The sequence below is a fragment of the Eucyclogobius newberryi genome, unplaced genomic scaffold, assembly GCF_026437365.1.
Source record: "Eucyclogobius newberryi isolate DKJ021-1_F unplaced genomic scaffold, fEucNew1.0.hap1 SCAF_16, whole genome shotgun sequence".
Taxonomy (NCBI): domain Eukaryota; kingdom Metazoa; phylum Chordata; class Actinopteri; order Gobiiformes; family Gobiidae; genus Eucyclogobius; species Eucyclogobius newberryi.
The window spans coordinates 5,678,581-5,799,385 of record NW_027315790.1 but is presented as its reverse complement, the minus strand read 5'-3'; the positions used below and the strand labels follow the sequence as shown (position 1 = coordinate 5,799,385).

Sequence of the window (120,805 nt, the reverse complement as noted above, 5' to 3'; positions counted from 1 at the left end):
CGGGGTCATGTGGAGGAGCAGGTGAATGGGTCTTTTGGGGTCACGGGGTCATGTGGAGGAGCAGGTGAACAGGTCTTTTGGGGTCACGGGGTCATGTGGAGGAGCAGGTGAACAGGTCTTTTGGGGTCACGGGGTCATGTGGAGGAGCAGGTGAACAGGTCTTTTGGGGTCACGGGGTCATGTGGAGGAGCAGGTGAACAGGTCTTTTGGGGTCACGGGGTCATGTGGAGGAGCAGGTGAACAGGTCTTTTGGGGTCACGGGGTCATGTGGAGGAGCAGGTGAACAGGTCTTTTGGGGTCACGGGGTCATGTGGAGGAGCAGGTGAACAGGTCTTTTGGGGTCACGGGGTCATGTGGAGGAGCAGGTGAACAGGTCTTTTGGGGTCACGGGGTCATGTGGAGGAGCAGGTGAACAGGTCTTTTGGGGTCACGGGGTCATGTGGAGGAGCAGGTGAACAGGTCTTTTGGGGTCACGGGGTCATGTGGAGGAGCAGGTGAACAGGTCTTTTGGGGTCACGGGGTCATGTGGAGGAGCAGGTGAACAGGACTTTTGGGGTCACGGGGTCATGTGGAGGAGCAGGTGAAGAGGTCTTTTGGGGTCACGGGGTCATGTGGAGGAGCAGGTGAACAGGACTGAAGTGACTGACACGTGACGAGCTTCAGACACTGCGAAACCTTCAGGAGAAACTTTAAAACGAGGAAGAAAACATGTTTTTTTTTAATCATTTTTTAACATTTATGCTGCAGTGCACTTAACGACCACCAGAGGGTCTGATTCCTCTTGTAGTATTTGAAGTATTTGTACTTCAAGTTGTACTTTTTCCAATTAAATTTAATGGGGCTTTTTTGCTAGCTGAAGATTTTGCATATTTTTTGCATCTTGTGCAGTTGTTTCTTTTGTACTCGCAGTTGTTTCTTTTGTTCTCGCAGTTGTTTCTTTTGTACTCTTGCTTGTTGTACTTGTATCTCTTGTACTTTTTGCAGTGTTGCATTACTCTTGTAGTACTTTTACAGTTTTGTAGTACTTCTACAGCTCCCATTCACTTCAATAGAAACTAGTTTTGCTTTTACAGGTTACTTTTTTTTATCATAGATTTGTACAGTGTGACTCTTTGCATTAATTTTGGTTCTTCTACCTTTTAGTATTTGTATTATGCAGTACTTCTACTTTTCCCATTCATTTTAACAGGACTTTTGATCAAGAATGTGTGTTTTACAGTTTTGTGCTCTTTTCGTCCTTGTGCTTTTTTGCATCTTGTGGAGTTGCAATCTTGTACTTTTACCTTTGTACTTGTACTCTTGTACTGTACTTCTACTCTTGCACACCTGTTCTGTATTTGTACACTTTCACTCTTGTACTTGTAATTGTACTATACTTGTACTTTTTTGGGGGAAAAATAGCTTTAATAAAACATGAACAAAGACATATATACACACACATCCATATATATATATATATATATATATATATATATATATATATATATATATATATAACATATACATTTTTTAATGAATGACTGAATGACTTGGATGGAGTCACACATTTTTCACACAGTTTTATTTTATTATTATTATTTAAGGTAACATCTCATAGAAATGGGTCAGTGACACATTCTCTGTGATGACATAATGTCCAGGTCGTCAGTGTCATTGAATATCACAAAGAGGATAAGAAAGTGTGACATTTAAACTTCATTAGACCTCATCTGTCAATAAAGAATAGAGTTATTAATAACCATCTGTATATTATTGTTCTTCGACTGCTAAAGAGACTGTCCTGTAAAGTAAGTACACTTGGTCTGGGAAGATGAACATGAGACATCACGAGGCGCATCATTTTCTATTGAAGTCGAACTGGAACTGATTGTTTCATCACTTTGATGTTTGAATTGTCTTTACTCTGAGAATACATTTTAAATGTGTTATTTGCGGTTTAAAAAGGCAAAGAAATAATACAAATAAGAATATGGCCTTTAAATATCCAATGCAAAGATTTCAGGCCCTCAAATTAAAGCCAAAAAAGTGAGTAAATCCAAACCAATAACAACAAAGAACAAAACCAAGCCTTAACTGTAAGCCCCGCCCACAAAGGAAAGACCAATAAGAAGCCTCAGTTGCTTTGGCCTGACACAAGTTACATGCAATGAATATTTAAAAGGTGAATTAGTCACATGATTCTATTTTTGGTTGAGTAAGTAACAGCAGGTTTGTAATTCTCTCTAAACAGCTCATTTTGGATGTGTTATAATGTTGTTTCTTCATCCAAAACACGCCTGAAGTTGTGTTTCGTTTACGTCACATGTTTATGACAAAAATCCTGCATTTTTACTCTGTGTTCTTCTCTAGAACTGAAAGCGCTCTGTTCAACCTTGTGATGTCATTATGTGGTAAAACAGGAGGTGCTTTTTTTAAACATAGAGACGATAAATACATTTTATTTTACTGTATCATTGTAATGTCAAATTAAATTAATACGAATGGAGAAAAAAAAGCGGTTAGCATAAAAAACACCACATAATGACGTCACAAGGTGGAACAGAGCATTATGAGCTATGGAGGGGTCGACAGCCAAAAAATACAAGATGAATCAAATATTAAATGTTAAAAAATACATGTTTTTGATGATGTCTAGTCTAACACGTAATATAGGACCTTTAAGCTTCAAACACTTTTCAACAGAACAAATTGTACAAATAAAATCTACATTTAAAATTATGGAAAATATTACAAATCCTAAAAACAAATGTGGATGGCTTTCAGGTGCTGAATGTGAGAAGAGGAGCCAGTATTACTCTATTAATTATAGTATTTAAAATTGAAATACTGACACTGAGCCTGATTATTGTTAGTCACAATATTTAACTTTACAAAAAAGTCATCATTTTAGCAATATATGTAGCTATTTTTTTACTTTTTTGTGATTGTGGAAACTTTTAAAACATGTTTTTATTGTGATAGATTTATATTTACAGATATTTCAGTCTCAGCGTTAAATTTGGCACAAAATGAATATATAAAAAGCAGTATCAACACCAAAGCGGTTCTAATATTTGGCACAAAATGATGTCATAAATGTCCTTAACCACAGCTCTTCTCTTCTAACATGCACTAAAACGACCCACGCTGCTGGAGACATGCGGGGATGGCTGGCAGTGTGCTTTCATCTGCTTTTATCTGCTTTCATTTGCTTATTTGGGGGGAGAATAAACTAGATGATGGTCCTGAGTTGTTGGTCTGTGAGCTGGTTCACTGCCATGATCTTAGTCAGCTGCTCCTGATATTTGGACTGGTCCTGCATGAAGTGAGGAATCCGAATGTTGTCCATCTGAGCCAGAGGTTTGAGTCTGTCCACGTCCTCAAAAGAAACCTGAAAATAGAGAGAAAAAACAGAAACATAAATTAAAAGACACATATTCTGCATTATTCCTATTGTTATTGGCCTTTAAACTTGCTTTTGAATATCTTTACACATTCTTGTGTTTTACAGAATGTGTACACAAAAAGCACACTTTACTTCATTTCAGTCAGGCAAGAAATACAGCCCCATCTACTGGCAGCAGGTGGAATTACAGAGGGGAGATAAACAAAGCTAGCTTACCCCGGACATGCTAATGCAGGCGCGCAGTCGTAATGAACGAGTCTGGGGATGATTTGTGGACTTAAGATGACGTCACGTCATAAAACTGGGACATTTGGAGGCTCAGAGTGTGAATGAAGCTAAATACAACTCTTTCTTTTTCTATCTTAGAGAAAGAAGATGTACAAGTACAGAATGTGGAGGTAAATGCTGCCAACCGCCACTAAAAGTAACAACGACTCCAGGTTCCTGATGAAGGAACGATGTTAGAACAAAAGTCCATTTTGGTTAAGTTAAAATATACTTATTGTCCAGGAAATGTGATGCATTCTTTAAAATCACTTGGACCATCAGGAACATGTGCTCCCCGTGATTTAGAGAGAGACAATAAGAGATTGGCCCATAGTTTACTGTCCAAATGCTTTGGCCTGGTTTGTGGGTCATATCTGTGTCATTACTGAGCCGATCCTCATGAAACAAACACTAAGAACACGGTTCAATGTCAAGGAAAGAGTCACAAACCAAAATGATAACGTCCACATTTACTTACTTCAAATACATGGCCTAGAGCAAGCATGTCCAAACTAGGGCCCGGGGGCCAAATAAGGCCCTCAGACCAATTTCTGTTGGCCCTCCAGCTTCCTGCTATTAGGCCCAAACAACAAAAAGTTGTACTTTTTATTGTGAAATTGGGAAAATTCAGGCATATGGATGTTATACCAACCTAATATTAATGTTCTAGGTTTAATTAAAGGTGGAGGCTCATCGCAATTATGTCAAATGCCAAATTTCGATTGATTCACTTTGTCATTCAACAAATTCGACATTGTCAAGTTGTTTGTGGCCCTCTGGCCCGTTTAAGTTTCAAAATGCGGCCCTTGGTGAAAAAAGTTTGGACACCCCTGGCCTAGAGTGTTAACTTCACGTCTGCCATCGGACACTATGATGTCAGTGAGTAAAACACCTGCCCAGACACAACAGTAAACTCTTCACTCTGGAACGTTCTCGTTGCAGAACATGACTTTGACTTGTTCTTGCATCATGTTTGGTGCATCGCTTGGACATTTCGCCTCGCCATTACAGGCTATTGTGGGCCTGCTCTTTGCTGTGGTTATGTAAGAAACACTTTCCCTCCCAGTGTATTTCACTCAGGCCTCAGGGGAAAACCGCCTGTGATAGAGGCAAGAGCAAATGGAGCGAGGAAGACGAGCAAGAGCCATTGTTTTACAAGGTCTTTGACATCAGACTTAGAAATGATGAAGATCAAATCAATCAGACAAATACTGTGACGTGATACTGTGACACACCCTGGACTCTTCGCTCTCTCTGGGGCCGACAGCGCTCAGGTCAAACGTGTAACGCTCAGGTGAATACTTCAAGCTGAGAAATCACACTTTGGTTTGTTCCATTTGAGAGAAAAGCACAGGCGTCCCACAAACGCACCAGTGTCACATGTAAAAACACACAATAGTTTCTGCTCCGTGCCGCCCTGAGCGACGCCCTGTGATTGGTGTCATCAGTTATGACATGAGCAGTGCACACAGGAGCAAGGACAGAGCAGGAAACTAGACTCCACCAAACCAATGTATGTTTTGGCAATTAAAACCTCTGAAATTGGATGAATAAACGATGGAGCGCAGTGAGATTGTGATGAGACCGACGGGTGACGCCCTGAAGTGCGGACGCCTCACCTTTCCCAGCGACATGAGCAGTGGGAAGTTGATCTTGTCTCTATAGCGTAGAATCTTCAAGACGCCGTCCAGATAAACCTGGTCCTTACTGAAGCAACCTGCAAACCAAACACACATTTACACACGAGTTCAGTTTATTCATGTCATGGCCAAAGTCACAGCAGCAGTGGCACCGACAGGAAGTAGGAAGAATATATGTGTATAGTATATAAGGAATATACAGTAGTTCCAATGATGTGACACTTCTCTCACATCCTTGACATGACAGTGACATGTAAGTGAAGGTCAAGAGGTCATAAGGTGTCGTATGAGGTTTAGTATGTTACTTATGATCACTTTTACACTGCTTATCTTGGTTGAAACAAATGTACTCGATTAGAAAACATGTCTTGTACTGTGATGATAATATAGATGCTACTTTACTTTATAATAGTGCAATCATTACTGTCATATTGAATGAGTCTTTCTTTCTTTTTTTGTTTTCTTTCTTGTTGTTTTGGTAAAAAAAAAAAGAATACTTAAGAAAGAGTCTTATTTCTTCTTTCATTCTTTCCTGTAAACTGCACTGAAGAGCAAAGGAACCTAGTCCAGGCTCCTTCATTTATTGTTTTATATGATTATATTTATGGTATGACTGTTGCCAGAAGACCCAAAAACTAACAATGATATGGTTCAATATTTGGGGATTTTTTATTTTGTTATTTCTGTCAAAAAAGAGCAAATTGCCCCATTATTTACATGATTTACTGAAACACTCTAAACAACCAGTCAGTCAGTCAGTGATTATCATGAGGAACTGTGTTGTTGACAGTGTGTTTGCTCCTCTGGCACAAATAAACATATAGAAGCTGCAGTAGTTTTTAACTCGGCGGCTCAACACAAAAGCACACGCGCTCGTCTGCGGTGGTGGGAGGAGCTTATCATCTCAGCTGATCTGAAACCAGTGAGTCACGTCTAATCACGTGTCTAACATGTGTGTGTCATGTGTGTTTCTGACCTGGTGCAGTCGTCTCTCCTCATCTACTGTGATGATTTACATTTGGGACATGGCCACGTGTCTGTGTTTCCTGCCCTGAAACGCACTGAGTCACGTCGAAGTCTACAATGTGGTGAATCCAGCCTGCGCAGGGACCGCCCTATTATCGAGTTGCCTGACCCGCCGGCCCCGCCCACATTCTGTTCAAATGCGTAAGGGTCTGGAACCCGAGTCAGAGCCAATGAAGTCGTCGGTCATCCATTCACCGACCAATCCCAGTCGGAGGTTTTAACTCGTCACACTGAGAAACGGAAGTACCTCTTCACCCCCGTTCCAAAACATTCAAGATGGCGGACCCGGCTCGTGACCCATCTCGTGACCCGGCTCGTGACCCGGCTCGTGACCCGGCTCGTGACCCGGCTCGTGACCCGGCTCGTGACCCGTCTCGTGACCCGGCCCGTGACCCGTCTCGTGACCCGGCCCGTGACCCGGCCCGTGACCCGGCCCGTGACCCGGCTCGTGACCCGGCCCGTGACCCGGCTCGTGACCCGGCTCGTGACCCGGGTCACGCTCGTGACCGAGTGTTTACTTCTGCTCTCTCTTCGGTTTGAACGATCAGGAAAGTCCGCTCTACTCGCCGTGATGAACGTGCGTTAGATGCAGTTATACGAAGGGCGTCATCACGATTCAGGAGACATTTTCTGCGTTCAGGACGGATTACGCGGAACACGCCTTGTTGACATGGGCTACGTAATATCCGGTTAAGCGTGTCGCGTTTTTTGCGTCACTTCTGGGTTTATGTGATTGGTTCTGTCTCTGCTCTAAACTCCGCCCTGGAAATTGAAACACAGCGGTCGAGCCCCAGAACCTCACACAGGTTTGATAAGAAGTCTGGTCAGGCAAGTCAAACCTGGCAGTGCCGTGTCGCTCTGGCCCCTCTTGGCCCTCACGCAGTAGTCCCAGCGGGTGTGGGGGTCCTGCAGGAAGCGGCCCAGGCACTGGAAGAGCTGGCAGAAGGACATGCTGCTGGCCTGGTGCACGGTGTAGTAGAGCAGGGCGGCCCTCCAGAGCGTGGGGTCCCGTCTGAACAGCACACTGTGGATGCTGGCCAGACCCTCCTCTGTGGGGTTCAGGGGCCTCAGGTTGTGACGCCTCCGGCCAGCGCTGCTGCTCCACGGCTGGTGCACGTTGTTCAGGCCGCGGAAGTAATGAGTACCTGCAGATACAGAAAAGACTTTCATTTTGTCTCATTTGTATGATTTCTATTGTTTTTATTAAAGATAAGAACATGTTTGATGCTTTACATTTTGTCATAAAACAAACAGTTAGTTAATTATTTTAAGCTAGTTTCATTGTCCCAGTGGGAAGGTTAAGGTATAAAGCGCTCAAGAAATGCTCCTCAACATTCTGAGTGTTGGAACTATGAGCACCAACTGATAAAATGCTCTTTTATTCTCCTTTTTTTGTCCTTCAATCTATTGTTTGGCTCATTTAACGTATTTTCCGGAGTATAAGTCGCACCAGCCAAAAAATGCATAATAGAGAAGAAAAAAACATATTTAAGTTGCACTGGAGTATGAAATGCAGTTGCAATCGTGAAAATAACAAATAATATCACATATAAGTCGCTCTGGAGTATAAGTATAAGTATAAGTATATAAGTATAAATATAAGTATAAGTCGCACCCCGGACAAAACTATGAAAAAAGGTGTGACTTATGTCCGGTATAGTCTGGTATAGCAAATGGCAACTGTCTTTGTTTAGCTTGTTAGCTAATGACATGGGGGAGCTAAAGGACACTTCAACTTACTCCACAAAAAGGAATCTCCCAAACATCCAGACTCAGACAAACGTTGTTAAAGGAGAGAAAGGTGATTGTGTATCAGTGAGCGCCGCTGCCAGGTTCTGTTCTTCTGCAGAACTAAAACTGTAGCAGCTTTTTCACATTTTAGACGTGTTTTCTGCTCGTTCTGGAGAAAATGTTCTGTTGTGATTGGACTGGACAGTTCAAGAGTTTGCTTTTAGTCCGTGTAGATGAATTCCTGTTTTGTATAGTTTATGTATTCTATTCTATTCTCTTTGAATGAAAACACAAACAAAGACCAATGTTAGCGAAATAAGTTTAACAAATTAAACATTCCAATAAAGGAAGTGAAGAATTGTTGAAATGTAAAAATGCCATAATAACATGGTGGTGAGTGACAGCCGGATGTACCGATCTCGTGGCGGAGCATCCCCTCCAGCCAGTGCTCCCGGGCCGTGGCCGTGTTGATGGTCAGAGTGGGCCGGCTGTTCACGACGCTCATGGAGGCTCTGGACAGGAGGTCGTCCGTCACCTGCACCGCCATCTGAACAACATGGAACACTCTTTTACCTTGAAGACTAACAGAACACAACTGAACTGAATAGAATAAGGACCACACAGGCTTAGAATCAGCAGCGTTCAATGCTCTGGCTCGTCCAATGAGATCTGAGCGACTCCGGAGCCCTTTATTTTTCCTATAGCCGTTAGCATTAGCCCGCAATAAAATGTATATCTGTTATCTGAGCTAAAGGCTAACTTTAAATCTCATTTTATGGATGAATACATGCGTCGCGGTGACGTCATACACCCGGGACTTCCCCATAGCGGCCATTTTGAAAGGGGCACGCAATATACGAGCGACCACCACGACTGCGTTCTTTTCTACGACATAATGAGCTACGAATACTTTCATTCTTTAGACGATAACGGCAAACTAAGGTACACGACAAAGTTATCATTTCTTGGTCCGTCAACAGAACAATGACCTTACAGAACAATGTCCTGACAGAACAATGACCTTACAGAGCAATGACCTTACAGAGCAATGACCTTACAGAGCAATGACCTTACAGAGCAATGACCTTACAGAGCAATGACCTTACAGAGCAATGACCTTACAGAGCAATGACCTTACAGAACAATGACCTTACAGAGCAATGACCTTACAGAACAATGACCTTACAGAGCAATGACCTTACAGAGCAATGACCTTACAGAGCAATGACCTTACAGAACAATGACCTTACAGAGCAATGACCTTACAGAACATTGACCTTACAGAGCAATGACCTTACAGAGCAATGACCTTACAGAACAATGACCTTACAGAACAGTGACCTTACAGAACAGTGACCTTACAGAACAATGACCTTACAGAACAATGACCTTACAGAGCAATGACCTTACAGAACAATGACCTTACAGAGCAATGACCTTACAGAACAATGACCTTACAGAACAATGACCTTACAGAACAGTGACCTTACAGAACAGTGACCTTACAGAACAGTGACCTTACAGAACAGTGACCTTACAGAACAATGACCTTACAGAGCAATGACCTTACAGAACAATGACCTTACAGAGCAATGACCTTACAGAACAATGACCTTACAGAACAATGACCTTACAGAACAGTGACCTTACAGAACAATGACCTTACAGAGCAATGACCTTACAGAACAATGACCTTACAGAGCGCAGGTTTTTGGCATTTTGGCCTCATATTTCCTGGATTTCGTATGTAGTAGACGTGCTGTTGTGCCCCTTTCAAAATGGCGGCCTTGGTTGCCACTGCACAAGTTCCCGGATGTTGAACGCATATATTCCTTATCTAATGAAGATCCTTTTCAAACAGATGAAGTATGTTCTAAAGTGCAGAGTGCATGTCTCACCTCTCCCACGCAGCCCTCCTTCTCCATGTACTTCTTGACACTGCTCCAGATGCGACTCTTGCTCAGCAGACTTCCTCCCGTCACCTGCTCAAAGCGCTCGTAGCTGCCGTAGCGCTGCAGGGCGACCTCCATGATGTGCACGGCCTGCGCAAACACAAGCTTTTACCTTCTGCTCGGGGACGTCTTATTATGGGCAACTCTAAAGCAAATGGACCAGTGACAGTGCCAAAAATGTATTTATTGTTCATCTTTGTAATATGTATCTTAGCAACCATCAGGAATGTGCTGGAACATGGCTGTAAGGGCCTTGTTGGAGGTTTAAATACTGCACAAATGTGAGTGCACTGTAGAACAGGGACGCACCGGGGCCAGTACTGACACTAGGAACATGTTATGGGTCAGTTTTCCATTTCCTCTTCAATACTGACCTCATACTCCACACAACACACAACATATTTTTAACAACTTAAACCAGGTAAACCTCATTTTAAAGCTCAGAACCTACAGACTTGTGTTGTTTTGTTCACATGTTGCAGTAGTTTTAAAGTCACCTAGTATCAGTTCATTATAGCTATAATGAATAGGAATGGAAAAAGCTGGATCGGTCCTGGCTCAACACAGTAGAATAAACACAAAGATCACCTTCTGCCCTCTGAAAAACACTCTTTTTTATATATTTTCAAAGTTGTTGTCATCAAAGACAAAACACTTAAACTACAAATGGGAAATACTAACTAAACAGAATCCTATTGTTAAACAGATAAATTGCAACTCTAAAGACAATGATATTCAGCACTAACATAACATTTGCATTAATGGCTTTGAAAGTGCTTTTAGGAACGGTAGACTTTTGAAAATATTGAGCAGCACTTTTCACGTCAGCAAAGTCGACTCTTTCTGTCCCAAAAGTGTTCTGCTCCGAGTGAGTCATGTGAGTCGTGTGAGTCATGTGAGTCGTGTGAGTCATGTGAGTCGTGTGCAGAATTCATGAGGCGTAAAAGAGCCACGACAGGGAAACTGTGCTGAAGTAGGCCAGGTCTGAGGGCGGGGCAGGCCAGCTCTGAGGGCGGGGCAGGCCAGCTCTGAGGGCGGGGCAGGCCAGCTCTGAGGGCGGGGCAGGTCATGTTACTGCACTTCCTCCAGCTCACTCCTCACTCTGCCCTCTGTGTACTGCTGTGTACTACTGTGTACTACTGTGTACTACTGTGTACTGCTGTGTACTACTGTGTACTACTGTGTACTACTGTGTACTGCTGTGTACTACTGTGTACTACTGTGTACTGCTGTGTACTACTGTGTACTACTGTGTACTGCTGTGTACTACTGTGTACTGCTGTGTACTACTGTGTACTGCTGTGTACTGCTGTGTACTACTGTGTACTGCTGTGTACTGCTGTGTACTACTGTGTACTACTGTGTACTGCTGTGTACTACTGTGTACTACTGTGTACTGCTGTGTACTACTGTGTACTACTGTGTACTGCTGTGTACTACTGTGTACTGCTGTGTACTACTGTGTACTGATGTGTACTGCTGTGTACTACTGTGTACTGCTGTGTACTACTGTGTACTGCTGTGTACTGCTGTGTACTACTGTGTACTGCTGTGTACTACTGTGTACTACTGTGTACTGCTGTGTACTACTGTGTACTGCTGTGTACTGCTGTGTACTACTGTGTACTGCTGTGTACTGCTGTGTACTGCTGTGTACTACTGTGTACTACTGTGTACTGCTGTGTACTACTGTGTACTGCTGTGTACTGCTGTGTACTACTGTGTACTGCTGTGTACTGCTGTGTACTGCTGTGTACTACTGTGTACTGCTGTGTACTACTGTGTACTACTGTGTACTACTGTGTACTGCTGTGTACTACTGTGTACTACTGTGTACTACTGTGTACTGCTGTGTACTACTGTGTACTACTGTGTACTGCTGTGTACTACTGTGTACTACTGTGTACTGCTGTGTACTGCTGTGTACTACTGTGTACTACTGTGTACTGCTGTGTACTGCTGTGTACTACTGTGTACTGCTGTGTACTACTGTGTACTACTGTGTACTGCTGTGTACTACTGTGTACTACTGTGTACTGCTGTGTACTACTGTGTACTGCTGTGTACTACTGTGTACTGCTGTGTACTGCTGTGTACTACTGTGTACTGCTGTGTACTGCTGTGTACTACTGTGTACTACTGTGTACTGCTGTGTACTACTGTGTACTACTGTGTACTGCTGTGTACTACTGTGTACTACTGTGTACTGCTGTGTACTACTGTGTACTGCTGTGTACTACTGTGTACTGATGTGTACTGCTGTGTACTACTGTGTACTGCTGTGTACTACTGTGTACTGCTGTGTACTGCTGTGTACTACTGTGTACTGCTGTGTACTGCTGTGTACTACTGTGTACTGCTGTGTACTACTGTGTACTGCTGTGTACTGCTGTGTACTACTGTGTACTGCTGTGTACTGCTGTGTACTGCTGTGTACTACTGTGTACTGCTGTGTACTACTGTGTACTACTGTGTACTGCTGTGTACTGCTGTGTACTACTGTGTACTGCTGTGTACTACTGTGTACTACTGTGTACTGCTGTGTACTACTGTGTACTACTGTGTACTACTGTGTACTGCTGTGTACTACTGTGTACTACTGTGTACTGCTGTGTACTACTGTGTACTGATGTGTACTGCTGTGTACTACTGTGTACTGCTGTGTACTACTGTGTACTGCTGTGTACTGCTGTGTACTACTGTGTACTGCTGTGTACTACTGTGTACTACTGTGTACTGCTGTGTACTACTGTGTACTGCTGTGTACTGCTGTGTACTACTGTGTACTGCTGTGTACTGCTGTGTACTACTGTGTACTGCTGTGTACTACTGTGTACTGCTGTGTACTGCTGTGTACTGCTGTGTACTACTGTGTACTACTGTGTACTGCTGTGTACTGCTGTGTACTGCTGTGTACTACTGTGTACTGCTGTGTACTACTGTGTACTACTGTGTACTACTGTGTACTGCTGTGTACTACTGTGTACTACTGTGTACTACTGTGTACTGCTGTGTACTACTGTGTACTACTGTGTACTACTGTGTACTACTGTGTACTGCTGTGTACTACTGTGTACTACTGTGTACTACTGTGTACTGCTGTGTACTACTGTGTACTGCTGTGTACTGCTGTGTACTACTGTGTACTACTGTGTACTACTGTGTACTGCTGTGTACTACTGTGTACTACTGTGTACTGCTGTGTACTACTGTGTACTACTGTGTACTACTGTGTACTGCTGTGTACTACTGTGTACTACTGTGTACTGCTGTGTACTACTGTGTACTACTGTGTACTACTGTGTACTGCTGTGTACTACTGTGTACTACTGTGTACTGCTGTGTACTGCTGTGTACTACTGTGTACTACTGTGTACTACTGTGTACTGCTGTGTACTACTGTGTACTACTGTGTACTGCTGTGTACTACTGTGTACTACTGTGTACTGCTGTGTACTGCTGTGTACTACTGTGTACTACTGTGTTCTGGTGTCATCGATACCCCGGCCTACTGAATAATGAGTGACAACACGTGTCCTACATCCAGCACTTTTGGTTAAACTACACGTGGAGTTAGAGTTTAGAACAAAACCTGAAGATGATTCTTGTTTCATGAGCCATGAGCACAGGACGGGACAAAAAAATCCTAAATCCTCCATTAGCGCGATGGCGGCTTAAGCAGAGCTGGTTAACTCTAAATCAGGCATGTCCAAACTAGGGCCCGGGGGCCAAATACGGCCCTCAGACCAATTTCTGTTGGCCCTCCAGCTTCCTGCTATGTCGGCCCAAACAACAAAAAGTTGTACTTTTTACTGTGAAATTGGGAAAATTCAGGCATATGGATGTTATACCAACCTAATATTAATGTTCTAGCTCTAATTAAAGGTGTGGAGGCTCATCGCAATTACATCAAATGCAAAATTTCGAATGATTCACTTTGTCATTCAACAAATTTGACATTGTCAAGTTGTTTGTGGCCCTCTGCCCCGTTTAAGTTTCAAAATGCGGCCCTTGGTGAAAAATGTTTGGACACCCCTGCTCTAAAAGAAAGTGCCTCTGACAGGTTGGACGACTCATTCAACTAAAAGGTTCTATATATCTCAAATGTATCTTCATTTATTTATTGTTTTAATTATCCCAGAATAGCAATTTTTTTAGGTTTATAATTTCACTTCTTGTTTATAATTGATGACATCACACGAGGAAATTACCCAGCAAACACTGGGCAAAAACTAATTTAATGGCAACGTTTTTTTAATTGCTGAATTAATTTTTAGCATCAAAAAGGTCATTTCTTTTGTATAAATTCTGCATAAACTTGAATGAGTGTCTTTGGTGTCATGTCATTTTCAACAGTTTTTTCAAACTTTCCTCCACAAATATCTGCTCGATGAGTGTAAAACTACTTCATGTACAACAGGTATAAATACAGCAGAAAAAGTCAAAATGAGACAACGGTAAAAATCTGTCATACGTCTTTTAAGCGTTTTGAGCAATTTTATGTTGAGGAAATACAAGAGGAATAAAGCTGTAGATGACGAACACGAGCAGTTTAATGTCACGAGCAACAAACAACAAACAACAAACAACAAACGCATTGTTCTCGATGGGAAAATGAAGAGCAGCGTCTCCCAAACTGCTGCTCTGACAGAGGAAGTGTCTTATCCAGGTCTTGTTATGGATTCAAAGATTTCTCCCGTTCAAATGGTTTGATATTTTGATTTGAATTGCTAATTTGCTAATTACGGCAGTCGTGTCAAATCCTCCACATCAGAATCTTTGTGCCTAAAACTCATGAATTGTGTGTTCGGGGTTAAACAAAGCTGTGGGTGAGTTTGAAGTCAATTTTAATCACAAATGATCTAAAAACAAATATCGGCAGAACTAATTGAATTAAACAAGAAGGATAATAATAATAACATAATAACATCATGATCAGAATGAACACAATTCCCCTCCTAGATCACGTTTGTCTAATGCTCGTTAATAATGAAGTCCCTTCCTCAGCTCGACTCGTGTGTAACACAAGTCGTTTCACAAATGTGTGACACGTGTAACAATATCCTGTGTGCAAGAGTCATATCTGTGTACGAGTAATTAGTGAGGGTATCGCTACCATGGCTCTGTGTCACCCGCCTGAGCCTGTGCCTCACCCGCCTGTGCCTCACCCGCCTGTGCCTCACCCGCCTGAGCCTGTGCCTCACCCGCCTGTGCCTCACCCGCCTGTGCCTCACCCGCCTGAGCCTGTGCCTCACCCGCCTGTGCCTCACCTGCCTGAGCCTGTGTCTCACCCGCCTGTGCCTCACCCGCCTGAGCCTGAGCCTCACCCGCCTGTGCCTCACCTGCCTGAGCCTGTGCCTCACCCGCCTGTGCCTCACCCGCCTGAGCCTGAGCCTCACCCGCCTGTGCCTCACCTGCCTGAGCCTGTGCCTCACCCGCCTGAGCCTGTGCCTCACCCGCCCGTGCCTCACTCGCCTGAGCCTGTGCCTCACCCGCCCGTGCCTCACCCGCCTGAGCCTGTGCCTCACCCGCCCGTGCCTCACCTGCCTGAGCCTGTGCCTCACCCGCCTGAGCCTCAATCGCCTGTGCTTGACTCGCCTGTGCCTCACTCGCCTGTGCCTCACTCGCCTGAGCCTGTGCCTCACCCGCCTGAGCCTGAGCCTCACCCGCCTGTGCCTCACTCGCCTGAGCCTGTGCCTCACCCGCCTGAGCCTGTGCCTCACCCGCCCGTGCCTCACCCGCCTGTGCCTCACTCGCCTGAGCCTGTGCCTCACCCGCCTGAGCCTGTGCCTGACCCGCCCGTGCCTCACCCGCCTGAGCCTGTGCCTCACCCGCCCGTGCCTCACCCGCCTGAGCCTGAGCCTCACCCGCCAGAGCCTCACCTGCCTGAGCCTGTGCCTCACCCTCCTGTGCCTCACCCGCCTGTGCCTCACTCGCCTGTGCCTCACTCGCCTGTGCCTCACCCGCCTGTGCCTGTGCCTCACCCGCCTGTGCCTCACTCGCCTGTGCCTCACTCGCCTGTGCCTCACTCGCCTGAGCCTGTGCCTCACCCTCCTGTGCCTCACCCGCCTGTGCCTCACTCGCCTGTGCCTCACCCGCCTGTGCCTGTGCCTCACCCGCCTGTGCCTCACCCGCCTGAGCCTATGCCTCACCCGCCTGTGCCTCACCCGCCTGAGCCTGTGCCTCACCCGCCTGAGCCTCACCCGCCTGTGCCTCACCCGCCTGAGCCTGTGCCTCACCCGCCTGTGCCTCACCCGCCTGAGCCTGTGCCTCACCCGCCTGTGCCTCACCCGCCTGTGCCTCACCCGCCTGTGCCTCACCCGCCTGAGCCTCACCCGCCTGTGCCTCACCCGCCTGTGCCTCACCCGCCTGAGCCTCACCCGCCTGTGCCTCACAGGCTATGATGCAAGTTAACCGGGCGCTCCGCAAATGCAAAGAGCGCACGCGCCACGCCCACTCCAGGCAGTGAAGTAAAGTAATAGGTAAAAGTAAAGTAATAATGCACAAAATGCACATCGCCTGAATATAGAGAAAGTGATTTGAATTGAAAACAAAGAGCAGATTTCCAGAGGACCAAACACACCTCCAGCTCTGACATGTGAGAGACTTTAACCTGGATCACAGCTCGGCGGTAATAGAAGCCTCATTATAGCTGGGCTCAGTCAGCTGTGAGGCTAAAGTGCTTGAACAGCAGGTCTCACAGGTGAAGCAGCCGCCTCAGCACCACGTGAAGAGCTGTCACTGTGCACTTCAGCATTTACTGCACAACTGCACCTTCCAGACACACACACACACACACACACACACACATACACACACACACACACACACACACACATACACACATACACACACATACACACACACACACATACACACACACACATACATACACACACATACACACACACACATACATACACACACATACACACACACACACATACACACACACACATGCACACATACACACACACACACATACACACTCACACACATACACACATACACACACATACACACACACACACATACACACACACACATGCACACATACACACACACACACATACACACTCACACACACATGCACACACACACACACATACACACACACACATACATACACACACACATACACACACACACACACACACACACACATACACACACACACACACACACACACACAACTGCACCTTCCAGACACACACACACACAACTGCACCTTCCAGACACACACACAACTGCACCTTCCAGACACACACACACACACACACACACAGACACAGACACACAGACGCACACACACACACACACAGACACACACACACACACACACAGACGCACACACACACACACACACACAGACACACACACACACACAGACGCACACACACACACACACACACACACACACAGACACACACACAGACGCACACACACACACACACACAGACACACACACACAGACACACACACACACACACACACCAGCAACACTTAAAAGTTCTTTATCGTGATTACGTTTGTATTTTAGGAATTTAAATAATGTTATTATGTTGTTTACTCTTCCAAGATTAATACTACGATGATCAATAATATCAATAATCAAAATTACATTCTCAGTTAAATTGTGTATTTTTCTGTATTATTTGACTTATTCTGATAACGGAATGTCTAAAACTGCATCAACAATACTTTTTGTGCCCCTCCATCCTGAATTATTTATTCATGACTTTTCATTAGCACCTGTTTGAGTTGACTTCAGGTGCATGACACGTTAGACTGTATTTCACTAAAACATATAAACATGAATATGTTTTAGATTCAGTAAAAATGTTGCCCAAGTTTATAATCGTACTTCCTGGTTGGTCATGAGCAGCAAATGTGACATAATAATAGACATGATTCCAAAACTGTTACCTAGCAACCGTAGAGTAAACACCAGCCCAAATCCATGTAAATCACACAATGGTTATGATTTGACCAATAATAATAATAATAGTTCCATTAAACACCTTTTTTGTAAAATGCTTGTTTAAACTGTGTAAATCTATGATACCTGTGATACACTTTCAGTACTTCATCACCTTCCTCCCTCTGTGTGCCACGCCTCCTCCCTCTGTGTGCCACGCCTCCTCCCTCTGTGTGCCACACCCTCCCTCTGTGTGCCACGCCCCCTCCCTCTGTGTGCCACACCCCCTCCCTCTGTGTTCCACGCCCCCTCCCTCTGTGTGCCACACCCCCTCCCTCTATGTGCCACGCCTCCTCTCTCTGTGTGCCACACCCCCTCCCTCTGTGTGCCATGCCTCCTCCCTCTGTGTGCCACACCCCCTCCCTCTGTGTGCCACACCCTCCCTCTGTGTACCACGCCTCCTCCCTCTGTGTGCCACGCCCTCCCTCTGTGTGCCACGCCTCCTCCCTCTGTGTGCCACGCCCTCCCTCTGTGTGCCACGCCTCCTCCCTCTGTGTTCCATGCCTCCTCCCTCTGTGTGTCACGCCCCCTCCCTCTGTGTGCCACACCCCCTCCCTCTGTGTGCCACGCCTCCTCCCTCTGTGTGCCACACCCCCTCCCTCTGTGTGCCACGCCTCCTCCCTCTGTGTGCCACACCCTCCCTCTGTGTGCCACGCCCCCTCCCTCTGTGTGCCACACCCCCTCCCTCTGTGTTCCACGCCCCCTCCCTCTGTGTGCCACGCCTCCTCCCTCTGTGTTCCACGCCTCCTCCCTCTGTGTGCCACACCCCCTCCCTCTGTGTGCCACGCCTCCTCCTTCTGTGTGCCACGCCCTCCCTCTGTGTGCCACGCCCCCTCCCTCTGTGTGCCACGCCTCCTCCCTCTGTGTGCCACACCCTCCCTCTGTGTGCCACGCCCCCTCCCTCTGTGTGCCACACCCCCTCCCTCTGTGTGCCACGCCCTCTCCCTCTGTGTTCCACGCCCCCTCCCTCTGTGTGCCACGCCTCCTCCCTCTTTGTGCCACGCCCCCTCCCTCTGTGTTCCACGCCCCCTCCCTCTGTGTGCCATGCCTCCTCCCTCTGTATGCCACTCCCCCTCCCTCTGTGTTCCACGCCCCCTCCCTCTGTGTGCCACGCCTCCTCCCTCTGTGTTCCACGCCTCCTCCCTCTGTGTGCCACACCCCCTCCCTCTGTGTGCCACGCCTCCTCCCTCTGTGTGCCACGCCCTCCCTCTGTGTGCCACGCCCCCTCCCTCTGTGTGCCACGCCTCCTCCCTCTGTGTGCCACGCCCCCTCCCTCTGTGTGCCACGCCTCCTCCCTCTGTGTGCCACGCCCTCCCTCTGTGTTCCACGCCCCCTCCCTCTGTGTGCCACGCCTCCTCCCTCTGTGTGCCACGCCCCCTCCCTCTGTGTGCCACGCCCCCTCCCTCTGTGTGCCACGCCCTCTCCCTCTGTGTGCCACGCCTCCTCCCTCTGTGTGCCACGCCCCCTCCCTCTGTGTTCCACGCCCCCTCCCTCTGTGTGCCACGCCTTCTCCCTCTGTGTTCCACGCCTCCTCCCTCTGTGTTCCACGCCTCCTCCCTCTGTGTGCCACACCCCCTCCCTCTGTGTGCCACGCCTCCTCCCTCTGTGTGCCACGCCCTCCCTCTGTGTGCCACGCCCCCTCCCTCTGTGTGCCACGTCTCCTCCCTCTGTGTACCACGCCTCCTCCCCCTGTGTGCCACGCCTCCTCCGTCTCCTCCCTCTGTGTGCCACGCCTCCTCCCTCTGTGTGCCACGCCCCGCTCTTACCTGTGTGAGAAAGCGATCGGACGCGCTGCCGTGCTTCGCCAGCACGAGCGGCGACAGCGGGTTACTGTACTCAAACTGTGGGTTGTAGCTGAAGTCGGACATGAAAAACTTGGCCTTCTCCTGCTCCACGTTGGTGGGTTTGATGGCGGCCAGGATGCACGGCCTTCTGGGGTTTTCCGCCTCCTCCAACTTCAACGGCTTGTTCAGGTAGGGCAGTTTGGTGGACGGTACGGTGGGTACATAGGCCTTCCTGAGACGTGAACGTGGAATCAAACCTAATGTACTCCCCAACACGGACATACTTTTGCCCGGCCTGGCGAGACTGGAAGTACTGCTTGAAAAAATGTAGTTACTTTGAGTCGCTTTACTGCCGTCTTGACACTTTCTAGACACCATCACGGGAGGCTTCTTCTTATTCGCAGACGAACCTTGCTTCACCGTCTTCCTCCTTCTCTGCGGCGAGCGCTTGGGACTCATGTGGGTCTCCGTGTCCTCGGCCCGGAGCAGGACGTTGTAGCTGCTGGAGCGGAGGGTCAGGAGGTCTTTGAGGACGTCCGTGGGGAACTTGTCCAGATAAACATGGCTCGGACTCAGCGCGGGCGTGTCACTGTTGAGGACGGACTTCTTCGAGAGCTCCACCTTCGGCCAGTGGAGCCGTTCTGAAAGAGACAGAGACAGAGCGAGGTGAGACGGTGTGAACTCAAGCACGTGCAGAGCTTTCAGTGAGATAGACTAATCCTTTTATCGCGGCGGGGGGAAATTAGAGCTATTCTCAGCTTACAGACAAATGAATAGCATTAGGGAGAATGTGTAATCAAAAACGTATAATGCCAGGCTCTGTGGTGTATACATTTCACTGTGAGTCCTAGTTTGTGTCTACGGCTGCGTCCAAAACGAGTCACTCACTAAATATCAGACAAGTGCACTTCATATCTTATATATCTATACTTCACTAATGTTATAAAGCAGGTCCCTCGCATGTGGATCATTCAAAATCACGCCAATTTCATGGTTTAAAGTTCAAATATAGGGATGCCTTTTGTTACGTTTAAGGTTTAGGTTTAGTCTTAGGCCGTAACTATGGTTAAGGTCATTATCAGTCTCCAGGAAATGAATCTAAGTCTAATACAAGGATGGATATTTAAGATAAGATAAGATAAAATAAGATAGCCTTTATGGGTCCACACAATAGGGACATTACTCAGCAAGGCTTCATAATAGTACACAGGACGTCCCAACATCATTAGTAAAGTTATCAGACTATATTGGAGGGATTTGTCAGAGAGGCCCAGAGTAAATATATTCAATAAAAAAAAACACATTCAAACGAGGGTACAAGATTCTGTGTTTTTGCAGTTAACGAATCATCCATTTACTTGGAAATATGTGGGTGTAATCCCTCATTGGTCCAGGAGTGTTCCATAGTAGAAAAAGCTTCAGTTGTTTCATCTGGACTCAGTTAGAAAAATTAGACGTTTCGACTCTCATCCAAGAGTCATTGTCAATAAAATAATTTAGGTCGAGAACTCCGATATTTTATATACAATGGTATACTGAACCCCTGGAGAGGTAGAGGACAAGGACATTTAGATGTTAATCAGGTCCTCAGGGTGAGCCAGGGTCTCACAAAGACAAAGGGGAGACTAATAGCCCATTAAAGGGTTGAATAGTCTAGCTCAGTAGACACACAAAGAGGGTAAGTTTCTGTTGAAACAAACAACTCTTTCCACTTCAGAAAGGCTCCTCCCAATGGGCTGGACTTACCACAGAATAGTACAAATATCGGAGTTCTCGACCTAAATCCTCTTATTGACAATGACTCTTGGATGAGAGTCGAAACGTCTATTTTTTCTAACTGAGTCCAGATGAAACAACTGAAGCTTTTTCTACATCCATTTACTGTTATACTTGAATCTGAAGACAATTACAGGCCCATTTTAGCACATTTCTATTGACTGTAATCAATCTATCTTTCTTAACTAGCTGGTGGTGAGAGTGAAATCCATCTATTTTTGCCGATATTGCCCATGTGTTTGCTGCATTAGAGGATCCATTAATAGTCAAATAACAAATGTATAAAACACGTGTACTGCAGTCTTCAAAGGTGCTCGTGGGTCTGGCCAGCCGCTCTGATGAGACGCCGTGCACTCAAGTACAATCACAAACGAGCAGTCATTGTTTCAGTGCAACAATCGATGTGACAGCTCAATGTGACAGCTCAGTGTGACAGCTCAGCCACGAGAGCCAGCGATGACCTAACAGCACGACATATCCGCTCTCATGTAGAGTCCAGTCCGCACCTGAAGATGGTTTATTATTGCATCCAATTTGTTTGCATTCGTAGATTAATAAGAGATATAAAGATCCAGCCTTAAAGTAGCATCGACACACACCAAACTGTACAAACTTGGACTTCGATCGTACTGAAGGATTTGTTGTAATTCTAAGTCTGATTTATTTACATGTCAAAGCCAAAAATATAATATATAGATCTAGTTTACTCAAATAAGAGATCCAAAGTTTCCTCTGTATGTGAATATGTCAACAAAATCAAATCATCTATTCAAACGTGGCTCTTTCCATTTTTCATTTTATTTGAATATGTGTCATTTTTACACAAATAATGCCTTATTATTTATACCATAACGAGTCAATGTTTTCTTCTTCTTCTTTCTTGGTAGCAAAGTCAACTACAAGAGAAGCTTCAAATTATGATCGTTAAATTAAAAATAATGTAATACATAAATAATTTAATGAAAAAATAAATATATACAGAAATTGGTACTTAGAGTTTCCCCTTCAACTTACATGCATTTAAAGTTACTATTGTAGAATAAACGTAAGTATAATAGTAAAAAAAAGCAAATGAAATGTTCTCCTTTTTCTTCTCCTTCCATTTGAAAGTATTAAACGTTAAAATGGTTGAAAATGCTAATGGTGCAAAGTAATAACGCTGTAATCATGTGGATATGTAAAGAGAAACTCAAATAAAAGAGAAAGTCTCACCTGTCACGGTTATAGACTCCAGCATGATTATTTAACAGGTTAAAGGAGGAAATCCAGACCGGACACAGATCACCGCGAGCGCGAGGCGAAAAGTCACCGTCAAACTACGACTTTTAACGGAAAAACACGAGATAAAACAAGATGAAACCGGCCGTTCCACCGCGTGTGAGACTCAGCTGGACACAGAGCTGGACACCGAGCCTCAGCTGGACACAGAGCTGGACACCGAGCCTCAGCTGGACACAGAGCTGGACACAGAGCTGGACACAGAGCCTCAGCTGGACACAGAGCTGGACACAGAGCTGGACACAGAGCCTCAGCTGGACACAGAGCTGGACACAGAGCTGGACACAGAGCCTCAGCTGGACACAGAGCTGGACACAGAGCAGAGTCCAGAGGAGAAGGAGCCGTGCAGGAGCCGCGCAGGAGCCGCGCAGGAGCCGGACAAACTCTGCTCTGCATCCACGAACCACGCCGCGGTTTCCATGGTTTCAGCGCGTGCGTGGCATCAGCTCCTCACAGGGGATGATGGGAGATGAAGTGCGCGACAGAGAAAGGCGCGTGAGGCTTTGTTTTGTGTGTTTGAGGTTTGCAGATGCAGTGAGTTATACAGGGAATCCATGTTGTTTTCTCCATAAATATACATTATATTTTTTATTTTATTTAATTTATTATTTTATTTTTCCCTCCATTCCCTATTAAGATATGAGAGGAGTTTTGTTAATAAGAGTTTTTTGTTTGTTTATAAGAGTTCTTCTATTAAGAGTGTTGTTTTATTTTTTTCAAACTTCCTGTAAGTTATCTGTCCTTTTCCTCTGTATCTACTGCGTTGGTTGAAACACCGAAATGTCCCCATGTGTAGACAATAAAGGATGATCTTATCTTATCTTAAATAATGTAATTTATGTTGCAAAATCCTCCATGAATAAATAAAAATACTATGCATAAGACTGTAACTTTCTGGAGGTGGCCCTCCCCAGCATGATTCTATGGATATATTAAAGTTTATCCACATAATTGAACATTTTCCAAGGAGAGAGGTAAGTGTTATGTCAGACTGTGGAATATTAAAACAGAAGGACGCTCTTCCAAGCCAAGTATGAATCAGGTTTGTGGAGATGCAAGCTCGCTCACTCAAAAACAACCAGTATGAAAAAAACATGCTTTTATTTTAGTCTATTTACATTTTTTTGGGCTAAGAAGTTATTTTAAATTCACACTTAAATATTATGAATGTATTTGAATACATTTGAATACATTTGAATACATGACATGGATACATATTACATACATCACATATCACATACATACAGGGGGATGAGTCTGTCTACAGGAGGTGGTGGAGCTGCTGGTGTCCTGCTGCAGTAGTAACAACCTGGAGGCCACTCCCCTCAGGCAGGAGGCCACTCCCCTCAGACAGGAGGCCACTCCCCTCAGGCAGGAGGCCACTCCCCTCAGACAGGAGGCCACTCCCTTCAGACAGGAGGCCACTCTCCTCAGGCAGGAGGCCACTCCCCTCAGACAGGAGGCCACTCCCCTCAGGCAGGAGGCCACTCCCCTCAGGCAGGAGGCCACTCCCCTCAGACAGGAGGCCACTCCCCTCAGACAGGAGGCCACTCCCCTCAGGCAGGAGGCCACTCCCCTCAGGCAGGAGGCCACTCCCCTCAGACAGGAGGCCACTCCCCTCAGGCAGGAGGCCACTCCCCTCAGACAGGAGGCCACTCCCCTCAGGCAGGAGGCCACTCCCCTCAGGCAGGAGGCCACTCCCCTCAGGCAGGAGGCCACTCCCCTCAGGCAGGAGGCCACTCCCCTCAGGCAGGAGGCCACTCCCCTCAGACAGGAGGCCTCAGGCAGGAGGCCACTCCCCTCAGGCAGGAGGCCACTCCCCTCAGGCAGGAGGCCACTCCCCTCAGACAGGAGGCCACTCCCCTCAGACAGGAGGCCACTCCCCTCAGGCAGGAGGCCACTCCCCTCAGACAGGAGGCCTCAGGCAGGAGGCCACTCCCCTCAGGCAGGAGGCCACTCCCCTCAGGCAGGAGGCCACTCCCCTCAGACAGGAGGCCACTCCCCTCAGGCAGGAGGCCACTCCCCTCAGGCAGGAGGCCACTCCCCTCAGGCAGGAGGCCACTCCCCTCAGGCAGGAGGCTACGGTCCATCCGGACCAGAACTTCCTGCCATAAGAACAGTTTCTTTCCCTCTGCTGTTGGACTCATGAACACTTGTCACTTTAACTATAATCAACCAATACTATTCACGCACTGTTCACTTTCTGCACTATTTCAGAATCAGAAAAGATTTATTGCAATCAATTAACAACAATTTAACAAACATAAAAACTTGCTTTGGTGATTTGGTGCAACATAAAACAATGAACAATGATAAAATAACCTGTATAAGTCAAAACAATTAAACAATTAAAATCTGATATAGGATAAAAAAAGGCTATAAGTTAAAAAATAAGAATAAAAAAAGACTTACTATGTACACAAATGTACAGTTGAATTTACATATGTAGTGTAGAAAGTGAACAGTGCAGGGAGTGATTGATTAAATTGTAGTTAAAGTGTTCATGAGACCAACAGTCAATAGTCCAGAGTGAGAATGCATTTTTGTGTAAATATCTGTGTACATACATTCAGATTTTTATTTTTAACCTTATTTTATAAGTAAATCCTTAATTTATCTATGCCATGTTTGACTCTATAGATGTTGCTATCATTATCATTTTACTATTCATTGTTTTATTTTGCACCTAACACCGAGACACTAATTTAAAAATAAATGGCAATAAACCTGTTTCTGATTCTACAATGAGGCTGTGTACAAGAAGTTGTAATGAAAAGACCAAAATGAGAGATGTTTCTTGTCTTTGGTCGGTATACATTTTATATTTCTGTTGCGTTCGAGTTCAGAGACAGGAATCGGAATGAAACAAACTGAATTCCACTGTTGTCTTATGGTATATACAATAACAGATCCATGGGTTTGAGCTGATCATGGTGTGAGACAGTCAGGTCAGTGAGACAGTCAGGTCAGGGAGACAGTCAGGTCAGTGAGACAGTCAGGTCAGTGAGACAGTCAGGTTAGTGAGACAGTCAGGTCAGTGAGACAGTCAGGTCAGGGAGACAGTCAGGTTAGTGAGACAGTCAGGTCAGTGAGACAGTCAGGTCAGTGAGACAGTCAGGTTAGTGAGACAGTCAGGTCAGTGAGACAGTCAGGTCAGTGAGACAGTCAGGTTAGTGAGACAGTCAGGTTAGTGAGACAGTCAGGTCAGGGAGACAGTCAGGTCAGTGAGACAGTCAGGTTAGTGAGACAGTCAGGTCAGTGAGACAGTCAGGTCAGGGAGACAGTCAGGTCAGTGAGACAGTCAGGTCAGTGAGACAGTCAGGTCAGTGAGACAGTCAGGTCAGTGAGACAGTCAGGTCAGGGAGACAGTCAGGTTAGTGAGACAGTCAGGTCAGTGAGACAGTCAGGTCAGTGAGACAGTCAGGTTAGTGAGACAGTCAGGTCAGTGAGACAGTCAGGTCAGTGAGACAGTCAGGTCAGTGAGACAGTCAGGTTAGTGAGACAGTCAGGTCAGGGAGACAGTCAGGTCAGTGAGACAGTCAGGTTAGTGAGACAGTCAGGTCAGTGAGACAGTCAGGTTAGTGAGACAGTCAGGTCAGTGAGACAGTCAGGTTAGTGAGACAGTCAGGTCAGTGAGACAGTCAGGTCAGGGAGACAGTCAGGTTAGTGAGACAGTCAGGTCAGTGAGACAGTCAGGTCAGTGAGACAGTCAGGTTAGTGAGACAGTCAGGTCAGTGAGACAGTCAGGTCAGTGAGACAGTCAGGTTAGTGAGACAGTCAGGTCAGGGAGACAGTCAGGTCAGTGAGACAGTCAGGTCAGTGAGACAGTCAGGTTAGTGAGACAGTCAGGTCAGTGAGACAGTCAGGTCAGGGAGACAGTCAGGTTAGTGAGACAGTCAGGTCAGTGAGACAGTCAGGTCAGTGAGACAGTCAGGTTAGTGAGACAGTCAGGTCAGTGAGACAGTCAGGTCAGTGAGACAGTCAGGTTAGTGAGACAGTCAGGTTAGTGAGACAGTCAGGTCAGGGAGACAGTCAGGTCAGTGAGACAGTCAGGTTAGTGAGACAGTCAGGTCAGTGAGACAGTCAGGTTAGTGAGACAGTCAGGTTAGTGAGACAGTCAGGTCAGGGAGACAGTCAGGTCAGTGAGACAGTCAGGTTAGTGAGACAGTCAGGTTAGTGAGACAGTCAGGTCAGGGAGACAGTCAGGTCAGTGAGACAGTCAGGTTAGTGAGACAGTCAGGTCAGTGAGACAGTCAGATCAGGGAGACAGTCAGGTCAGGGAGACAGTCAGGTTAGTGAGACAGTCAGGTTAGTGAGACAGTCAGGTCAGTGAGACAGTCAGGTCAGGGAGACAGTCAGGTCAGTGAGACAGTCAGGTTAGTGAGACAGTCAGGTCAGTGAGACAGTCAGGTCAGTGAGACAGTCAGGTTAGTGAGACAGTCAGGTCAGTGAGACAGTCAGGTCAGGGAGACAGTCAGGTCAGGGAGACAGTCAGGTTAGTGAGACAGTCAGGTTAGTGAGACAGTCAGGTCAGTGAGACAGTCAGGTCAGTGAGACAGTCAGGTCAGGGAGACAGTCAGGTCAGGGAGACAGTCAGGTTAGTGAGACAGTCAGGTTAGTGAGACAGTCAGGTCAGTGAGACAGTCAGGTCAGTGAGACAGTCAGGTCAGGGAGACAGTCAGGTTAGTGAGACAGTTTAACCGCCTCTACAAAAGCAGAAGTGTCACATTTTCCAAACCGCCCCTCTGACATTTAAAGCCCCAACCCTCGTCTCTGATTGGCTCCGTCTACTTCCGGTCGATCAGTTGGCGCCTGCGCAGTAGCTGCAGCGCTGAAATTCAAATTTTGAACTGACGTTGTTGTGCGCAGCACGAGCCAGAGCCAGAGAAGAGCCGCAGAGGAGCCAGAGAAGCGCCAGAGAAGAGCCGAACACGAGCGAACACGGCCCGGGACAGCACTTTTGACGCACGTTATCCTGTACTAGACTTGTAATATACCGAGATTTGGAAACATCGGTGCTACGGTGTCCGACATGGATCCGTTTACTGAGGTGAGTTTGCGCATGAAGCAGAGATATGACCAAAGTCTGAATTATTGTATGTTTTCAGCTAATCAAATGCACCATATCAACGTGTTTGTTTGTGGATACTGTTATAAATGTCATGTGATTTTGTTGTTGTAGCATAAATTACATGTTTAAAGTTAATAATGCGTAGTCAACAGCTAAAAGACGTGACACGTGTTCGCCAACGATATATCTTTGTTTTGCTCTAACTTAAGCTTACTTGTCAAAATATCATAATTATTTTGTCTATGTTTTTAGCTGTATTTCTCGTGGTTTTACTTGAGCAGGCCATTTCATTCATTATTAATTCATTTTATAGAAAGAACTAATTCAAACTGTGCCTTTTTTTATTTAGTCATTCATTCATTTTTTGTCCTTTTATCCCATGTTGAACCTTTTTCCAATTAAAAAAAACCTGACCGTCCACTTTTTAAATTATTATTATAATTTAATTTGTATATTAGCTATGTATTTTTGTTTCAGAGTATTACATGAGCAATCTATGGCATTCATCATTATTTTATTTAATAAGAAGAACAAACGCAAACACACAGAGCCTTTTTCTAAGCATATATGTATTTGTCATTCCTTTACTTCCTTAAGTCTTTCTCCTTTTTTTGCTTCTCACTTGGATTTTGTCCAGCCTTTTTGCCTGATTCATAGTTTTGCCCCTATAAGTCGATGTGAGCTCTGAGTGCTCGTACCACAGCCGGTAGAATTCAAATTTGAAACGTGCTAAATAACCGTAGGCAGGAGTGGCTCATGACTTGGGAATGCAGTAAAAAAAACACACAGTGATTGACTTGAGGTTTTCCAGCCGGAGCGTTGCTGCTGTTGGAATGTGTTTGGACTTGCAGCTAACGCACAGCACTATTCACCAGGTCATGTGACTGTGAGGGCCAAATGTGGACAGAAAGGTCACGAGAAGGAAAAGGGCAGGGCAGAACAAAACACATGTCGTTATCTATTTTAGACCAGGCGTGCTGTGTCTGACCAGGACGTGCAAAGACGACACAATGACTGAGCTTTCTGTGCAGCTCTAGAGTCACATGGGCGTTCTCTTTCTGCAGCTCTAGACGTTCTCTTTCTGTGCAGCTCTAGAGTCACATGGGCGTTCTCTTTCTGCAGCTCTAGACGTTCTCTTTCTGCAGCTCTTAATTCACATGGGCGTTCTCTTTCTGCAGCTCTAAACGTTCTCTTTCTGTGCAGCTCTAGATTCACATGGACGTTCTCTTTCTGCAGCTCTAGACGTTCTTTCTGTGCAACTCTAGATTCACATGGACGTTCTCTTTCTGCAGCTCTAGACTCACATGGACGTTCTCTTTCTGCAGCTCTAGACTCACATGGACAATCTTTCTGCAGCTCTAGACTCACATGGACGTTCTCTTTCTGCAGCTCTAGACGTTCTCTTTCTGTGCAGCTCTAGATCCACATGGACGTTCTCTTTCTGCAGCTCTAGATTCACATGGACGTTCTCTTTCTGCAGCTCTAGGGTCACATGGACGTTCTCTTTCTGCAGCTCTAGACGTTCTCTTTCTGCAGCTCTTAATTCACATGGGCGTTCTCTTTCTGCAGCTCTAGACGTTCTCTTTCTGTGCAGCTCTAGATTCACATGGACGTTCTCTTTCTGCAGCTCTAGACTCACATGGACGTTCTTTCTGCAGCTCTAGATTCACATGGACGTTCTTTCTGCAGCTCTAGATTCACATGGACGTTCTTTCTGCAGCTCTAGACTCACATGGACGTTCTCTTTCTGCAGCTCTAGACGTTCTCTTTCTGTGCAGCTCTAGATTCACATGGACGTTCTTTCTGCAGCTCTAGACTCACATGGACGTTCTCTTTCTGCAGCTCTAGACGTTCTTTCTGTGCAGCTCTAGATTCACATGGACGTTCTCTTTCTGCAGCTCTAGACGTTCTTTCTGTGCAACTCTAGATTCACATGGACGTTCCCTTTTATGCAGCTCTAGACTCACATGGACGTTCTCTTTCTGCAGCTCTAGACGTTCTTTCTGTGCAACTCTAGATTCACATGGACGTTCTCTTTCTGCAGCTCTAGACTCACATGGACGTTCTCTTTCTGCAGCTCTAGACTCACATGGACAATCTTTCTGCAGCTCTAGACTCACATGGGCGTTCTCTTTCTGCAGCTCTAGACGTTCTCTTTCTGTGCAGCTCTAGATTCACATGGACGTTCTCTTTCTGCAGCTCTAGACGTTCTTTCTGTGCAACTCTAGATTCACATGGACGTTCTCTTTCTGCAGCTCTAGACTCACATGGACGTTCTCTTTCTGCAGCTCTAGACTCACATGGACAATCTTTCTGCAGCTCTAGACTCACATGGACGTTCTCTTTCTGCAGCTCTAGACGTTCTCTTTCTGTGCAGCTCTAGATCCACAAGGACGTTCTCTTTCTGCAGCTCTAGAGTCACATGGGCGTTCTCTCTCTGCAGCTCTAGATTCACATGGACGTTCTTTCTGCAGCTCTAGGGTCACATGGACGTTCTCTTTCTGCAGCTCTAGACGTTCTCTTTCTGCAGCTCTTAATTCACATGGGCGTTCTCTTTCTGCAGCTCTAGACATTCTCTTTCTGTGCAGCTCTAGATTCACATGGACATTCTCTTTCTGCAGCTCTAGACTCACATGGACGTTCTTTCTGCAGCTCTAGATTCACATGGACGTTCTTTCTGCAGCTCTAGACTCACATGGACGTTCTCTTTCTGCAGCTCTAGACGTTCTCTTTCTGTGCAGCTCTAGACTCACATGGGCGTTCTCTTTCTGCAGCTCTAGACGTTCTCTTTCTGTGCAGCTCTAGATTCACATGGACGTTCTCTTTCTGCAGCTCTAGACGTTCTTTCTGTGCAACTCTAGATTCACATGGACGTTCTCTTTCTGCAGCTCTAGACTCACATGGACGTTCTCTTTCTGCAGCTCTAGACGTTCTTTCTGTGCAACTCTAGATTCACATGGACGTTCTCTTTCTGCAGCTCTAGACTCACATGGACGTTCTCTTTCTGCAGCTCTAGACTCACATGGACAATCTTTCTGCAGCTCTAGACTCACATGGACGTTCTCTTTCTGCAGCTCTAGACGTTCTCTTTCTGTGCAGCTCTAGATCCACATGGACGTTCTTTCTGCAGCTCTAGAGTCACATGGGCGTTCTCTCTCTGCAGCTCTAGATTCACATGGACGTTCTCTTTCTGCAGCTCTAGATTCACAGGGACGTTCTCTTTCTGCAGCTCTAGACGTTCTCTTTCTGCAGCTCTTAATTCACATGGGCGTTCTCTTTCTGCAGCTCTAGACGTTCTCTTTCTGTGCAGCTCTAGATTCACATGGACGTTCTCTTTCTGCAGCTCTAGACTCGCATGGACGTTCTTTCTGCAGCTCTAGATTCATATGGACGTTCTTTCTGCAGCTCTAGACTCACATGGACGTTCTCTTTCTGCAGCTCTAGACGTTCTCTTTCTGTGCAGCTCTAGATTCACATGGACGTTCTCTTTCTGCAGCTCTAGACGTTCTTTCTGTGCAACTCTAGATTCACATGGACGTTCTCTTTCTGCAGCTCTAGACGTTCTTTCTGTGCAACTCTAGATTCACATGGACATTCTCTTTCTGCAGCTCTAGACTCACATGGACGTTCTCTTTCTGCAGCTCTAGACGTTCTCTTTCTGTGCAGCTCTAGATCCACATGGACGTTCTCTTTCTGCAGCTCTAGAGTCACATGGGCGTTCTCTCTCTGCAGCTCTAGAGTCACATGGGCGTTCTCTCTCTGCAGCTCTAGATTCACAGGGACGTTCTCTTTCTGCAGCTCTAGATTCACATGGACGTTCTCTTTCTGCAGCTCTAGGGTCACATGGACGTTCTCTTTCTGCAGCTCTAGATTCACATGGACGCTCTCTTTCTGCGGCTCTAGACTCACATGGACGTTCTCTTTCTGCGGCTCTAGAGTCACATGGACGTTCTCTTTCTGCAGTTCTAGAGTCACATGGACGTTCTCTTTCTGCAGTTCTAGAGTCACATGGACGTTCTCTTTCTGCAGCTCTAGAGTCACATGGGCGTTCTCTTTCTGCCGCTCTAGAGTCACATGGGCGTGAATATCAAGTATATAGTTTGTAGTGAAAAATGAAAGAAGTGAAGTAGTAAACCTTGGTATAAAGGTGTCCAGTTATAATTTTCTGCACTTTTGTAATTAATTTTACAGACATTTTAAACTTCCTATAATCTGTTATCGGTCTTTTTCCTCTGTATCAATGACATTTCCCCTTGTGTGGACAATAATGGAATATCTTATCTTATTGTCTGATAAGTAAACCTCAACTGCAGTGACCACACTAAAGTGAACCTTTTTAACCTAACACAAATAAGACACTTCTGTTAAATTAATATAATATAGTCTTATCATTTTTGGGGGAAAAGATGTTCTTTTCAGTCAGTATTGCCCTCCTCTCATTATAAAACATTTTTATCCAGAGAAAGGGCCGTGTGAGGCACTATCTGACAACTTGGATTGTTCAAGAGCGGTTCCTTTTTCTGTTAAAAAGTTTCTCTAAAGTTGCTCTAGTGACCTAATAATATACATGTGTGACTAATATATATACATGTGATACTAGTGATGACCTAATATACATGTGATACTAGTGATGACCTGATATACATGTGATACTAGTGATGACCTAATATACATGTGATACTAGTGATGACCTGATATACATGTGATACTAGTGATGACCTAATATACATGTGATACTAGTGATGACCTAATATACATGTGATACTAGTGATGACCTAATATACATGTGATACTAGTGATGACCTGATATACATGTGATACTAGTGATGACCTGATATACATGTGATACTAGTGATGACCTAATATACATGTGATACTAGTGATGACCTGATATACATGTGATACTAGTGATGACCTGATATACATGTGATACTAGTGATGACCTGATATACATGTGATACTAGTGATGACCTGATATACATGTGATACTAGTGATGACCTGATATACATGTGATACTAGTGATGACCTAATATACATGTGATACTAGTGATGACCTGATATACATGTGATACTAGTGATGACCTGATATACATGTGATACTAGTGATGACCTGATATACATGTGATACTAGTGATGACCTGATATACATGTGATACTAGTGATGACCTGATATACATGTGATACTAGTGATGACCTGATATACATGTGATACTAGTGATGACCTGATATACATGTGATACTAGTGATGACCTGATATACATGTGATACTAGTGATGACCTGATATACATGTGATACTAGTGATGACCTGATATACATGTGATACTAGTGATGACCTAATATACATGTGATACTAGTGATGACCTAATATACATGTGATACTAGTGATGACCTGATATACATGTGATACTAGTGATGACCTGATATACATGTGATACTAGTGATGACCTGATATACATGTGATACTAGTGATGACCTGATATACATGTGATACTAGTGATGACCTAATATACATGTGATACTAGTGATGACAGAGCCGTGCTCCTGAAACTGCGGCTCTGCAGCCACGGCCTTTTTTTACAGGAACTTGTTGGATATGTTTACTTAACCAATGCAAAAAGAAGAAGTTTTTCAGTTTTTGATACTTTATTACAGATTGCATATACAAAAGCATGAGAGGAAGTTGCTAACAGTAGATTATTTGAATATGAATGTGTTTAATCCATTCCCATTGTTCAGAAAAGTTTCCCCGTCTAATAATGTGACAACAACAGTGTAGTTTTAGAAACCCATTTTTTATATGTGAACAAAGTCACAAAGCACTACTACTACAAGCACTACTACTACAAGCACTACTACTACAAGCACTACTACTACAAGCACTACTACTGCAAGCACTACTACAAGCACTACTACAAGCACTACTACTGCAAGCACTACTACAAGCACTACTACTGCAAGCACTACTACAAGCACTACTACTACAAGCACTACTACAAGCACTACTACTACTGCACACTACAAGCACCACTACTACACACTACAAGCACCACTACTACACACTACAAGCACCACTACTACACACTACAAGCACCACTACTACACACTACAAGCACCACTACTACACACTACAAGCACCACTACTACAAGCACTACTACTACAAGCACTACTACTACTACACACTACAAGCACCACTACTACACACTACAAGCACCACTACTACACACTACAAGCACCACTACTACAAGCACTACTACTACAAGCACCACTACTACGCACTACAAGCACTACTGCAAGCAGTACTACAAGCACCACTACTACACACAAGCACCACTACTACACACAAGCACCACTACTACACACAAGCACCACTACTACACACAAGCACCACTACTACACACAAGCACCACTACTACACACAAGCACCACTACTACACACAAGCACCACTACTACACACAAGCACCACTACTACACACAAGCACCACTACTACACACAAGCACCACTACTACACACTACAAGAACCACTACTACACACTACAAGAACCACTACTACACACAAGCACCACTACTACACACAAGCACCACTACTACACACAAGCACCACTACTACACACTACAAGAACCACTACTACACACAAGCACCACTACTACACACTACAAGAACCACTACTACACACTACAAGCACCACTACACACTACTACTACTACTGCAAGCACTACTACAAGCACTACGACACACTACTACAAGCACTGCTGGTATTATCAATTGGGATGTGACAAAATCAAAGTTTGCCAATTGTGAGAAGAAAATCTGACGTTAAGAGAAGATCAGATTATTGACAGTATCACATGAACAGAAATGTATTGGATGTAAACTTCATTAAGAATACAGTGTGACTTGTATGATCTCAGTACATTTGGTTCCTCCGCGCTGGATAAACTGCTTTGTTCGTGCTCCGTGGAAATAACACACTTCTTCTTCTGCTGCAGAAAATGTTGGAGCGGACCAGGGCTCGCCGGGAGAACCTGCAGAAGAAACTGGCAGAAAGACCAAACGCCGCAAACCGACAAATGGTGAAACGCCCCAGAGAACCACTGACGGAGACCAACAGCTTCATATGTGAGCCGTCCATCAATAAAGGTATCATCCAACGGCAAACCATCTCATGAAGGACGACTTTTTAGTTTGCAAAGGGAAATGGAGACAACTGGAGGCAATAGTGAAGAAGAAACGTGTTTTATTTCAATTTGGGATTTGCCACAGAAAATATGAAAAATCACTGGTTTTGGGAAGTGAAGAGCCTGAAGACACTTACAATATACAAAATAATATTATAAACACTTTCATTTGCGTTTATATTTGACTAAATAATAGCTTTCTGAACTGTATATAATAAATATAGATTTAATTCGCCCTTCACTACAAATTTTACAGTTTGAGGCTAGAAAATAGTATTGTTTCATTGTACAAACTGACTTTTCGGCCCTGGACATTCAAAACAGTAACTTATTTTCTGTCATAAAGACTTAAACCCATTAGCTTTGAACTCTATCGGTTAATCTAAATATGCCAAACTAAATATGATATCTTTTGAAAGGGTGAAAAGTCCTCAAATGTTACATACAGTATAAGAAGACGCTTGTCTATTCTCTCACTTATGTGCCTACTTGTGCATTGTAACACTGAAATTTCCCCTCTGTGTGGACTAATAAAGGCTTATCTTATCTCAAATGTGTTTAATTGACGTGTCTCTTTCATCTCCTCATCATTCAGTCCCACAGGCTCCCAAGCCCTCTCCATCCAAGCGGAAATGCTCCGGAGAAGACCTGCACCCCGCCCGAGTGGACGAGGAGAACCAGCGGCCGCAATCGTTGACCCCGTCGCTCCAGGACCCTCCCACAGACCAGAAACCCCCCACGGGCCCCGCCAGCATCAGGACCACCCCCTCTACAGAGAGAACTGCTCGGCCTAACGTCCCGGCCCACGTGGAGAGGAGAGCGGAGGCTGAAGCGAACAGCAGAGAGGAGGACAAGATGGAGGTCGCCGCTTCAGTGCGTCAGAGCAGGAACGAGGAGGAGGCGGAGGAGGACGGGCCCTCTGCGGCGGGCATGAGGTCCCGTCTGCAGATGCTGGCAAAGCAGAGGAAGGGCTGGGAGACGGGCGGTAAGAGCAGCAGCAGCAGTAGTACACACACGAGTTTATATTTCATTCTAGGGCTGAGCAAAGTGAACCGATTATTGAAATAGTTGACGGCTAATTTGGTTGTCTAATAGTTGTTATCTGGACTACACAGATCTCAAAACCTGTGGTTGATCAGAGAAGACGCTTTATAATTCAGACAGAGCAGGGATTGCATTAAAAACACACAGTGAACATGTGTTTTTAATGTTGGAGAAGATTAACCATCACGTTTTCATCAGGATGTCCTCAGGTGCACTTGACACTACTTCCAGCACTTTAGCTTGTAACGTCTTGTCTTGTCATTTAGCAGATTAAACAACATTGACTAGCTCTAAACGAATGGATAAGTGCTACAGAGCGCCCCCTGTCACAGAGCGCCCCCTGTCACAGAGCGCCCCCTGTCACAGAGCGCCCCCTGTCACAGAGCGCCCCCTGTCACAGAGCGCCCCCTGTCACAGAGCGCCTCCTGTCACATGACCCTCCTTCTTTCATGACTGTCCATAATCAGAAGCCCTCATTTCTTTGTCAGTCTTTCTTGTATCTTTCTCCGTCTCTTTACTCATGGCCTCGGCTTTACCTTTGCAGATCCAGCGGTGGTCCCAGACTGCGCCCCCCTCTCCATGCTGAAGCGACAGCCTGACGCGCCCCCGAGCCCCGCCCCCTCCTCTGGGACTCCAGTGGGACGCAAAGGCAGGCTGGCCAACCTGGCAGCCACCATCTGCTCCTGGGAGGACGACCTGAGCCACGCCGCCGTCCCCAAACCCAGCGCTCCAGAGAAACCACCCGCTGCCCACAGAGAGGCGACCGGAGCTAACAGGGCGAACTGCAGCGTGAAGCCTGCCACGCCTGTGGTGACCAGCTCTGCCCCTCAAGACAAGTCCATGACCAGATCTAACCAGGTAGCTGTGTGAATGACGACGCCAGCAAAGACCACTGTTTGCTTTTATAAGAAGGACCAAATAAGTAGTAGTAATTATAAGTAGGGCCACTATAAAAGTTGTCATGAAATGTATTTGGTAATTTGAATCTAACTGTAAACCAGGCATGTCCAAACTGTGGCCCTCAGACCAATGTTTGTTGTCCCTCCAACAACGAGTTGGTCCAAACAACAAAAAGTTGTACTTTTTACTGTAAAATTTGAATAATTCAAGCATTAGTTATTCCAACCTAATATTCTACAAGTCTTATTAAAGGTGTGGAGGCTCATCGACGCAATGTGAAATGCTAAATTTGGAACGATTCACTTTGTCATTCGATAAATTCGACATTGTCGGGTTGTGTAAGATTCAAAATGTGGCTCTCTGTGTGAAACGTTTGGACCCCCTGCTGTAAATGCACCTGCTGTAAACGCACCTGCTGTAAACGCACCTGCTGTAAACGCACCTGCTGTAAACGCACCTGCTGTAAACGCACCTGCTGTAAACGCATGCCAAGTGCCGAGATAAGGGGCCATTACTAAATAAAAATGGTTCAAAAAGAATAACCAGTTTTTTCGCCTCCAAAATGTGTATAAGGCGACTTATTATATTTAAAGAAAAAGGAAAAGACATGAGGCCAATTTCTGTAGTTTATAGTTCATCTTCCTTTTACATATAAATACACTAGTTTCTAGTACTTTTCTGTATAAATAGTGCTGTTGTCTTGTGAGCACAGTCTGGGGCTGATATTTCATAGTTTTGAGAGATTTTGATAGGGCCACGCCCTTATTAGTTGACTAAAGACACGCTCTACCGAGATCAATAAGGCGACTACAGGCCTAAACACGGCAAAATAAAATGTAACTAGTGACACTCTGGTTCATTACATTTAATAAAGCCAGGCATGTTTCATATTTTTTAATTATTATATTATTATTATTTAGCTGATGTCTACAACTTTTAAATTACACTGGTTTCATTGTTTAGTTAATTTACAACTACTATTGATACAACATGACGTGAAATGTGTGCTAGTGTCATTATTTAACCAATAATAAGTCAATAAGGCATTTTCTGTCCCTTTTTCAGTCCATTGTAAACTCTCCAGTGAAATCCAGCCGTGTGACCCCGCCCAGCCCCAGCCGTGTGACCCCGCCCAGCCCCAGCCGTGTGACCCCGCCCAGCCCCAGCCGTGTGACCCCGCCCAGCCCTCAAAAGACCCCAGCACCAGCCGCTCCAGCATCAGCTCAGAGTCCTCAGAAGATCTCCAGGCAGGAGCTGTCCTACACCTCCAGTCCACAGAAGGAGCACCCCAAACCTGTTCCCCAGAGCCCCCTGAAGACCCCGCTCCCCTCCAGACTGATGGGGGTCGTGCCCAGTCCACACAAACCAGACATCCGGGCCAAACCTGCTGATCTGAGCTCCAGTTATCAGGAGAAGAGCACTGGAACTCCCAGTAAGTCAGAAAGACAAATGAGGATCTGTTAGTTTTCTGCTCTGTTCTATCCACTCAGGAAGTGTCTTGCTCAGTAACACAGCAGTATATGGGCTTTACTAAATCAAATTTAAATAATCTTTTAACCTCGTCAAAAGTGTTTCCTCAAAGTTGTTGTTTGATTGATTCCTGCATGTTTGAGTTAATCCTGTTTTGTTCTGTAACTGAGGCTCAAGTGCTCAGAAAATTCCTGTTTTCACCTATCCCCTATCCCCGCCCACATCCCTGTACTTAGCTGTGATTATTAGAAAAATGCAGACTCCCGGTGACACATGTAGGGTTTAAAATGTCACATAGCCACTAACCACTAACCCTGACCCAGTTCTGCCTCCCAACCACCACTTTGCAGTGTGGCTATGCTAGCAAATGTTTAATTTTTATAATTTATGTAAAGTGGATAAAGTTAGGGTTAGCCACAATTAATTTGGTTAAGGTCAGGGCTTCAGGACAGGTGAGCTGACCGGGCGTTGTGTTAAAATGACAATCTGCTGTTTTTTACGGTGAAATGTCACAATGAAGAGGCGGGGCTTAGCAGTTTAGATCAGGAAGTCAGTGGACCTGTTTCTATTACTAAGCCATTTTATCAATTAATATATTACTGTTCACAATGACCAAAATGCACCATAATAATTTACTCATAGTTATAGTTCAACTTAAAGTACCTGGAGAAAGCATAATACGTCTCCTTTAACAAACTAAGAAGTGACAATACAATTTTGTTCACTCTTTAGAGCAAAGTTCTGCAGAAAAAACAATTATATTCTGTAGATTCTCTGATTAACTTGATCTTCTTGAAGGTGTGAAGTCTTTCCTGGAGCGCTTCGGAGAGAAGTGTCAAGAGCGTGCCATCCTGAGCACTCCAACAGGGGTCAGAGGTCAGCCAAAGACCCCTGCTGTGACCTCAGCAGTGACCCCCAACACCAGACTGGTGCAGGAGAAGCTCCGAGCTGCCCAGGCCAGCAACACCACCTCTGCAGACCTCACCCAGAGACACAAGATGGTGGGTGTGGTGGGCGTGGTCACAATACAAACGTTTCAAATACATGGGCCTGATACTCGATACACGCTTATGACGTAGAACGCTCTTTTTAACTTCAAATAATTGCAGTTTCTTTTGAACCGGCTCGAGAAAAATGTTTTGTATTGCCATGTTTGAACTTCTTGACACAGTAAGTTTAACAAAACAAGAATAAATTGGGGAAATTCTGAATTTTAAAAAAACGCACTTCAAAACAACAACAGTACATTTCTGTTGATGAATAATGTTCTGTTGTTGCTATTTTCTTTTTCAATATCAATCTTGGCGTTGGTCAATAATGCAATATTGATATTTCTGTGATATATTGCGCCCTACTTTCTTTGTTCCCATCTGGTCTTTTATTTGTTCTGATAAAGCTCAAGCTCATTCTAATACTGCTCAGTCTCAATGTAGTGTCTGGTTTGCTAGTTTTAGTATTTATTATTTGATTTTCTATACTTTTTACAACCCAAGACTGGTCGTACTATTACATTCTGTGTTTTATAACTGGGCATGTTCATGTGTTGGTTTCAGGAGCGTGAGTCGGAGCTGGCTCAGATCCGAAACCGCTTCCAAAAGGCCAACAACATGTGGAAGAACAAGGACGACGGGTCAGACAAGACGAGCGCGGACGCAGGGGTCAGTGTCCCTAGAACACGCGCTGCGTTTTGTGTTTGCAGCCGTTACAAAAGCCTTTTTCTTACACTTCAGAAACCAATGAACAGCTCAGAGGAGAGCGAGGCGCCTTCCTGTCACTCAGACCAGCCAACAGCGCCCCCTGTGGACAAAACGCAGAGCCCAACCAAAAGTGTACAATCAGGTAAGATAAGATAATCCTTTAATATCCACACAAGGGGAAATTTCATTGTTGCACTGCAGTAGAAAGAGGAGGAAAGGACAGATTATAGGAAGTTTCAAAACACACTCTTAATAGAAGAACTCTTATGAACAAAACAAAAAACTCTTATGAACAAAACTCCTCTCCTGTCTTAATAGGGAATGGAGGGGGGAAATAAAATAAAATAGATGATAAAAATAAAGATAAAAATCAGATAATAATAATAAAATAATGATAATAGAATAAAATAAAGTAAAGTAAAAATAACTAGCACAAGACTAGGTAATACTATTAGCAGGTAAGTAAACCGTATACAAAAACAAAATAGAACGCTCTTATTTACAGGTATTGCACATGGTTGATTCAGGTACTTTAACATTTCAATAATACTTTAATACAATGTTTCAATTATTGTGGGAAGAAACTCTACGATTCAGTGATTTATTTACAGTTATTGACTCGTAACAAAGTGTGACCAGCTTCATGAAAGTGAAACAAACGGCCACGTAAAAAGAACTATACATTTAGGTATACGTTTTTGAAGAGATTGAATTGAAATAACTTAATTTAGCTTCTGAAATGGTTAAAACGTGTTATTACGTTTTTTAAGTTTATATTTTACTTCCTGATTGTAGATCATGACATAACTGCGATCGTGTTGTTCTCTGGCCCACATAAATGATTATTTGACAAATTAAAAGGTTTGAGGACAACAAAGAGGGTCAGAAAAATGTGTTCAATGTTAATTGTGAGACCAAAGTTTGCACGGATTGAATTTTGACTCAAATTGGGGAATTACACGCAATAAATGTGATGAATCTAAAACAAATGATTTTAATCTGTAATAATCTGCATTCCTTTTAGTGCCTGGTTAAGTTGTCGTTTTTACCCAGCTTGACATTCATTCTTACAGATGATACAACGCTGCCATTGACGACACAAAAATGTAACTAAAGCAATGTAACGTTCTTCCTCTGAACTCTTTCAGGGTTCCTGGAATCGCCTCCAGCTCTGGCGTCCAGCCCTCTAAAAGCGGTCAGACAAATCGTAGTAGAACCCGTCAGCAAGAGTCCAGAAGAAGAGGAGAGGAAACGGGACGAGGAAGTCAACGAAACAGAGATGAACGTGGATGGATCTGTGAACTCCTCCAGCGAGCAGAACGTGGACGGCTCCGTCAACTCTGCCGTCATCAACGAGCTGTTCCACGGCGTCCTGGAGCAGAGCGAGGAGCAGAGCGGCGAGGAGGAGGACGAAGACCCTCTGAACATCTCCTCCATGTCGCTGCTGGCTCCGCTGGTCGAGACCGTGGCTGCTGCGGCCAAGAGTCCAGAGAGGATGATGGTGCGCACCTTATTACGCACCCTATTACACGCGTTATTACACACGTTATTACACACGTTATTACACTAAACTACTTCAAACTAAACTGTCACTGTCAAAACCTGGCCTTGTTTTTAGTCTTTGGTCAAATGAGACACATTCAGATGATGGACACATTTCCCTGGATCGTCCCGTCTGCTGATGTCATGTATTGTGCAGTCCTGATATTGTGTTGTCCAAAAATATACTAATAATACAAAAAATGGTGTCAAACCCAAGTACTCATTTGATTTTGAATACCGTGAATCAAATATGTCCTCCATCCATCTTGTACCTTTTTATCCGGGGCCGGGTCGCGGGGGCAGCAGTCTAAACCGGGACCCCCAGACTTCCTTCTCCCCAGACACTTCCTCCAGATCCTCCGGGGGGATCCCGAGGTGTTCCCAGGCCAGCCGAGAGACATAGTCCCTCCAGCGTGTCCTGGGTCTTCCCCGGGGCCTCTTACCGGTGGGACATGCCTGAAACACCTCCAGAGGGAGGCGCCCAGGAGGCATCCGGAACAGATGCCCGAGCAACTCAGGAGGAGCAGCGGCTCTACTCCGAGCTCCCCTCGTGTGGCCGAGCTCCTCACCTTATCTCTAAGGGAGCGCCCAGCCACACGGCGGAGGAAACTCATTTCGACCGCTTGTATCCGCGATCTTGTTCTTTCGGTCACTACCCAAAGCTCATGACCATAGGTGAGGGCAGGAACGTAGACCGACCGGTAAATAGAGAGCTTTGCCTTTCGGCTCAGCTCCCTCTTTACCACAACGGTCCGATGCAGCGTCTGCATCACTGCAGCCGCTGCACCGATCCCCCTGTCGATCTCACGCTCCATCCTTCCCTCACTCGTGAACAAGACCCCGAGATACTTGAACTCCTCCACTTGAGGCAAGGACACCCCACCCACCCGGAGAGGGCAAGACACCTTTTCAAATATGTCCTGTATTAGTGAAATAATTTAGTTAGTCCAATTATAGTTTAGTAATAGTGAATTTACTATAATAATAATAATTTATTTTCTTAACGATTTTGTTGGAATTGTCTGGAAATTCTCAGCTTTATATATATATATATATTTTTCATTTACCAACTTAATCCTATAAAATATATTATATTTAGGACAAATTTGGAATATTTTAGAATAGTCTGGAAACGGCGGTGATTCAAATCCAAGTGTGTAACAAATGCTCAAAGGCAAATTGGGTTGATTGTCTTGAAAGAAAGTTTAATAGATTTTTTGTTTTGTTTTTTATTAATTAAAATTTCGCACTCTATTTTGAAACCAAGGAAAAGGCTCGCTTGACCCACAGACAAATCAGTTGTTCTTGAAAGACTTGTGATATTATAGACCCAGAAAGCACCTTCAATATGACGTCGATGAGGATGAAGTCTTTTTTACTCAAAATGGGGTCATGAAAAATAGTCTTTTACTTTCCACAGACCTCGACTCCGGCCTCCTCGTTCATGAAGAGCCCTCTGGAAAAGACCCCGAGGACCAAACTGAGGCGGTCGCTCTCTTCCGACAGCATCCACGTCCTGAGCCCCGAGCACCGGCTGCCCTACAGGTGCCAGCGCCGGACACGCACGACAAACCGCACGACAAACCGCTGGACCGTGAAGTGACACGTGTTTATTCTTTTTCCTGTCAGCATCGACGCGTACAGATCCACCAGACTGAAGGAAACGGAAAGGCCGAGCATAAAGCAAGTGATCGTGAGGAAAGAGGACGTGTCCCAGAGAGCGGAGCCGCCCCGGGGCTCCAGTCTGTTCAGCGCCAAGCAGAGGATGAAGGTTTGTACTGCGGAAAAGAGGCACCACAAAGGCACATTTAGTGTTAGAGTTCATTAGGATTGTTAAAAATAATCAAGACCCAGAGACTAAACGGAGATGGACTCATTTGAACAAGTGTTAATAAAATTACATAAATAAAACATTTGACATTTCCTGAACGGTTGAATTAATTTTTGTTGGATATAAGACATTAGAATTTTTTTAATTATCATTATATTGTGGTATCAACATTGTTAGTCTTTCCTTTAGTGTCAGTTTTGAGTTAGAAATGTTTTCATATTGTATTTCAAATTAAAGGACCCGTTTTATGCGTTATTTGTATTATTTTTAGCCTTTAAACATGCTCTTGAGGACCGGAGTTTGGCATCTCATGATTTAGAACTAAAAATGTTTTATTACAAACGATTACATTTGGATCTCTGCCGTTTCCCCCTGGGACCAGCTGAGCTTTGGCGCCGTCTACTGGCGGCAGCAAGAATTACACCACATTTTAAGCTAAACATTTCAGCTCATTTCAAGCTGGTCTTTCACGCACTGATCATGATTTGACGGTAGAAATTCACAGAAGGAGTCAAGAGATGATTTATGGCCTTAAAAACAGCAAAGAAGATTTTCAGAGCCACGTCACATGTCGAGAAAACATCAGTTATCGAGGAGATTTCGAATGTGAGTGTTTTTGAGGCTCAGAGACGCTTTACCAAACTGGAAGTCCTTTAATTTAGTTTGCTGTATGATTTTGTAGCTTTCATAATCCTTGATACTTGTTGATGAATTTGAATGTGATCACCGGTAATCCGGGCGTGTCCGGTTACAAATACATTGTACTTTGAATTTGAGCGTTGGATTCACTCGTCGCTCACCGTCGCTTTTCAGATTTTGACCAACGACATGAACCTGCAGCAGACGGTGATCCACCAGGCGAGTCAGGCCCTGAACTGCTGCACAGACGAGGAGCACGGCAAAGGATCTCAGGTGGAGGCCGAGGCCGAGCGGCTGCTGCTGGTGGCAAGTGAGTCCTGTCCACACACACTGAAGAATACTGTCCTGTCCTGTCCAAACACACTGAAGAATACTGTCCTGTCCTGTCCAAACACACTGAAGAATACTGTCCTGTCCTGTCCAAACACACTGAAGAATACTGTCCTGTCCTGTCCACACACACTGAAGAATACTGTCCTGTCCTGTCCTGTCCAAACACACTGAAGAATACTGTCCTGTCCTGTCCTGTCCAAACACACTGAAGAATACTGTCCTGTCCTGTCCTGTCCACACACACTGAAGAATACTGTCCTGTCCTGTCCTGTCCACACACACTGAAGAATACTGTCCTGTCCTGTCCACACACACTGAAGAATACTGTCCTGTCCTGTCCAAACACACTGAAGAATACTGTCCTGTCCTGTCCAAACACACTGAAGAATACTGTCCTGTCCTGTCCAAACACACTGAAGAATACTGTCCTGTCCTGTCCACACACACTGAAGAATACTGTCCTGTCCTGTCCAAACACACTGAAGAATACTGTCCTGTCCTGTCCACACACACTGAAGAATACTGTCCTGTCCTGTCCAAACACACTGAAGAATACTGTCCTGTCCTGTCCAAACACACTGAAGAATACTGTCCTGTCCTGTCCTGTCCACACACACTGAAGAATACTGTCCTGTCCTGTCCTGTCCAAACACACTGAAGAATACTGTCCTGTCCTGTCCTGTCCAAACACACTGAAGAATACTGTCCTGTCCTGTCCTGTCCAAACACACTGAAGAATACTGTCCTGTCCTGTCCAAACACACTGAAGAATACTGTCCTGTCCTGTCCTGTCCAAACACACTGAAGAATACTGTCCTGTCCTGTCCTGTCCAAACACACTGAAGAATACTGTCCTGTCCTGTCCTGTCCAAACACACTGAAGAATACTGTCCTGTCCTGTCCTGTCCTGTCCAAACACACTGAAGAATACTGTCCTGTCCTGTCCTGTCCAAACACACTGAAGAATACTGTCCTGTCCTGTCCAAACACACTGAAGAATACTGTCCTGTCCTGTCCTGTCCAAACACACTGAAGAATCCTGTCCTGTCCTGTCCAAACACACTGAAGAATACTGTCCTGTCCTGTCTTGTCCAAACACACTGAAGAATACTGTCCTGTCCTGTCCTGTCCTGTCCTGTCCAAACACACTGAAGAATCCTGTCCTGTCCTGTCCAAACACACTGAAGAATACTGTCCTGTCCTGTCCTGTCCAAACACACTGAAGAATACTGTCCTGTCCTGTCCTGTCCAAACACACTGAAGAATACTGTCCTGTCCTGTCCTGTCCACACACACTGAAGAATACTGTCCTGTCCTGTCCTGTCCACACACACTGAAGAATACTGTCCTGTCCTGTCCTGTCCAAACACACTGAAGAATACTGTCCTGTCCTGTCCAAACACACTGAAGAATACTGTCCTGTCCTGTCCAAACACACTGAAGAATACTGTCCTGTCCTGTCCTGTCCAAACACACCGAAGAATACTGTCCTGTCCTGTCCAAACACACTGAAGAATACTGTCCTGTCCTGTCCAAACACACTGAAGAATACTGTCCTGTCCTGTCCAAACACACTGAAGAATACTGTCCTGTCCTGTCCTGTCCAAACACACTGAAGAATACTGTCCTGTCCTGTCCAAACACACTGAAGAATACTGTCCTGTCCTGTCCACACACACTGAAGAATACTGTCCTGTCCTGTCCACACACACTGAAGAATACTGTCCTGTCCTGTCCTGTCCACACACACTGAAGAATACTGTCCTGTCCTGTCCTGTCCACACACACTGAAGAATACTGTCCTGTCCTGTCCACACACACTGAAGAATACTGTCCTGTCCTGTCCAAACACACTGAAGAATACTGTCCTGTCCTGTCCAAACACACTGAAGAATACTGTCCTGTCCTGTCCTGTCCAAACACACTGAAGAATACTGTCCTGTCCTGTCCTGTCCAAACACACTGAAGAATACTGTCCTGTCCTGTCCAAACACACTGAAGAATACTGTCCTGTCCTGTCCAAACACACTGAAGAATACTGTCCTGTCCTGTCCAAACACACTGAAGAATACTGTCCTGTCCTGTCCTGTCCAAACACACTGAAGAATACTGTCCTGTCCTGTCCTGTCCAAACACACTGAAGAATACTGTCCTGTCCTGTCCTGTCCAAACACACTGAAGAATACTGTCCTGTCCTGTCCAAACACACTGAAGAATACTGTCCTGTCCTGTCCTGTCCAAACACACTGAAGAATACTGTCCTGTCCTGTCCTGTCCAAACACACTGAAGAATACTGTCCTGTCCTGTCCAAACACACTGAAGAATACTGTCCTGTCCTGTCCAAAACACACTGAAGAATACTGTCCTGTCCTGTCCAAACACACTGAAGAATACTGTCCTGTCCTGTCCAAACACACTGAAGAATACTGTCCTGTCCTGTCCAAACACACTGAAGAATACTGTCCTGTCCTGTCCTGTCCAAACACACTGAAGAATACTGTCCTGTCCTGTCCTGTCCAAACACACTGAAGAATACTGTCCTGTCCTGTCCAAACACACTGAAGAATACTGTCCTGTCCTGTCCTGTCCAAACACACTGAAGAATACTGTCCTGTCCTGTCTTGTCCAAACACACTGAAGAATACTGTCCTGTCCTGTCCAAACACACTGAAGAATCCTGTCCTGTCCTGTCCTGTCCAAACACACTGAAGAATACTGTCCTGTCCTGTCCTGTCCAAACACACTGAAGAATACTGTCCTGTCCTGTCCAAACACACTGAAGAATACTGTCCTGTCCTGTCCTGTCCAAACACACTGAAGAATACTGTCCTGTCCTGTCCTGTCCAAACACACTGAAGAATACTGTCCTGTCCTGTCCAAACACACTGAAGAATACTGTCCTGTCCTGTCCTGTCCAAACACACTGAAGAATACTGTCCTGTCCTGTCCTGTCCAAACACACTGAAGAATACTGTCCTGTCCTGTCCACACACACTGAAGAATACTGTCCTGTCCTGTCCTGTCCAAACACACTGAAGAATACTGTCCTGTCCTGTCCTGTCCAAACACACTGAAGAATACTGTCCTGTCCTGTCCAAACACACTGAAGAATACTGTCCTGTCCTGTCCTGTCCAAACACACTGAAGAATACTGTCCTGTCCTGTCTTGTCCAAACACACTGAAGAATACTGTCCTGTCCTGTCCTGTCCTGTCCAAACACACTGAAGAATCCTGTCCTGTCCTGTCCTGTCCAAACACACTGAAGAATACTGTCCTGTCCTGTCCTGTCCAAACACACTGAAGAATACTGTCCTGTCCTGTCCTGTCCAAACACACTGAAGAATACTGTCCTGTCCTGTCCTGTCCAAACACACTGAAGAATACTGTCCTGTCCTGTCCAAACACACTGAAGAATACTGTCCTGTCCTGTCCAAACACACTGAAGAATACTGTCCTGTCCTGTCCAAACACACTGAAGAATCCTGTCCTGTCCTGTCCTGTCCAAACACACTGAAGAATCCTGTCCTGTCCTGTCCTGTCCTGTCCAAACACACTGAAGAATCCTGTCCTGTCCTGTCCTGTCCAAACACACTGAAGAATACTGTCCTGTTCTGTCCTGTCCAAACACACTGAAGAATACTGTCCTGTCCTGTCCAAACACACTGAAGAATACTGTCCTCTCCTGTCCAAACACACTGAAGAATACTGTCCTGTCCTGTCCAAACACACTGAAGAATACTGTCCTGTCCTGTCCTGTCCAAACACACTGAAGAATACTGTCCTGTCCTGTCCTGTCCAAACACACTGAAGAATACTGTCCTGTCCTGTCCAAACACACTGAAGAATACTGTCCTGTCCTGTCCTGTCCAAACACACATACTGTCCTGTCCTGTCCTGGTCCAAACACACTGAAGAATCCTGTCCTGTCCTGTCCTGTCCAAACACACTGAAGAATACTGTCCTGTCCTGTCCTATCCAAACACACTGAAGAATCCTGTCCTGTCCTGTCCAAACACACTGAAGAATACTGTCCTGTCCTGTCCTATCCAAACACACTGAAGAATACTGTCCTGTCCTGTCCAAACACACTGAAGAATACTGTCCTGTCCTGTCCAAACACACTGAAGAATACTGTCCTGTCCTGTCCAAACACACTGAAGAATACTGTCCTGTCCTGTCCTGTCCAAACACACTGAAGAATACTGTCCTGTCCTGTCCAAACACACTGAAGAATACTGTCCTGTCCTGTCCAAACACACTGAAGAATACTGTCCTGTCCTGTCCAAACACACTGAAGAATACTGTCCTGTCCTGTCCAAACACACTGAAGAATACTGTCCTGTCCTGTCCTGTCCTTCCAAACACACTGAAGAATACTGTCCTGTCCTGTCCTGTCCAAACACACTGAAGAATACTGTCCTGTCCTGTCCTGTCCAAACACACTGAAGAATACTGTCCTGTCCTGTCCAAACACACTGAAGAATACTGTCCTGTCCTGTCCTGTCCAAACACACTGAAGAATACTGTCCTGTCCTGTCCTGTCCAAACACACTGAAGAATACTGTCCTGTCCTGTCCAAACACACTGAAGAATACTGTCCTGTCCTGTCCACACACACTGAAGAATACTGTCCTGTCCTGTCCAAACACACTGAAGAATACTGTCCTGTCCTGTCCAAACACACTGAATAATACTGTCCTGTCCTGTCCAAACACACTGAAGAATACTGTCCTGTCCTGTCCAAACACACTGAAGAATACTGTCCTGTCCTGTCCTGTCCAAACACACTGAAGAATACTGTCCTGTCCTGTCCAAACACACTGAAGAATACTGTCCTGTCCTGTCCTGTCCAAACACACTGAAGAATACTGTCCTGTCCTGTCTTGTCCAAACACACTGAAGAATACTGTCCTGTCCTGTCCTGTCCAAACACACTGAAGAATACTGTCCTGTCCTGTCCACACACACTGAAGAATACTGTCCTGTCCTGTCCAAACACACTGAAGAATACTGTCCTGTCCTGTCCAAACACACTGAAGAATACTGTCCTGTCCTGTCCAAACACACTGAAGAATACTGTCCTGTCCTGTCCAAACACACTGAAGAATACTGTCCTGTCCTGTCCTGTCCAAACACACTGAAGAATACTGTCCTGTCCTGTCCTGTCCAAACACACTGAAGAATACTGTCCTGTCCTGTCCTGTCCAAACACACTGAAGAATACTGTCCTGTCCTGTCCAAACACACTGAAGAATACTGTCCTGTCCTGTCCTGTCCAAACACACTGAAGAATACTGTCCTGTCCTGTCCTGTCCAAACACACTGAAGAATCCTGTCCTGTCCTGTCCTGTCCAAACACACTGAAGAATACTGTCCTGTCCTGTCCTGTCCAAACACACTGAAGAATACTGTCCTGTCCTGTCCAAACACACTGAAGAATACTGTCCTGTCCTGTCCTGTCCAAACACACTGAAGAATACTGTCCTGTCCTGTCCTGTCCAAACACACTGAAGAATACTGTCCTGTCCTGTCCAAACACACTGAAGAATACTGTCCTGTCCTGTCCTGTCCAAACACACTGAAGAATACTGTCCTGTCCTGTCCTGTCCAAACACACTGAAGAATACTGTCCTGTCCTGTCCACACACACTGAAGAATACTGTCCTGTCCTGTCCTGTCCAAACACACTGAAGAATACTGTCCTGTCCTGTCCTGTCCAAACACACTGAAGAATACTGTCCTGTCCTGTCCAAACACACTGAAGAATACTGTCCTGTCCTGTCCTGTCCAAACACACTGAAGAATACTGTCCTGTCCTGTCTTGTCCAAACACACTGAAGAATACTGTCCTGTCCTGTCCTGTCCTGTCCAAACACACTGAAGAATCCTGTCCTGTCCTGTCCTGTCCTGTCCTGTCCAAACACACTGAAGAATACTGTCCTGTCCTGTCCTGTCCAAACACACTGACGAATACTGTCCTGTCCTGTCCTGTCCAAACACACTGAAGAATACTGTCCTGTCCTGTCCTGTCCAAACACACTGAAGAATACTGTCCTGTCCTGTCCTGTCCAAACACACTGAAGAATACTGTCCTGTCCTGTCCTGTCCAAACACACTGAAGAATACTGTCCTGTCCTGTCCTGTCCTGTCCAAACACACTGAAGAATACTGTCCTGTCCTGTCCTGTCCAAACACACTGAAGAATACTGTCCTGTCCTGTCCAAACACACTGAAGAATACTGTCCTGTCCTGTCCTGTCCAAACACACTGAAGAATCCTGTCCTGTCCTGTCCAAACACACTGAAGAATACTGTCCTGTCCTGTCTTGTCCAAACACACTGAAGAATACTGTCCTGTCCTGTCCTGTCCTGTCCTGTCCAAACACACTGAAGAATCCTGTCCTGTCCTGTCCAAACACACTGAAGAATACTGTCCTGTCCTGTCCTGTCCAAACACACTGAAGAATACTGTCCTGTCCTGTCCTGTCCAAACACACTGAAGAATACTGTCCTGTCCTGTCCTGTCCACACACACTGAAGAATACTGTCCTGTCCTGTCCTGTCCACACACACTGAAGAATACTGTCCTGTCCTGTCCTGTCCAAACACACTGAAGAATACTGTCCTGTCCTGTCCAAACACACTGAAGAATACTGTCCTGTCCTGTCCAAACACACTGAAGAATACTGTCCTGTCCTGTCCTGTCCAAACACACTGAAGAATACTGTCCTGTCCTGTCCAAACACACTGAAGAATACTGTCCTGTCCTGTCCAAACACACTGAAGAATACTGTCCTGTCCTGTCCAAACACACTGAAGAATACTGTCCTGTCCTGTCCTGTCCAAACACACTGAAGAATACTGTCCTGTCCTGTCCAAACACACTGAAGAATACTGTCCTGTCCTGTCCACACACACTGAAGAATACTGTCCTGTCCTGTCCACACACACTGAAGAATACTGTCCTGTCCTGTCCTGTCCACACACACTGAAGAATACTGTCCTGTCCTGTCCTGTCCAAACACACTGAAGAATACTGTCCTGTCCTGTCCAAACACACTGAAGAATACTGTCCTGTCCTGTCCTGTCCAAACACACTGAAGAATCCTGTCCTGTCCTGTCCAAACACACTGAAGAATACTGTCCTGTCCTGTCTTGTCCAAACACACTGAAGAATACTGTCCTGTCCTGTCCTGTCCTGTCCTGTCCAAACACACTGAAGAATCCTGTCCTGTCCTGTCCAAACACACTGAAGAATACTGTCCTGTCCTGTCCTGTCCAAACACACTGAAGAATACTGTCCTGTCCTGTCCTGTCCAAACACACTGAAGAATACTGTCCTGTCCTGTCCTGTCCACACACACTGAAGAATACTGTCCTGTCCTGTCCTGTCCACACACACTGAAGAATACTGTCCTGTCCTGTCCTGTCCAAACACACTGAAGAATACTGTCCTGTCCTGTCCAAACACACTGAAGAATACTGTCCTGTCCTGTCCAAACACACTGAAGAATACTGTCCTGTCCTGTCCTGTCCAAACACACTGAAGAATACTGTCCTGTCCTGTCCAAACACACTGAAGAATACTGTCCTGTCCTGTCCAAACACACTGAAGAATACTGTCCTGTCCTGTCCAAACACACTGAAGAATACTGTCCTGTCCTGTCCTGTCCAAACACACTGAAGAATACTGTCCTGTCCTGTCCAAACACACTGAAGAATACTGTCCTGTCCTGTCCACACACACTGAAGAATACTGTCCTGTCCTGTCCACACACACTGAAGAATACTGTCCTGTCCTGTCCTGTCCACACACACTGAAGAATACTGTCCTGTCCTGTCCTGTCCACACACACTGAAGAATACTGTCCTGTCCTGTCCAAACACACTGAAGAATACTGTCCTGTCCTGTCCAAACACACTGAAGAATACTGTCCTGTCCTGTCCTGTCCAAACACACTGAAGAATACTGTCCTGTCCTGTCCTGTCCAAACACACTGAAGAATACTGTCCTGTCCTGTCCAAACACACTGAAGAATACTGTCCTGTCCTGTCCAAACACACTGAAGAATACTGTCCTGTCCTGTCCAAACACACTGAAGAATACTGTCCTGTCCTGTCCTGTCCAAACACACTGAAGAATACTGTCCTGTCCTGTCCTGTCCAAACACACTGAAGAATACTGTCCTGTCCTGTCCTGTCCAAACACACTGAAGAATACTGTCCTGTCCTGTCCTGTCCAAACACACTGAAGAATACTGTCCTGTCCTGTCCAAACACACTGAAGAATACTGTCCTGTCCTGTCCAAAACACACTGAAGAATACTGTCCTGTCCTGTCCAAACACACTGAAGAATACTGTCCTGTCCTGTCCAAACACACTGAAGAATACTGTCCTGTCCTGTCCAAACACACTGAAGAATACTGTCCTGTCCTGTCCTGTCCAAACACACTGAAGAATACTGTCCTGTCCTGTCCTGTCCAAACACACTGAAGAATACTGTCCTGTCCTGTCCAAACACACTGAAGAATACTGTCCTGTCCTGTCCTGTCCAAACACACTGAAGAATACTGTCCTGTCCTGTCTTGTCCAAACACACTGAAGAATACTGTCCTGTCCTGTCCTGTCCAAACACACTGAAGAATCCTGTCCTGTCCTGTCCTGTCCAAACACACTGAAGAATACTGTCCTGTCCTGTCCTGTCCAAACACACTGAAGAATACTGTCCTGTCCTGTCCAAACACACTGAAGAATACTGTCCTGTCCTGTCCTGTCCAAACACACTGAAGAATACTGTCCTGTCCTGTCCTGTCCAAACACACTGAAGAATACTGTCCTGTCCTGTCCAAACACACTGAAGAATACTGTCCTGTCCTGTCCTGTCCAAACACACTGAAGAATACTGTCCTGTCCTGTCCTGTCCAAACACACTGAAGAATACTGTCCTGTCCTGTCCACACACACTGAAGAATACTGTCCTGTCCTGTCCTGTCCAAACACACTGAAGAATACTGTCCTGTCCTGTCCTGTCCAAACACACTGAAGAATACTGTCCTGTCCTGTCCAAACACACTGAAGAATACTGTCCTGTCCTGTCCTGTCCAAACACACTGAAGAATACTGTCCTGTCCTGTCTTGTCCAAACACACTGAAGAATACTGTCCTGTCCTGTCCTGTCCTGTCCTGTCCAAACACACTGAAGAATCCTGTCCTGTCCTGTCCAAACACACTGAAGAATACTGTCCTGTCCTGTCCAAACACACTGAAGAATACTGTCCTGTCCTGTCCTGTCCAAACACACTGAAGAATACTGTCCTGTCCTGTCCAAACACACTGAAGAATACTGTCCTGTCCTGTCCTGTCCAAACACACTGAAGAATACTGTCCTGTCCTGTCCTGTCCAAACACACTGAAGAATACTGTCCTGTCCTGTCCAAACACACTGAAGAATACTGTCCTGTCCTGTCCTGTCCAAACACACTGAAGAATACTGTCCTGTCCTGTCCTGTCCAAACACACTGAAGAATACTGTCCTGTCCTGTCCAAACACACTGAAGAATACTGTCCTGTCCTGTCCTGTCCAAACACACTGAAGAATACTGTCCTGTCCTGTCTTGTCCAAACACACTGAAGAATACTGTCCTGTCCTGTCCTGTCCTGTCCTGTCCAAACACACTGAAGAATCCTGTCCTGTCCTGTCCAAACACACTGAAGAATACTGTCCTGTCCTGTCCTGTCCAAACACACTGAAGAATACTGTCCTGTCCTGTCCTGTCCAAACACACTGAAGAATACTGTCCTGTCCTGTCCTGTCCACACACACTGAAGAATACTGTCCTGTCCTGTCCAAACACACTGAAGAATACTGTCCTGTCCTGTCCAAACACACTGAAGAATACTGTCCTGTCCTGTCCTGTCCAAACACACTGAAGAATACTGTCCTGTCCTGTCCTGTCCAAACACACTGAAGAATACTGTCCTGTCCTGTCCAAACACACTGAAGAATACTGTCCTGTCCTGTCCAAACACACTGAAGAATACTGTCCTGTCCTGTCCAAACACACTGAAGAATACTGTCCTGTCCTGTCCAAACACACTGAAGAATACTGTCCTGTCCTGTCCACACACACTGAAGAATACTGTCCTGTCCTGTCCAAACACACTGAAGAATACTGTCCTGTCCTGTCCTGTCCAAACACACTGAAGAATACTGTCCTGTCCTGTCCAAACACACTGAAGAATACTGTCCTGTCCTGTCCAAACACACTGAAGAATACTGTCCTGTCCTGTCCAAACACACTGAAGAATCCTGTCCTGTCCTGTCCTGTCCAAACACACTGAAGAATCCTGTCCTGTCCTGTCCTGTCCTGTCCAAACACACTGAAGAATCCTGTCCTGTCCTGTCCTGTCCAAACACACTGAAGAATACTGTCCTGTTCTGTCCTGTCCAAACACACTGAAGAATACTGTCCTGTCCTGTCCAAACACACTGAAGAATACTGTCCTGTCCTGTCCAAACACACTGAAGAATACTGTCCTGTCCTGTCCAAACACACTGAAGAATACTGTCCTGTCCTGTCCTGTCCAAACACACTGAAGAATACTGTCCTGTCCTGTCCTGTCCAAACACACTGAAGAATACTGTCCTGTCCTGTCCAAACACACTGAAGAATACTGTCCTGTCCTGTCCTGTCCAAACACACTGAAGAATCCTGTCCTGTCCTGTCCTGTCCAAACACACTGAAGAATACTGTCCTGTCCTGTCCTATCCAAACACACTGAAGAATACTGTCCTGTCCTGTCCAAACACACTGAAGAATACTGTCCTGTCCTGTCCTGTCCAAACACACTGAAGAATCCTGTCCTGTCCTGTCCTGTCCAAACACACTGAAGAATACTGTCCTGTCCTGTCCTGTCCAAACACACTGAAGAATACTGTCCTGTCCTGTCCTGTCCAACACACTGAAGAATACCACTAGAGTCCTATCCTGTCCTGTCCTGTCCTGTCCACACTGAAGAATACCAGAAATGTACAATTTAGTGATTAAATACTTTAGCTTAATTCAATAGCAAAATAAGCACTACATAAATCACAATTTGGTTTCAGTAATTTAAGCTATTAAAAAGCTACAACTGACAGTTATTTTACCGTTGGATTAATCTAGAAATAGTTTTTTAGATTGTATTTTTTTTTATCCAGATGCAGAATTGGTTCAGTTCTTTCAGAAACATTCTTGGTTTGTGATTGACTGACTTCACTTCAATATAAACTGGTTCTAATCGGCGTCTGTGGTTTTGTCCCATGACATTTGAACCTCCTCTCGTCCTTCAGCGGAGAAGCGCGAGGCTCTGAAGGCCGAGCTGGACCGCCTGAAAGGAGACCCCTCCGGACAGAAGAAGGCCGCCGCCCTCCCGGATCCCGCCTGGCCCTCCGCCTCCCGGGGCTCCATCGCCCTGCACGAGCTCAGGCTCCCGCTCAAGGCCGACTTCGTCTGCTCCACCGCCAACAAACCCGGTACGACACCATATTATGTCTACTCTTCCACATTTAAATATGTTTTGTTTTTTAGCCATCACTGACATCTGACTTAAGCGTGAGCGTCTTTTGTAACTCTGTGTTTGTTCTAAATCAAATGTTACAAATGTAGTTACAGTTCTGTGAAAATCAAACCGAGACCAAATCTTTTTCTCTTATCAAGTATCAGATTAGTCTAAATGTTTACGTACAGGACAATTGTAGCACGAAACGGGGAGAGAGCGAGTGGGCAGAGGCATTTGGCAAAGGTCTCGAGGCCTAGACTCTGACCCACACGCTGCAGTGGAAGCTGTTCTCACAAAACTCTCATTTTAAACCCCATTAGTGCTAAGGAATTATACTCCAGATTGTTACACTTTCAGCTATATATAATGGTGTGTGTGTGTGTGTGTGTGTGTGTGTGTGTGTGTGTGTGTGTGTGTGTGTGTGTGTGTGTGTGTGTGTGTGTGTGTGTGTGTGTGTGTGTGTGTGTGTGTGTGTGTGTGTGTGTGTGTGTGTGTGTGTGTGTGTGTGTGTGTGTGTGTGTGTGTGTGTGTGTGTGTGTGTGTGTGTGTGTGTGTGTGTGTGTGTGTGTGTGTGTGTGTGTGTGTGTGTGTGTGTGTGTGTGTGTGTGTGTGTGTGTGTGTGTGTGTGTGTGTGTGTGTGTGTGTGTGTGTGTGTGTGTGTGTGTGTGTGTGTGTGTGTGTGTGTGTGTGTGTGTCGATTAGTTTCTGATACTTTTGACAACACGTTTGGAGCAGAGTTCAGACTTTGAAAGAAAAAAAAAATACATTTTTGCATTAAATGATATTGATTCCAATGATCACGGGAGAGAGAAAGATGAAAAATCATGATTTTCTTTTTTTGCTGTAGAATTCACGTCACGCATAACAGACAAACACATGTTTAAACATGATTTTCTCACTTTTATTTAAGCGTGACCAAGTGTTACTGTGTCCGTCACTGTTTCATCCCGTCCGAAGCAGAACTAAACCAAAGTGATCAGACGTTGGTTTTGGTCCTGATAGTTTGTGTTCTGTGTTGCAGAAGCGTCCAGTAAACACTCGTTCTTCGTCATGCTCCGGGCCGGCCCTGACCACACGGTGGCCACGCCTTTAGCCAGCACCCACAGAGGCCTGAGCGGGGACACACTCACCTTCCCCACCAGGTTCAGCATGTGCGTACTGCAGCCGGCGCCCGCCACGTCTCTGCCGCTGTCAGCACCCGCTCAGTGTCTTTGTGCTTCTTCTGTTCAGGTCTGACGTCTCCAGTGACTTCCACATCATGGTTGAGGTCTACGGCCTGGTGAGTGCTTCCTCTAGACCGGGATCACGCTTTTTTATTTGTTAGACGGGAAAGTTTATGGTAATACTTGGTTATTGGAAAGTGGAAAACTCTTTTGTTTGAAATTGAGAGAAAAATGTAGCTTTAACTTTTAGCTTCTTTTTTGGCGTTGAAACGACGTAAAATCTGAATAAAATAAACCATTCTTTGTACTTTGTTGTACATGGTGTACTTTACATTAGTGAAATGGTTCCGAGACATTATATAACCAGATTCAAGCCTGACTTTTGGACCAAAATGAGTAAAACTTGTACTTCTACATCTCAAAGTGCCCTATGAGCGACAAAAGAAATGTCATATTTTGGCAAATACTTGAATTTCAATGCCTAAAAAATACACATTTCAATTAACTTGTGTCTACCAAACTCCGACAGTCATATGGACATGTAAAAAAAGAAGTTATATTAAATTCTTGCCTTTTTTGGATAAAAAGAAATTGACCTAAAGTGTTATTAAATGTTTTAAAGCTTGCAAAATGACCAAACAATATGCCAAAAGCTGATTAACTCTAAATTAAATGGTTTATTTTTCCTTTCTAATTTACCTAAAAAAATGGTGGCATGTGGCTCAATGTACCCAGTAACCCAGGGTTTACATACACTACTTCCACTTTCCCATCTAAATATTTACCATCATTTTACTTCAACTACGACGAAGAGCGTTTGATCATTTCTGACATTTAAACGTGTAAATATATACATATATATGTGTATATGTCGCCTTCAGGTCCAAAAGCGAGAGATCTGCTCTGACAAGAAGAAGAAAATCAGCAAGTCAAAGGTAAAACTCACTTTCCACAGCGCGAAGGAGCCGCTGAACGTGGTTTTAACACCGACCGCTCTGTCGTGTTCAGATGATGTGGCAGCACGTGTTTGAGGCCCACGATTTGTGCATGTCGGTATGAACTGTCCGCTTCTGTCCCACGTGGTGTGGTGGGGAGCACGGGGGGGACGGGGTGGTCACAGGGTGGTCACGGGGTGGTCCGCCTGGCACCAGAACACATTTGGAAGTAGATCAATAAATCATCGTAGTCGTGCTTTGTAAAGAGTAAAGCGTTCGAAAAAAGCTTGATGTGCTGTATATTATATTATATTATATTATATTATATTAGGTCTGCCCAAACAAAATGGCGGCCTCTAGTGGTGAGTTAGGGCAACATCTCTAAATAAAGCTGTAAGAACATGAGCTGCAGTGAAGAATAAACCGTGAGTGAAACATGAATGAAAATATATTGTTTTTCATCATTTAATGTTGTCATATAAAAATGAGGCAAAGCAACTGAAATTGAACATATTTAGAGACATAAATCTGAAAAATGGACAGAGCCAAGTTGAAATGTATTGCGTCATTTTGTTATAGTTTTTTGGACTTTAATAAATCAGGCTTAGAATTTGATATCCTTACAATGCCCCATATCAATCTATGGATGGCAGACGATAAAATGAACCAAAATGTATTTGCTTTACATAAAGTACTGCACAAATACTACTACCAGTCTCTTAAAAAATAATTCATAATGAGCTGTTGCAATGTAAGTAAACACGAATACAGTGCAAATATATGATATATTTCGTATAATATTGTGCCCACAATCATATTCTTATAAATATACACTTCTCAAGTCTCATTACCTTCTTGGGCCGTCACAATATGTCGAATTACAAGCTTCTTTGCTTAAATGCAGTGGCTAAAGAAGCGGATGACTACATAGACCATGATCCTTTGCTCCGGTGCAGTGCAGGCAGCATGACATCACTGTTATTAAGCTCTTGAGTCACTTCTGATCTTAATTCTCTGGAATATGAATGTTTGAATGTGAATGTTTCAGTTAGCCTGTCCTCAACATCCCAATAAATCTTCTGCCATGAAATACGTGTCGCTATGGTTACGCCTCATTCATGATTGTGAGCAGATGGTTTATGGGTGACGTTCGTCTCAACACCTGGACCAGTTTAATAAAAGATGAATTTGACGGTGGCAGACTTTACGAAAGGCCAAATGGACTGAATCACATGGGCACAATTATATTGAAGTTGGGCACAAACTGATTTCACTTTTCTGGCACTAAATAATGACACTTGTTTTGCACAGGCGATCACTCCAAAGAGATTCCTCGCCATCACAAAGAGCGGGCAGACCCCAGGTATGGACACAAGTATATGTGTGTATAAGCTCATTTATGTGAACGTATAGAAAAGTAACATTTCCCCGCTGCAGTTGTGGGCAGTCCTGGGGGTCCAAATGCAGTTCGGACCAGTAACTTCATCCTGGTGGGCTCTCACAAGCTCACGCTCTCCTCCATCGGGAAGAACAAGTTTCCTCTAGAGAAGGTTAGCTTTATTTTTACACTTATTTATTCGGTTTGATAGTACCATGTGCAAGAATTTAAATGTATGTCGATTTGTATTTTTATGATTTTTTTTTTGTCTTATGATAAAAAAAAAATGATGAGATTTATTTGATCTTATTGTGGCGGGTGATGGGAGGAAATGAAAACAGTCACAGTATAAATCTCCTTCAAAATACTGCCATCTACTGGAGAATTTAATGTGTTACAAGTACTTTACAAAGTTTATATTTCAACACGAGACTTTTCACGTGACTTTCTTGTTATTGACACACATTTCAAGGCTTCATTTTGCCCATCAGTAATAATCATAACTAGTCGACGATAAAAAATAATCATAGTCGTATTTTAATAATGATAATAATCGTTATCTGGACTGTGCAGACTCTCAAACACATGCCAAAGATCTTTTTATAAGACAGACGGCTGCATTGCTGAATCTAAATGTCAAATAACAATAAACTATTTTGAATTTTTTGAATTAATTCACTTTATTCGTCAATATTTTCTATTTAGAAGCTTTCAGTCAGGATATTTTGACCTTAATTTGGTTAAAAATGTTATTGAAAACATCTCAATGTACAAAATCAATCCAATACTTTCTGATTAACACTGAAATAACTGTAGTAGTTGTTGCTGCTCTACTGGACTGTCCCATTAGAAAGAGTGTCATTTTTGTCATTTGTCAGCAAGAAAACTATAATTGAAAATGAAATGTATAATTGAAATATGTCGGTGTAATCCCTCATTCGTCCAGGCGTGTTCCATAGTAGAAAAAGCTTCAGTTGTAGTCATCTGGACTCAGTTTGAAAAAATAGACGTTTCGACTCTCATCCAAGAGTCATTGTCAATAACAGAATTTAGGTCGAGAACTCCGATATTAATACTGTTCTGTGGTAAGACCCGCCCATTGGGAGGAGCCTTCCTGAAGTAGAAAGAGTTGTTTGTTTCAACAGAAACTCCCCCCTTGTATCTACCGAGCCTATTTAGAATTTTAATGGGCTGTTAAAACCTCTTTGTCTTAGTGAGACCCTGGCTCAACCACCCTGAGTACCTGATTAGCATCTGAATGCCCTGGTCCTTTACCTTTCCAGGGGTTCAGTAACCCATTATAAATAACAGGAAGATTAAACCTAAGCCCTCCATTTCTGTTTAAAGAAGGTCTTTCTTTTTTAACAAAAATAGCTTCCTTGACTCCTCTGGTCCTCAAGATGGTTTGAAAGAGGAGTCAAGGAAGCTATTTTTGTTAAAAAAGAAAGACCTTCTTTAAACAGAAATGGAGGGCTTAGGTTTAATCTTCCTGTTATCTATAATGGGTTACTGAACCCCTGGAAAGGTAGAGGACATTCAGATGCTAATCAGGTACTCAGGGTGGTTGAGCCAGGGTCTCACTAAGACAAAGAGGTTTTAACAGCCCATTAAAATTCTGAATAGGCTCGGTAGATACAAGGGGGGAGTTTCTGTTGAAACCAACAACTCTTTCTACTTCAGGAAGGCTCCTCCCAATGGGTGGGTCTTACCACAGAACAGTATTAATATCGGAGTTCTCGACCTAAATTCTGTTATTGACAATGACTCTTGGATGAGAGTTGAAACGTCTATTTTTTCAAACTGAGTCCAGATGACTACAACTGAAGCTTTTTCTACTATAATTGAAATGAGTCGTTGGCGTCGCTTCTTCACACGAGCTTAAACGCTGCTGCTTTTCCCACTGCATCAGGATTCTTCATCACTTCTGTCTCTTATTTATTCATGACCGTAGAAAAGGCCCCGGGGTCTCATTTACAAAGCTTTATGTGGAATTCTTACATTTAGCTCCGTTTTATGGACCATTTTTGGCTCATTTCATGTTTACAGACCACAAACTTGGACACTCATGAAACGTGGAAACTCATTTTTGTCCGACCGCCTGCTTTATAAATGGGACCCCTGCTTCATTTATCACTTTAAGAACAACTGCAGCAAAGACCTTCTACAGTAATTTCTGCATTCACTTATTTTTGTTTTAGATCAAATGTGAAGGCAGCGAGAGAGAGCTTCTCGGTGACACTTTTCTTAACCAGGTTACGGCTCTTTTGGCTCTTTTTGGCTCCTTTTGGCTGTTGCTTTTGAGAATGCACCGCTCGGGACATTAACCAAATCCTCGCACGTCACAAACTAACCGATTCTGCGTGATTTATGCTTCTGAGCAGAGCTTGAATGACCTTAATGTATCGTTGAAGCCGATACACGTGTTCACCACCCGACTTTCTGCCCCAGGTGCCCTTCCTGTGCCCGCTGGAGGGTCACATCTACATGAAGATGCAGTGCGAGGTGGGCTCCAGCGTGGAGGAGCGAGGTTTCCTGGTGAGCGTCGCAGCGTTAGCACTTGTTGTCATGGACCCATGGTGAATGTGTTGGTGAGCGTGACGTTCTTCCACAGACGATGTTCGAGGACGTGAGCGGGTTCGGGGCGTGGCACAGGAGGTGGTGCGTCCTCTCGGGGTACTGCGTCTCCTACTGGACCTATCCCGACGACGAGAGGAGGAAGGTGAGACCTGCTTTAGTCCTGGTTTAGTCCTGGTCTAGTCCTGGTCTAGTCCTGGTTTAGTCCTGCTTTAGTCCTGGTCTAGTCCTGGTCTAGTCCTGGTCTAGTCCTGGTTTAGTCCTGCTTTAGTCCTGGTCTAGTCCTGGTCTAGTCCTGGTCTAGTCCTGGTCTAGTCCTGGTCTAGTCCTGGTCTAGTCCTGGTCTAGTCCTGGTCTAGTCCTGGTCTAGTCCTGGTCTAGTCCTGGTCTAGTCCTGGTCTAGTCCTGGTCTAGTCCTGGTCTAGTCCTGGTCTAGTCCTGGTCTAGTCCTGCTTTAGTCCTGCTTTAGTCCTGGTCTAGTCCTGGTCTAGTCCTGGTCTAGTCCTGGTCTAGTCCTGGTCTAGTCCTGGTCTAGTCCTGGTCTAGTCCTGGTCTAGTCCTGGTTTGCACTCGGCCTGGATTCTGCATTATGATTATTTTTGGGGAATATAACTTCTAGTAAAAAAAGTGAGTTGATTTTTTTTTTAATCTACTAAAGTAAAAGTATTGAAATACCCAATAAAAGTCATGACTTTTTGGGTTAATGGAAGCTACTAAAATGTATATATTTTTGTTTAATTGTATTTTATTTGTTTAATTTTGCTCTCTATATTTGCTCAACTTTACTTAATGGCAGGTTTTTATGATTTTCTGATTTTTACTTTATTTGGTGTAAGAGAAGAAAAGTTGAAAAATTTGTAGGAAATTACAGTAAAACTCAATCCATCCAAAGTTTATGCAAAATTAAAACAATTTTCAATTCAACTAAATAAAGCTGCTCTCATATGTATATTTTCACACAAAAAAGCAGTAATAATAGTTGTGGCAGTAGATGAGTTTTGTCTCTGTGTTTGCTGGGTAATTTCTTACTGTGATGTCATAAAGTACAACCAGGAAGTCAAATTATAATCTTAAAAAAAAGGCTGGGATAAGATTGAAGGGATTATTATTATTATTATTATTACGATTTTTATTGAGGGATTAATCTTGAACTCAAAACCTTTAGTCAGAATGTCACCAAGAATGTGCTGAAAAAACAAACCCTTGTGCCATATGAAGCATTTTATACAAATAAAAAATATAGTGAAGTAGTAAGTACAAAAACCTGCCTTCAAATGCAGCATAAAAGTGAAAAGTACTTCTGTGACAGTAACGGGTCCAAATGTTCCGTTTCTGTGACAACTGGACAAAAGATTCAAATATTCCGAGTCATTCCTTTTCCTTCCGTTTGGTCAGAATCCCATCGGCCGCATCAACCTGGCCAACTGCACGAGCCAGAGGGTGGAGCCCGCCAACCGGGAGTTCTGCGCCCGCCCCAACACCTTCCAGCTGATCACGGTGCGGCCGCAGAGGGAGGACGACCGGGAGACGCTGGTCAGCCAGTGCACCAACACCATGTGTGTCACCAGGTGAGTGAGGCTCCGCCCACCACACGCTCAACTGAGGCTCCGCCCACCACACGCTCAGCTCAGGCTCCTCCCACCACACGCTCAACTCCGGCTCCTCCCACCACACGCTCAACTCAGGCTCCGCCCACCACTTTTTTAGATTTAGAATTAGATTCTAGTGTGCTGTTTAATGAGAAAAAACATCACGATTTAACCATGACTTTGACCTTGACTTTGACCTTGACCGTTGTCCTAATGTGAGACACTGCAGGCAAAATTTGGGAATAATAATATTAAAAATAGTGAACATAATATGATGGATTTTGTCTAATCCATGTGTTTGTCGGTGTAATCCCTCATTGGTCCAGGCGTGTTCCATAGTAGAAAAAGCTTCAGTTGTTTCATCTGGACTCAGTTTGAAAAAATAGACGTTTCGACTCTCATCCAAGAGTCATTGTCAATAAAAGAATTTAGGTCGAGAACTCTGATATTAATACTGTTCTGTGGTAAGTCCTGCCCATTGGAAGGCTCCTCCCAATGGGCTGGACTTACCACTGAATAGTATAAATTACCACTGTTGCTATTGAGATTACAAAATATTGTATATTTTGAAGGGAAAATGTTGCTTGTATCTGAACCGTTATAAAACTTATGAAAATAGCTCAATTCAGATTCAGTTACTTGAATTTCTTGTTTGAGTTATTTTATCAAAACTATAGGAATAAGGATGTTTCTCACTATTTTGACAAATACAAACTATAATGTTTACAGTCTGGAATAGAAGATGACGAGGCTTTTTGAGATGTCACGATTTCTGACTTATATAATGTAAAAAAATGTCAAAATAACAAAATCAAACCATCCACTTCCATCCAGATATTTCTCATTGTAACTTCAAACGTCTTCTTCTCTTCTTCTCCCACAGAAACATAAAGATCAGCTCTTAAACACCAACTTTACAATCTCTCAACATGACCAATATTGTGATATCTAATTCCAAGCCTGATTTCTTAAACTTTTAAGTATAAAACAATTAGAATTTTCACACACATTTTCAGTCAGATCAAGGCCTTTTCTCTATCTAATATGTCAGGAAAACGAAGCAAGAAATTCAAACCTGGTTCTGTCCTTTTTTCAGATTTAGATTTCCCAAATATGGAAAACTTTGTCCGTTTTAATTAAAATGTCTTATTTCTATATGAAAACATTACACAATACCTTTTCTTTCTTTCATTAATGCGAGTAGACTGCAGGTGGATGTGAAAATATCAATTTGAATCTTTTGTCGTGTCTCACCTGAACACATGACTTTTACTCACATTTGTGACCCGCTTTGTGAAATCAAACTTACCGCTAAATAACAAGTTCATGTGACAAAAACAACCTCTTTGGACGATAGATTGTCTTTAAATTGTCATTGTCTTATTATTATTACTATTATTATTATTATTAGGCTAGGCAAAATAATATGTCTGTTTGCCGTTTGCTGTTTGGGTTAGCCTTATTATAACCTGAATAATAACCGGAATTTTTTTTTTGTCTTAATGAATCTGGCAAATTTTAATTGACACATGTTCAGTCATTTCTGTCAAAAAACGGCATCTTTCATCCACAAATTGACTAATTACTGTCTAATGTAATGTAATGTAATGTAATCTGTGCAGGAACTGGCTGAGCGCGGACACGAAGGACGAGAGGAACTTGTGGATGAGAAAACTCAACCAGATTTTGGTGGATTTACGGATGTGGCAGCCGGACTCCTGCCTGCAGCCGTTATAAACACACCAGCCCTGATTTTAATCTTATTTTATTTTTTGTATCGTCAGTATCAACTCATGCAATTACTAAGTGCAATACCAGATGGCAACTGTTGAATATTTTTGACTTGGGATTATTTTACTTATTTTACTGATTCACCGTAAATCGAACTCATAGAAATGGGAAAAGCAAATAAAGCCATACATTTTGTAACATTTCAGTATTTTGTGAGTCTGAGGGGCAGATTTACAGCTAATAACCAACACAATTATCTGTGTGCTAACGATTTTATATGAATGCGGAGAAGTATGCATGGCTTTAAACATGATTAGACCTGAAATGAGTGTAAATGATTCACAACTGCTGTATATTTTATCTTGCACGGCACAAGTTTTATGGAAATATAAAAGCGTTTACGATTGCGGCAGGACTTTTCATACAATATTATGTGTTCTTCTGGTGTAAATTTGTCCATGTTTTTCCAGTTTTTACTTGTCCCGGGGCGAGACTGTTGCAGGTTATGGAATAGAATGTTGACACCAAATGCAAATTGATTAATACAAAGACTTTTTCTACGGAACAAAGAAATGTATTTATTTTTGTTGGTTTTGGCTATGACCTGCAGTATGAACTATTCCCAAAGCTTGCAACAGACTTGAACCGGCCTTTTTGTTCTGCTTTTAAATGTTTTTTACTTGTTGAGATAAAAGATTTCTGACTTGATGCTTGTTGAGAAACACAATGTTGGCTATTGTATATTCACAATTTATACATTTCAACTCGCCAGGTATTGTAACACTCAGCAACAATAAACACCAGCTTTGGAAGGCAAATTTGTAACGTATGTTTTTAATGTTACTTTCCTACTAGTTTTATTGGAACAAATTGTGAATGATTAAAGTCATGATTAAAGTCTAAATTAAATCTGACGTCCTAATCGCAACATTTTAATAGTGGGTCAGTAATTTTATTCATGGGTTTCAGAACGATGAGAAATTAGGATGGTTTTCCTTATTTCAATTCAATTTATTTTTGTAAGGCCCAAAATCACAACAACAGTCGCCTCTGAGGGCCAAATCAACAATGTCTGTGGTGGCGAGGGAGTCGGACAACTTATAAAGTTACTGTTTAAAACTAAATTATTTGAATGGGGGAAAAGCTCTTTAATGTTGTACATCAGTGTTTTTTAAACCTTTTAAACTGAGCTCTATCTACAAAAACATGAGTCTTTCCAAGTACAACCAGATCTAAACCGGGTCTAAACGGGACTTTTCAGATCTAAATTGAGGCTAAAACAAGTCTAAGATTTGACTACAATAGTTTTAACCAGCTCTTGAGAATAAAATGACCAAAATAAGCAAATATTAGAAATGCAGAAAGCTTGTGTACCACAGTTTGAGAACCACTGTTGTAGCCTAAAACGGCAAGAGGAAACTCATGAACGGTCGATACCATGGAGAGTTCCCGCTCCTGATTCTCAGATTGAGAGTCCAGATGAAACGACTGAATCTTTTTCTACAATGAAACTCCTGGACGAATGAGGGATTATTACAGTCACATGTCTCATGAACGGTAGTTTAGTACTGCAATATTACAAAAGGTACAAGAGTACAAGTACAAGTAAGAGTACAATTGATATAACTGCACAAGATGCAAAAAAAAGCACAAAGATGCAACAAATACAACAACGTACTTCAATACTGTACTCCAAAAAGTACACGTACAGTACAAGTAAAAATACAATTACAGTACATGAGTACAAGATGCAAAAAAAAAAAAGTACGCAACAAAAAGAGCACAAAAGTGTAAAAAAGTACTACTTTGATCAAATATCCTTCAAGAGGTAGAAGTACCTAAAGTAATGAGAAAAGTTACACCATCAGTGTACAAATCCATGAAAATATGTAATCTGTGAAAGCAAAAACAAGTGAGTGGGAACTGAAGAAGTACAAAATTACTGCAAAACTGCAAAAAGTACAAGTTCAAGAAGTACAGAAGTGCAAAGCGGAAATAACTAATTGTTCTCTTAAATAACTTAAAAAAACTAAAATGTGCAAACAGAGCATTGACTTAACATTCTCTCATCTTTGTTCTTAAAATAAGGAGGTCCCAGCCCCAAAAAAATGAAGGCCGACTTTTCCAGAAAAAAAGTCACATCTTCAGAAAACAAGTGGCTTTTTAGGGGGAGAAATGCAACAGAACTGAATCTTTTCTCTGAACTTTTCTCTTTTAATTATTTTTCTTTTACTTTTCTTACAGGGTCCTGGACCTTTAATGAGAAAAATGAGCATGTGGCTGACCTGCCAGTCATTTAAATCTTGGTTGGAATGAAGTTAGTGCATTCTCAGGCACATCTAGTGTTCATTGTTGAGCCTAGAACGGTACTTTTTTTTGACAATGTTCATAGTGGAAAAAGCTGACACAGCTATAAGTCCATCCAAACATAGTCAAGTGCACATGCTACTTTGGTTAGACCAGGGAACAAACTCTCAAGCAGTCTGTAACCAGAAAGTAGCGGAGTTGTCTCAAAATGCTCTTAAATGCAGCCCCGTGAACAGCTGTTCAGCCCCGTGCAGGTGACTGAACCCCGGGCGCCGTATTGACGTATTTATTGGAGTAGCAGTGCCGTGTGAATATAGCCACGGCCGTACACGAAAAAAAATGCTCCATGGAAATGACTTTATCTCATGAATTTACCACCAGTCACGGGTCCGGACAGAACCATCACTCGGTCCAGATCCGATTTGGTGATGGCTGCTCTAGACACTACATTTAGACAGAAACGCAGTTTAACCAGGCGCCGCGTCACCTTGTCCGCGCCGTTGCCCGCGCCGTTGCCCGCGCCGTTGCCCGCGCCGTTGCCTGCGTTGGAACTTTGAAAGTGGGGAACAAACCCGCCTGTGACAAGCTTTGCAGTGTCGGCGTTGGACGACCGCCCCTTACAATGTCTAACTTTTCTTGAAAAGTTGATGCTTCTGACCCATCTCAAACCCATGAAAGTGGACACATGCTCTCTTTTCTTATCCTCTGAGGCTACAGTCGCCTGTTCATACCGGATTATACTTTGGTCACTGCCTCGCTGCGTGCACTTATTTGTGAGAAACGAATGAAGAACAACACCGCCACCTTGGACTGGACTTAATTTTCTGTTGAGGGTGACAACATGGCTGACAACCTTTTGAAAGTTCTCCTCATGTTTGTGTTTCTCTCACTAAAGACCTTGGCCAAGGCACGATCTGACTGTCTGCTGCCGCTGCTGTTGAAGGAAATTCTTTTGTTGACTGGTGTTCTTCTACACTCTCTGACTGCCCATCTGCACAACATGCAGAGATCTTGGATATTGTGCTTACTCTTGAGGACTCAGCTGACCAACCAGTGACTCTCTACTTGGACTCTGCTTAATCCGTGGGCGTCATAGTCACTTACCTGGCAGAATGGAGAAGAAATGATTTCAAAACAGCTAAAGGGGGTCCAGTCAAACATCCAGATTTAATCAAATGGTTGGATTCTGCTTTTGTTTCGACGTATGACTGATGATGTAGAAAGTCACAGCTTAGTCCTGGATTAATCAAGTCTGGGTTACTTTACTTTATGAGTGGAGCCGGTTTGGAACGATTAGTAGCTGCAACAAACTTAATAAATACATTCTTAACCAAATAAAAGGTTGAAATTTGTTACTCGCATTAATTGCTGCAGCTGCAATTGCAAGTCCTGGTTTAGTCTAACTCTAGTTCTACTTAAGTCTAGTTCTACCACACTCTTAGACCTTTCCACCACATTTCTAACAGAGGCTGAGTAGAGTTGGGTTTATAGCTTTATGGGGGTACAATTCTGCGGTCTCTACCTTGTCTCTTTTTGAGAGAGGCCTGGTAGCAAGGCACCTCTCGTCGCCGCTCGTCCCTGCGCGCCCGCATCACCTGACTCTTGCTCGAGTGCTGCACCCAGTAGTTGTCGTGCAGCCCCACCCTGCAGCCCGGCGTGGCCTTGTCTGTCCTGCGGCAGCACATCCAGTACGAGCTCCCGTAAGGCAATGCGTGGTGGTAAGGTTTGGGGTGCCAGCGGCAGAGCGTCACGTCCCCGCACACGTACTGCCGCTTGCACTGCTTGCACGGGTCGTTGCTGTACCGGGGGTCCTGGTTCCTGCCTGAATCGACGGCGCGCACGCCGTAGGTCTCAATGAGCGCCTTGAAGTAGTGGCAGGTGCACTTTAGGGTGGCGAGCGAGTGCGTGGGCAAGTAAGCGAGGATGTTCACCGTGACATGGTCCGGCAGAAGGAGCATGTACTGGCGAGGCTCAAGCAAGCGCTGGATCTGAAAGCGGAGTTCCAAAAAGTCGTGAGAGACGTGGCGGTAGAGCCGACACAGCGACGAGTCCGAGCATTCTTCCAACTCCGGTCTCGCATTGTCAGAGTTTATCGGCGAGTCGCCGCCGCTGTTGTTGTTTGCACAGTCTCCTGCTTTCCCTGATGCGTTGGAAGAAGTGTTTGCACTTTTGATTTCCACGCCCGGGCCGCGCTGGAGGAAAAAGAGCTCTCCGGGAGGCGGGTCGTGGCTCTGTTCGGGGGCCGAGGTAAAACACACCTTTTGGACGTTCTCAGTGCTGTCTTTGCCGAAGAAGATGCACTGATCCACGGCTCCGGTCATCACAACCTCCACGTGAAAACCAGTCAATCCTTCCCTGCTTTTCATCTCCGCGCCGCTGTGTTCCTGCTTCAAATCCGAGCCGTTCGTAGAGTTCGTGTCCGTGTTGGAGGAGTTGCTGTCTTGCTTGGGCGCGGCGGAGGTTGCCGCTAAAAGCAGGCTTTCTTTGGAGCGAGTGTTGGACTGGCTCGTTCCTCCTCCGCAGGTCATGAACATGCAGCACAACCGGCCTGCTGGCTCTAACTGAGAGCACAAATCGATGTTGGACACCCGGAACGCGATCCGGGGAGGCGGCGTGACGATGCCAGAACTCGCACCTCTCGCTCCGTCATCTTTGTCTATTTGAGAATTGATTCCATGCCCTAAATGTAAGCGGTTTTCTAAATGTTGCGACTCGAAATGCGCAATTGCTTCGGCCACTCTGCACGATTTCTGCTGCTCCACCAGCTCCTGATCGGTCTGAATCTGGGATGAGGAGTCGGGCAGGTCTTTTGAAGGCCTATTCGGTACAAAAACTAAAGGTGTCGGATGTGAAATGGTTTCGCAAAGGAGCTGGTGGTTTGAGGCTTGTGATTGGTTGTGGAGAGAGCTGTGCAAACCCACGATGTCTTGCAGGGCCAACGCAGTGCGCTGTTCGATGAGCGCAACCATCTCTGCGACAGAAAGGAGGCCCCACTCGGCCGATGGAGTCAAAGGCAGCAAGGAGTGGGTGGGCGGGTCGTAGGAGGAGCCACGGCACCGCCGTTTGGCTTTGCTGCAGTCGGTCGCCCAGTTCCCCTTCACCTTCATGGCGCTGGGTCTCGCCCGCCTTGCTTCGCTGATCTGAGGTGTCTCACAGAAGGCGATCTTCTCCTTGGTGTTTCCGGTTTTAATGTCGTACCACGTGTCCAGCAGCGCTTGGTCGTCCTCCACCTGCGTTCCAGCGGATAAGGGAGTGGGTGAGGGAGTGGGAGACAGCGCCCAGATCTGAGGTGCCAAGGAAACGTCCTGCTCAGTAGGCGTGTTCTCCACGTCACCCGTCCAGCTCCAAAACGCCGTCTTCTGGGAGCATGCAGCCATCGTCGCCAGCAACTTTTGTTGTTCGTCTTCAAAGTGTGTGTTTTACACTGCACCATAAAAGAAAGAGAGAGAAAGAGCAGTGGCGTGCCAAAGAGGAGGAGGAAGAAGAAGACCTCATGTGCTTTGAAATTGTGGGCTTTTAAAGTCTAAAGAATAAAGTCTAAAGAATGAAGTCTAAAGAATTAAAGAAGATTGGAAAATAGATTCAGCCCATTCCAATGCTAACCGTTTCGGAACTCATAGCGCTACGGTTAGCATTGGAATGGGCTGAATCTGCTTTGCAGTGTTGCGGCGTTGTGGTGGCCTCTGACAGCCTTTCTGCATTGCAAAGCATTAAATCTGGGAAATCGGATTGCAGACAGGATGCTTTGTATGGCATCTTCTGTCTGATACTCTCCCTGTCCAGGAAGGATGTGAGGGTTTCCTCGCATGTGGGGGTGGATGGTAACGAAATGGCTGATTCACTGGCTAAAAGTTCCCATAGGTGGCCATTAATTGATGTGACGGTTGAGTTAAGCAAATCTGAGAAGAAGAAGCAAAAGAAGCAAAAGAAGAAGAAGAAGAAGAAGTGTTCATTGGATTCATGAGCTATGAAGAAGAATGAAGTCTAAAGAATAAAGTCTAAAGAATACGGTTGAAAGAATAAAGACTAAAGTCTAACAAATATAGTCTAAGAAAATGTGTATACTGGCGTGCTCAAGGGTTCATTTCCCTCCTGTTGTCGTTGCGTGCTCGTTTATGAAAGAAAGGGCAAGAATCAAAAATAGTTAGAATGAATCAAATGTTTAATCCCTGCCATGTACAATTCTAATACAGACATCAGAACGCTTACCATCTGACCCAATCGAGTGTGTCGGCGTCTTACACGGGCGTTCCGGATCGCGCCCTTTCCTTGTGCGCTCAAACAATTTATACATTTTCATACGGGGCGTGATATGAAGATTGACGCCTTCTCTCAGTATTCTTCCATTCGCCGTCCTTGGGTCTGCAGCTTTCTCCTTATCTAGGAATGTGGTCTGTGAGGCCAGTTTCAGCACAACTAAAATTAATACAATCTAAAGTTAATATAGTTGGTATTCCCTTATTATACCAAAGTACAGTTTTAATACAATTAAGTAAAGTTACTCCATATGTCAATAAATCCTATATTCTTCAATAAGAGAACTTCATATTTATCGTTCCTCCAGTGCCTCTTGAGCTTGACACGTCTAATGTTCCCTCAGTGTGGTTCACAATCAGGTCCATGACATCAGCATAGAAAGCAACATCACACCCTGGTGGAGCAGACACATTGAAAAGAGTGAAAACCTTTCCATTAATATTATTAATATATCATAATATTAACCAGTACATATCTCCCTTCTTTATCCTTATAATCAATACTCTACTATTCAAAACTATTTGAATTGAGATCAATATTGCAACTCCCCTCTTGTGTTTGGCTTTGTATTGTATGATATGCAGATGACCTCCTGACTGCAGGAGCAGAGACACTTCGAACGTCGGAAAGAAATTTTTCCATTGAATGACTGCTTTTGGATTGAAATGAAGTCATTTTCTCTCCCATCTCTAATGTTGTTTAGTTCTCTGTGTTTTGCATCTTCCTTTGGAGCACCTCTGCCTCTCCCGGTGTTCTGAGGAGCACCTCTGCTCTTCCTGGTCGTGGTGTTCTGAGAAGCACCTCTGCTTCTCCTGGTGTTCTGAGAAGCACCTCTGCTTCTCCCGGTGTTCTGAGGAGCACCTCTGCTTCTCCCGGTGTTCTGAGAAGCACCTCTGCTTCTCCTGGTGTTCTGAGAAGCACCTCTGCTTCTCCCGGTGTTCTGAGGAGCACCTCTGCTTCTCCTGGTGTTCTGAGGAGCACCTCTGCTCTTCCTGGTCCTAGTGTTCTGAGGAGCATCTCTGCCCCTCCCGGTGTTCTGAGGAGCACCTCTGCTTCTCCTGGTGTTCTGAGGAGCACCTCTGCTCTTCCTGGTCCTAGTGTTCTGAGGAGCATCTCTGCCCCTCCCGGTGTTCTGAGGAGCACCTCTGCTTCTCCTGGTGTTCTGAGGAGCACCTCTGCTTCTCCTGGTGTTCTGAGGAGCACCTCTGCCCCTCCTGGTGTTCTGAGGATGTGTTTTTTTACCTTAAAAGTCATCAGAAAGTCTGGAGCAAAAAAGAGGTGCTTGCCTTTGTACTGGAGGTCTCCTTTAACCCTGGGGGTCTCCTTTAACCCTGGGGGTCTCCTTTAACCCTGGGGGTCTCCTTTAACCCTGGAGGTCTCCTTTAACCCTGGAGGTTCTTTCACTCGATCGTTAAGAGATGTATCTTTTGTACTTCTTGAACTTGTATCTCTTGTACTTTTTGCAGTTTTGCAGTAATTTTCTACTTCTTCAGTTCCACTCACTTCAATAGAAAAGGTTTTTGCTTTCACAGATGATATATTTTCATGGATTTGTACAGTGATGGTGTGACTTCTCTCATTACTTTAGGTACTTCTACCTCTTGGAGGATATTTGATCAGTTGTACTTTGGACAGTTTTGTGCTCTTTTCGTTCCATCCTTGTGCTTTTTTTGCATCTTGTGCAGTTATATCAATCTTTGTATTAATCAATTTGCATGTGGTGTCAACATACTATTAGACAAATTTACACCAGAAGAACACATATCGTATCCAAAGTCCTGACCCAATCCGTAAACCAGGGGTCAACAACCTATTTTAAGTTGAGGGCTACGTTAAGATTACTAAATGGCTAAAGGGCTACCAACCCAAAACAAAACAATATGTACGCAAATCTATACAAATATTATATACAAAATATATACAAAATGAATTATAAATAAATGTATTCATGTTTTATGTCAAAATTACATTTATTTTGTGCAAATGTCACAATTTCATTCCACAAAAACACAGCTCAGCTGTCCATGAGATTGTGTCAACTCCAACTTTAAATCAGAATGAACAATTAGCAGGTCACATGGTGCTTTACTAAAACATTGTTAAGTTTCAGTCAGTTAATGAGAAACCTGGAATTCCATTTTGTCCACTGGTTTGCTGTATTCTGGTGTGTAGTTTGACACTTCCACTCTCAGTTAGGCCTGCTCTGTGCTTATTTTTTGTAAACTTCATGTTTGAAAAGGCTGACTCACAGAGATAAGTGGATCCAAAGAGATAAGCAGTATTTTTCAACAGCTTCATCAAAAGCCACAGAAGCAGAAACAATTTCACTAAGAACCTTTTGTACAAAGGGGAAGTGCACAACATTTTTTTATGCAGATGTGCAGAGAAAATCTTCATTTTAGCTTCAAAAGCTTTTACAGCACTTCTCATGTTTGTGACAGTCTCACCTGTGCCTTGAAGCTCACGGATCAAATTGAACAGTTTTTCCGTGATGTCTGTTAAAAAGACAAGGTCAAAACAACCACTCAATGTTGTCCAGGAGGGAGGTGTCCCCATCTCTGCTCTGCATGGACGTCTTCATTTCACCCAGAAGTGCTAAGAACCGTTTCGTCCTCCCTTAACAATCTCTCCATCAGAAAACCTCTTCTTATTTTTAATCAAATAATGCGTCGCTCTGAATGACGCTTCAGTTGCCTTTTTTCTCCGTCTCCAGTGGTCTTGTGAAAAAAGACTGTCGGCCTTTAACTGACGTGCTCTCTCCGCCCGAAGAGCGCGGTTGGGGGCAAAGTTTGTGTGGAAGCTTCCGCCGTGAACGGTCTGTAGTGTCTTTTCACATTGTGTTGCCTTGAAACTGCCATCGTAGCTCCACAAATGAGGCACATTATCTCGCATCGATGTGAGATAGAACTCTCTCTAGAACTCGTATGTTTTCTTTCTCTTCTCAGTGATTTTAGTGCGGGATGGTCATTGCTCGTCATAAGCGACATGTGCTGTATTAGCCAAAGTGGAGGGAGACGTCATGGGCGGGTGACAGGTGAACTATGACCTCAAACATGCAGAAGATGCGTAGGCATAAATGTTTTTTCTTGTATTTTGATTAACACCGTAAAATTAGCATATGTGAAACTAAAAGTAATATAGATTTCTTACATATGGCACAGCAAAAAAAGTCCCACGGGCGACTATGATGGAGACAACGGGCGACCGGGTGCACATGGGCATAGGACTGGTGACTACTGGTTTAAAGCCATGCATACTTCATATAAAATCATTAGCACACCGACAATTGTGTTGGTTATTAGCTGAAAATCTGCCCTCAGACTCACAAAATACTGAAATGTTTCAAAATGTATGGCTTTATTTGCTTTCAAGTCAAAAATATTCAACAATTGTCATTTGGTATTGCACTTAGTAATTGCATGAGTTGATATTGAATAAAATAAGATCCAAAGCAGGGCTAGTGTGCTTATAACAGCTGCAGGCAGGAGTCTGGCTGCCACATTCTTTAATCCACCAAAATCAGGTTCATGGTGATGATGCAATATTTCATATATGGCATCAACAATGTATGAGCACCAATGCACCATGCAAGTTGTATTAAGCTTTTTATTATTTAGTATATGGTGCTTTATAAAATTCATATCACAAAGAAGATCACTTTATAAGAGTCTAAAATTCCAAAAGTGATGCAATATTCTGCCGGTTTAAAGTCAGCGCTAATTTCTCCAAATATTTCCGGTTAGAATCAAATAATAACAAAACAATAACACCCGCTCATTATGACAGGACAGTTTATAATAGTTTTAGTCGCCCCACTTTTAAATCAGAATACAATAACAGTAATACAATCTACTTAATCTAATCTGCAGGAGTTTTGGTGTCCATTTGTTGTCGCGAATATTATTTAGTGATAAGCTTTTATTGTGAAGTGACGGATTAACGTTCTGTGACTTTAATGTTTAAAAAGGAAGCTTGACAAGCACCGTACATGTCTGTATTCCTCCCATAACTCTCCTCATCCACTGTAAGGTGAGTATATAATCACTTTAACACCTTTGACCACAACTCTCTGTGCTAACTACATAAACCAGCCTATATTAGACTTTAAATTAAAACTGTAAATACATTCAAAATACTAAATCACGACTTGCTCTTCGGACGATCAAACCCGGTGGTGGTTAAAGTGAATGCTTACGTAGTATTAACAAGTATTAGCTATAAATCCTATATATTTCTATAGAATATGATATTTAATGATGTAAAACAGGTCGTTCGGATGAGACACGTGCGCGTGTCTCACATGGATGTATTATATTGTCCGTGTTGCGTTTAATAAGCTGGGAATTTCTATAACTTCAACTATTGTTACTAGAGAAGACAGGTTTGAGTCAAGTCGTTACATTTACAACATTTATTACATTTATTTGCGCCATTAATGCTTTTAGTACACGTGACTTTATTATGGAAGCTTAAAATTCCGCAAAAACACTACATTTTATAGTAACATCCTTTATATCTGGCTCATTCCAACTGTAACTTAAGCTATGCTACTGCAGCTTATTCTGCAATATAAGTTTAGTTTAAAGCCAATTCAGCCAAAGTGTGTCCAGCCTAAACTTATATGTTGCTATAATTAATTTTCTGTCTTTGAACTTATTCAAAGGTTGAACCTTAAACTTTAAACTTTGGCTATAATTCACCACAAATACCTGATAAACTGACCTGTGAAGCCAGGACTGAGGCCAGCACATAATTTTTTTTTTAATGCAATTTTAACGTTGACAGCACTTTTATTAGAATATTGAATTCATGTCTTTATTTGTTGGTACGGAACTCTTTAGTTTTGAAAAATAAGCTGACCACATTTACTGAAGAGAGCCCAACAGATTTAATCATTTTAACATGTATTATGTGTTATTATGTAATCTTATTATTAATATATTATTATTAATATATTATTATTTTTTACATTTTGAAAATATATATATTTTGGCTCTGAGTGCACTAAATTGGGGACAATAAAGACATATTTACACAGTGTGTAGGCCTATACTTCACAGCTGAAACAACTTAAACTGGTTGTATAAGAGCAAGAAAATTGCAAATAGATCAATTATATGTCAAAAGGTCAGCTCAGGCCCTTTAATGAGACACTGAAGCCTTCTCAGATCATCCTCTTGTGTCAATAAGTTACATATCATTTTCTGATTGTTGTCCCCAGTGAAGCCTTTGGGACCATGTGTGGCATCTGGGCCCTGTTTGGCAGTGATGAGTGCCTGTCCATCCAGTGCACGAGCGCCATGAAGATCGCCCACAGAGGACCTGACGCCTTCCGCTTCGAGAACGTCAACGGCTTCACCAACTGCTGCTTTGGCTTCCACCGCCTGGCCATCGTGGACCAGCTCTACGGCATGCAGCCTCTGCGGGTCAAGCAGTTCCCCTTCCTCTGGCTCTGCTACAACGGAGAGATTTACAACCACCTCACAGTACGTCACGCCAATGTCCACTTCATTTGAGAGGATTTTGTGGAACTTTTTTATATTTTGACGTTCAGTTTAATTGAGCTGAAACGTCCGACAGGTTTTATGGTATTTACTGTTCAATTGTGGCAGATGTTTTTGTCCCGGTTCATGATTAATATCTATGTCATTTATCTTCTCTGTCAACACAAATGAACTAAGGTGAAATTATGTTTTCACTACTGCTTCAGAAAGTGGTGCATTATTCAACCTCAAAAACGTGATTGACACCTTAAAGTCCTTTCAATTAACATCAATGGGATGATAAGCAATTAACAAAATAATATATCTTTTGAATGGGAAATGGCATGTAACAAGCTGAAACCCATAAATAAAATGAATATGACAAGTTTTGTAGAGCAAACAAATAATGATAAAGTTCAACAGTTTGAATATGGGTTTATATATTTATGTATTCGTACTTTTGAAAATTATGATGTCAACACAGGCTAAAAGTTTCAAAGAAGAACTAGGAGAACATTTTACCTGATGATGATTAGATATGTATTTTCAGAGCGTTTGCAACATTTGCCGTTTCCTGGGAAACCTCTTTTTAAACATTTGCCAACATAAAATGTTTTTGTATGTGATTATTCTTAGTCTTATTTCAGATTTAAAAAAAAAAGGCAAAAAAAAAAGCTTTTGTGTCTGTATTTTCACAAGGTAACTGCAGGGGGAGCTCTACCTCTAAAGTTACTTACTTCTGTTTTAAACCCATGAATTTAGTCTTTATTTGAAGTACTTTCGAGTACCTTGGCAATGGCATTTTACTTTTTCATCTGTGTCTAAAAAGTGCATGTCTAAAAAGCTCAGCCTACTTCAAAAACAAGGAGGAGCCCGTGCATTCCTGGAAAATAATTTAGCATTGAATGGCATAGTTTATTACATCAGTTGTACATGTGTTTTGTATAACTCTCTCCTCAGCTGAAGGAGCAGTTTGGGTTCCAGCACCAGACCAACGTGGACGGGGAAGTGCTGCTGCACCTCTACAGCCGCTTTGGGGTCCAGAAGATGACCTCCCTGCTGGACGGGGTCTTCGCCTTTATCCTGCTGGACACGGCCAACCGCAAAGTCTTCATCGGACGAGACACGTACGGCGTCCGGCCCCTGTTCAAGCTCCTCACCGACGACGGCTTCCTGGCTCTGTGCTCCGAGGCCAAAGGTAACCATGGGATGAGAACCATAATTTCAACCACGTTCGGACCTTATTCCCTCATTGAAAACACACTGGGAGTTGGATGTAGCTTTGTTCACGCTCAGTCCTCTTCCCTTGAGACTCAGAAAACACTCTCCCTCTTTTATGACGTCATATGTAGCGTCCAGTCGAGTTGAGAAGGCCAGAACTGATGGTTAAATGTCCTTTAATGGTTTCTTTTCTTTGTCATTCAACCAACGTAAGAGCTAGACAGAACAAAATAAAAAACAATTACATTTTGGCCGTAACTCACCGTATTTTTAGCTCATTACATTAGTACAATATTTCCCAACATATTCGTGAATTAAACATTTCAAATCTTTCATTAATACAGTCGTTTTAACTACAGACCTTGTTCCCCTGTCGACTGTAGCTAGATCCTTGAGTTTGTCCGTGTTTTGTCCGTTTATCGTTGTTCAATTTACTTTGCGTCTTTCCTTAGCGTCAAGTAGACTTCCGTTTCACTTCCGGTTACACAGGAAGTTACCAAAATAAAAGCAAAACCTTACCATACAACATAAATGTGTCAAATTGACCTTCACGTCATATGTAGAGCTCTTCTGTGCTGTTTTTACGTCCTTAAATCATAGTCGGACTCATTCTGCTGTCAAACCGTGTTCTTTTGGGGCATTTGGGGGTTACAATCTGACCTGCATCTTCATTCAAAAGCCACAAATAACACAATTGAAGATGGTGAGGTCGATCTTTAAGCAGGGAGACGGGATGGTTGGAAATGGGAGTGAAGGAAGCTGTTTCTGAGATACAGTACAAACCTCCCCTCAGTCTACAATAGCCTCATAAGAGCTGCCGTGCTCAAACTTGTCTAATGCCGATGAGGTACTTAACTGCCGTGAGGGAGAAGTGCAAGTTTAGGACAAGTTTCAGTTATAGGACCAATCAGAGCTCGGGATCTGCTCAAACCTGCTCCATCAGACTGAAAACAACTTTAGATAGAAGTGCAAATGTGTTGATTGTACAAATGTGTCCATATGACTGCGTTTGGAACCTTTTCTACTACCAACAGTCAAGTCCATTCAATTTTTACTTTGTACAATACTTAACCAAGACATTTACTGATAGGCATTGGCACAGTATGTTCAGAATATTGTCATAGGAGTAATCCAAACCAAACCAATCTAATTTCACCCTGAGAGACTCAGACGACACAGAAAGGACTGTTTAGCAGCTTTATTACGTGGGTTATTTGGCGCTCAGACCCCGGCGGAAGACATTGCGATCATGGGCACTCCATTATCTATTCGTATTAGATGTGTCCCCCCAGGGCCTGGAGACTGGTGGTGGTAGATATGGTGAGAGGGTCGATGATTAGGATGAGAGGGATGCAGAGGAGGAGGAGGGGAGGTGGTGGGTCGCAGTACGGTCTGAAGCGGCCGAGCCGACTGAGTGAGGGTTAATATGGGACCGGCTGTGCACTGGGAGCAGAGGTGCCACGTGCCACGGGGAGGAGTCACTTGGGTGCACTGATTGAAGATGGGGAGCAGGTGCGACGGGCGATGTCCTATCCTTAGACCCTCCTTTTGTCCTTAGACCCTCCTTCTGTCCTTAGACCCTCCTTCTGTCCTTAGACCCTCCTTCTGTCCTTAGACCCTCCTTTTGTCCTTAGACCCTCTTTCTGTCCTTAGACCCTCCTTCTGTCCTTAGACTCTCTTTCTGTCCTTAGACCCTCCTTCCTTCTGTCCTTAGACACTCCTTCTGTCCTTAGACCCTCCTTCCCTGTCCTTAGACCCTCCTTCTGTCCTTAGACCCTCCTTCTGTCCTTAGACCCTCCTTCTGTCCTTAGACCCTCCTTATGTCCTTAGAAACTCTTTCCCTGTCCTTAGACCCTCCTTTTGTCCTTAGACCCTCCTTCCTTCTGTCCTTAGACCCTCCTTCTGTCCTTAGACCCTCCTTCCCTGTCCTTAGACCCTCCTTCCTTGTCCTTAGACCCTCCTTCTGTCCTTAGAAACTCTTTCCCTGTCCTTAGACCCTCCTTTTGTCCTTAGACCCTCCTTCCTTGTCCTTAGACCCTCCTTCTGTCCTTAGAAACTCTTTCCCTGTCCTTAGACCCTCCTTTTGTCCTTAGACCCTCCTTCCTTCTGTCCTTAGACCCTCCTTCTGTCCTTAGACCCTCCTTCTGTCCTTAGACCCTCCTTCCCTGTCCTTAGACCCTCCTTTTGTCCTTAGACCCTCCTTCCTTCTGTCCTTAGACCCTCCTTCCTTCTGTCCTTAGACCCTCCTTCTGTCCTTAGACCCTCCTTCTGTCCTTAGACCCTCCTCCTGTCCTTAGACCCTCCTTCCCTGTCCTTTAGACCCTCCTTCCCTGTCCTTAGACCCTCCTTCTGTCCTTAGACCCTCCTTCTGTCCTTAGACTCTCCTTCTCGTCCAGGAAAAACTACAAAAAGTAGAAACCTGGAGGAGTTCCGCGGTGAAGAAGGGATCTGACTCCCACAGACGGACAGGCCGGACTGGGTGCGTTGTTTGAGCTGGGGCAGGTGGCCTTGACGTAGCAGATGACGTAGATGGGTGGGGTTAGGTCTTCCAGGCTGAATTTACGTAGGCTTCATTAATCCAAAATCAAGATCTCATTGTTTGTCACTTTTTTGTCCCCAACGTGCGACTGATTTGTGGGTGTGGTCCCAGGCCTGACGGAGCTGTCCCACACCATGACCTCTGCGGCCAGCGTGCTCCCGTTCCTCCCCGGACACTTCGAGGTCTTTGACTTGAAGCCCAACGGCAAAGTGCAGTCGGTCCAGATGGAGCGGTTCCACTGCTGCACACAGGAGCCCGCCCACGCCGCCTACGACACCGTGGAGGCCCTGCCCACAGGTACCACTGACCTTTGCTCTGTAGATGTCTGTTAATGCGTCTTTTAGTGGTATTAAGTTGTGTATATGAAGTCCAAGTACGTGTGATGGATTTCTGTTGTTAATATGAATGATCAAGTAGCAGTTTGTGACGAAATGTTGAAAAATCTGTTTAAAAATAACAGTAAGTCGAGCTGATTTCTTAAAAAATAAATACATCTTTAACAATTGATAGTAATGATTTAATTTCAATAAACTCACAATACAACACAGAAAACACATCTTTAAACATGAATTCAACAGAATAAATATGTTCTCATTGATATTGTTTTATTAAGTAATGACTTGTGCGTAAAGTTAAATGATAAACCTTAATAAAATGCTAAACAGAATACAAAGTGGGATCCTACAGAGGAAGTGGGATTATATCTCTAACAAATTAAGGTAATTGTAATTGACAAATAAAAATGACTGCAGGAGAAAAACTGTATAGAAACAAATAAATCCATGTTAGTATTTGTTAGTCACTGATGACATGTATTTGTTGTATTTGTTGTATTTGTTGTACGTGCAGGTTTTGATGAAGAGACTGTGAAGAGAAACATCCGAGCTCTGTTTGAGAGCGCTGTGAGGAAACGCCTCATGTCTCACCGCAGAATCGGATGTCTCCTCTCAGGTACGACTCTCCTGTTCATGTCATCCACTCTGGGGGTCCGCGGTTAAGATAAGATAAGACAAGATAATCCTTTATTGTCCACACATGGGGAAATTTTGGTGTTACAACGCAGTAGATACAGAGGAAAAGGACTAACTTATAGGAAGTTTAATAGAAGAACTCTTATAAAACAAAAACAAAAACACAGAACTCCTGTAAACAGGTCCTCTCATATCTTAATAGGGAAATAAAAATAAAGATAAAATTAAATAATAATAATAAAAATAGCTGGCATAAGACAAATAATACTAATAACAATGGTAAAGTAAACACTCTTATTTACATCAGTTATATTGCGTTGTGAGTATGACAGTAATTGCACCCTTGTTAACCCTGGGTCTTGCAGTTTTGGAGACTTTAAAATGAAACTACTCCAACTTCTGCAGGTTTGAACAGGAAGTCGGTGAACCTGCTTCTATTGTTACATTAAAGTGCATTTGACAGGTTCTCATGTCTTTTCTATTTATGACGAGGGATGTCACGAGTATTTGGTTAATCGATAATCGTGATTATTTAGATCAACTATATACCGGTAATTGTAAGAACTAAAAAAGAATAATCGTGATTATTTCAAAAGAATTAAGTGGTTTTGATTGAATTTATTGTAAAAACAAACAAAAATCTAAACACAAACTTTTTATCTGGATATTTTGGTCATATTTACTTTATTTTGTCATTCAGACATCTAGCCAGTCACAAGCTTAATAGTAATAGTAATGTGTTTGACCAGATTCCACAAAGTCTCAGTAATAATCGTAAATCATTGTAAATCGGGATGTTTTTCGCACTATAATCATAACGCTAACATTTGACATCCCTATTTATGACATAGTTTGGTGGGACAGAACCTGTGGTAAATGATATGTCTCATGGTTTTACATCAGGCGACAGTTAAAATGACCCTAAATCCCTCTGTTTATGTCAATAAGCGACATTTCATCATAAATGCAGGGGAAGTTTACGCTCAATGGACATAATTTTAAACAAAATTAACCAAATAAAGGTGTTTTTAAGTATTATTGTTTGCCAAATCATAACTAATGTGTAACTGCTCATGTCCAACCATACTGGACTACTAAGTGCCACTAAACTGGTATAAAGTATGTTCTGTTTAAGAATGCAAATGCAATGAAAAGCCTGCTGTTGTCCAGGCGGTCTGGACTCCAGCCTGGTCGCTGCCACTCTGGTCAAGCTGGGCAAAGAGGACAAACTGCAGTACCCCATCCAGACCTTCTCCATCGGGTCAGACGACAGCCCTGACGTTCTGGCCGCTCGCAAGGTCACGTGCCCTTTCACATTCTTCTATTATTATAAAGGTCAAGCGTAGAATAAAGAGTCTAAAAACCCGTAGAGCAGGGGTGTCCAAACTTTTTTCACTGAAGGTCACATTTTGAAACTTCTATGGAGCTGAGGGCCCCAAAAACCCCACAATGTTGCATTTAGCATATTCGATGAGCCTCCACACCTTTAATAATACTTGGAACATTAATCATAGGTTGTTATCACATCAAAATGCTTGAATTTTTCCAATTTTACAGTAAAAAATACTACTTTTTGGTTGTTTGGACCAACTTAGCAGGAAGTCGGCGGGCCAACAAAAATTTGGTCTGCGGGCCGCATTTGGCACCCGGACCATAGTTTGGACATGCCTGCCGTAGAGTGATCGTCCCAGTCTAGAGTAGCCACAATGTGTACTCAAGTAAGAGTTACTTTAAAATGATATTACTGAGTAGTGACCCAAATAATGACTTGCGTACTAATCTTACTGAAATGTCTTTTTGTTGATCGGTCTTATGATTAAAAGTATAATTCAGGTCATGTGTGGAGCCAGAGCCACGCCCATAAAAGAGTTCTAAAGCGACCTGCTGGCTTGAAAACAGCCATGTACCTGCTGCTGTTGATTATAACTTTACATCACACATTCTGGGTTTTATTGGCACTATACAACCTTTTATATTATACATTACACTGTATTTATGTTTTTATGATTTATGAGTTATCAGACAAAACATCAAATATTGCTCAGATTCTAGTTTCATTTCATATGGTCAACAATCAAGCTTTTGTCACTTGAACTGTAGATTTACTCACAGTGAGAGGAGAAACACTAGTAGTAGGAGTAAAAGTACAATTTCTTCAAAAGTCCTACCCGCCTCATTCATGTTTAAAGAGCAAAAACAACACAAATAATGTATGAATGACATGATGATTGACTGTGTGCGTGTGTGTCTGGTCGTAGGTGTCTGCTCACATCGGCAGTGAACACCACGAGGTGAACTTCTCAGTGGAAGAAGGGATCCAGGCTGTAGAAGACGTCATCCGTCACCTGGAGACGTACGACATCACCACCATCCGCGCCTCTGTGGGTGAGGAACGTCCACCTGAACAAACGAGTGCACTTCAGGACAAACCAAGAACACGTGAATAATACGGAGAGCAGCGGTCTGTACTTTCTACTCCAATACATTTGAAAAAACTGGACTAAGAAGTGGAAAGTACTACCGGTCCAGTCATCTCCAAAACTAAAGCAGTCTCTTTATTACTGAGCTCTTTATACATTCTTAGTTTTATAGCAAAAATAATAATTTGACTTGGGTTGATTGACACTATTGACCAATTGATCAACAAAAACACTCCTCTTCAAAATGTACATCTCCTTTTGTCCCTTTTATGCACCACTGCACCGTCTATAACGCCTACGGGACAGAATATACAACAGAAAGTCTTGTTTTATTGTCTAAGAGAACACCGTTATGTCATACTTTATGTAGTGGAGCTGGGCCTATGACTAACAATGATGTAAGGTAAAGTTCTCGCCATAACTGACCAAAAATCTGATCATGATCTAATTTCTTGAGTTATCTGATTATTGAAATGTCATGTAAAAAATATTCTGACGTGAGTAATCTGATTTATTCACATTTGTGCAGGTTTTGAGAAGGAAAAGTGTGCAAAAAAGGGAAAACTAAGAATAAAACAAAAGAGAAAATGTTAAAATGTTAAAATATGTTCAGCAGTTACTCTAAAAACCCTCAAATAAATGGATTTTTGAGCACCTTCAAGGGGACATCCATGTGTTTGAGTTCAGGCCCCGCTTTTACTCAACGTACTGTATGTTGCAACTTGCTGTACTTTTAAGTAACAGGATTGAGTACTTCTTCCACATCCCCTCTTAAAGGAATACTATCTCACTTACAGTATCGACCTGGCATTTATGAATTTACTGGTGTTTTTACTGCAACCTTTTGTTTTGAGATCGATACGTTTATTGACTGTGGACCATCCAGACAAAGCACAAAGCACCTTTAATACATCTCAAAAATATCTGATAAGTGATAATAAAAGTGGAAAGAAGTCTAGGAAATCTTGGGAAATGTGTAAAATATGAGTGAATAAAAAGTTTCCAGCAGTAGAACAAGCAGAGTTTTAGTTCTAATTTAGTATTTTACATTCATGTGGTTGTTGTTAGTACTACAAGAGGTGGAAAGTAAGTACAAAAGTAAAAGTACTGTACTGAAGTGAAATCTGTAGGTTTGCACTTTACTCAAGTGCCTTTTTGCAGTGGATACTTGAGCTAATATCTGTACTTTCAACTCCACTATATTTGAATTGACCAAAAATCCGCACAATTCTTGACCAAAATAACCTCATTTTAACACTTAAAATCTATATGAGGTACTTTTTTTTTAACCTAGTGACAAAATATAGAGCTTCTTCCTGTGACTACTACTACTACAACTGCTATAATGTATAACTCACATCAAAAAGTGACTGTTATTTGTGTTTTTTCCTTACGCTTCTAAATCCATGGCAATAAAAGCAGTTTAAGCCATTCAAATCCTGTACGAACACAGACCTCCACGTGCTCATCCATGTGGTACAAACGTGTCTGGTATGCAGCTTCTTCTTCCTCCTCACTGACTTCTCTCAATGACTCTGGAATTTCTGTAGGTTTGACATTCTGCTTGATCCTAAACCGTGCTGCTGCTGTTGTAGGTATGTACATGGTGTCCAAGCACATCCGCCAGAAGACGGACAGCGTGGTGATCTTCTCTGGGGAGGGGGCGGACGAGCTGGCGCAGGGATACATCTACTTCCACAAGGTGCGCTCTGACCTGAACAAGTATTCAAAACAAGCTTCTTTCTGGTGAAGGTGAATACTGGCATTTAACGACACAGAAAAGCACGTTTGAAGCTTTCTAGAAGGAAACTGCACATCATTCTACAGCCATTTGTCCTTGAAGCCCTTTTAACCTTTATAACAACAATGACCTGGCGTGCTGCTGGGTCCAGAGATACACAATATGCCAAAAACAGGTGTTTGTTCTTCAAAGATGTAAAAGTTAACTATTTAAAAAGCTTAAGATAGACTTTTAATAGTAGTTTGCAGAGGAGGGTGAAGAATCCAAGGCACTCTGAGAGAAATAAAAGTCCTATATTAAGTCCTCCATCATTCAATAATGACATGCCTTATCTTTACTTTATTAGAATTTGTCTTTAGCCATTCTTTATTTACCAAATTTATTTAATTAATCTTATTGATTGATTGTTTATTTATTTTATTTATTTTATTTATTTAATTTATTTTACTAGACTTGTACTAAAATAAGACAATCCTTTATTGTCCACACATGGGGAAATTTCATAATCATACTATTGGACTATTAAAACCAAATACTTGAATGAAACAAACGGCATAATATCCTGGTTAAAAGGCTCCAGATGAGTTTATTTGAATATCATATGCAGGAGTTGGGCTTTGCCGTGGTTCTGGTGTGAACTGCCCGTGGTTCTGGTGTAAACTGCCTGTGGTTCTGGTGTAAACTGCGTGTGGTTCTGGTGTGGTTCTGGTGTGAACTGCGTGTGGTTCTGGTGTAAACTGCCTGTGGTTCTGGTGTAAACTGCGTGTGGTTCTGGTGTAAACTGCGTGTAGTTCTGGTGTAAACTGCGTGTGGTTCTGGTGTAAACTGCGTATGGTTCTGGTGTGAACTGCGTGTGGTTCTGGTGTAAACTGTGCATGGTTCTGGTGTAAACTGCCTGTGGTTCTGGTGTAAACTGCGTGTGGTTCTGGTGTAAACTGCGTGTGGTTCTGGTGTAAACTGCGTGTGGTTCTGGTGTGAACTGCGTGTGGTTCTGGTGTAAACTGCCTGTGGTTCTGGTGTAAACTGCGCGTGGTTCTGGTGTAAACTGCGTGTGGTTCTGGTGTGGTTCTGGTGTAAACTGCGCGTGGTTCTGGTGTAAACTGCGTGTGGTTCTGGTGTAGTTCTGGTGTAAACTGCGTGTGCTTCTGGTGTGAACTGCCCGTGGTTCTGGTGTGAACTGCGTGTGGTTCTGGTGTAAACTGCGTGTGGTTCTGGTGTAAACTGCGTGTGGTTCTGGTGTAAACTGCGTGTGGTTCTGGTGTAAACTGCCTGTGGTTCTGGTGTAAACTGCCTGTGGTTCTGGTGTAAACTGCCCGTGGTTCTGGTGTAAACTGCCCGTGGTTCTGGTGTAAACTGCGCGTGGTTCTGGTGTAAACTGCCTGTGGTTCTGGTGTGGTTCTGGTGTAAACTGCCTGTGGTTCTGGTGTAAACTGCGCGTGGTTCTGGTGTAAACTGCGCGTGGTTCTGGTGTAAACTGCGTGTGGTTCTGGTGTGGTTCTGGTGTAAACTGCGTGTGGTTCTAGTGTAAACTGCGTGTGGTTCTGGTGTAAACTGCCTGTGGTTCTGGTGTAAACTGCCTGTGGTTCTGGTGTAAACTGCGTGTGGTTCTGGTGTAAACTGCGCGTGGTTCTGGTGTAAACTGCCTGTGGTTCTGGTGTAAACTGCGTGTGGTTCTGGTGTAAACTGCGCGTGGTTCTGGTGTAAACTGCGTGTGGTTCTGGTGTGGTTCTGGTGTAAACTGCGTGTGGTTCTGGTGTAAACTGCGTGTGGTTCTGGTGTGAACTGCGCGTGGTTCTGGTGTAAACTGCCTGTGGTTCTGGTGTAAACTGCGTGTGGTTCTGGTGTAAACTGCCTGTGGTTCTGGTGTAAACTGCGCGTGGTTCTGGTGTGAACTGCCCGTGGTTCTGGTGTAAACTGCGCGTGGTTCTGGTGTAAACTGCCTGTGGTTCTGGTGTAAACTGCGTGTGGTTCTGGTGTGGTTCTGGTGTGAACTGCGTGTGGTTCTGGTGTAAACTGCCTGTGGTTCTGGTGTAAACTGCGTGTGGTTCTGGTGTAAACTGCGCGTGGTTCTGGTGTAAACTGCGTGTGGTTCTGGTGTAAACTGCGTGTGGTTCTGGTGTGGTTCTGGTGTAAACTGCGCGTGGTTCTGGTGTAAACTGCGTGTGGTTCTGGTGTAGTTCTGGTGTAAACTGCGTGTGGTTCTGGTGTGAACTGCGTGTGGTTCTGGTGTAAACTGCGCGTGGTTCTGGTGTAAACTGCGCGTGGTTCTGGTGTAAACTGCCTGTGGTTCTGGTGTAAACTGCGTGTGGTTCTGGTGTAAACTGCGCGTGGTTCTGGTGTAAACTGTGCATGGTTCTGGTGTAAACTGCCTGTGGTTCTGGTGTAAACTGCGTGTGGTTCTGGTGTAAACTGCGCGTGGTTCTGGTGTAAACTGCCTGTGGTTCTGGTGTAAACTGCGTGTGGTTCTGGTGTGGTTCTGGTGTAAACTGCCTGTGGTTCTGGTGTAAACTGCGTGTGGTTCTGGTGTAAACTGCGCGTGGTTCTGGTGTAAACTGCGTGTGGTTCTGGTGTGGTTCTGGTGTAAACTGCGCGTGGTTCTGGTTTAAACTGCGTGTGGTTCTGGTGTAGTTCTGGTGTAAACTGCGTGTGCTTCTGGTGTGAACTGCGTGTGGTTCTGGTGTGAACTGCGTGTGGTTCTGGTGTAAACTGCGTGTGGTTCTGGTGTAAACTGCGCGTGGTTCTGGTGTAAACTGCGTGTGGTTCTGGTGTAAACTGCCCGTGGTTCTGGTGTAAACTGCGCGTGGTTCTGGTGTAAACTGCCTGTGGTTCTGGTGTAAACTGCCTGTGGTTCTGGTGTAAACTGCGCGTGGTTCTGGTGTAAACTGCGTGTGGTTCTGGTGTGGTTCTGGTGTAAACTGCGCGTGGTTCTGGTGTAAACTGCGTGTGGTTCTGGTGTGGTTCTGGTGTAAACTGCGCGTGGTTCTGGTGTAAACTGCGTGTGGTTCTGGTGTAAACTGCGTGTGGTTCTGGTGTGAACTGCGTGTGGTTCTGGTGTAAACTGCGCGTGGTTCTGGTGTAAACTGCGTGTGGTTCTGGTGTAAACTGCGTGTGGTTCTGGTGTAAACTGCGCGTGGTTCTGGTGTAAACTGCCTGTGGTTCTGGTGTAAACTGCGTGTGGTTCTGGTGTAAACTGCCTGTGGTTCTGGTGTAAACTGCCTGTGGTTCTGGTGTAAACTGCGCGTGGTTCTGGTGTAAACTGCCTGTGGTTCTGGTGTAAACTGCGTGTGGTTCTGGTGTAAACTGCGCGTGGTTCTGGTGTAAACTGCCTGTGGTTCTGGTGTAAACTGCGTGTGGTTCTGGTGTGAAGTGCGTGTGGTTCTGGTGTAAACTGCCTGTGGTTCTGGTGTAAACTGCCTGTGGTTCTGGTGTAAACTGCGCGTGGTTCTGGTGTAAACTGCGTGTGGTTCTGGTGTGGTTCTGGTGTAAACTGCGCGTGGTTCTGGTGTAAACTGCGTGTGGTTCTGGTATAGTTCTGGTGTAAACTGCGTGTGCTTCTGGTGTGAACTGCGTGTGGTTCTGGTGTGAACTGCGTGTGGTTCTGGTGTAAACTGCGTGTGGTTCTGGTGTAAACTGCGCGTGGTTCTGGTGTAAACTGCCTGTGGTTCTGGTGTAAACTGCGTGTGGTTCTGGTGTAAACTGCGCGTGGTTCTGGTGTAAACTGCCCGTGGTTCTGGTGTAAACTGCCCGTGGTTCTGGTGTAAACTGCGTGTGGTTCTGGTGTAAACCGCCTGTGGTTCCGGTGTAAACTGCGCGTGGTTCTGGTGTAAACTGCGCGTGGTTCTGGTGTGAACTGCGTGTGGTTCTGGTGTAAACTGCCTGTGGTTCTGGTGTAAACTGCGCGTGGTTCTGGTGTAAACTGCGTGTGGTTCTGGTGTGGTTCTGGTGTAAACTGCGTGTGGTTCTGGTGTAAACTGCCTGTGGTTCTGGTGTGGTTCTGGTGTAAACTGCGTGTGGTTCTGGTGTAAACTGCCTGTGGATCTGGTGTAAACTGCGCGTGGTTCTGGTGTAAACTGCCTGTGGTTCTGGTGTAAACTGCGCGTGGTTCTGGTGTAAACTGCGTGTGGTTCTGGTGTGGTTCTGGTGTAAACTGCGCGTGGTTCTGGTGTAAACTGCGTGTGGTTCTGGTGTGGTTCTGGTGTAAACTGCCTGTGGTTCTGGTGTAAACTGCGTGCGGTTCTGGTGTAAACTGCGCGTGGTTCTGGTGTAAACTACGTTTGGTTCTGGTGTGGTTCTGGTGTAAACTGCGCGTGGTTCCGGTGTAAACTGCCTGTGGTTCTGGTGTGAACTGCGTGTGGTTCTGGTGTGAACTGCGTGTGGTTCTGGTGTAAACTGCGTGTGGTTCTGGTGTAAACTGCGCGTGGTTCTGGTGTAAACTGCCTGTGGTTCTGGTGTAAACTGCGTGTGGTTCTGGTGTAAACTGCGCGTGGTTCTGGTGTAAACTGCCCGTGGTTCTGGTGTAAACTGCCCGTGGTTCTGGTGTAAACTGCGTGTGGTTCTGGTGTAAACTGCCTGTGGTTCTGGTGTAAACTGCGCGTGGTTCTGGTGTAAACTGCGCGTGGTTCTGGTGTGAACTGCGTGTGGTTCTGGTGTAAACTGCCTGTGGTTCTGGTGTAAACTGCGCGTGGTTCTGGTGTAAACTGCGTGTGGTTCTGGTGTGGTTCTGGTGTAAACTGCGTGTGGTTCTGGTGTAAACTGCCTGTGGTTCTGGTGTGGTTCTGGTGTAAACTGCCTGTGGATCTGGTGTAAACTGCGCGTGGTTCTGGTGTAAACTGCCTGTGGTTCTGGTGTAAACTGCGTGTGGTTCTGGTGTGGTTCTGGTGTAAACTGCGCGTGGTTCTGGTGTAAACTGCGTGTGGTTCTGGTGTGGTTCTGGTGTAAACTGCCTGTGGTTCTGGTGTAAACTGCGTGCGGTTCTGGTGTAAACTGCGCGTGGTTCTGGTGTAAACTACGTGTGGTTCTGGTGTGGTTCTGGTGTAAACTGCGCGTGGTTCCGGTGTAAACTGCCTGTGGTTCTGGTGTAAACTGCCTGTGGTTCTGGTGTAAACTGCCTGTGGTTCTGGTGTAAACTGCGTGTGGTTCTGGTGTAAACTGCGCGTGGTTCTGGTGTAAACTGCCTGTGGTTCTGGTGTAAACTGCCTGTGGTTCTGGTGTAACCTGCGCGTGGTTCTGGTGTAACCTGCGCGTGGTTCTGGTGTAAACTGCGCGTGGTTCTGGTGTAAACTGCGTGTCGTTCTGGTGTGGTTCTGGTGTAAACTGCGTGTGCTTCTGGTGTAAACTGCGTGTGGTTCTGGTGTAAACTGCGTGTGGTTCTGGTGTAAACTGCGCGTGGTTCTGGTGTAAACTGCGCGTGGTTCTGGTGTAAACTGCCTGTGGTTCTGGTATGGTTCTGGTGTAAACTGCGTGTGGTTCTGGTGTAAACTGCCTGTGGTTCTGGTGTAAACTGCGCGTGGTTCTGGTGTAAACTGTGCGTGGTTCTGGTGTAAACTGCCTGTGGTTCTGGTGTAAACTGCGTGTGGTCCCCAGGCTCCCAGCCCCAGAGCGGCTGCAGAAGACAGTGTGCGGCTGCTGAAGGAGCTCTACCTGTTCGACGTGCTCAGAGCCGACCGCACCACCGCCGCACACGGGTAAATCCCTCACGAGCAGCAGAGGGCGCTGTCCTGTCACCGGGCCCCTCATGCACATCGCCCACACAGTCACGCTCATGTAAAGATGGAAAGGTTTCATTCAAACAAGAGCTACATATATCTATACACACACAATATATGCCAGATAAGGTCATTTTTTCCACAAAAAAATAAGATAACAAAATATTACATGATGAAAACTTGAGAACAGAACAAGTTTCAAATGGCCCCTTCTTCAGACGCTTCTCTCTTCGCCTGCAGCGTCTCTCTCTCGCCTTAATGGCCTCGACTGCCCTGGATAACAACATTGATTCACACCATATTTCTTTCCAGTCTGGAGCTGCGAGTGCCGTTCCTGGACCACCGGCTGACGGCGTACTACCTGTCACTGCCGGAGGAGATGAGGGTCCCCAGGGTGAGCCCGTTTACGCCGCCGCTGTCAAGTTTCTTTACCGGCGCGTTATCTACGGAGCCCATTAACCCGCCCGTGTCGTCCCGTGAACAGAGCGGCGTGGAGAAGCACCTGCTGAGGGAGTCGTTCAAAGGCCAGAACCTGATCCCCGAGGAGATCCTGTGGAGGCGTAAGGAGGCCTTCAGCGACGGGCTCATGTCCTTTAAGAAGTCCTGGTACACGTGCCTGCAGGAGCACCTGGAGTCTGTGGTACGCACATGCAGAACGTGCCCTTTTCAGAGCCCGACTGAAGCTCACACGCTCACACATGTACGTGACCCGTGTGTCGCCGTCAGATCGGTCTGTTATTGCTTCAACTTGAACTCTTTACAGTTCTGCTGTGTCTGTACGGACCTGGTTGACCTTTTCTGCGTTTATTCCATTTTGTCCGCCTCTGATTATAAATGAACTATCAAGCGCCCACGTTTTAACTATAACCCAGGGGCAACGTATGTATTTCCAGGGATGTTACGTTTATATGATTGGCCAGGAGACTTAGCAAAGACCAAACATATGATATTTCCAGTGCATAATGTGTTTAACATCAGCCCATTACATGCGTTACATAAAGATGTTCAAATGCAGGAAAAGCTGAGGATAAACTGGGAGTCGTCTCCTGTTTCCTCCAGCTTTAGCCACGTCTCACAGCATCAACGTTAGAATTACTGAATGTCTTTTGTTGATCAGTCTTATGATTAAAAGTATAATTCAGGTCGCTCATGTGTGGAGCTAGAGCCACGCCCATAAAAGAGTTCTAAAGCGACCTGCAGGCTTGAAAACAGCCGTGTACCTGCTGCTGTTGATTATAACTTTACATCACACATTCTGGGTTTTATTGGCACTATACAACCTTTTATATTATACATTACACTGTATTTAGAATGTAAAATGTTCCATCTTGTGTTAGTTTAATGTGTTATTGTCAAAAATGATCATGAGCATCTCAACCCAGCAGTGAGTGGGCTGTTCCTGCAGCTGCACAGGTCAGATCCTGCAGCTCTACAGGTCAGATCCTGCAGCTGTACAGGTCAGATCCTGCAGCAGTACAGATCAGATCCTGCAGCTACACAGATCAGTCCCTGCATCATTATAATCACAGCTGCACAACATGTACAGTTATTTCTATGCACACAACAGTCGGACACAACAGTCGGACACAACAGTCGGACACAACCACACAAGTCCATACAAACCTGAAATTCTATAATAATTCATATCATTAAAGTACATTCTCTTTCCCTTGAAACCTCTGTTCAAAGATCGACTAAAGCGTTACTACCGTGTGTGTGTGTGTTTTTGTGTGTTTGTGTTTTTGTTTGTTTGTGTGTGTGTTTGTGTGTGTGTGTTTTTGTGGGGGGTGTGTTTTTGTGTGTGTGCGTGTGTGTTTTTGTGTGTGTTTTTGTGTGTGTGTGTGTGTGTTTTTGTGTGTGTGTGTTTTTGTGTGTCTTTGTGTGTTTTTGTGTGTGTGTGTGTGTGTGTGTTTGTGTGTTTTTGTGTGTGTGTGTTTGTGTGTTTTTGTGTGTGTGTGTGTGTGTTTGTGTGTTTTTGTGTGTGTGTGTGTGTTTGTGTGTTTTTGTGTGTGTGTGTGTGTGTGTGTTTGTGTGTCTTTGTGTGTGTGTTTGTGTGTGTGTGTGTGTTTGTGTGTCTTTGTGTGTGTGTTTGTGTGTGTGTGTGTGTGTCTTTGTGTGTCTTTGTGTGTCTTGTTGCAGGTGAACGATGACCAGATGCAGACTGCTCGGGCCACGTTCCCTCACTGCCCTCCTCCCACCAAAGAGGCCTATTACTACAGGCAGGTGTTCGAGAAGCAGTTCCCGGGACGCGCCCAGTGGCTGTCCCATTTCTGGATGCCGCGCTGGACCAACGCCACGGACCCCTCTGCCCGGACCCTCAGCAACTACGCACCGGACAAAGACCAGTGATGCCGGCTGCTTTCTGCACACTGTTCTTCTGCTGTCAGTGCCGGAGGAAAAGAAATGAGATAACTGTTTTACATGGAAATAAGAATCTGCTCATCAACAATTCAGGTGATTTTTGTCCATTTATTTGAGGGTTTTTAAAGTAACTGCTAAATTTGGAAAGCAAAGGACGACACATTTACACATTTTAACATTTTCTCTTGTATTTTATTCTTAGTTTCCCCTTTTTTGCACACTTTTCCTTCTCAAAACCTGCACAAATGTGAATAAATCAGATTACTCACGTCAGATTCAACCGTTTACATGACATTTCCATAATCAGATAACTCTATTCTGTCCCGTAGGCGTTATAGACGGTGCAGTGGAGCATAAAAAGGGACAAAAGGAGGTGTACATTTTGAGGAGGAGTGTTTTCGTTGATCAATTGGTCAATAGTGTCAATCAACCAAATCTTTTAATAGTCAAATATAAAACTAAGAATGTATAAAGAGCTCAGTAATAATGAGACTGCTTTAGTTTTGGAGATGACAATTGAACAAAGATGCTGTTTTAGTACTTCTATAAGTCCATTTGGCTTTAGTTCAACTTGTTTAAAGCTTCTTGTTGTGTTTATAAAAGGCAAAGGTCGGCAGTAGCTTTTTTACTTGTTTTTTTTCCTACATTAACAAAAGAAAGTCCAAAATGCTAAGGTGTTTTGAAGGCATCACGAACACGCTGTGGCACGGGGACATCTGTTTAGAGCGTCCCATATGGACCCGGCTCGTGGGTGTCGTGAGCAACGCAGGCTGCCACACCTCCTCCAGTCGACCGCTCAGAGTCAACGCTCACATTTGAGTGTTGGAACGTGGAATTTGTCATTTTTACACATGTGGAATTCCAGGGATTTGTTTAGTCCAACAGGCTTTTTTTTTTTAAATAAACTCCTACATTGACACTATGTGAGGTCTTGTCATAAGTGAATCCTAAAGTGTGTGTATCTTCCCTGGCAATCCCGTTTTGTCCTGCACATGAGGCTCGAGCGCTCCCAAAACTGTTCTTATAATCACCACCGACATGCGAGTGACATGTGTAGACTTCTAAACTATCATGTGCCCACTTTTCAGAAATAAAAACATGTAAATGAGACTCTGCTGCTTGTAACAGTGTCACTATGAAGAGGCGGGGCTTATGAGTTCTGCAGTTGTGAAACAGGAAGTGAGTGCACGTCTCTTACAAAACCGTTTGATATAGAATGCTGCCGTTTACGATGAACAAAATGTAAAATGTTGCTCTGCTTATGTTATAGTTCAATATAAGTGCCTGAGAAAAAGCCTAATATGTCTCCTTTAATGTTGTATAATTACTGAGGCAAATTTAAAGCAACACTACGTAACTTTCTGGAGATGATTTGAATGAAAATGGAAAGTTAAAACCATACTTCTCCATGGAGCTAGATACTATGTTTTTTATATATATATATATGGAATATTCTAGCCAAACTAACATGAGTCGAGCAGGAAGAGGCTCCTCCCCCTTTAAGGACACATGATTTTCTACCTTTTTCAGTGCAATAAAAACACTAAGTAAATCATTTTTTCACAGATTGGCTAATTGTTCATCACCTTTCAACTCACTCTGGATTGCAATCTCTTAAATCAGTGATACACAATAATCACTGCAAATACAGTTTCACTAATTGACTCATGTTTGACTCAAATGCTAATTAAAAGTGAACTTTTTCCTATTTGTGAAGTCTCAGGTGCTGAACTTTATGAATTACCCTGACTTGTGAAGAACACTTTAGCACTTTCTCATTGATGCTGATTCATATGTCAGCGCTGAAGTGTTGTCGTCCCACTTTCCACTGCTGAATGAGCCGTCTTCACTTAGTCACGTCTTCACTCTTCTACTTTATGGCCTATTGCGAAGAATCTTATGCTTTGTTTTGAGTTTTTCATCAACTAACAGCTTTTTTATTGCTTGCTAATTCAGCTAACACTAAAGTTTTGGCCTTTAATATGACGTGTTGTTCTTCAGCACCGATTGATCCATTACATTTCACCATTTAGAGGACAATAATTCATTTCTACTTTCCAAACAACCCAATAAGTATTACCTTTCCCCACCAGAGGGCGCCCTCCCCCACACTTTTACTTCCCCGTCCCGCCCTCACACAATAATAACTCACACCATTTGACGTTACAGGTAAAGAAAATAATTTTAATATTGGTCCAACCACTGGTAAAACACAGAAATGCGCGTGAGGAAAAAATGACGACGCCGATGAAGTCACTTAAACGCCGTCGTTCTCTTAAGTGTGTCGCACTGTTCAGAATCATCACCGGACAGGGACGCTTGGCAGTGCAATCTCCTCCGGGGTGCGGCCTCTCGCTCCCACGGTCCACGACAACAGATACGGCGAGGCGGATGGGTCAAAAATGATCACGGAAATTACAAACGTGACATCGAATGAATGACATCTTTTCTTTTCTTCTCTCGCGCTGTTCGTACCATCGTCCGTTGGCGTTTCGACTCTCTTCCGGGGACAAAGGTACAGGTACAGCACTGCTACATCACGACCAAGTGTAAACAGAATCTTTTTTAATTGGACTAACAGCTATGCACAGGCGGGAGAAAACAAAAACGGTTGGTGCCCCCTCCCGCGTACGAGCGATGGCGATAATGAGAAGCGCGCGGCGGTGACGGTTTAGCGCCGCTTGTCGTAACTTTGTATTGTGCTCCATTCAAAAGAATCTGTCAAAAGCAAGATAGAAAAGTCAGGGTTTTAGCGTGCACTTTTCACAATGTGGCCTTCTATAATTGGATTTTGTCAAAAGAATGCACGTACCTGGTTCTTCTTCGCTCCGTTTCCCCATCAGACCGACGAAAGAGTTGATTTTGTGCCCTGAAAAAACACAGAAAATAATAATTGCACCGATTATCAGTCATTTTGAGCTTTGAGTAACAGAAAATAATCATTTTAAGTAGTATTTTAGATGAACAGTGCACATTTTGCAATTCATGAGTTGTTTTTTGCAGCATTTTGAGGACTTTTGCTCATTCAGAAGACGTCATATTTAGTTTTAAAGTGTCAATAACTGTAGCAATGTTCCTCATTTTTGATCACGCTGAAACCCACAGACACAGTGAGAATAAGATGCACTGTTTTCCACAGACTTTAAATTAAGCTTCCTTAGTTAACTATTTATATGGCAATAATAAGCACTAGTTATTTGTTAATAAGTATTTAAAAGCATTTATCACTTGGTTATTGGAAATGTCACGTAAGTAGCTTATTCGTACGGACATTTTGAACATTTTTTGAAGACTTATTAACATTTGTAAGCTAATGCAGCTAGCAAATACACAACAAGTGCATGAACGAGTAACAAGAGCTTATAAAGAGATTACAAAGTAACCTTTTGTTGAAGTGTTCCCCAAAGTCTGACCTATTGACGCTTCGTTGAGCTTTTTTGTTGACCGCACTTAAAAACACAGCCTCTCCTCCCAAAGTTAAGGTCAAGTGTCTTATTCCATTTATTTGACTCGCCGCAAAGGAGAAACCCTCTTTGAGTCGTGCTGCCCCCGAAACCATCCGCTTTTGTATCGTTTTGAAGGACGAGAAACGGCCGCTCTGCCAATCACGCTAATTAACTCAAATATCATCAGCGGGATTGAATTGAATCGAGTATATTCTGCCTAATTTGACTGACGCATCAATATTAGCATTAGCCTAATTTGATCCGTCGCTAAATCTATAGGAATGTCCAAATTGACTCTCTCTGCCGCCGTTAGTTACAACATCAAATCCTCCGCCAGCGTAAACAATCCAATTTCACTTGGCAAATGTCCTTGGGGCATCGGTCCCAGTCCTCTCGCTCCCTAATCATGAATGACTTACGGTCGCCGCGGCGCCAGAGCAAGAAATGAGATGCAGACTTATTATGCTGTTGCATCAAGGAGTGGGTGACTAATTTACATGAGGGGGAGAAGAGGAGGAGGGAGAGAAGAGGAGAGAAGAGGAGGAGGGAGAGAAGAGGAGGAGGGAGAGAAGAGGAGGAGGGAGAGAAGAGGAGGAAGAGGGAGAGAAGAGGAGGAGGGAGAGAAGAGGAGAGGAGGGAGAGAAGAGGAGGAAGAGGGAGAGAAGAGGAGGAGGGAGAGAAGAGGAGAGGAGGGAGAGAAGAGGAGAGGAGGGGAGGAGAGGAGGAGGGAGAGAAGAGGAGGGAGAGAAGAGGAGGAGGAGGGAGAGAAGAGGAGGAGGAGGGAGAGAAGAGGAGGGGAGGAGGGAGAGAAGAGGAGAGAAGAGGAGGAGGGAGAGAAGAGGAGGAGGGAGAGAAGAGGAGGAGGGAGAGAAGAGGAGGAAGAGGGAGAGAAGAGGAGGAGGGAGAGAAGAGGAGAGGAGGGAGAGAAGAGGAGGAAGAGGGAGAGAAGAGGAGAGAAGAGGAGGAGGGAGAGAAGAGGAGGAGGGAGAGAAGAGGAGGAGGGAGAGAAGAGGAGGAAGAGGGAGAGAAGAGGAGGAGGGAGAGAAGAGGAGGAGGGAGAGAAGAGGAGAGGAGGGAGAGAAGAGGAGGAAGAGGGAGAGAAGAGGAGGAGGGAGAGAAGAGGAGAGGAGGGAGAGAAGAGGAGAGGAGGGGAGGAGAGGAGGAGGGAGAGAAGAGGAGGGAGAGAAGAGGAGGAGGAGGGAGAGAAGAGGAGGAGGAGGGAGAGAAGAGGAGGGGAGGAGGGAGAGAAGAGGAGAGAAGAGGAGGAGGGAGAGAAGAGGAGGGAGAGAAGAGGAGGAGGGGGAGAAGTAGAGGAGGGAGAGAAGAGGAGGAAGGAGAGAAGAGGAGGAGGGAGAGAAGAGGAGGAGGAGGGAGAGAAGAGGAGGGGAGGAGGGAGAGAAGAGGAGAGAAGAGGAGGAGGGAGAGAAGAGGAGGAGGGAGAGAAGAGGAGGAGGGAGAGAAGAGGAGGAAGGAGAGAAGAGGAGGAGGGAGAGAAGAGGAGGAGGGAGAGGTGAGGAGGAGGGGGGGAGGAGGGGAGGGAGAGAAGAGGAGGAGGGGGGGGGGAGGGGAGGGAGAGAAGAGGAGGAGGGAGAGAAGAGGAGAGAAGAGGAGGAGGGAGAGAAGAGGAGGAGGGAGAGAAGAGGAGGAGGAGGAGAAGAGGAGGAGGGGGAGAAGAGGAGGGAGAGAAGGAGGAGGGAGAGAAGAGGAGGAGGAGGGGGAGAAGAGGAGGAGGAAGAGAAGAGGAGGAGGAGGGAGAGAAGAGGAGGGGAGGAGGGAGAGAAGAGGAGAGAAGAGGAGGAGGGAGAGAAGAGGAGGAGGAGGGAGAGAAGAGGAGGGGAGGAGGGAGAGAAGAGGAGAGAAGAGGAGGAGGGAGAGAAGAGGAGGGAGAGAAGAGGAGGAGGGGGAGAAGTAGAGGAGGGAGAGAAGAGGAGGAAGGAGAGAAGAGGAGGAGGGAGAGAAGAGGAGGAGGAGGGAGAGAAGAGGAGGGGAGGAGGGAGAGAAGAGGAGAGAAGAGGAGGAGGGAGAGAAGAGGAGGAGGGAGAGAAGAGGAGGAGGGAGAGAAGAGGAGGAAGGAGAGAAGAGGAGGAGGGAGAGAAGAGGAGGAGGGAGAGGTGAGGAGGAGGGGGGGAGGAGGGGAGGGAGAGAAGAGGAGGAGGGGGGGGGGAGGGGAGGGAGAGAAGAGGAGGAGGGAGAGAAGAGGAGGAGGGAGAGAAGAGGAGGAGGAGGAGAAGAGGAGGAGGGGGAGAAGAGGAGGGAGAGAAGGAGGAGGGAGAGAAGAGGAGGAGGAGGGGGAGAAGAGGAGGAGGAAGAGAAGAGGAGGAGGGGGAGAAGAGGAGGAGGGGGAGAAGAGGAGGAGGAAGAGAAGAGGAGGAGGAAGAGAAGAGGAGGAGGAAGAGAAGAGGAGGAGGGGGAGAAGAGGAGGAGGGGGAGAAGAGGAGGAGGAAGAGAAGAGGAGGAGGAAGAGAAGAGGAGGAGGAAGAGAAGAGGAGGAGGGGGAGAAGAGGAGGAGGGGGAGAAGAGGAGGAGGAAGGAGAGGGGGAAATCCCATCCTCCTCCTCCTGGTTCCTGTGTTTTATGGCGCGCTCGCCTCCCTCCCACCCTCACAGGACGTGACTGTTGTCGCCTTCAAACATCAGAGCGATCAGACGCATTCATGAAACTCCGCCCACTGCCTCATCGTTACAGTTTAAATATTGTTTTTTAAGTTTAGCAACGACGGTGAGATTTTTGTTCTTTTTTCATTGGTTTATGTGGAATGATTCTGTAAAGTTTAAATGTTAGTGATACTTTTAAAATGGAAATTGACTGTAATGAATGTTTGTTGAATACAATATAAATGACACATTCTGATATTGATTGTGGCGTGTTACAATCTGAAATAAATCAATGCAAATATTGCCCAATTAAGGTCCAAATATTCATGTTCTTGACTACAAATATTTGAAGGTGAAACTGTTTTATTATCTGATGGTTCAAAATGTAAGTATTTCAATTTTTTCTTTTATTTTTGTTGTTTAACTCTCACTTTTTTCTTTTTTTAACACTTATTTTAAGCCTTTCTTATTCTATAACTGCAATGTGTCAAATAAAGGTAATTTTTTCTGTTGATTTAAATTTTTTTGTATTATAACTTTATTTTTTGTATTATTATTTTTTAATTATTATTTTTTAATTAATTCATTCATTGTTAAAGAATCAACATTACAAAACACAACACGACCAGAGAAAAGCAGAAATAGGAACATCAACTGAACATAAAAAGAAACAAAATCACTGCACATTTAAATGAAAAAGATTAGATTTTGTGCTAAAGTGTAAATGTTTTTATGACGTTTGTTACAGTCGCTCTGGCCCAGATCAGCCGTGAAAAAGAGAATTATTTTCTTTTCTTTTCTGATTAAATAAGAATAAATAAATAAATGAATGAAACTGTAAGAAAAATAAACTGCACAATGTAAGTCACGCCAAAGCTCGTCAGCGCCCGTGACATCATCTCCCCGTGACGTCATCTCCCCGTGACGTCATCTCCCCGTGACGTCATCTCCCCGTGACGTCATCTCCCCGTGACGTCATCTCCCCGTGACGTCATCTCGCGTGACATCATCATCTCCCCGTGACATCATCATCTCCCCGTGACGTCATCTCCCCGTGACGTCATCTCCCCGTGACGTCATCTCCCCGTGACGTCATCTCCCTGTGACATCATCTCCCTGTGACATCATCTCAGCGCGTCACTGTCAAACACGTACGTCCCGCGTTGCCGTCATCATTACCGTAATCGCCCTGGGTGACGTCACAAACGCCGCCGCCCCCCTCCCTACCGTCCTTTTCTCTTTCCTCTCACGTCACGACTTTTCCACGTTTGCGCCGCGACGTACAAATTGCCGGCTGTCACGGCGACGTACTTACTTTTGTGGGTGATCTGTGCGTTTGCCGCTGGAGCGAGAGAGAAAGGGGGAGGGGAAAGGGCAAAGTTATCGCCAAAGCAAAGCGGAAATCGAACGTGAAAGTCGATCTTTTTTGGGCGTGTTCGTTTACCCATTGAGCGTTTCCCCATCAGGCCGATGAACTGGTGCGGCCGCGGCTTCCTGGTCATCCTCCTGAGGAACTCTCTGACGGGATAAGGGTTCGAAATCCAGCCGTCCTGCCAAGAAGACAGAGAAAAGATGGTTAGAAATCGTCATTACCGACCGATCGATCCCGATTACGGGCCGTGACATTCGCAGGGCGCTAAGATCCGGCGACACCTGGCCCCGCACCGCTTACTCATCGGGGAATCTCGTAAGATACATTCCTCCTACATTAGAGGGAAAGGGCAAGAGTCCCAGGGGCCAGTAAAGCGTCTGTTTGGGAAGATTTATTGCACGCTCGTCTGCAGAATGGAAGTGGCCAATAAGTTTTAGCAAAGAAGCTTGGCATGTTTCCAGCGCGCAAAGTCAAAGCCGCGCGGACGTGAGCGCTGTGTCAATGGCCACCGCGCGCTCTGGTACAGTGCGGGCGCCGTGCACTTAAGGCGAGATTCGATTAGCCGCGGGTAAGCCTTTTCAGAGCAGCGACGCGCTCATCTTCATGTTAGATGAGAGTGGATGTCACGACGGTGTTTCTAATGCGCAGCTCTTGGAGTCGTCTGATGGATCGGTCGCTTTCTCCCAGCCAAGAATAAGATCAGAATCATTACATAAAAGGTTATTCTTATAAGAGTCTGTTTAAATTTGTGAAATACATTTTTTTTCTTGCATTATTCACTTTTTTTAATACCAATATTTTACTTAATTACCTACTTCCTTTACCAATATTGGTCACTTTTTTGTCACTTTTTCTTCCCAATAAGAAATGAGCTTGGAAACGATTACATAAAAGACGTTATTCTCATGAAGAAATTAGCATAGTGTGTCAAAGCTTCTGTTTCAAGAGCTTATAATATATATTCTTTGCATTATTAATATATATTTTTTGCTTTATATATATTTTGACATATACAAAGACTAATCTAAGAATCACATAAAATACTAAACAATTTTTTATGAGCAAAATTAGTGTGGAGTTCCTGTTCATTAGTTTTGTCCGTGCTTAATATATATTTTTCCTTTCCTTTTCTTATTAAAGTGCTTGTTAAAGGATGAGAAATGTATCTTAATCATTTCTATAAATCTTTCTGAGTCAGAGATAAAATACAATAAGAAAAAATCTGTAAAATTCAATAGCAACACTACAAAAATAAATCAATATCATTGGTTAAAAGTACAATATCTGCCTTTTAAACGACTTCACACGGTTCACAATGTCTCCAACTGAGTAGACGCTGTTCGAAAGCGTTTTCTAAATTGCCCATGATGCACCATTTCTCCGCTGATCCCGATAAAGATCACGGATTTACCTGCACGTCATTGTTGCTGCTCCAGAAGTCCGCGTCTTCTCTGGGGCTGCTCTCCTCGCCGTAAACTTGACATGTGGCAAACGCGGCCATCAAAAGTGGCAAAAGCAACAACTTCATCTTCTCTTCTCGACTGACTTAAACTGCAGAAAGTAGAAATAACGGCGGTAAAAGTGCGTGAAGTCGTCTGCGGCGCGGGGTTCTCCTGTCGCGGGGGGTGTTGTGCGGGATTGTGCTCTCCGTCTCTCCAGTCAGCAGTAGTCCATGGCGCGTGCGTCGCTCGGGCTCCCGCCACTCGTCTCTGAACGCCCCCCTCGCGCCTGCCGCCCTTTCTACTCTTTTTTTTTTTCTTCCGGTACGCCTCCCGCACGCGCCCCCTATTTAGGAGTCCACGCGGTGTTGCCAGGTTACGCCGTCACCGCGAGCCCCGTGATTTGCCCCCGCGCGCCCGTGATTTGCCCCCGCGCGCCCGTGATTTGCCCCCGCGCGCCCGTGATTTGCCCCCGCGCGCCCGTGATTTGCCCGCGCGTGCTGCAGAGGAGAAGGTTTGACGGACAGACCTTGTGAACTTTTGCCGCGTTGACACACTTTTTTACCTGCCATAAACCACATATATTATTATTATTATTATTATTATTATTATTATTATTATTATTATTATTATATGTATTATTGACTAATAATACACTGCGGGACTAATAAAGTTCTTTGCTTATTTTAGTTGTATAAACCGAGTGACGATGCAACTCGTTAATTGCTTCTTTTGTCTCATATTTACCGTCATTTTCACGTGCATATAAGTGATGAAAATAAAGTGTTTATTTTACCATTATTATTAGTATTATCTTGTCTTACGCTAGCTGTTTTTATTTTATTTTTATCTTTATTTATTTCCCCCTCCATTCCTTAGTAAGAAATGAAAGGTTTTGTCTATAGGAGTTTTTGTTTTTAAGAGTTTTGTTTATAAGAGTTCTTCTATTAAGAGTGTTTTTTTTTTAACTTCCTATAAGTTATGTGTCCTTTTCCTCTGTAACTACTGTGTTGCAACAATGAAATTTCCCTATGTGTGGACAATAAAGGAATATCTTATCTTATATTTTGGACTAAATTAAAAAGCCTACTTTATCCTCTATCCCTAAATATTCATGTCATATTCTGACCATTGCACAGCTCATCAAATTGTAGCCATAAAATATTGATTCAACAGGAATATATTTTTCTCCTCTTTTCACTTTTATCTTATTATTCAATCGGCCATAGTTATAGGCTATGACTTTAAATAATAATAATAATACTTTAAAATGTTTAATTAGGCTGATTCCTACAATAGGCCTATAACTAATCACACAGTTTGATATTTCTCCCAGTTGTTTCTACTGTAAAATTAATTGTATTTGGTTAAGCGAATATCAAACAGGATATAAAGCTGCCAAACATTTGTGATGACGCACGTGGTCTCACATCGTACGCACGTGTTATCTTTGGCTGGAGGAATGCCCTTTAAGCCCTTTAAGCTTTTATTTAATTTCAGGCAAACAGTCCTTGTGACATTAATTCTGATTTGACATTTTTTTATAGACGTCTTAAATCAGTTGGTCCGTTTCTCTGTGAGTCGGTGCATGATGACATAGGCTGTGCTCGGAGGGAAGTGACCTCTGCCTCTCTCATTTCCATTAGAAAGGCTGTTTGTACAAAGATGGCTGAATAGAAGAAGAAACAGTCACGACAAGTTCTACGTCCTCACACCTCAATGATGCTTGATTTGCCTAAGTGTCCCTCTTATCCCGACAATAAGTTCATCTTATTTACCCATGGGCTACAGCAGATGCAAATGGCCCATATGATAAGATAATCCTTTATTGTCCACACATGGGGAAATTTCATTGTTGCAACGCAGTAGATACAGAGGGAAAGGACAGATAACTTACAGGAAGTAAAAAAAAACAAAAAAACACTCTTAATAGAAGAACTCTTATAAACAAAACAAAAAACTCTTATTAACAAAACTCCTCTCATATCTTAATAGGGAATGGAGGGGAAAAAAGGATAAATAAATAAAATAAAAATAAAATAAAAAGATAAAAATAAAATACTAATAATAAAATAAAATAAAGTGAAATAAAAATAGCTAGCATAAGACTAAATAATACTAATACTAATGGTAAGTAAACACTCTTATTTACATCAGTTGTATGCACATGAATATGACATTAATTGCTTGTGAGTACGACAGTAATTGCACATGAATATGACGGTATTGCACATGGTTAAATCAGTATTGCACGTGTTCAGGGCTAACAGTGTTTGTTATAAAGTCTGTTAACACTGCCTACATGTCCAGTTCAAAACAGTGTGTTCAAAACCTTTATGATGCCTCCATCTCCAGTTCTTAAGATGACAGAATATTAGAATATTTACTTCTCTAACTTGTCTTAAAGTCATTTTTTGGGCTGGCTGTTGCGTTATATGCTGACATATTGAATCAAACCTTAAAGCACATATTTTCAAATACATAAAGTCTAATGTTGGGTTAAACTTCTGAAAAATCTTCTGTTTCAGGGAAGACCCAGTGGTCACAGAACCTCTCCGGAGTCCGGCCTTGAATTTAATCATCCACCACCGTGAGCTCATCCAATTACCAGACGGAAGGGGGCGGCGAGGCGAGAGAGTCCTGGGAGGGACGGAGCACGACAGAGGAGCACGGAGGAGGTAAAAGCAGCACCTATTCTCCATGAAACACTGTCGTACGGGAACTTTACGTCCTGGGCAAACATGACGTATTTGGAGTCTGATAATGCGTCCAGCACCAAATAGAGCAAAAAACAGGAACATGAACACATTCAAAACCGATGTAATGGAAGAGATGATTGAGTCAGACCGACATGGTGCCAATAACTAATGCATGAACTCCTGGATACGGGGAACCCCAGGTGTAAACAGGGATTAAAAAAATAATGATTAGTAGGGTTAGTAATCATAGCAAACATTGCAGTGTATGTAAAAACATTTAAATTATCAATATATGGAAATGATTTACTTTAATTTTCCTTTCAGGCAGTGGTAGATATACTCAATTATGTTACTTAATTCATAGGTACATATACAGGAGCCAAAATACTCAAGTCAAAGTATAAGTAGTGCATCAAAAACACAACTTAGGCTGAGCAAAATAACATGTCTGTTTGCCGTAACCCGACCGACCCCGCGTGAAACTAGACTAAAAAATTTGTATCAGCATTTTGTAGAAAAAACGTTGAATTCTTTTATTTTTCAATTATTTCGCAGACTCACCGACCGGACTTCCCATAGCCACTGTGTCAAATATTATCATTACGCTTGTTATCCTTAACGCAAAGATAACGCACTGCGCAACGCATGTGCGTCTTCATAGTACCCCACATGTGACGAAACAGACCACGAGTTAGTGACGACAATTTGCCTTTAACAAGTTGGCGTGCCTCTATCGGCGCCACTCAAGTGTCCATAGGACATGCCAGGCTCTCTCAGGGTGTTTTACGCAATGCATTCTGGGATTGACACACGCCCAGTAGCGTCATCACAACAAACATGGCGGCGCCCGTGTCCCCCGCATGTTCCCCCCGCTTGCCTTCGCTACCAAAATAAAGGATAGCGACGTACAAAAGGTCGATTGAAATGTCTTAAAATCGTGAGATTTAGTCTCCGGATCGGGTTGATAGAGACGTTTTCCGTCATTGACTGTTGAAGCCTGACCCCTGGACTGTTGAAGCCTGACCCCTGGACTGTTGAAGCCCGACCCCTGGACTGTTGAAGCCTGACCCCTGGACTGTTGAAGCCTGACCCCTGGACTGTTGAAGCCTGACCCCTGGACTGTTGAAGCCCGACCCCTGGACTGTTGAAGCCTGACCCCTGGACTGTTGAAGCCCGACCCCTGGACTGTTGAAGCCTGACCCCTGGACTGTTGAAGCCTGACCCCTGGACTGTTGAAGCCCGAGCCCATGGACTGTGGAAGCCCGACCCCTGGACTGTTGAAGCCTGACCCCTGGACTGTTGAAGCCTGACCCCTGGACTGTGGAAGCCTGACCCCCGGACTGTTGAAGCCTGACCCCTGGACTGTGGAAGCCTGACCCCTGGACTGCGGAAGCCTGACCCCTGGACTGTTGAAGCCCGACCCCTGGACTGTTGAAGCCCGACCCCTGGACTGTTGAAGCCTGACCCCTGGACTGTTGAAGCCTGATCCCTGGACTGTTGAAGCCTGACCCCTGGACTGTTGAAGCCAGAGCCCTGGACTGTTGAAGCCTGACCCCTGGACTGTGGTAGCCTGACCCATGGACTGTGGAAGCCTAACCCCTGGACTGTTGAAGGCTGACCCCTGGACTGTTGAAGCCCGACCCCTGGACTGTTGAAGCCTGACCCCTGGACTGTTGAAGCTTGACCCTTGGACTGTTGAAGCCTGAACCCTGGACTGTTGAAGCTTGACCCCTGGACTGTTGAAGCCTGACCCATGGACTGTGGAAGCCTGACCCCTGGACTGTTGAAGCTTGACCCCCTGGCGGTCACTCCGAGTCAAAAAATGGCAAAATTTTGATCTTTTTTTTGCCTTCAAAGTAAAAAAAATAAGAATTCACCGACCGACCCACTTGAAAAATGTTGGGTCGGGTTACAGCAAACAGACAATTTATTTGGGGCAGCCTGAATAGTATGTATTTATTTTTGCTTACTCAATGCCATCAGCCACGGGTACCCACAAGGCCTGGTGCTTGGCCCCCTTCTCTTCATTCTATACATGCTTCCCCTCGGACTCACCAGCAGGGTCCCCACTTCCACAGCTTCCCCAACAACAAAATCCATCGCCACTTCCACCATCTCGTTCATCACCAGCTGCCTCCCTGCAATAACATCTTGGATCTACACATTTCCTCAAACTTTGTAGCAACAAATCCAAAATCATAATCACTGGACAGACACCCTCTTCCTTCAGATCAGGACCCCCACCCTCTTCCTTCAGATCAGGACCCCCACCCTCTTCCTTCAGATCAGGACCCCCACCCTCTTCCTTCAGATCAGGACCCCCTCCCTCTTCCTTCAGATCAGGACCCCCACCCTCTCATTGAAGCCCCACACTCCTCACATCACCAAGACCAAGAGCCTTTTTCCTAAAAAAAATAATACTGCCCTCCTCCGTCCCTCCCTGCCCCCCTCCGCTACTGCTTTCATGACCTCCAGACTCGACTACTGCAATCGCCTCCTTTACGTACCACCTTCCTCTGATCTCCAACGCTGACAACAACAACAACAACAACAACAACAACAACAACAACTGACTGTCAGACTGTCACCATAAACATCCCCCAAACCATAGAGAGCACCACTCAGTCCAGTTAAACATGTAGTAGAGTTGAAAGTATAGATATCCACTCTTAAATGTAGTGTAGTGAGCGTTACTTTCCACCACTTCAACACAATGTAAATCACATCTTAATATACATGCCGTTCCACAGTATGTCATGAGACTAACTACCTGTCCAGGTCCAAAAGCACAACATGTGAGAGTGATTCCGCGGCCTTAACGTGGAGTTAAAGCTTAATTAAAGTGGATTTGCAAAACTCAAAGTGAGCGGACAGTTGAGCTGACTCCACTGCTTGGGCGATGTGCTAATGGTTCTTCAAATATCCAGGCAACAATGTCCAAAGTGCACATTCCCTTGATGACTCCCAGGTTAGACACTTAACGTATTTTGGGGGGATGACCTTTTACTGTCGCTGAGCAAACACAAAACCTAGTCTAGTCATGGAATTTCCCTCTGCATCTTTTAAGTGAAAATGATGGCTTTGTATTGATTTGGAGCGTGTAATGGAGTGCCCTCAATTATGCGACCAGCAGCAGTCAGACCAGAGAAAGGCCTTTTCCCAATCAGTTTGGAAAGATGGAAGTGGTGGATGTAAACTAGATGTTCATCAAGAGCTGCTGCAGGAGAAGTGAGCTGGCACAGAGCTCAGCAGCGCCAGGCAGTGACTTGTTACCAAGTTTTATTACGTTTTTTAATTTAGATTACAAAAAACCAACAGAACAAAGATGACCAGAGAGCGATAAGACCAATAAGAACTAGTTTAGTGGTCCAAAAAACAAATGTATCAGTCCCATTTGTCCAAGTGTTTCTCCATTTTCAACGTTTATAAGTAAAATTCAATATTTTTTCCATTTTGTAAATATCCAAAGTTATTTCAGTCCAGTCTTTGGCAGTTGCTTCCATCCATTTCCTTCTTATTGCAACCAAAAGTACATTCCTCATGTTTCCATCCATCATTTCCATTGTTGGTGTTTTATGTCCTAGATGTACAGTTTTATAGTCAAATGGAATTTCAGTGACTCATTCATCTCAGCTCAGTATTTAGGAATAATAGTTCAGTCCCAAGACACATGATAGTGATGTGCAGTTTGGCAGCCTCGATGTCGTAGTGTTTGGACATTAAAATAGTAGCACCTCACGGATAAACTAACAAACGAATAAACAAAGAAGAAATAGAGGCGAGTTGTTACTTGCTTTATTAAATTACAAATTCAGTTAAAACAATAATTCTTACCTGTGGAAGTGCCACATATGATGCACAATCCAATAAAATACTTGATTGCAAAAAAAAAAAGATAAAAAATCAGTAGAATGGCCAGAACATTTCAGGATTCTAACCTTCTGAAGTGTGTTTCAATAGCTCCTGAGCTGTAAGTTTCCTCTTCATTTCAAACTAATTTATAGTAATCAATCTGATCACTTTAAAAATACAGTATTCATGAATAATCTAAGTTACTTTTAGTTACATTTGCTGTTTTCCAGATTACAGGCCAAAACCCACTATAGTAGAGCTTCTTAAACTGTGGGACACGCCCATTTGTGGGCGTCTTCCGCTTCATTCAGTGGCGTCAGATACAAATTGACGGATCATCTCTCCTTTTAGTCTTAATCTATTTGGACCCAGCCGTCAGAACCATGGGAAAACAGCGGCTTGTATCAGTAGTTTAAGCTTCTTCTGAAACCTTCTTGGTTCTAACACACTTTGATGTTCCTTTAAGAGCTGGTTCTCCTCCTGAAGTGGCTCCTGCTCCACTGTCTGAGGGAGTCAGATCTCTCCTTCATCTGGAACTCCTCCAGGTTTTTTGTAGTTTTTCCTGGTCGAGAAGGAGGGTCTAAGGACAGGGGACTCTGGGACATCGCCCCTCGTCCCACAGACATTGTTTAATCCGTTTTTTCATCCGTAACTGTTGTTGTGATTTTGGGCGTTACAAAAATACATTGAATTGAATTAAGTCTGAGATATGTCGATGCTCCAGGAGCAGCCACGTGTTTCTGTAAATGCTCACGGATCTACAAGCTCTCCCGCTGGTCTTTGAGTTAAGAACATAATAGAGGTTGAGAGTCGTACGTGTCGTGTATCAGGCGAATGTCACGCGCTCAGACGAATGCTTTCACAGTGAACGCACAGAACGCTCGTTCACAGGTGGTGATTTACTCATTCCAAAACGATCATTTCAGGTGTAACAAGAGCCATGGGCCTGGGAAAGTTGTCATGTCTTATTTTGCGGAGTGCTTTTTGAAGCTGCAGTTACCAAATGGCTGGAAATGAAAATGCAAAGCGGTTCATGGTGTTGTCAAAGTTTTGAAAGTGGCACGTCACACAGTCGTCCTCGCTGCTCTCTTCTGCACATTCTCTTTCTTGAAACTGTCCAAACTGCTCAGAGGATGAAAGCCTGCTCACAGATCCGCTCCGACTGCCAGATGCGCCGCTGCAGGACATGAACGGCACAAGTATTCATCCAACCCACGCGGGTAATTGATGAGCAGAAGCACATTAGAGGCTAGAATTGCCAAGAAAACTTGTTGATCCAATAAGCTAGATAGATTTGGCCTTTTTTCTAATAAATGATGTATAATAACGTAATATAAATGTATATATTATTATTAGAGACAAAAGTCGTGATCAGTATTGGCAGATCAAAAGTCCAGATGATCGTATCAGTGCTGAATATCTTATTATCCTCCAAGCGCAAGGATCACAGAGCCAACCGTTGTGTGCACATTGAACTTCAACTCAAAGATCTGCTTTTATAGAACAATATTTAGCACCGGAAGCAGCGATACAGGAAGAAGTGTCGTGTTTTCTGTAGCTCGACTCGACTCAAATCCTCCTGTAGCGTGTTCTGGGCTTAAACACTCAAGTTCAGTCACGGTTTGAAAGAAAGGCATTCACCAGCCGTACTTAATAACAAACTTCTGTCGACTGATCATTAAACAAAAGATGAGACGTTTGAGGAAAAAGACAAACCAGAAAACTAGTAAACCTTCCTTTTAAATATTTGATTACAAACCGCCACTGGTTCTAACTTTATGAGCGACTGTGGCATGAATAAGAAGCTGCTGGTAATGCCTTCTGGTGTAATTACACTGTCTGGCAATAATGGAGTAATCACTTATTAATGCCACATGATTCATAATGCATTCTCAGGGATACAAACGAACCTAAGTTACAGCTTTTGGAATGTTCGCACGTTGAGCAAAGTGTTGAAGTTGTGTAAATGGAGTGACTCTCTGCGGGTTATGCCATGTTCGTGCATATTTCACCACGGGAACAGGTTCTTTCAGCAGCTGAGGGACCAGATGGCGGCCTCAGACTTACGGTGACATATTGGCGCTGTTACACCGACCATAGATAAACTACATTAGATAAAGGCAGGTGAGTATCAGCAATAATCAGTGTATTTAGTGTTCGTTTGTCATCAACAGAGCATGAGAAAAACATCCAAACTCCTCCTCAAGACTTAATGAGTGAAAACGCATGTTTGAATAGAGCAGCGCGACTCTTAATTAGCTCCATTTCTCTCGTGCATTAATTCCAGACAGCAGCCTCCACTGACCATTTGTACGAATCACAGAGGTGTGCGTTCCATTTAACTTCATTTAAATTCCACAATCGACGCCCACGGTAAGTCTATTGTTGCTTTTTCTACGTTTTAGGAGAAACTCGAGCAAGGAAACGTTCAGTTCATGTTATAAAATATGCGGAACACCTGCCGAAGTTTGAACTCAGTAATTGAGGTTAAAACTGAGAGTAAAATGTGACTGTTGGAAGCCATTTGTTTCTGCGTTTCTGCAGTGTCAAGAGAAAATGTTTGTCATTACTCAGGAATGATTGTGTCTTTATTATTTGATCAGTCTGTAATGTCTTGAGATGACATTGAGGAGAGAGTGGGGAGTTCCAAAACAGACAATTTTGAAGTGTCATTTGTACAGGGCTGCTTTGCCAAATATACTTTATTCTAATTTTTATCTCACAGCCTTGTTTTTATAATAGTATTGATTTAAGTGGCATCTTAAGTGTTCAGTGTATTTTTGAGTCATAGCTTAGAGTCATTAAACACGTCTTTTCTTCTTGATTTTCTTAATTTCCTGTTTGCAGTGCGGGACTAAGAGCTATTACTTAATTCTGCAATGTGCCACTTAGCTGTATAGGTTTGTGCCCAGTTCAAATGGCATTATATAATATAGGTAATGTATAGCTATACACTGAGGCTGATGAACAACACAGTATTTAAACCCGACTGATGCAGAGAGCGGCTTCTCATCACTGAAACAACCATGTGAAGGACAAATCCCGTTTAAACCAGTCGTTAAGATTGTTTAAACCCGTCCACAGAGAATCAGAAAGTCCACATCTTGACACATTTGCAGTAAGATCATCGTGAACCATGATAACTAGGACCCCGGAATATAATATCAATGCATGACAATAATTTGATCAATATCCACAGCATCGAGCAGAGAAAACATCTAAAGAGAAGAAGAGACTAATGTACAACAGATGTGAGACCAAGGAGAGTGTTTGGGACGAGCTGGAGGAGGCTTTGTGCAGTGGTCACTCTCTTTGTGCAGTGGTCACTCTCTTTGTGCTGTGGTCACTCTCTTTGTGCTGTGGTCACTCTCTTTGTGCAGTGGTCACTCTCTCTGTGCAGTGGTCACTCTCTCTGTGCAGTGGTCACTCTCTTTGTGCTGTGGTCACTCTCTCTGTGCAGTGGTCGCTCTCTCTGTGCAGTGGTCGCTCTCTCTGTGCAGTGGTCACTCTCTCTGTGCAGTGGTCACTCTCTTTGTGCAGTGGTCACTCTCTCTGTGCAGTGGTCACTCTCTCTGTGCAGTGGTCACTCTCTCTGTGCAGTGGTCACTCTCTCTGTGCAGTGGTCACTCTCTGTGCAGTGGTCACTCTCTCTATCATCAACACAAGATCAACTGTGACACATAATGACACTGGATGGAAATAAAACTTATTGAAACTACGCCACAGAAAATGTGCGATTGCGATGTGTATTGATAAGCTTGTTCTGTGTGTGTATGTATATATATATATATATATATATATATATATATTGCACTGCAGTGACACTGCAGTTTATAACATTTTCATGATCAAAATCCTTTTTACATTTGGTTTTGTTAAAATTCTGAAAATATCACAGGGTTGGATGTGATTGGAGGGAATTATTACAACTTTGAGCAGTTAAATGACTTTTAGTCATGTTGTGCCAAGTACCACACCCACTGTGTTACAATTGGTTATTTTAACTTGATCTTTTTCAGTCAAATAGTTTCGGCACTTAAAACATACTGCATCATTAGAGATAGATGGCTGTAATCATTCTATTCTATTTTATTACTTCACAAATTTCTTTTGCAGGAAAAGCCACAGACATAAATGACTCCAGAAATGTGCTCCTCTGGCTCACGATGAACAGCAGTTTCACAGAATCCAACACCATAAACGTTATTCATCTGAGGTTCTGTCACAGCCTTTTTAATCATCAGTTTCCTGCTGAGGCCTCGCAGTGGTTTAATTAAAGTGGACAAACACAGAACGGGGTCCTGGGGTCACCATATGGGCTCAGTTCTGTACAAACAGCTGACTGAATTTCACTTAGTTCCTCCGAGGGCTGATAAAATCATACCACAGGAAACGGCTATAATAGATATGGACAAAAACATAATCCAGTGGAAAGAAGTGAATCACATCAGCTGGTCACATGCTCGGGTCGGGTAATTGGATGGAAGTTTTAAAGTGGTGGAACAATTAATATAATTTACACACTGGGGAAACTCTGTCTCATGAAACATTAAAACCTGTTGCTACAGGACCAAAAGAAAAGCCGATCAATATCACGTCATGAGCCAGAAACAGATGGAGGTCTCAAAGGGTCACTGTGGACTGCAGTGGACAGGTGCAGTGGACAGGTGCAGCACCGGAATGTGCTTCAGCAGCTAACACGAAACCACGTTAAATCAATATCAGCTTATATTTGTGGCTATATCTGGCCTTTTCACTACCTTCTCTTAATGCTGTTGTTTTTACAGAGAAGTCTTGGGATTCCTTCTAGTTTATGTTGGAATAGAATGTTTTATTTATTTTTATTTTCTAATTGTGTATGAATAAAACGTTCTGTAACTTTGTGTTTAATCTAATCATTATCATATTATTCCTACTCAGCCCCTGTAGAGTCTGTTCTGTTTGGTAAAAGGTTGGTCCCTTGTTCTGCTCTTGTTCAGGACTAACAACTTTGACAGAAAAATTGTAAGTAATAACTTTGATATCTTAAAAAGAGGAGCCTAACAGATGTTATCATCGAAATGACATGTTTTAGTTGTTGCTAATAGCCTACATAAAAACCGGCTTGGGTAATTGTTGTGCTACCATTTTCTCACTAAGAGCAGCAGTGTGAAACCCACCGACATGCACAGCTGCAGCATCAAATGGAATCCAAATGTACCCAAATGGAAGCCAAAGTCAGCCAGTAATTCCAGATGGATTCATGCTTTCATTTAGCTTCTACTTTTATGCTGTTATGGAAAAGTCTGGAAGCTCCTCGTCGCATCAGCCTTTGATCTGCTCCACTTCCACCTCTGGGGATGAAGGACTTTGACCACAGGGAGTTTGTTGTGAGCAACGTCATGACCTCGTGATGGAACTGTCCCCCAGGCTCTATCTGGCTGTAAAGCATCCTCACTATGGGCGGGACGGGTGCTTGTGATGAGTGGATGTAGATAGCTTTCTGTGGTCAGTTTCATAACGTGTTTACCGTGTTTACTGTTTAATGTCTGTTTTGTGGGTATTCATGCACGTAAAGATAGTCGTCCTGAATGTAAGCACATGTGTAGATGTTTTTGTCATGGAATTAGACATACACCGATGCTATTCCGTAACACATCGAGAACACAATTCAACCTAGAATATGAAACGACACAGAAACATCAGACATTTGTGTGGCATGCATGGGAGAAAACGCGGGGACTGTGTCAGCCAAGCCGTTGTAAGGAGCCTGGCTGACCCTCCTGCGTCTCACCTCGTTTTTTCCCATGCTGGTTGGTTTTATTAGATATTCTGGAATAGGCGGGTCACATTTCTCATTGGTCAGCCTCACATCAAGGCACTTGGTATTTTTCCGTAGAGATAAAGCCTGCAAGGGGGGGTGCAACTCCCCCCCTGGGGCAACATTCTTTGGCCCATCTTTATGATACCTTCACAAACAAATGCAGTTTGTCACACACCCGTTCTTCTCTTAGACTAATGATGCAGATAAAATATCACTATTATGCAGATAAAATACATCACAGAAATATAATCATATATTCACATTTTATCACAGTTTTGTGTGACTAAATATCAAAAGGACGACGTGCAGAGTGTCTTTATCTGTTGCTCAACGTCCAGATTGAGATTCTAGCCCCGCTTCACACCGCCGCTGGCTTTCAGCTCCTCCAACTCATACATAATCTGAAATATGTTCACCTTAGCCTCATCTCCTCATCTCCTCATCTCCTCACGCCTTCAGGCCCCTAACTTCGGCTTCTATTTTTTCAAAGCCTGAACCTCAGCTTTCCACGATGCAATGATCTGCATTTCACGTGACACGAGGTCCAGCTGTTGTGGAGTTACCGGGGGGACGGGGCTCATCTGTGTGGCCTCTTCATCAGCCGCGTTAGCATTAGCATCATTAGCTTGTGAGGGGGTCTGTGATTACAATCCGTCAGCTCTGATTGTTTAGCTCCTGGTGGTTTACCCTCAATGTTTTTATGTCTTCACTCCTCTCTCACAGTCTTTGGGGTTTTGTGGGTGAAACAGAGATTTTAAAGGCAGTTGTCAGCAGAACCGTGTGTCTAGAAGTTGCACACAGTATGTTCAATGTCCAGAATGTTCTCCTCCAGATGCTGTCAGTATATTTATCCAAATACAGCACCTAAATATTGGCTTTCCTTCCTATATGTTCCTATGACTCCTAATGTCAAGCTATTCCAGTATTTAATTCAATCTTTCTCAATAGGGCCTCACATCCTCTTTGCACACACCCATTGTGACATGAGCATTTTGTATATTTTGTGTAATTAAAATCCTAAACTAAGAACAATAGAGAGTACTCTCTTCGTGTACCGGCAATCTAGTGTTGGAACTAAGCTTTCAGCAATGGTACTTCGAACTCAGGTTAAGTGTGTGAATGTCAAGGGCGCCTATAGAAGCACAATGGGCCGAACACAAGAATGAGGGAACTGAAGTAGGTACAAATGGTCCTTTTGTAAACCCAGCCTACATGTTTACTCAAAATACTATTGAAAGGTTGCGAGAGGCTTTTGAAAAATGAGTCACGCATTGTGGCATCTGGGGGAATTCATTTTCATCAGCCATAATTTAAAATCCATCACTGTGCCCTTCCACACCTCGCCGATACCACGCAGTCGCCATACGGAGATAAAAAGATGAATCACCACATAAAGTTGTTCAGGGGTGACAGCCCTTGTGCGGCATTTATCTGTGTTTTTAATCAAGATTCTCCAGATGGGACGTGTCGTGTGTAATTGGCAGCTCTGGTAGACCTCCCCTTTAGAACACGCCCGCTTCAACCTCACACCTGCACGCTCCGGCACGCTCTTTAAATTATTGCTGACATGAGCCCATACGACAGGCTCTTGGGTCCCTCTCCAACTGACAGTTCCGCTAAAGGCAACGTCTCTTATTCTGTGCTGTTCAAAAACTTCCTGGTTTTGTTCACTTGAAAGAAGATGGACTTCGTAAAAATATGCCTGGTATTATTCTCTTAAATATATTGATCACATATATTTCATTGTGCGGCATTGCTTTAGGACTTTAAGGTTATAAATTGCAGTTTGACAACCGCTAAAGTGCTGAGGGACAGAGGGGTAATGTCCATCAACAATTGTGTATTTACCAAATAAAAAATCTGGACAAAACATCAATACATGGATTTATTAGACTTGAGTCCCAAAAGGGCTTAGGGCCTATTGGTTTTGGGCGACGCATCAAGCGGTACAAGAAGCTCTGCCACCGGCGCATGAGCGTAACATAATGAATGGAAGTCTGTGGTGTGCCTGTGGCGACCCCGATGCAAAGGTGAATCACGAGCATGTCTCATTCACATTGACCCGATGGAGCTTCAAACAACACACAATATGCCGTGGCAACAGATATATTATTTTGCCAATCGCTAAGCAACTCGTCCTGTATGATTTGAGGGACTCAGGAGTCAGTCCCCTGTTTTTTCCCTTTAGTCATTAGCAGGAGGTGAGGTCAGCGCCTCATTAAAGTCAGTGAGTGTGTGAAGAAATAAGCATGCAAAAGTGGAACTTGAGCTAAATGCTAACTAACTTTAAAGTTGAGTATTCTGAACTTGTGTGTGCTTCTGGTGAGAATCTAGTGACACTAAACATCCTCTTTTACATGTTTACACTGGAGAGGAGAGGATATAGTTTAGGCCGTGGCTGGAGAGCCGCGGCGCGGTCAAATGGCCGCGCTGTTTCATGGACCGCGGCATTTCTCTTATAGCCCGTTATAGCCTCATGGCTAACCCTAACCTTAACCCTAACCCTAACCTTAACCCTAACCTTAACCTTAACCCTAACCTTAACCCTAACCTTAACCCTAACCCTAACCTTAACCTTAGCCCTAACCCTAACCCTAACCTTAACCTTAACCTTAACCTTAACCTTAACCCTAACCTTAACCCTAACCTTAACCCTAACCTTAACCCTAACCCTAACCTTAACCTTAGCCCTAACCCTAACCCTAACCCTAACCTTAACCTTAACCTTAACCTTAACCTTAACCTTAACCCTAACCTTAACCCTAACCTTAACCCTAACCTTAACCCTAACCTTAACCCTAACCTTAACCCTAACCTTAACCTTAACCCGGCGTGGTCTAAAACGGCGCTAAAACGCGGTCAAATAGCGGCGCAGTTTCAGGAGCCGCGGCTTGCGGCCGGCACAAAAATAACATGGCAGTTTCGGCCGCGCGCCACGGCTCTGCAGACACTCCCTATATTTTATTACATTCGTTTGTAAGGGATAAAGGATAGAACCTTCAATTTGACATAACTTCAGGTGTTGGCTAGTGCTAGCCGAGAGTTTGAGTAACGACCAGAGAGTTTTGTGTCTGTGAATGTGAATCTATAGTTTCTACTAAAAATGTTTTCATCTATTTTTTGCTATTTGAGCAGAAATGTGACTTCCAGAACATATTCAAATACAAATGCCCAACATGAACCTGTGCGTAAAATGAGTCCCACCATAAATGCTGTTGTACAGCCACATGTGGTACACACATTTGTACACACATTTGTACACACATTTGTACACACATTTGTACACACATTTGTACACACATTTGTACCATGTGAAGACAAACAGAAAGTTACATTATGGCTCTGACAAACTGGAATTCCTCCATCTTGTTAAATATTGTAATGAGTACACACAGTGTGTAGTGATGTGGCCCCCGTCTGTACAAAGGGCCAGTGATTATAATGTCATGGCCTTTTAGTCTCTCTTTTTCTGACAGGTTTAGTCTGTCTTTTCAAACTTTCTCTTGTTGCCCCCAAAAAAACCTTGGAAAACCTTTCATGTTTATTCTTTTAGGATGAAATTCACCTTTACACATTTACAAAATGTTCTTCCAGAATAGTGTTTTTCTTCAAAGGGTGATGACAGTAGGAAGGACAGTGCAAACTTTATCCAGCAATATCATCTGATGGAACATTTTATAGTTCTGCACAATGTAATACAGTATGATTCAAATTGTGAAGTAATAAAATAAAGTAGAATTATTACAGCCATCCAGCTCTAATGATGCCGTATGTTTTAAGTGCCGGAAACTATTTGACTGATCAAGTTAAGATATTGTGACACAATGGGTGTGGCACTTGTACATGACTGAAGCAGAATTGTGTATCAACTATTTTTAACCATGTTCTCTTTTCTTTGACTCAAAGTTGACACAGAAATGATGACTGAAAAGAGCAGGTGGAAAAAAACAGGTTTCAAATGGAAGTCAGCGGACGAGTCATTTGATTGTAGATCAATGTTGCAATTTGAACGTCAAAAATATTAAATAATGATAGATGAGACACATTTACAGCAGACAAATGCATAATGTGTCTCCTTTAAAGAAACAGCCCTCTTCCTGCAAGAAAGTAAAATGTATTTATATAACACTTACATTTGATTATATGAAGTGTTTTACAACCATTAAAATGCATTAAATTCACAATACAAATGACAAAAATCCCATTAGCAGTGGATGAGTTGATCAATCAACTTCTCTTGTTCACACGTGAACAGACATCATACAAGTATGTTTTATAATAAGATTTCATAATCAGAATTAGAAAGGGTTTATTGCCATTGTTAATGAACAGAATTCACAAACATAGGAACGTGTCTTGGTGATTGATTTATCACAGTTACTTGATTAAATGGTAGAAAAGCACAATTTGCACAATTTTGACCATTTACATTCTAAGAAATAGCAGGCAAAGAAAAAAGAACCGGTCAGGAATTGAAAAGCAGGTATTAAGATAAGATAAGATAAGATAAGATAAGATAATCCTTTATCTTCCACACATGGGGAAATTTCAGTGTTATTGCAGTAGAAACAGAGAGAAGGACATATAACTTATAGGAAGTTTAAAAAAAACACTCTTAATAGAAGAACTCTTATAAACAAAACAAAAAACTCGTATTAAAAAAACTCCTCTCAGACCTTAATAGGGAATGGAGGAAAAAGAGTAAATAAAATAAAAAGATAAAAATTAAAATAAAATAATAATAAAATAAAGTGAAGTAAAAATAGCTAGCATAAGACTAAATAATACTAATACTCATGGTAAGTAAACACTCTTATTTACATCAGTTGTATGCACATGAATATGGCCTTAACTGCTTGTGAGTATGACAGTAATTGCACATGAATATGACGGTATTGCACATGGTTAAGTCAGTATTGCACATGGATATGACGGTATTGCACATGGTTAAGTCAGTATTGCACATGAATATGACGGTATTGCACATGGTTAAGTCAGTATTGCACATGAAAATGACGGTATTGCACATGGTTAAGTCAGCATTGCACATGAATATGACGGTATTGCACATGGTTAAGTCAGTATTGCACATGAATATGACGGTATTGCACATGGTTAAGTCAGTATTGCAAATGAATATGACGGTATTGCACATGG

At 44.0% G+C, this 120,805-nt stretch overlaps 5 protein-coding genes and 1 long non-coding RNA gene across 7 annotated transcripts in view; 2 read left to right on the top strand and 4 right to left on the bottom strand.

The window, feature by feature from the left end:
• Nucleotides 1–3,184: 3,184 nt before the first annotated feature.
• matcap2 (microtubule associated tyrosine carboxypeptidase 2) lies at nucleotides 3,185–22,781 on the bottom strand. 2 transcript variants are annotated; one of them, XM_072447342.1, is made up of 8 exons: nucleotides 22,752–22,781; nucleotides 20,069–20,404; nucleotides 19,746–20,020; nucleotides 9,948–10,091; nucleotides 8,464–8,596; nucleotides 7,158–7,463; nucleotides 5,272–5,369; nucleotides 3,185–3,370 (listed from the first exon to the last, which is right to left on the bottom strand). In XM_072447342.1, exons 1-8 carry the CDS (start codon nucleotides 22,774–22,776, stop codon nucleotides 3,212–3,214), a joined length of 1,476 nt encoding a protein of 491 aa, XP_072303443.1. In that variant the 5' UTR covers nucleotides 22,777–22,781; the 3' UTR covers nucleotides 3,185–3,211. The 2 variants fall into 2 exon arrangements, with proteins under 2 accessions (XP_072303443.1, XP_072303442.1); XM_072447341.1 differs by having other exon boundaries at nucleotides 19,746–20,404.
• Nucleotides 22,782–27,723: 4,942 nt separating this feature from the next.
• Nucleotides 27,724–66,144, top strand: anln (anillin, actin binding protein). The gene is made up of 25 exons (XM_072447339.1): nucleotides 27,724–27,867; nucleotides 34,881–35,031; nucleotides 35,665–36,054; nucleotides 36,658–36,971; nucleotides 38,079–38,135; nucleotides 38,208–38,445; nucleotides 39,282–39,484; nucleotides 40,037–40,141; nucleotides 40,214–40,322; nucleotides 41,329–41,681; nucleotides 43,143–43,267; nucleotides 43,352–43,493; nucleotides 44,367–44,502; nucleotides 55,860–56,042; nucleotides 57,090–57,219; nucleotides 57,299–57,347; nucleotides 58,113–58,166; nucleotides 58,240–58,284; nucleotides 59,478–59,529; nucleotides 59,604–59,716; nucleotides 61,743–61,796; nucleotides 61,993–62,079; nucleotides 62,156–62,263; nucleotides 63,514–63,686; nucleotides 65,330–66,144. The coding sequence occupies exons 1-25, from the start codon at nucleotides 27,850–27,852 to the stop codon at nucleotides 65,442–65,444; spliced, it is 3,504 nt and encodes a 1,167-aa protein (XP_072303440.1). The 5' UTR covers nucleotides 27,724–27,849; the 3' UTR covers nucleotides 65,445–66,144.
• Nucleotides 66,145–69,181: 3,037 nt separating this feature from the next.
• On the bottom strand, nucleotides 69,182–71,122 carry LOC140362305 (F-box only protein 46-like). The gene is made up of 2 exons (XM_072448418.1): nucleotides 69,305–71,122; nucleotides 69,182–69,272 (listed from the first exon to the last, which is right to left on the bottom strand). Exons 1-2 carry the CDS (start codon nucleotides 71,120–71,122, stop codon nucleotides 69,264–69,266), a joined length of 1,827 nt encoding a protein of 608 aa, XP_072304519.1. The 3' UTR covers nucleotides 69,182–69,263.
• Nucleotides 71,123–77,230: 6,108 nt separating this feature from the next.
• On the top strand, nucleotides 77,231–94,488 carry asns (asparagine synthetase). The gene is made up of 11 exons (XM_072447338.1): nucleotides 77,231–77,488; nucleotides 78,446–78,683; nucleotides 81,357–81,542; nucleotides 82,095–82,196; nucleotides 83,387–83,514; nucleotides 84,475–84,601; nucleotides 86,232–86,338; nucleotides 91,961–92,061; nucleotides 92,395–92,476; nucleotides 92,567–92,722; nucleotides 94,222–94,488. The coding sequence occupies exons 1-11, from the start codon at nucleotides 77,240–77,242 to the stop codon at nucleotides 94,429–94,431; spliced, it is 1,686 nt and encodes a 561-aa protein (XP_072303439.1). The 5' UTR covers nucleotides 77,231–77,239; the 3' UTR covers nucleotides 94,432–94,488.
• Nucleotides 94,489–96,606: 2,118 nt separating this feature from the next.
• Nucleotides 96,607–120,805, bottom strand: part of LOC140361608 (uncharacterized) — a 188,167-nt gene continuing 163,968 nt past the window's right edge. Inside the window, exon 2 of the long non-coding RNA XR_011927028.1 lies at nucleotides 96,607–96,897. This is a non-coding gene — a long non-coding RNA (uncharacterized lncRNA). The remainder of the gene's footprint in view (nucleotides 96,898–120,805) is intronic.
• tac1 (tachykinin precursor 1) lies at nucleotides 96,907–103,418 on the bottom strand. Its single transcript, XM_072447337.1, has 5 exons — nucleotides 103,267–103,418; nucleotides 101,928–102,033; nucleotides 101,799–101,825; nucleotides 97,256–97,312; nucleotides 96,907–97,161 (listed from the first exon to the last, which is right to left on the bottom strand). Exons 1-5 carry the CDS (start codon nucleotides 103,381–103,383, stop codon nucleotides 97,115–97,117), a joined length of 354 nt encoding a protein of 117 aa, XP_072303438.1. The 5' UTR covers nucleotides 103,384–103,418; the 3' UTR covers nucleotides 96,907–97,114.

What these genes read in the sequence shown, in the direction of transcription:
- matcap2 (XM_072447341.1), bottom strand. Translation starts at nt 22,776, where the DNA reads ATGCTGGAGTCTATAACCGTGACAG. An exon ending in GAGCGACACGGCACTGCCAG is followed by an intron (nt 5,370 to 7,157) that starts GTTTGACTTGCC and finishes TTTGGTTTGCAG; the next exon opens with GTTGCTTCAGTAAGGACCAG. An exon ending in TGCTCATGTCGCTGGGAAAG is followed by an intron (nt 3,371 to 5,271) that starts GTGAGGCGTCCG and finishes CTCTATTTTCAG; the next exon opens with GTTTCTTTTGAGGACGTGGA.
- anln (XM_072447339.1), top strand. An exon ending in ACAAGTTTCCTCTAGAGAAG is followed by an intron (nt 59,717 to 61,742) that starts GTTAGCTTTATT and finishes TTTTTGTTTTAG; the next exon opens with ATCAAATGTGAAGGCAGCGA. An exon ending in AACACCATGTGTGTCACCAG is followed by an intron (nt 63,687 to 65,329) that starts GTGAGTGAGGCT and finishes TAATCTGTGCAG; the next exon opens with GAACTGGCTGAGCGCGGACA.
- LOC140362305 (XM_072448418.1), bottom strand. Translation starts at nt 71,122, where the DNA reads ATGGCTGCATGCTCCCAGAAGACGGCGTTTTGGAGCTGGACGGGTGAC.
- asns (XM_072447338.1), top strand. Translation starts at nt 77,240, where the DNA reads ATGTGTGGCATCTGGGCCCTGTTTGGCAGTGATGAGTGCCTGTCCATC. An exon ending in TCTGTGCTCCGAGGCCAAAG is followed by an intron (nt 78,684 to 81,356) that starts GTAACCATGGGA and finishes GTGTGGTCCCAG; the next exon opens with GCCTGACGGAGCTGTCCCAC. An exon ending in CGTGGAGGCCCTGCCCACAG is followed by an intron (nt 81,543 to 82,094) that starts GTACCACTGACC and finishes TTGTACGTGCAG; the next exon opens with GTTTTGATGAAGAGACTGTG.
- tac1 (XM_072447337.1), bottom strand. Translation starts at nt 103,383, where the DNA reads ATGAAGTTGTTGCTTTTGCCACTTTTGATGGCCGCGTTTGCCACATGT. An exon ending in GATGGGGAAACGCTCAATGG is followed by an intron (nt 101,826 to 101,927) that starts GTAAACGAACAC and finishes CTCTCGCTCCAG; the next exon opens with CGGCAAACGCACAGATCACC. An exon ending in CGCACAGATCACCCACAAAA is followed by an intron (nt 97,313 to 101,798) that starts GTAAGTACGTCG and finishes GTGTTTTTTCAG; the next exon opens with GGCACAAAATCAACTCTTTC.